The 144,179-nt window shown below is 40.9% G+C and overlaps 8 protein-coding genes and 2 long non-coding RNA genes across 18 annotated transcripts in view; 9 read left to right on the plus strand and 1 right to left on the minus strand.

The window, feature by feature from the left end:
- Positions 1-12,290: 12,290 nt before the first annotated feature.
- LOC139554666 (tenascin-like) lies at positions 12,291-49,625 on the plus strand. Of its 3 annotated transcripts, none has more exons than XM_071367678.1 (18): positions 12,291-12,607; positions 24,875-25,454; positions 27,224-28,312; positions 28,913-29,028; positions 37,230-37,383; positions 37,508-37,786; positions 38,563-41,340; positions 44,719-44,841; positions 44,964-45,107; positions 45,572-45,691; positions 45,974-46,126; positions 46,268-46,410; positions 46,529-46,661; positions 46,764-46,915; positions 47,195-47,291; positions 47,842-48,003; positions 48,202-48,365; positions 48,512-49,625. In XM_071367678.1, exons 2-18 carry the CDS (start codon positions 25,061-25,063, stop codon positions 48,611-48,613), a joined length of 6,303 nt encoding a protein of 2,100 aa, XP_071223779.1. In that variant the 5' UTR covers positions 12,291-12,607; positions 24,875-25,060; the 3' UTR covers positions 48,614-49,625. The 3 variants fall into 3 exon arrangements, with proteins under 3 accessions (XP_071223779.1, XP_071223778.1, XP_071223780.1); XM_071367677.1 differs by lacking the exon at positions 12,291-12,607 and adding an exon at positions 21,628-22,135; XM_071367679.1 differs by lacking the exons at positions 12,291-12,607; positions 38,563-41,340 and adding an exon at positions 22,010-22,135.
- A 297-nt stretch (positions 49,626-49,922) lies between these two features.
- On the minus strand, positions 49,923-56,313 carry LOC139554669 (uncharacterized). Its single transcript, XR_011670874.1, has 3 exons — positions 56,191-56,313; positions 51,392-51,547; positions 49,923-50,859 (listed from the first exon to the last, which is right to left on the minus strand). It is a non-coding gene; the product is annotated as an uncharacterized lncRNA (long non-coding RNA).
- Positions 56,164-59,523, plus strand: LOC139554667 (proteasome subunit beta type-7-like). Its single transcript, XM_071367680.1, has 8 exons — positions 56,164-56,301; positions 57,721-57,814; positions 57,919-58,016; positions 58,181-58,321; positions 58,563-58,678; positions 58,919-58,977; positions 59,059-59,210; positions 59,332-59,523. The coding sequence occupies exons 1-8, from the start codon at positions 56,237-56,239 to the stop codon at positions 59,441-59,443; spliced, it is 837 nt and encodes a 278-aa protein (XP_071223781.1). The 5' UTR covers positions 56,164-56,236; the 3' UTR covers positions 59,444-59,523.
- A 141-nt stretch (positions 59,524-59,664) lies between these two features.
- Positions 59,665-70,139, plus strand: LOC139554668 (histone H3-like centromeric protein A). The gene is made up of 5 exons (XM_071367681.1): positions 59,665-60,239; positions 63,420-63,591; positions 65,291-65,421; positions 65,898-65,972; positions 69,539-70,139. The coding sequence occupies exons 2-5, from the start codon at positions 63,468-63,470 to the stop codon at positions 69,665-69,667; spliced, it is 459 nt and encodes a 152-aa protein (XP_071223782.1). The 5' UTR covers positions 59,665-60,239; positions 63,420-63,467; the 3' UTR covers positions 69,668-70,139.
- Positions 70,140-79,399: 9,260 nt separating this feature from the next.
- Positions 79,400-80,236, plus strand: qrfp (pyroglutamylated RFamide peptide). The gene has a single exon (XM_071367702.1). It carries the CDS (start codon positions 79,429-79,431, stop codon positions 79,942-79,944), a length of 516 nt encoding a protein of 171 aa, XP_071223803.1. The 5' UTR covers positions 79,400-79,428; the 3' UTR covers positions 79,945-80,236.
- Positions 80,237-83,664: 3,428 nt separating this feature from the next.
- On the plus strand, positions 83,665-95,660 carry LOC139554675 (major histocompatibility complex class I-related gene protein-like). Of its 2 annotated transcripts, XM_071367696.1 has the most exons (9): positions 83,665-83,896; positions 88,285-88,557; positions 88,688-88,981; positions 89,080-89,364; positions 89,559-89,681; positions 89,817-89,840; positions 92,014-92,043; positions 92,215-92,292; positions 93,096-95,660. In XM_071367696.1, exons 1-9 carry the CDS (start codon positions 83,827-83,829, stop codon positions 93,101-93,103), a joined length of 1,185 nt encoding a protein of 394 aa, XP_071223797.1. In that variant the 5' UTR covers positions 83,665-83,826; the 3' UTR covers positions 93,104-95,660. The 2 variants fall into 2 exon arrangements, with proteins under 2 accessions (XP_071223797.1, XP_071223798.1); XM_071367697.1 differs by lacking the exon at positions 89,817-89,840.
- A 1,269-nt stretch (positions 95,661-96,929) lies between these two features.
- On the plus strand, positions 96,930-98,704 carry LOC139555401 (major histocompatibility complex class I-related gene protein-like; the record flags this gene model as incomplete). Its single annotated transcript, XM_071369149.1, has 4 exons — positions 96,930-97,180; positions 97,403-97,412; positions 98,152-98,456; positions 98,567-98,704. Coding segments are annotated over 3 exons (558 nt in total), but the record flags the coding sequence as incomplete, so codon positions are not given.
- Positions 98,705-100,097: 1,393 nt separating this feature from the next.
- On the plus strand, positions 100,098-129,619 carry LOC139554674 (major histocompatibility complex class I-related gene protein-like). Of its 5 annotated transcripts, XM_071367695.1 has the most exons (14): positions 100,105-100,287; positions 100,992-101,264; positions 101,392-101,685; positions 101,962-102,246; positions 102,464-102,583; positions 102,872-102,925; positions 103,253-103,288; positions 103,896-103,934; positions 104,042-104,092; positions 104,869-104,907; positions 127,214-127,264; positions 128,061-128,099; positions 128,207-128,257; positions 129,211-129,619. In XM_071367695.1, exons 1-13 carry the CDS (start codon positions 100,218-100,220, stop codon positions 128,254-128,256), a joined length of 1,401 nt encoding a protein of 466 aa, XP_071223796.1. In that variant the 5' UTR covers positions 100,105-100,217; the 3' UTR covers position 128,257; positions 129,211-129,619. The 5 variants fall into 5 exon arrangements, with proteins under 5 accessions (XP_071223791.1, XP_071223796.1, XP_071223795.1 ...); XM_071367690.1 differs by lacking the exons at positions 127,214-127,264; positions 128,061-128,099; positions 128,207-128,257; positions 129,211-129,619 and adding exons at positions 105,015-105,063; positions 106,018-106,429 and having other exon boundaries at positions 100,098-100,287; XM_071367691.1 differs by lacking the exons at positions 100,105-100,287; positions 100,992-101,264; positions 101,392-101,685; ... (5 more) ...; positions 104,042-104,092; positions 104,869-104,907 and adding exons at positions 122,422-122,827; positions 123,875-124,147; positions 124,275-124,568; ... (3 more) ...; positions 126,413-126,448; positions 127,068-127,106.
- On the plus strand, positions 107,683-110,607 carry LOC139554298 (uncharacterized). The gene is made up of 2 exons (XR_011670809.1): positions 107,683-107,829; positions 107,945-110,607. It is a non-coding gene; the product is annotated as an uncharacterized lncRNA (long non-coding RNA).
- An 11,630-nt stretch (positions 129,620-141,249) lies between the features above and the next one.
- LOC139554676 (major histocompatibility complex class I-related gene protein-like) overlaps positions 141,250-144,179 on the plus strand; it is a 7,979-nt gene continuing 5,049 nt past the window's right edge. The window contains exons 1-4 of one of the 2 annotated variants that reach the window (XM_071367700.1): positions 141,250-141,554; positions 142,895-143,167; positions 143,295-143,588; positions 143,687-143,761. In XM_071367700.1, coding sequence (XP_071223801.1) covers positions 141,485-141,554; positions 142,895-143,167; positions 143,295-143,588; positions 143,687-143,761 — 712 coding nt within the window. In that variant the 5' untranslated portion in view covers positions 141,250-141,484. Of the gene's footprint in view, positions 141,555-142,894; positions 143,168-143,294; positions 143,589-143,686; positions 143,972-144,179 lie in introns of both variants that reach the window. The other variant, XM_071367699.1, reaches the window with a different exon arrangement.

Consider the following 144,179-nt stretch of genomic DNA (forward strand, 5'->3'; position numbering starts at 1 on the left):
GTTTTGGCAAAGATGGAATATTGCTGTCATAGCCATAAAGTCACTTTGAATTTTTGAGAGAGAGAGTAGTGGGAGAGAGAACACAAAGAGAGGGTGGAGGGCATACGAGACTGCAAAGAGTCTGCACATGGAGAAAGAGACAGGCAAAATTAAAGAGTGCTAGAGTCAAGATAATAAAGAAACGGTCAATTTAATTTATTCAAAATGTTACACTCCATGAGGGAGTTTCATGGAAACATGGTGCTAAAAATATTGACGGTTGCTTTTAAGCGTTGAAAAGAACAGAGGCAGAGACACAAGGAAGGAGAAAAGGGAAAAAAAGACAAGGCGAGTGAACAGAATTTTGGACAAAGCCATTACGTTAACTTGCGTTCCGCTGGTCAGTCGTTTTTCAAGCTTCAGACAGCGGGTGTCACCAGCTCTGTGGAAACCGTTGGGTGGGAGGAAGGGAGGAGGAATTTGGCTGGTAGGCTACAAAGAGCTATGTCACCATCTGAAACCATGACGTCCAGCGCTTTATTGATTCCATAACTTTGCGTTCCGGGTATAAGACAGCCTTCTATCACCTCATCAAATCAGATTTCCTGATATGTGCAAACCAACCATCCCACAATCCAATTTTCTATATTTTCGCTACCACGCAGTCAAATTTGCTAACTTTCTGGAATGGAGAAAGTGTGAAAGGCAACACCTGCCAGAGATAGGACAAGTACATGAGGAACTGAGAGCGGAGGATGAAAAGGAAGTTTCCCTGTTGCACATAAACTGGACTGTCATGGAGTGAAAGCATTGGTGAGCTACATATCTCATCGTTGCTGTCACTGCATTGCTCTGCCATGACCTCAGCGTAATGCAGAAAGGTTAAAGGGTAAAAAAAAAGCCATATTTCCCCATGACAATGGCCTCTTCACAAAAAGTGTCTAAAACTCCATGATACATCAAATTGACTCAGATTGTTGGCCTTTGTGGGAATTTGAAAAATATTTACGATTGTAAAACAAATGTTTCTCTGTACGAGCCACTGTTGATTTTGGGGTTATTTTAGGCAAGAAGGATGATCTGATCAGATATCCAAATCATCAGTACCAACGTGGTCTGCAACATGGGCACTCTACAGTTTCATTGTGCCATATTGCCAGTAATAAAATGTTTGAGCTTTACTGCAATGGGAACATATGCTAAAATGTGTTGATGGAAATTCAGTGACCTGTCGAGTGAAGGTAAAGTACAGTATCGCTGGACCATTTTGCATCATGAGATGGGATTCATAGCCCAAAGAGAGGCTTTCATTTTCAAGCATGTTTTATGGACAAAATTGTGTTTATACACCAGTGGAAAGTTTGCAACAATTTTTTTGCAGAAGAACAACACTTTGAAAACATGAAACTGTTGTCTGCAGTTACTTTACTGTATTGTCTTAACATTTATTTGTACATCTTTTTACAGCTTTTTGTTCTTCCACTGCATGTTGAGTTTTCAATACTCAATCTTTCAATACTCAATCCCTTTGTGTTTTTGAAAAGCATCTAAGTGAATTGGAATGAAATATTACTATTAAGTATTACATGAATACTTTGCTAAGTTGCTAAGAACTTACATGGATTTGTCCATTGTTATTCATTGTCACTGTCTCTGCTTCCGGGAAGGAATGTTGATGATGTCATTATGATCTCAGACAGTGCGACAAAGACTGACTATAAGCCAGACTTGTGTTATTGAAACTTCTAGATCTAAATCCGTCCACACTATAAGATGGTAGACTGATTGGAGATTGGAAGTGTTTTCCACAACCTGGGAAGGGACTAGCTGTCGCCTATAAAGAATCATCAGCTGGGACGCTCAACCTTCAAGTGCAGGACTACCTATTCTTACTTCAATTCGTTAGGAGGTAAAACAGCAAACCTTCCCATACATCAGAGTGCTAATGTAATGGGTAACTTCAACCAGAACCACCTGACTTGAGCGTTAGTGTGGGGTCTGACTCATAGCTACCTTGCCTCATTGCACCGTCACCCACAGAGCAATGCACGGCTGAGTGGGTCTGTGATAAAGGAACCTGCCTGGCCCTTGGGTCCCACAGGGTCCATTCACAGCCTGGTAATGTGGAGATAAGATGCCTACACTATGTGACGGATAGTACAGTACAGTTCCGAACAGGTTCCAATGTCAACAAGGCTACCGCCAAGAGACGCATAGGTAACTGACATCATGTCAGATTAATGTGGAAATTACGGTGTCATGTCGGACTACAGAGAGAACTGCGGAGTGATGAATTAGCAACTGGCGCACTCGCCAGCAGGGGAGAAGACGGGAACAAACTGTGTATAAATATACACTGTAGATGCCATCGCCCTTTCTTCAGAAGTTCAGGCTGACCATTAGAAACTCACTCGCAGAGAGACGGGAAGCAAAAGAGAGGGAGAATGAGACACTCACCTGGAAACCCTTAACCTGACAGCTGCGTCTCCAAGGGGGAGCGACTTTGGGGGGATGCGAGCAATCATGTGTCCCCAATAAAAGGGTTTCCCCCCCATATGTTTTGCACTGATGGGTTTAACAGCTGCTGTAAAATATTCATTGCTAATGTAACACAGGCCCATACTTTGAAAAAAAAAAGTAGGGGCTCTCACACACAGACAACAAATATTAATTGATATATCTCAAACACTTACTAAAGTGCTGCTTTCTAGGGTCTATCATTAGCTCATAATGAAAATACAAGAAATAAGAAACTGCTCATCTCGATTTCATCCGATAATTGCAAGTAACTTTGCCATACTTGGTGTTTTACCCATTACAATGTAGAGATGAAGTAAGTACACACACCCATTACAATGTAAAAAACAAATATTCTTAATTATGAACTGGGTGGTTTGAGCACTGAATACTGATTGGTTGACAGCCGTGGTATATCAAACCGTATACCACGGGTATGACAAAACATTTATTTTTTACTGCTCTAATTATGTTGGTAACCAGTTTATAATAGTAATAAGGCACCTCAGGGGTTTGTGGTATATGGCCAATATACCATGGCTAAGGGCTGTATCCAGGCACTCCGCATTGCGTCGTGCTAAGAACAGCCCTTAGCTGTGGTATATTGGCCATATACCACACCTCGTGCCTTATTGCTTAATTCAATCACCGCTACGGGATAGCTACAGTATGTTGTTTGGCCAAGGGAAACTCCTTGGATGGGGATACAATGTCAGCTTTGTTTAGCCTCAGTTGGGTTATTTCTCCTGCAGACAGTTGTGTTTGTGTGAAGACCACATAGTCTCAGGAGATGGTCCATGTCACAGTTAAAGGGAGTAAACCAGGAGTGAAATACTTCACCTCTAGTTCAGTGGCATTCAGCCTCCTTTGCTCTCTACTACAGTGACTAACCAGTCATATATGCTAGCTAGGCCACACAGAAACGCAAGTGCCTCCAGAAAGGTTTCACACCCCTTGACTTTTTACACATTTTGTTGTGTTATACCCTAAATATAAAATTTAGTGAATGTATATTTTTGTCACTGGCCTAAACACAATGTCAAAGTGGAATTATGTATTTTCACATTTTTCTAAACAAATTAATTAAAAATTAAAAGCTGAAAAGTCTTGAGCCAATAAGTATTCAATGTCTTAAGTCAATAAGTATTCAACCCCTTTGTTATGGCAAGCCTAAATAAGTTCAGGAGGAAAAATGTGCTTAACACGTCACACAACAAGTTGCATGGACTCACTCTATGTGCAATGATAGTGTTTAATATGATTTTAGAATGACTACTTCACCTCTGTACCCCACACATACAACTATCTGTAAGGTCCCTCAGTTGAGCATGAATTAATCACAAAGACCAGGGAGGTTTTCCAATGCCTCGCAGAGAAGGGCAACTATTGGTAAAGGTGGAATAAAATGTAAAAAGCAGACAGTGAATATCCCTTTGAGCATGGTGACGTTATTAATTATACTTTGGATGGTGTATCAATACACCCAGTCACTACAAAGATAGAGGCGTCCTTCTTAACTCAGTTGCCGGAGAAAAAGGAAACCGCTGAGGGATTTCACCATGAGGCCAATCGTGACTTTAAAACAGTTACAGAGATTAATGGCTGTGATAGGAGAAAACTGAGGATGAATCAACAACATTGTAGTTACTCCACAATACTAGCCTAATTGAGAGAGTGAAAATAAGGAAGCCTGTACAGAATACAAATATTCCAAAACATTTGCAGTATCACTAAAGTAATACTGCAAACAATGTGGCAAAGCAATTAACTTTTTGTCCTGAATACAAAGTGTTATGTTTGGGGTAAATCCAATACAACACATTACTGAATAGCACTCTCCATATTTTCAAGCACAGTGGGGGGGCTGCATCATATTATGGTTATGCTTGTAACCGTTAAAGACTGGGGAGTTTTCAGGATAAAAAATACATGGAATGGAGCTAGGCACCAGCAAAATCCTAGAGGAAAACCTGGTTCAGTCTGCTTTCCACCACACACTGGGAGATGAATTCACCTTACAGCAGGACAATAACCTTAAACACAAGGTAAAATCTACACTGAAACTGCTTACCAAGAAGACAGTGAATGTTCCTGAGTGGCCGAGTTACAGGTTTGACTTAAATCTACTTGAAAATCTATGGCAAGACCTGAAAATTGTTGTCTAGCAATGATCAACAACCAATTTGACAGAGCTTGAAGAAGTTAGAAAAGAATAATGGGCAAATGTTTCACACTGCAGGTGTGGAAAGCTCTTAGAAACTTACCCAAAAAGACAGCTGTAATCGCCGCCAAAGGATCTTCTACAAAGTATTGACTCAGGAGTGTGAATACTTATGTAAATTCTATATTTCTTTATTCATTTTAAATGAATTTGCTAAAAATTTTACTAAACGTTTTCATTTTGTCATTATGGGTTATTGTGTGTAGATGGGTGGGGAAAAAATGTAATCCATTTTGAATTCAGGCTGTAAAACATTAAAATGTGGACTAAATCAAGGGGTATGAATACTTTCTGAAGGCACTGTATATGCCAATAAAAACACAAACACATTTACAGTTTGAGCAAAGCTAGACGAGCAAAGAACATTCTCAAATGTTCTCTAGCTTATTCACATAAAATGCTATTAAATGCCTATTAATGGAACACACACACAGACACATTATGTTAGGTATCTTATGAGACTAATACAAATTATACCGCTAATAAACATTCTACCCACTTCAGGAGTGTATTTGTTGTTATTTATTTTACACATTTTTGTTGTTTCGTTTTGGCCAGCAGTACTGAAGTACCTTAGGGAACTCTGTGTGCTGTGGACTCATGTGCCCCCTCAGAAGAGGTTGTGGCACAGAGGTCAGCAAGTGTCAACAGAGATTGACTGTGTTTGGCTAATTAAAATGACCTACAGTAATCTGAATAGGGGTATTTATATGGAGCTTGCTGTTACTCACCAGATTTGGTTCAATTCATACGCTTCACATACAAGCACTGTGTTTTGCAATATCCCGAACAATCTGGAACGGAAAATGATTTGTTAAGTGCATTTCTATATACTGTAGCTACTTCAGTGAAATTAGCATGTTCAAGTTCACTGAACGAAGTGGGACCAAAGAGACTGGTGGGGCCAAATACTAGGTGTAGATATATAATAAATATAGACAGGGTGGTGAGGAAGGAAGGTGGGAGAAAAGGTGAATTATATTATTTTAATCCAAGTGGGTGTTGGCGTGGGGCTCCAATACAAGCATGGCAGCACTACAGGCCCAACAGCACACCTTCAATAGCCCCACTGTGCCTAATGTCACGTTAACCCTCTCATTAACGCTGAGTCAACAGCCAGGCAAACAGCCCTCCTTCAAAGCACTGAAGTGAAATATTTCATTCGCAACACTCCCCCTCTCTTTTTTCATTTTTACTGCCCCAGCTGTGATATTTATTTAATGTTTCTGCATCCCTTGATTTCCCCCCTCTCTCTCACACACATTCAGCATTACTCAGATTCTTCAACTCCTTTTTTCTGAATGGTCGGCTTTGAGTTTGAGAAAAAAAAAAACTTTTTCTCTATTCCTTGTTACAATGGTGCCCTTTCACGTCCCCGGAGAGACAGAAAGGTCTTTTTCAAGGACATTTTTTCTGTTTCCAAATGTCCCTTCGTCAATGCCTAACCTCTGCCACCTACATCATTGTCTGTTTCATTACAATGATAGTCGCCAACTATTACCCATACTGTATGTCATGTGAATAGTTAGCTAACCAGGGGCGCAACTGTCATTGCGGACGGACGGGGGGGGGGGTCATGTCCCCCCCACATTTTGAAATTGCATTTTTGTCCCCCCCAGTTTCAGTGTCAACGCTGTGGTTTAAGACTGTTTGGAGCGGTCAGCTGGCTGGATTTAGGACCGCATGGACACCACAGAGTGGATTGACAGGCTGTATGAAGGCAAAGCTTCTCGAAGGCTGGATGGACAAGCACGGGAGGGTTGAGCATAGTTCATTGTGTTTGTGTTGTGCTCTTTCACCAGTTTTAAAAGCAAGCAAAGCAAAAACTGGCTACTCTAGTTGACTGATTGACTGATGTTGACTTAGTTGACTGATGTAGCTGGCAAGGTAACTGCTGTTTGACTTAACATATTTTATAAAATATTATTTGCAGTGCTGAGCTAGTATTGTAATTGACATGTAACATTAGGGGAAAACCTAGTCAGTTGTACAACTGAATGCCTTCAACTAAAATGTGTCTTCCGCATTTATTCCAACCCCTCTGAATCAACATCCACATCTTTGGCGCCCAGGGAACAGTGAGTTTAACTGCCTTGCTCAGGGGCAGAACGACAGATTTTTTACCTTGTCAGCTTGGGTATTTGATCCAGCAACCTTTCGGTTACTGGCCCAACGATCTAACCACTAGGGGATGAAACATTAGCTAATATTTCATCCCCTCTTGACTGGGGTGAATGAATAAGCTACGCTAGCTAGTAGCTACCACAGCCAGGTCAGCTCTAGCCTCTATCTGTCAGCCTCTATCAGATAGCGATATGAAGTGGCTATTCTTATTATCTAACAGCTGTTGTTTGTATGGAAGTGTTTTGTAGCCTTTGTTTTGTCTCATTTCAGAAGTAAATGAACTTGGCTAGCTTTCGCCAGTTGTTCTACCATTACACGGAACCCAAACCGGCTGCGCGCGTGCGCCATCGTGCGCTATCGTGCATACATTTATTTTGTCCCCTCACACCAAACGCGATCACGACACGCATGTTAAAATATCCAAACAAACTCTGAACCAATGACATTAATTTGGGGACTGGTCGAAAAGCATTAAACATGTATGGTAATTTAGCTAGCTAGCTTGCACTTGCTAGCTAACGTTAATTTGTCCTATTTAGCTAGCTTCTTGTTGGTAGCTAATTTGTCCTTGGATATAAACATTGAGTTGTTATTTTACCTGAAATGCACAAGGACCTCTACTCCGACAATTAATCCACACATAAAACAGCCAACCGAATCGTTTCTAGTCATCTCTCCTCCTTCCAGGCTTTTTCATCTTTGAACTTATATGGTGATCGCATCTAAACTTTCATTGTATTACCACGACAAACTGCAACAAAGTTTGTCTTTCAGTCACCCACGTGGGTATAACCAATGAGGAGATGGCACGTGGGTACCTGCTTCTATAAACCAATGAGGAGATGACTTTCAGCGCGATCTGCGTCAGAAATAGGAACGACTTCTATTTTAGCCCTTGGCGTCGCAGACGCTCGTTGGCGTGTGCAAGCAGTGTGGGTGCAAGCAGTGTGGGTGCAATAATTGAATAACATGGATTTCTAAATTTATTTTGCGACACTCGCGCACGCGACGTGTCCGGTCTGGTCAGCATGTTAGAGAGAGAGATAACGTTAGCTATTATTCTTGCCTCAATCACACTAGACCTGAATCAAACGATAAAAACATCTGCCAAACTATTGAAGATTGATATTCTGATGTTTTTTCAGTGCAATATGAGTGTTATTAGTCAGTATGACAATGTAACGTTATTGATCTGTCAGTTTTCTCTAGCCAATTCCCTACTTTTCACACTGACAAAGTAATAAACAGCTCTAATGATACAGGCTTCACTGTCATGTTGTACAGTAGAGGTCTGCGCAGTATAGATTTCTTCATCCCGCTTCCGCCTGCACCCGCTGGCTTTCTGTCCGACTCTCACTCGCTACCGCAAGAACTGGTCCCAAACCCAACCGCAGTCCTGCAATGTTATTTTAAGAGTACAGTATGTGACGCAGCTCACTTGCCAGCCATGGTCCTAATTTTGCGCCCTATCAGGCAATATCAAATGCCCAAAGACAACTTAAGAAATATGTTAAATTATCAGAGATTTTCACATGGCCCTTACAGTGTATTACTGGGCTATATCAGCCATATGATAGATGTCATTTGAAGAGAGCAGAGTAGGAGAGACTTCAAATCAAATAAAATTTGATTAGTCACATGCGCCGAAGACAACAAACAGGTGTAGACCTTACAGTGAAATGCTTACTTACGAGCCCCTAACCAACAACGCAGTTAAAAAACCCAGAATAAGAATAAGAAATAAAAGTAACAAGTAGTTAAAGAGCAGCAGTAAAATAACAATAGCGAAACTATATACAGGGGGTACCGGTACAGAGTCAATGTGCGGGGGCACCAATGTGCGGGGGCACCGACTCGCGATGAGTCGAGGTAATTGAGGTAATATGTACATGTAGGTAGAGTTATTAAAGTCACTATACATAGATAATAAACAGAGAGTAGCAGCGGCGTAGAAGAGGGGGGGGGATTCCAAATAGTCTGGGTAGCCATTTGATTAGATGTTCAGGAGTCTTATGGCTTGAGGGTAGAAGCTGTTAAGAAGCCTCTTGGACCTAGACTTGATGCTCCGGTTTTGTTGTGCCCTCTTCACGACTGTCTTGGTGTGCTTGGACCATGTTAGTTTGTTGGTGATGTGGACCCCAAGGAACTTAATATTATTATTACTTTTCTCCCCAATTTCGTGGTATCCAATTGTTAGTAATTACTATCTTGTCTCATCGCTACAACTCCCGTACGGGCTCGGGAGAGACGAAGGTCGAAAGCCATGCGTCCTCCGAAACACAACCCAACCAAGCCGCACTGCTTCTTAACACAGCGCCCCTTCCAACCCGGAAGCCAGCCGCACCTATGTGTCGGAGGAAACACCGTGCACCTGGCTCCCTTGATTAGCGCGCATTGCGCCCGGCCCGCCACAGGAGTCGCTGGTGCGCGATGAGACAAGGATATCCCTACCGGCCAAACCTTCCCTAACCCGGACGATGCTAGGCCAATTGTGCGTCGCCCCACGGACCTCCCGGTCGCGGCCGGCTGTGACAGAGCCTGGGCGCGAACCTAGAGTCTCTGGTGGCGCAGCTTGCGCTGCGATGCAGTGCCCTAGACCACTGCGTCACCCGGGAGGCGACCCCAAGGAACTTGAAGCTCTCAACCTGCTCCACTGCAGCCCCGTCGATGAGAATGGGGGCGTGCTTGGTCCTCCTTTTCCTGTAGTCCACAATCATCTACAGGAAAAGGAGGACTGAGCACACCCCGATTCTCATCACGGGGCTGAACTTTCTCTTGAGCTATTTTTATATACATTTTCAGACTGAGAAATATGAGTGATCAATATTTAGTCCTATTTCTAGGCAATGTAGTAAACTATAGCCTAATCATAGGCCTATTTAGGAAGTACATTTCCTTGAAAAGATAAGTGCCCTGTGCTTCTCAGCCCATGCATAGGCTATAGCCTGGTCTATTTAATTGAGACCACATGCGCACTTGATCTCGTAGGTATGGCTACTGAACTGGAAGCAACAAGAATGATGACAGCGACACTTGCTACGTTTTGCATAGTCCTATAGGATATGTGCAATCGGAAAGTATTCAGACCCCTGGACTTTTTCCACATTTTGTTATGTTACAGCCTTATTCTAAAATGGATTAAATTGTTTTTTCCCTACATCAATCTACACACAATACCCCATAATGACAAAGCAAAAACAGCTTTTTAGAAATGTTTTCAAATTGATATATATATAAAAACGAAATAGTACATGTACATAAGTATTCAGACCCTTTACTAAGCACCTTTGGCAGCTTGGGTATGACGCTACAAGCTTGGCACACCTGTATTTGGGGAATTTCTCACGATCCTCTCAAGCGCTGTCAGGTTGCATGGGGAGCGTAACTGCAAGGCTATTTTCAGGGCTCTCCAGAGATGTTCGATCGTGTTCAAGTCTGGGCTCTGGCTGGGCCACTCAAGAACATTCAGAGACTTGTCCCGAAGCCACTCTTGCGTTGTCTTGGCTGTGTGCTTAGGGTCGTTGTTCTGTTGAAAGGGGAAACTTTGCCCCAGTCTGAGGCCCTGAGCGCTCTGGAGCAGGTTTTCATCAAGGATCTCTCTGTACTTTGCTCCGTTCATCTTTCCCTCGATCCTGACTAGTCTCTCAGTCCCTGCCTCTGAAAAACATCCCCACCACAATGCTTCACCGTATGGATGGTGCCAGGTTTCCTCCAGATGTGACACTTGGCATTCAGGCCAAAGAGTTCAATCTTGGTTTCATCAGACCAGAGGATCTTGTTTCTCATGGTCTGAGAGTCCTTTAGGTATCTTTTGGCAAACTCCAAGCGGGCTGTCATGTGCCTTTTACTGAGGAGTGGCTTCTGTCTGGCCACTCTACCATAAAGGCCTGATTGGTGGAGTGCTGCAGAGATGGTTGTCCTTCTGGAAGGTTTTCCTATCTCCACAGAGGAACTCTGGAGCTCTTTCAGAGTGACCATCGGCTTCTTGGTCACCTCCCTGACCAAGGCTCTTCTCCCCCGATTGCTCAGTTTGGCTGGGCGGCCAGCTCTAGGTAGAGTCTTGGTGGTTCCAAACTTCTAGCACAGACTCAATGCTGCACAAATATTTTGTTACTCTTCCCAGATCTGTGCCTTGACACAATTCTGTCTCGGAGCTCTACAGACAATTCCTTTGACCTCATGGCTTGGTTTTTGCTCTGACATGCACTGTCAACTGTGGGACATTATATAGACAGGTGTGCCTTTCCAAATCATGTCCAATCAATTGAATGTACCACAGGTGGACTCCAATCAAGTTGTAGAAACATCTCAAAGATGATCAATGAAAACAGGATGCACCGGAGCTCTATTTTGAGTCTCATAGCAAAGGGAACATTTCTTTTTTTTTTTGCTTTGTCATTATGGGGTATTGTGTGTAGATTGATGAGGATATTTTTTTATTTAATCCATTTTAGAATAAGGCTGTAACGTAACAAAATGTGGAAAAAGTCAAGGGGTCTGAATACTTTCCGAATGCGCTGTAGCCTACCTTTTAGAAGGACGATTTGCAGGCAGAGACAAATAAATGGGTAATCAATTCTTATTGAAAATAAAAAGGCGCAAACCTTGCTCACCATAGTAACCTAACCTATGTGGACATTGTGCCTTTTCCTTTTCAATGATGATTACATTTTTTGATTGCACTTGAACATCTAATCAAATGGCTACCCAGACTATTTGCATTGCCCCCCCCCCCCCCCCTTCTATGCTGCTGCTACTCTCTGTTATTATCTATGCATAGTCACTTTAATAACTCTACCTACATGTACATACTACCTCGACACCGGTGCCCCTGCACATTACCCCTGTATATAGCCCGCTATTGTTATTTTACCGCTGCTCTTTAATTATTTGTTATTCTTATCTCTTACTTTTGGAGGGGGGGGGGGTTCCTTAAAACTGCATTGTTGGCAAGTAAGCATTTCACTGTAAGGTCTACACCGGTTGTATTCGGCGCATGTGACAAATAACATTTGATTTGACTTGACTCACGTTGGTTGAGCGCCCTTCCATTATCAATATTTATTTAAAGACACTGTAGAAAACTAGTCTAATCATATTTAAGTACATTTTATATTCAAGTTAACTGCCACGTGATTCTCTGCCCATGTAGGCAGCCTACTCTATTTCAGTGAGACCACACATACTAGGCACACTTGAACTCTCACGCCCAACTAGGAGAGGTAGGCTACTGAAGTTCGAGCAGCGAAAAACATGTGCTTTTAATATAATAGGTAGGCTAAAGCAGAAAGAGGACCATTTCCAAATAATCTGTTGGACCCCCAAAAATATTTTAATCTTCTGTCTGAGCGGCCGAGCCGCAATAATCCCCGCGGGAATGCAGCCCTCTGGTGCAGTCAGTACACAATACTATGCTCATTATGTTTTAGCAGGATCAGATGGTGCCAGGGGTCCCAGCAGGGTCAGACAGCCAGGGAAGCCCAGTCTACGGAGCAGTATATTAACAATATCAGTGAATGATACAAAGTTCCATTTTGAATTGATGGGTAGACCTACAGTAACTACAGGACAGCAGTTTAAGCTTAAAGCTACAGTCTGGGATTTGGGAGTAATGGTCATTTAGATTACTGAAACATTGATTCTATTGTTGGATAATATCATGTAAAAATGTACACCAAGGTCATTCTTTGTCATTGTAAGAGGATCAGATGGTGACAGGAGTCTCAGCAAGCTCAGGCAGCCAGGGAAGACCAGTCTATGACGGAGGTGAGGTGAATTTATGCAAATACAACACGTTATTCTCTTTGTGCAGCAAACACCGGACAAGCCAGATGCTATTTTAAGGCAGTCTGACAAACCTCCAAAGTTGATTTCCAAACTGTATGGGGTTGATAAAAAGGCTTTTCCCCATGACACAAAACATGAAATGTGAGGAAGACCTGGTTGAAGCTATTGATGAGGATAATGAATGGATACAGATGTGTTTAAATGCCAGGTCATGTTCATGTCAACTCATACATAAATTACTGCAGTTTAAAACCATAGAACGTACTATATGCCAGTGAAACTGAATATAATGCACTCAGAAATGTACTTCCTCTGCTGGAGGTGTAAAACACAAAAGGGGACATAATTGCATATGTTATGCTCTTGTGAAGGCTGGCTGAATTCTGGCAAAGAGTATGTTCTTTTGTCTCAGGATGTCTACAGATTCTCCCTTCTCTCTGTTTTTGTTTGCTTGGAAAATACTGGAGACTGTTATCTGAAGAAACTCTAACCAAGCATTTATAGCGGCTAAGTAACGCATTCCCATTAATTGGAAGGTTGGTGATCCTCCCACAATGTCAAGTTATGTATCACGAGATTTGATTTATTTCAAGATTAAGGGTATACTGGGCAACTTTCATAAGGTCTGGATGACTTATATGGAATACAGTACGACAAAATGAGTATGTATTGAAAACATGCCCACGTCAGGGGGGGATACCAATTTAGGCAATCTGTAGCTGCTGGGCTGCTCAGTCCTGGCCCTGGGGGTCTGCCGTCTTGGCCTAACACACCCGAAATAATGAATGTTTCACTAAGATCCTAAAGCTGAGTGGGGTGTGTTGGATTTGGGCGCTGCAGGGTGGTAGACCACTACAGACAGGAAGGGGTGACCCAGCTATATTGTGTGCAAGTAAAAAGAGCTCTACAGTACTGTTCCTATGAGACTAACAATGTGGAGGATTTGATGTTTCTGTGTGTCGATGTATATTTGAGGTGTATTTGTTTGTTTTCGTTAAGTTCTTTGTTTCCAAACCTTTCCCTTGGGAATTAGAAAAATGTAAGGTGTGAACTGGAAAGGAAATTGTGTTGGGAGAGAGTTGAGTTATTGACTAAACTTGTGGGGTTCGGGAGGGAGGGCGGCTCGGGCTGGCTGGTCGGTCTGGCTGAAATTTGATATAGAGGATGTCTTAATAAAGACAATCAAAAGTCTTTGAATTTTTTCAAGAGTTGTTCATTTCTTAGGCTATTGGTTAAGTTGCAACACAATATTTATTATTGAATTCACTTTGATCTAGTTCAATCTTATTAATCACTAAAACATGATCCCTTACCTAGCTTGATGACTGTGGGCATTATTTATTGCTTTTCTAAATAGAGACTGTATATTGGATTGTGTAAAAATGCAGGAAATTAGCTTTACATGGCCAAAACAATTCAGGGGGAGGACCCCCAGACCCCGCGCCAAGTTATGTCCCCCCCACTTTTAAAACCAAAGTGGCGCCCCTGGAGCTAACCTTCCTTTCCCAGAGCATTAGGCAGCCAAAACATACCCCATTCCTGGCTTACATCCAATCGCAAAGACACGCCTAAATCAATGGGAAACTTTTACCCTTTAAGATGCTAATGAAATCCTTCCTCAAGAGCCAGCCCACTGACAAATCCATGCTCTGAAGTAGACCAGTAGCAAATTCCAAGGTGGCTTGGAGAGAGGACAGAAATTACCAGAGATCTTGAGCTTTTTAGGCAAAGACATGGATTTTAATCATAAATCCGAACCCTATCCCTACGGTGAGGTCATAGAATAGGCGCCTTAATGATGTGGTTGCTACAGCAATATTAGTGTCCGTAAGCGAAGCAGAAACAGATGTAGGATCTTCATTTGATCAACCTGTTGCAGGATAACTTTCCTGCAATGCAGCAAATGTAACACTTGGAGTGTATTTGAAGTATAAAAAGGCTTCTGAAGTTTGTAATTTACACTTGAATTTCCCTTACAAAAAATGTGTCAACCTCTACAAAAATGTACATTAATTATAATCCACATAACAATTAACATTTTCTGTTGTTGCAGGATTATTTTCCTGCTGTAGCAAACTGGCTCAAATTAAGCAAGGTATTATAGTATCTAATAGAAATGTTTGATAAGGATATTCAGTAGGCCTGGCAAAGCCTCTATCCTGGCTGGTTTAATCCAGTAGTTACTTCAGAGTTTCTAGTTCCGTTGAACACGAAACCAATCAAATCACTGGAAATAAGTATTCAGTCGGAGGGGGACTAAACACATCCGACACCATTCTAAAACTCAAAGTGAGTAGCCTTGGTATAAGACCTACGTTCTATTTGTAAAAGGGCCATGCTCACTCCAGGTTCCCTGTCCTCCAGGCTTTCATAGAATGAAGAGCACCATATGGCATTTTTTTTTAAAGTCAGTGAATGAGAGCGATAGTGGCTTGTCATGTAATCGCTCTCTCTCTCTCTGTTGTTTCTTGATGTCCTTCCAGTCCCTACTCTGCCTTCTGAAGATGGACAAAACAGAATTTTCCTTCCACTTCCACTTAGTGCACCATATGGCATTCACTGTTTGTTTGGAATTCCATAGCAAAGAGCATCCTGATTGCCCCATAAAATGTACACATCTGTTTGTGTATCCAACAGTGTATTACGTGTGCAACCGCCAATAGTATAATTCAAGGCAAGTCCTGCATGAGCGGACAACAATCAGAATACGCGTTATGTCATTTTGAAAGATTTAAGTCGTCTTGAAGTCAGAAAGCTCTTTGATTAAATCTCACATCACAGCTGCTTGAAGCTTCGGTATGTGTGCCCGTGTGTTTGTGTATGTGCACGCGCATTCTGTTTAACCTACCTGGAGCAGTGCTAGTTTGGATTGCACCGTTGCAAAGTCTGAGTCAGGACAGAGTGGATGGTGCTTCTATCTCTACGTGTGGCCAGAAAGCTCTGACCCCTGAAAAGAGCCTGGGTATATCGGATCACAGAGGGTAGGCAGGTCACGTCTGTATGGCACGTGTGGATGGATATGTGTATGTTTTGTTAGTGTTTGCGTAGGTGTGAGCCCATGTCTTTCAGAAAAGGGGTGCTATAACAAGTGTTGAGTAATGCTAACACAAAGCGGTGCTATAACAAGTGTTGAGTAATGCTAACACAAAGCGGTGCTATAACAAGTGTTGAGTAATGCTAACACAAAGCGGTGCTATAACAAGTGTTGAGTAATGCTAACACAAAGCGGTGCTATAACAGGTTTTGAGTAATGCTAACACAAAGTGGTGCTGTAACAAGTGTTGAGTAATGCTAACACAAAGCGGTGCTATAACAAGTGTTGAGTAATGCTAACACAAAGCGGTGCTATAACAAGTGTTGAGTAATGCTAACACAAAGCGGTGCTATAACAAGTGTTGCGTAATGCTTTAACAAGTGTTGAGTAATGCTAACACAAAGCGGTGCTACAAGTACCAAATGACCAGCTCTAGTATTCCGACTCCGCCTCAGAGACCAGTGAGGTCACTATCGTCCAGTGGGCCATAAAGTCAATGGGCTGACCCGCCGTGGTGTCAATCAACAATATTACGGCCCATGAGTAGAGAGCGCTTGCCTGGTAAGTCCTAACGGATTTCAACTGGGCTCAGGGCCAGACATCCACGTCATGATAGTACAGTGAAACAGGAAAGTAACGCATATATAAAAATGTGATCCTCTGTGACGTAAAGCATCGAATCACTTGCTATTTACGTGAGACCCCAATCCAGAGAACAACATGGATGGCCATTCTAGGATATGTGCTCAGAATTCTTCAACAGATGCTACTGGTAAACTTTCTGAATATGAAACCTGCAATTACACATATTTCTTATTTAATGTGACAGATAAATTACTTAAATAGCACATGACAATGCATTAGTATTTGTCTTGTTATGGTTGAGGAACTATGGGTAAACTCTTAAAGTCTGATGTACCCTACGTTATTACATTCCATTCATGTTCACCTCACATTTGAGTACTTTCTGAAGAAAAGAAATACCTTCACCAAACCAGTTTCATCCTAAAGCTTTCAACCATAACTGCCAAGCGAGGCTGGTGACTACCCTCTTTTGACGTACCTCTTTCTTTCCCCACCTTTTATTTGAAATGCCCCAGTTGATCTAAATGAGCTGTACAGTATGTGTGGCACAACGTGCATTGCATAAATATGCATGCCGTTAATATGCCTGCCAATCATTGCAAGCCTTTGATGGGGCACTCCTGCATGTATTAGCATGGGGAACTGTACATACAGAGTCGACCTGGAGGGTCTGTGATGGGGTTTTGTGGGAAGGGTGGCAGTGGCTCTTTCATGTGGCCTGGGACTCACTGCCGTAGGTGGATAACGTCACAGAGTCACATCTATAACACCCAAGACGTCTAGGACTGCCGCCCCACACACCCAGAGTCAGCCACAGAATCACCTTTCAGTCACACTAGGCCTCTACAAGCTCTCTATTCTGATGAATGGAAGTAAGACACTGATCTAGGATCAGTAAGTTTGGCAGCTTACACAAAGGGACCCATTTTGACAGCACAAATAATCTGCGCTTAAAACGAGACCATAGCACTTTGGCTGTTTTTCCAATGCCGTTCATTTCACTGTAAATAGCAGAGGGTTTATGCACATGGTCCAATTGTGAAACTGTTGCATTGCAAATTATTTGGAGTAATACAGGTCTACTTCGAATAAAAATCACAACTCTAGCTGCAGATGTCATTGACTGATTGATATCCTTATAGCGATATGATGTGATAGACATGAACGCAGCGGCTGGTGGAGAAACACTGATAAACTAACAGGATCCTCTGTACAGCTCTGATTTATGCTCAGCATACTGATGTCAGTTGGCTTCAGTGCCTTACCTGCAGTTGATTGACACACACTGGGGTTAACTAACCACAGCAAAAAACATTCAGTGACACATGGACAAATTGACCACAACAAACCATGCTGAAAATGTTCAACACCCCACTAGTGTGAGAAACCGGAGACCCTCTTTATATGCACCACGATATGCACCCTTGTCTTACGGTCCAACCCTTCATGTCAAAACAGAGAGGCTGTTTACAATGTGTTTGAATCGTTTCACTTGATTGATTGCCATCGCCGATGGTGCTCACACATACGGTACATTCATCAAAAGCCGGCCTGGACAGCTGAACATTAAACGAGCGTAACAGACCCCCCCCCCCCCCCCCCCCATCTCCTCAATTTTGCTGCCATGTGACAAAGTAAAAACATGCAGGGTTTGGTTTTTGTCATTGACAAGGCCCCGGGGAAATGGCCTAGAGGGAAACATGTTTTGCAAATACAGGAAACGGACTGGTAGTGAGGGTGAAAAAAAGGAAAACGAACAACTTTGGCTGCGGAAAATACTTAGAGGACTACATCTGCACATTAGTGATGTATTAATTGACATTTTTTGACTGTGAGCAACACTGAGCGGACCTCTGAGCATTGCTGGAAAACATCGGTAACCCCTCTCCTTCCTTCCTCTGACCCCTGACTCTTTAACTGGACGATTTCAGCTTGTGACAGGAGTCTGTTGAGAAAACTATTTCAGTTAAAAGTAGAGCTGAGCTGAACCAGAATGTATACCTGTGTCCCTTCGCTAAGACACACCCCTGGCCATTTGCAGGTCAAATCATTGAGAGAAAAAATAAATGCATGATACAATTACTAAAATCCATAAAAGCGGCAGTGCAGTTAAAAAACAGATTTTCCTGCTTTTTTAAATGATAATTCCACACTATGAGGTTGAAATAACACTGAAATTGTGACAATGATGATAATGCTCTTTTGGTGTAAGAACTCTCAAAATAATTGCCTGTAATTTCAGCCTGTTCAGGTGGAATGGAACTTTTGGCCCACATCATGACATCGCAATGTGATCTGATTATAATAGACCGATAACTGGCCAGCTGGGTAAGTGGGTGGGCTCTAGACCATCCTATTAACCAATCAGGACTATGTATGTAAATATATTTAAATGTATTTCCTAACACGATCAGACTGAGCATTGAAAGGGCCAAAGGAGGCTCAGGGAAATAAATTACATATTTTTGATTAAATTTTTTATTTTCATTAAATAAACACATTACATTTTTCTTCAAAGGCTACATGGGGGCTTTTTCCTCACACATTTCAAAGATCAAGTCTAGTCATTGATAGTGACCATAAAGAAGTGTTGATGGGTCTATGGAGGACAACCATCCCTTTGAGCTCAATAATAAACTCAATTGCCCTTAATTAAGCCCTTATCACTAGGCCTGAAACGACTCTAACTTCTATCCCACTCCAAATATGCAGTGGCCTGTAAATGTCTTCAGTACATAACCCATAGACTAAAAGGTGCCAATTCGACCCAATGGAATTATTATGCACACTATGAACCAAAGTAGACTTAGTGCCATGTAAATTGTGTTTTTGTGACTACTTGTCACCCTTTGTCCTCATTATTGATGTACAAACCCTCCTTAAGAAAACATGGCTGGTGAAAGTGCTGCCAGGGGTGACCCCAGAAAACTGACATGAATATCAAAGGAACATCTGTACCTATTCTGTTACACTCATGAGCCTTTTCTGACACAATATGAGCCTGCTATAAGCTTTTGAACAAAGAACGCTGTGTGCTTGGTTCAGACTGATGCCTTTGCATTTGAAAAGTGAAAAGCTGGAAATACAGATGAAAGATGAAGTGGCCTGGCAATGTAGATGAAAGAAAGGTCTGACCACTATGGCTATGTTTAGACAGGGAGCCCAATTCTAAACTTTTTTTTCAATAATTGATCTGTTAAGAAATCAGATCTGAAAAAGATTGGATGTGAAAAGATGTAATGTGATTGGTCAAAAGACCAATTAGTGGAAAAAAGTTCCGAATTGGGCTGCCTGTGTGAACGCAGCCCATGAGTGATATAATGTATTCAGATGGAAATGGAGAAACATGGCTGTCATCATCAGAGACCAATTAGAAAGTGCAGGATGACTGTCAGTTGATGATCATGATGATAATGATCACGATGAGGGTATGGTATAATGTTGATGATAAGGATAACAAAAAAAGACTGTATGATGACATTGAGGGGAAGATAGCGGTAAACATTATATGTCCACAATAGTTTCTAAATGATGGAAAAATATGAATAGATGACAAATTGAGAAATGTGTTTTGCTTTAACGATAAGAACAGCTCAAGAGATGAGGCAAGAGGTGCTGATAGTGAGTTGACATAAGGTTTGGGAAAAAACTACTCGTTGCCAGTGTGTTAGCATGGGACACAAACACAGGGGGGGAAATAAGAGCTACTGTAGCACAGACTAAGCCTGTAGCACAGGCTACTGTAGCACAGAGCTACTGTAGCACAGAGCCACTGTAGCACAGACTAAGCCTGTAGCACAGGCTACTGTAGCACAGAGCTACTGTAGCACAGACTTGTGTTTATGTTGTGACCTGTTCAACATTTCCTTAAACAGAAATTGCACCTGCCAAGTTGAGCTTTTCCTTTAGCTTTTCTATACGTACATAAAGTATATCAACGGACTCAAATTAGACTCCTGTCCCTGAGTGGGATGGCCAACTTTAAGTTCTGCACCGGGTTACGTCCATTCCATCCTAAACTCAACCAGAAATTGAAGTGAAACATCACTGGTTACACTGGAACACACCGCATCTGACATCACCACTTTGATTGGCTGCCTGGCACCCTCTGGTTTCGTCAAAGATTATCTATTACATTGACAAGATAGTCGAGTGAGCGCTTTAGCAATAGAAGTGCATGTCCTCAAAGATGGAAGGCAGGCGGGAGGAGGCGAGATTAGGTGGGACTATTCTAGCCAATGAGAGGGCAGATACATGTGTGAACAACAGGCACAACTCATTTTATAAAGTGTTTTTTCCCAAGTATCCGAAATGCCACGTGCGTCTACTTATATCAGTGCATTCGTAACAACCTAGCCATTATGAAACATATATTCCATCATATAAGCTTCATGTAGCAAATCAGCAATTCATTTTTTACCAAATTCAACACAAAATTTCCTCACTTAGTGGTCTTGTTTTCATGAACAGATTTTGGCCGGAGTAAACCCTCTCGCTGCACCTTTTGTGTCCCGGGGTGCCCTTTGACCCCAGTCTGCAGGTTCTGTGAACTTGGTGGGGTCAAGTGCGTGGGCCGAGCGAGGAGCAGTAAGAGGAGGAAGGATGGGAAAGAGACAAACACTCAAATTAATTTCAATTCAATTGATTCCTAGAAATCAAAATGTTAAACAGGAATGACCCCTACCCTGGTAGATGGTTTTAACCACAACAGAATATCTTGCCAATGGAGCTCTTCAATTGTAGTCTATTCAGATTGCAAGGGAAAGAACATTAATCACATGGGAGTGGTAACAACAAGTGAGGAAGACGGCATCTGTAAAAACTATAAATTACTTTGGGGTGAGAATGTGGACGATACGGTAGGTGGGAAAGTCTGGAGGACAATGACGAGTGGATGGATAAGGAGTTGTACTATTGTGGGACTAAGGATGCGTTTCCATGGTTTTGGAGTTGGAAAAGAGTGTAGTCTACTAGGCGAGGATAGGGCTGGATACTAGGCGAGTTAGGGTGAGATACTTTTGAAAGAGACGAGAGTGTTTACTATGAGAATAACAGAATTAATGAATTTGGGAATGTGCTATGGGTTGGTAGATAGCCGATTGATAGTGCTATCTGCTTATGTCATCTGACTTTACTGTGAGCTTTCCATACGTTCAACCATGCATCTATAAAAGACATCAAGTTAGAGATGGTTCCCCTTTTCTCACAACAGACATCAGACAATTCCATATTTTCACTTCCCAGAATCCCTCGATACCCCTAAAGCCTAAAACCACATTTCAATCACAGCACAAATGAAATATATTATGACTGTTTTTATTACGGCCATACAGAGTACAGAAAATACAGTGAGGATGCATATTGCAAAAGTTTGAAAACAGATGCACTCACAAGCCTTATGTGCAAATGTACTGTCTGAAGAAGCAAATACGACTGATATAAAACATTCAGATTTTGTCAACTGCCAAAAAAGAGCAAACGGAAGATAACGAGGAATGTCTCACTAACATCATAAAGTGTCCAAGGAGAGGACAAAGATGAGTTCAAAAAAAGATTAAAGATTAGGCCCAGTTGTTCAAAACATCTAAAAATTCAGATGTTTTCCATCGAAATCCACCGCCCAAAAGGGACCCGTAAAGCACATAGAATTACATCAGAGAGAAAGAGGGAGAGGAGGGAGAAAGAGAGAGAAGTGAGAGAGGGAGGAAAAATTCTTGAAGTATGAGAAAATGTTACTGCTCTCCTCCCCTCTCTCTTTCCTTCTCCCTCCCGCTCTCCTATCCCCCTCCCTTTCTCATGGTCAGTCAATCAGAGCTTTCCAAGAGCAGGGAGAGGGAGCTTTGGACTGACTGACAGACATTGGTCAGGGAGAGAGGCAGAGTATCCAGGTAAGCCCTATGCATTTGTACTTTACATTAGCAATGCTTTTATGCTCAAATTTATATTGACAATAAATGCCAAAGATGGTTAATTCATATCAATAAGAATTAAATCAATTCATTATTAGTTATATGAATAAAAAGTAGAGCTGAGTACATTATCTGGGCATCCTAGATGTACATTTGTAAGCAATGCATATTAGTATAAGTACTGAATAACTACATGAGGGAACGGTTTTAAACGGTAGGATCAAATCCATATGACTTTGGCCTGTAAACGTTTTATTACAGAAGTCTGTGATGTAGTTCATAGTGTCTGTGTAGACTTCAAATGGAAGCGAGTGAGTCACTAGTGCCAATACACAAAAGCATGCCATCCCTACCCGTTATACAATCCAAAACCACTCTACAAAAGGTGTATTGACAGGCATAAATAGTTTTGATATTCCATTGTATATTTTAATGTGTGTATGAGTGTGCTTGAATGTGAGAGAGCCGGAGGGAGGTGGGGATGTGGGAAGATGATGCAAACGCCAAAAAAGGATGCAAAGCAATTGGAAACACTTGACAGTCCATTTGACTAAGATATCTGCAGACAGAAGTGCTGTAAAATATATTGCTTTCTTTTGTGACTAGATAGTCATTACCAGCTGTGACAGGTATTCATAAGGAAACTTTTGGAGGATGTCAGTACTTTTGAGTCTATTACTGAGTTCCAGACAAGGATGGAAATCACAGAGAGTTGGAAACACCAGTTCCACTGTTAAAAATCCCCATGCTGCCTATCATTCAGAGAGGTGGCAGTAGGCACAGTAGTAGCTGAATTCCACAAAGCCTGGTCCCTGCTCAACTCTGTTGGAGGAGTTCATCAGAACTTCCTTCACCATGGAGTTGGGTTTCGTCAACTAGCGCAGTAGCAACCATCACTGTAGTAGCTAGGTGGACTTTAGTATTTTTTCCTCTGCCTCTCCTTCCTCACTGTGATGTTAGCCGTATGTTGTGACTGCGAGTAAGGCTGGTGTGAAGTTTTGGTATTCCCGTGCCAGAGATATTATATGATTGTAAACCCTGAGCTACATAGCCTCGCGGGATTGGAAGCAGTGTAGCTCTGAGGGACTGAGTGAATCTATCCCTGAGTGATATGTGTCTGTGAGTCTCCTCATGCTGACAAGATACAGTGCATTTGGAAAGTATTCAGAACCTTTGACTTGTTCCACTTTTTGTTACGTTACAGCATTATTCTAAAATGGATTAAATTAATATTTTTCCTCATCAATCTACACACAATACCCCATAATGACAAAGCGAAAACAGGTTTTTAGAAAAAAATCATGTTTATTAAAAATAAAAAACTGAAATACCTTATATTCATAAGTATTCAGACCCTATGCTATGAGACTTGAAATTGAGCTCAGGTGCATCCTGTTTCCATTGATCATCCTTGAGATGTTTGTACAACTTGATTGGAGTCCACCTGTGGTAAATTCAATTGATTGGACATGATTTAGAAAGGCACAGACCTGTCTAGATAAGGTCCCACAGTTGACAGTGCATGTCAGAGCAAAAACTAAGCCATGAGGTCAAAGCAATTGTCCGTAGAGCTCCGAGACAGGATTGTGTCGAGGCACAGATCTGGGGAAGGGTATTTCTTCTAAAAAACTGTTTTTGCTTTGTCATTATGGGGTATTGTGTATAGTTTGATAAGGGGAAAAAAACCATTTAATCCATTTTAGAATAAGGTTGTAACGTAACAAAATGTGGAAAAATTCAAGGTATCTGAATACTTTACGAACGCACTGTACTTGCCCACCAAGGGCCTCGATTTATAAGCTTTTTCCAGGCTGCCGGAAATGTAATAACATGTTGTCGTTTCCTGGTGCTATTTTGTTTCCTATTCTCTTTTACTGCCCCCTCATTTTTTAAATCTCTGTATATTTATCTATTTCCCTCACTCAACTCTCTAGGTGCTATGACGTTATGCTGCTCTTAATGCTTTACCTCTCTGGTCATTTGAGCTGTACTGCGTGTGCATAGATCATTTGAACATCATCCACTTTTGTGCATATACATTCTGGGGATGTTAGGTAGGTTGTGACTTAACCTAGTTAATTTAGAAAAGACATAGCACATGTTACTGGACACATAGCAGGTCGAGGCATTAGGCTGGTGATATGGCAGCCATAGCATTCCATATTGTGAAACACGGCAGGTATGAAAAATGCCTGAGAGGACTGAGGATAGGCTGGTTAGGGTTCAGTCAGGTGAGAGAGGGAGGGATTGTGGGTACACTGACCCTAGCCTACGTGGTACGAACTGAGACTGGCTCCAGGTCAGACAATTGCATCCAAACCCCCTGCTGGAATGAGGAAAGTGACCTTATTGGGTCCCAGCGGTAAATCACATTATCCTGCATGGCTCTACCCTGTCCAAACACAAGCTTAACCCACACCAACTGGGCCTGGGGATGACACCATCCTTATAATGGGCTGTTCACAAATGGCAAACTGTTCAGAACCAGTTTGTGGTTCCACATGTGCCACAATCACGTTGCCGTAGGAAAATAGGAACGCTGGTCACAGAGTATATTGAATTACTCTTCTAGATAAACATTTTTTCCAAGCTAACATGCTGTGTTGACAGGGCCATAAACAACTAGAAGGCTATTCCAGCTCACTATAGCCACTGTGATAGTTGTTGTGCTTACATGAATTCATGTGAATGTTTATTCTTAACTGTCTTGTTTCCCAGGGATACAGTGGTGACGGTTCTACAGAGTCACATGAATAAGGCAACCTCTTGATGACAAAAACCCTTGTCTTGTAGGCACCTCCACAGCAGAGTTCATCCCTCTGCCCCAGCCTTTCTTTGATAACTGTAATCATTTTTTAAGCGAATTGCCATCCCCCTCCACCTGAAGGCGACTTCCTGGCCAAAATGCCTCTTTTCCCATCCTTCCTCCTCCTGCTCCTCGCCTGCCCTGCCCTCCTGACCCCATCAGGTTCCCAGAGCCTGCAGACTGGGGGTCAAAGGGCACCCAGGAACACAAAGCCAGAGGGTGGCGGGCAGCCAATCAAAGTGGTTATCTCTGAGGCATGTGTTCAGGGGGACTCCAGTCAGAACCAGGGAAAGGAACTGGACCTTGAGCCTGGTTCCTCTCTAGTCCTTACCCATCGGATCCGACTGGTTCCGGGGTCGTGCGGAGGCGGGTGCGAAGCCGAGTTTGCTGCCCTGCGAGACCGTCTGGAGAGGCTGGAGAAGGAGGTGTCTGCCCTGAGGGAGAAGTGTGGAGGCCTAGAGGGGGGCTGCTGCACGTCCCAGCAGAGCAAAGGTACAGTAGGACTGCTGCCATGTGACTCACTGATCAAATGGGTCTGGTTTTGACCATTACACAGAATCTCCTCATAGCTCCTCTCATCTCACTGAAATCCCCCAACTGGTTCTAATTTGAGCGCACACACACACACACACACACACACACACACACACACACACACACACACACACACACACACACACACACACACACACACACACACACACACACACACACACACACACACACACACACACACACACACACACACACACACACACACACACACACACACGATCCATTACTGACCTCAATCATGATCACATTTATAAAACTGGCAGACTACAGCCATGCTCATATTATGATCTAACTGACCTGAGTAATGAGGACTCTACTAATGGGTTCGACCAATCAGAGCAAGTATAGAAAAAGGTCCAGCTCTAATTTTGTGCCCAATGTGATCTCAGACAATCCTCCTAATCTAGCTCTCCACCCTTCTCTCAATGTGGGACACTTTCTGCAAATGCAGGGATAGTTTATCCACTAATCTGTTTAAAATATCAATACACTCTAGCAATGTTCCTTCAAATTTTGGGGGCACAGAGTAAATTTCAGATCTGCTGAGTGCAAACTTGAACATTCTGAATATTCTGTGCAACTTCCAGCGCTCGTTTACTGTGAACAGAGGCTGTATCTGCTTTAAGTTACCGTTTTAACTGTGTCCAAGTAGGCTAATGTGTCTATTTGATCATAATGTAGGCCTACCTGAGCGGCCTACCATCAAAAACAATGGAGAAAATGCATTCCATAACATTTTAACATGGAAAAAGCTGTTCTATCATTCAGCCTACAGTAGCAGCCAATGTGTGGTGTTCAACGTAGGCCTACATTCCATGAGACTTTTGAAAAAAAACATGCAGGGCTTGACATTAACCTGTTGATCCACCTGTCCTTCAGACAAGGATGTGACTGAACATTTTGTTGTGTTGTTTGATGCAAGAAACCACTTTACAAAATAAAATCCATTATTATTCCCATACCATTATTACATAGAATCAGACAAATTATGCTGCCCTATGTCTACTGACTACCTCAAAATACAACACTGCCCCTTTAAGACAAAAAAAACCTCTTTACCTGACTTGCTTTTCAAAGAGGTCTAGAAATGTACATGTTTCGTGCTCTTGTAGGAAGCAATCAGTCCCCCATTGCTGACTACAAATGATCTATAACTGGGCTAATAACTCACTAACTAGTAAAGGATATGAACAAAATGTGCACACGTGGCTTCATGCAGCTAATTCTATTTGATCTGGACTCACGACCACAGCTGTAAACACAGTCCAGTTCAAAGTAAACGGCACAAATCCATATATGGCAATGATCTATTTTCATATAGGCCTACTTGCAGCTCTGATTGGTTAAGCCGCACCGGTCTGTGTAGAGTATGGCCTGAGTCTTGCACAATAGAATCCTACTCTGATACGTTCTTGCATTGTTTTTTTCTTCTCTGTGTTGCATTGAAAGTGGTTAATATTGCATTGATTCGATCACAATTGCCACAGTGAAGGGAAACTTTGATAGTGTTAACTAACAGGGAAAAGTCTAGAAAGTTGAGTGAAGTTCAATCTCGTGCTTCTCTCTGTGGGCTGATATTTCTTTTACACTCTGTGCAGCAGTCCCGGGACTACGGCGCGCCTGCACATGCGCGCAGCTTAGAGGGAAAATTGCACTCTGGTGTCTTACTGTTTTACTCTTTGTCTCTGTCCGAACCCCCTCTTTAGGCGCTGAGTGCTCCATGCAGCCGGAGGGAGACGAGTGTCCTAACGAGTGCAGTGACCAGGGACGCTGTGAGGACGGCAAGTGTGTCTGCTTCCCAGGGTTCAGTGGGCCAGACTGCAGTTTGTCTGACTGCCCCGGCAACTGCAATGACATGGGGAAGTGTGTGAACGGCCAGTGTGTGTGCGACCCAGGTTTCACAGGGCCAGACTGCTCTTCAGAGTCCTGTCCTGGTAACTGTAACAATAAGGGGCAATGTGTGAATGGCAAGTGTGTGTGCAACACTGGCCTCACAGGGCCCGACTGCTCCACCAAGGCATGCTCTGGTAACTGTAACAATAAGGGGCGATGTGAGAACGGCCAGTGTGTGTGCAACACTGGCCTCACAGGCCCTGACTGCTCCACCAAGGCATGCCCTGGTAACTGTAACAATAAGGGGCGATGTGAGAACGGCCAGTGTGTGTGCAACACTGGCCTCACAGGCCCTGACTGCTCCACCAAGGCATGTCCTGGTAACTGTAACAATAAGGGGCGATGTGAGAACGGCCAGTGTGTGTGCAACACTGGCCTCACAGGCCCTGACTGCTCCACCAAGGCATGCCCTGGTAACTGTAACAATAAGGGGCAATGTGTGAATGGCAAGTGTGTGTGCAACACTGGCTTCACAGGTCCTGACTGCTCCACCAAGGCATGTCTTGGAAACTGCAAAAACAGGGGGAAGTGTGTGAATGGCAAGTGTGTGTGTGATAGCGGTTTTACAGGGCCAGACTGTTCTACCAAGTCCTGCCCTGGCAACTGCAGCAACCGTGGAAAGTGTGTGAACGGCCAGTGTGTCTGCGATATGGGCTTTACGGGGCCGGACTGTTCCGCCAAAGCATGTCCCAATAACTGCAGCAACAAGGGAAGGTGCGTGAACGGGAAGTGCGTGTGTGAAGTGGGCTTCACTGGGCAGGACTGCGCCGCTAAGGGCTGTCCCGATAACTGCAGCAACAAAGGGCGCTGTGTGAAGGGGAGGTGTGTGTGTCGCCGTGGTTTCACCGCCCCGGACTGCAGCCAGTGTGAAGCTGGGTTCACTGGAGTTGACTGTGGCACCGGTAAGTCATCCAAATATTCTCCATAAAACACTCTCGACTGTAATTGGCTTTTATATTGTCCAGTGAAACAGAGAGCACAGTGTATTAGCCACAGGGCAGTGCTAATACATCAGTGTCCAGTCAGTGTGGCATATAGGGTGGCAAGTAGCTTAGCGGTTAAGAGCGTTGGCCCAGCAACCGAAAGGTCCCTGGTTCAGATCCCTGAGTTGACTAGGTGTAAAATCTGCTGGTGTGCCCTTGAGCAAGGCTCTTAACCCTAATTGCTCCTGTGAGTCACTCTGGACAAGAGTGTCTGCTAAATGAGTAAAATGGAAATATAGTATTCCCTTTTATCCAAGTCAACATACTGTTATAAATGTTATAACGCGTTCAATGACTGTATGTAGACCTCTACAATATGTTGCAGCTTGATGTTACTTACACAAGTTGACTTAATGGACTTGGAAAAATACATTTACATTGACTTTACAGTTAAATGGGGGAAATGTAACAGCTGGTCAAAAGGATGCCTTATTGCCTTTAAAATCAATTCCACGGTAAACATTGCATGACATTGTTGGCTTGAATGACTGGAACTAAGCACCTACCCCCTGTCTCTAGTCATGTCTGGTGTGTCCCAGCTCAACACCAAGGACGTCACTGAATCCTCTGTCACCCTCTTCTGGACCCCACCTCCAGTCCAGTATGACACCTACCACGTCACCTTCGCCAGCCAGGTAACAACACCCTACACACCCAACTCACAAGTTCTTATTAAGTTGTGAATCTGGGTCCTAACTAAAGCACAAAGTAAACTGAACTTGAGAAACAACTGTTAGACAACAGATGTATTAGCTGAGAATGAACAGTCACCAAAATGAACAGAAGGTTGCTCTCATGGCACGAAGCCCGGTTCTCATTCCAGGTTTTAAGACTTGTTTTGGGGGCAAATGTTGAAAAGGTCATGGTGGTGTGTTATTTCCATGACAAATCCCCAAATCGTTTGCCTAAAATGTCCCTGAAAGCCAAAGGGAATTCAATGGTGGCATAGAGTAAATAAAAACCTCTCATGGAAAAAGACATTGACTCCTTTGGCTTCTCATCAAATCAAATCAAATAATTGTATTTGTCACATGCTTCGTGATAGAAAAAAAGAGAAATCATATATTTTTTAAATAACACGAGGAATAAATACACAACGAGTAACGATAACTTGACTATATACAGTCATGGCCAAAAGTTTTGAGAATGACACATATATTAATTTTCACAAAGTCTGCTGCCTCAGTTTGTATGATGTCAATTTGCATATACTCCAAAATGTTATGAAGAGTGATCAGATGAATTGCAATTAATTGCAAAGTCCCTCTTTGCCATGCAAATGAACTGAATTCCCCAAAAACATTTCCACTGCATTTCATCCCTGCCACAAAATGACCAGCTGACATCATGTCAGTGATTCTCTCGTTAACACAGTTGTGAGTGTTGACGAGGACAAGGCTGTCATTATGGGGTATTGTTTGTTGATTGACGAGAAAGTGTTTTGATTTAATCCATTTTTGAATAAGGCTGTACCTGTACATTTAGGCTGTACCTTAAATTTAGAATAAGGCTGTACCTGTAAAATTGAAAAAAGTCAAGGGCTCTGAATACTTTCTAAATGCACTCTATACAGAGCATTCAGAAACTATTCATAACTCTTGACTTATTCCACATTTTGTTGTGATACAGCCTGAATTCAAAATTGATTAAAACTTTTTTTTCTCTCTCACCCATCTACACACAATTCCCCATAAGGACAAAGTGAAAACATGTTTTTAGAAATGTTGGCAAATTTGTTGAAAATGAAATACAGAAATATCTCATTTACAAAAAGTATTCACACCCCTGAGTTAATACTTTGTAGAAGCACCTTTGGCAGCGATTACAGCTGTGAGTCATTCTTGGTACGTTTCTAAGAGCTTCCACACATGGATTATGCAACATTTACCCATTATTTTCAAAATTCTTCAAGGTCGGTCAAATTGGTTGTTGATCATTGCTGGATGACCATTTTCAGGTCTTGACATAGATTTCTAAGTAGATTTAAGTCCAAACTGTAAGTCGGTCACTCAGGAACATTCACTGTCTTCTTGGTAAGCAACTCCAGTGTAGATTTGGCCTTGTGTTTTAGGTTATTATCATGTTGAAAGGTAAATTCATCTCCCAGTGAATGGTGGAAAGCAGACTGAACCAGGGTTTTTTCTAGGATTGTGCCTGTGCTTATCTCAATTCCATATATTTTTATCCTGAAAAACTCTCCAGTCCTTACCGATTACAAGCATACCCATAACATGACACAGATACCAATATGCTTGAACATATGGAGAGTAGTACTCAGTAATGTGTTCTATTGGATTTGCCACAAACATAACACTTTGTATTCAGGACAAAAAGTTAATTGCTTTGCCACATTTTTTACAGTATTACTTTAGTGCCTTTTTGCGAACAGGATGCATGTTTTAGAATATTTGTATTCTGTACAGGCTTCCTTCTTTTCACTCTGTCATTTAGGTTAGTATTGTGGAGTAACTACAATGTTGTTGATCCATCATCAGTTCTCTATAATCACAACCATTAAACTCTGTAACTGTTTTAAAGTCATCATTGGCCTCCTGGTGAAATCCCTGAGCAGTGTCCTTCTTCTCTGATGCCTGTATCTTTGTATTGACTGGGTGTATTGATACACCAAACAAAGTGTAATGAATAACTTCACCATGCTCAAAGGGATATTCAATGTCTGTCTGTTTCTACCAATAGGTGCCCTTCTTTGCGAGGCATTGGAAAACCTCCCTGGTCTTTGTAGTTGAATCTGTGTTTGAAATTCACTGCTCGACTGAGGGACCTTACAGATAATTGTATGTGTGGGGTACAGAGATGAATTAGGTAGGCATTCAAACGTCATGTTAGACACTTGCTCAGGAATGGCAGCAGGCAGGTGTGAGTGCATCTGCACGCACAGTGAGGTGAAGACTTTTGGAGGATGGCCTGGTGTCAAGAAGGGCAGCAAAGAAGCACCTTCTCTCCAGGAAAAACATCAGGGACAGACTGATATTCTGCAAAAGGTACTGCTGAGGACTGGGGTAAAGTAATTATCTCTGATGAATCCTCTCTCCGATTTTTTGGGGCATCCGGAAAAAAGCTTGTCCGGAGAAGACAAGGTGAGGGTTACCATCAGTCCTGTGTCATGCCAACAGTAAAGCATCCTGAGACCATTCATGTGTGGGGTTGCTTCTCAACCAAGGGAGTGGGCTCACTCACAATTTTGCCTATGAACACAGCCATGAATAAAGAATGGTACCAACACATCCTCCGAGAGCAACTTCTCCCAACCATCCAGGAACAGTTTGGTGACGAACAATGCCTTTTTCCAGCATGATGGAGCACCTTGCCATAAGGCAAAAGTGATAACTAAGTGGCTCGGGGAACAAAACATTGATATTTTGGGTCCATGGCCAGGAAACTCCCCAGACCTTAATCCCATTGAGAACTTGTGGTCAATCCTCAAGAGGCGGGTGGACAAACAAAAACCCACAAATTCTGACAAACTCCAAGCATTGATTATGCAAGAATGGGCTGCCATCAGTCAGGATGTGGCCCAGAAGTTAATTGACAGCATGCCAGGGCGGATTGCAGAGGTCTTGAAAAAGGAACTGCAAATATTGACTCTTTGCATCACTATTACAACACACAGAGTCCATGCAACTTATTATGTGAGTTATTAAGCAAACTCTTACTCCTGAACTTATTTAGGCTTGCCGTAACAAAGGGGTTGAATACTTATTTGACACAAGATATTTCAGCTTTTCATTTTTTATTAATTTCTAAAATGTTCTATAAACACAATTCAACTTTGACATTATGGGCTATTGTGTTTAGATTTTTTATTTATTTATTTTTTATTTAACCTTTATTTAACCAGGTAAGCTAGTTGAGAACAAGTTCTCATTTGCAATTGCGACCTGGCGAAGATAAAGCAAAGCAGTTCGACACATACAACAACACAGAGTTAGACATGGAATAAACAAACATACAATCAATAATACAGTAGAAAAGTCTATATACAGCATGTGCAAATGAGGTAGGATAAGGGAGGTAAGGCAATAAATAGGCCATGGTGGCGAAGTAATTACAATATAGCAATTAAACACTGGAATGGTAGAATGTGCAGAAGATGAATGTGCAAGTAGAGATACTGGGGTGCAAAGGAGCAAGATAAATAAATAAATACAGTATGGGGATGAGGTAGATTGGATGGGCTATTTACAGATGAGCTATGTACAGGTGCAGAGATAAGTGGTACAAAATCTCAATTGAATTTATTGTAAATTCAAGCTGTAACACAACATGTGGAAAAAGTAAAGGGGTGTGAATACTTTCTGAAGGCACTTTAGGTAGGCATAAAGTGACTAGGCAACAGGATAGATAATAAATAGTGGCAGGAGTGTACTGTATGTGAGTCAAAAGAGTTAGTGCAAAAAGGGTCAATGTGATAGCTATATAGTTAACCAATAGCTACCCGGACTAGCTATTTAGCAGTCTTATGGCTTTGGCTTGGGGGGTGGAAGCTGTTCATGGCCCTGTTGGTTCCAGACTGGGTGCATCGGTACTGCTTGCCGTGCAGTAGCAGAGATAATTTTAGGGACTTCCTCTGACACCGCCTGGTATAGATGTCCTGGATGGCAGGCAGCTTAGCCCCAGTGATGTACTGGGCCATATGCACTACCCTCTGTAGCGCCTTGCGGTCGGATGCCAAGCAGTTGCCATACCAAGCGGTGATGCAGCCAGTCAAGATGCTTTCAATGGTGCAGCTGTAAAACTTTTGAGGATCTCAGGGCCCATGCCAAATCTTTTCAGCCTCCCAAGGGGAAGAGGCATCGAGAGTGCCTTCTTCACAAATGTGTTGGTGTGTGTGTGGACCATGATAATTCCTTAGTGATGTGGACACCGAGGAACTTAAAGCTCTCGACCCGCTCCACTACAGCCCCGTCGTTGTGGATGGGGGCGCGCTCAGCCCTCCATTTTCTTTTCCTTACTGTCGTTGAGGGAGAGGTTGTTGTCCTGGCACCACAATGCCAGGCCACTGACCTCCTCCCTATAGCCCGTCTTATCGTTGTCGATGATCAGGCCAACCACCGTTGTGTTGTCAGAAAACTTAATGATGGTGTTGGAGTCGTGTGCGTCCACTTAGTCATGGGTGAACAGGGAGTACAGGAGGGGACTAAGCACGCACTCCTGAGGGGCCCCCTTCTTGAGGGTCAGCTTGGCGGATGGGTTGTTGCCTACCCCCCAACACCTTGAGGCAGCCCGTCAGGATTCCAGGATCCAATTGCAGAGGGGAAGTGTTCAGTCCCAGGGTCCTGAGCTTAGTGATGAGCTTGAGGGCACTATGGTGTTGAACGCTGAGCTAAAGTCAATGAACAGCATTCTCACGTAGGTGTTCTTGTTGTCCAGGTGGGAGCGGGCAGTGTGGAGTGCAATAGAGATTGTGTCATCTGTGGATCTGTTGGGGCGGTATGCAAATTGGAGTGGATCTAGGGTGTCTGGGATGATGGTGTTGATGTGAGCCATGACCAGCCTTTCAAAGCATTTCATGGCTACAGACGTGAGTGCTACGGGGCGATGGTCTTTTAGACAGGTTACCTTCACATTCTTGGGCACAGGGACTATGGTGGTCTGCTTGAAACATGTAGGTATTACAGACTGGGTCAGGGAGAGGTTGAAAATGTCAGCACATGCTCTGAGTAGGTAGATAAGTGTTACATTTGCCTGCCCCTATTTGCCGTTAGTGGATAATATGTAAGGTCATTTAAAGGTAATTTCCGATTGAGCCAATATATATAGCTTTTACCCTGAATGCAGTCTCCGCTAACGCCGGAACATTGCCTTTAAATTTAAATTACACTGTAACTCTGAACTTCTGCGATACGGACTGTATAGAGAGCCCTTCCTTTTCTATGCCAAATAAATCAATCCAAAGATTGATCTTGAGAACAGTAACACACCACAGTTTGACAGCTGAGCAGCAGAGGTCCATCACAAAAGTTACTGGCAGGAGAGTCTCAGACCATGTCAGAAACAGATGACTCTCAATCCCTCTTAACTCACAATTACTGTGTTTTTCTATTTAAATTCAGTCATTAATTTCACTCAGCCTTGAAAGACTTTCAAGACCATTGTTTCACTGAGTAAAACCCTTTAGTGGACTGTTGGAGTACATAGCAAGGTTTATAGATCCTGTAAAAGTGCAGATATTCAAATGCTTTGCCAATAGAAATAGCAGTGGACATTATTCCAGTTTCTGTTTAATGATGTTTGGTGTTAAGAAACTGTCACTACAGTAAGTACTGGTTTCAGCTGATACAGTATACTTCTATACTGGTTCAACTTATATGGTTGGATTCACAGGCATGGTAACCACAGAACGGAGGATACAATATAAAATAATAATAATAATATAAAATTAATATAAAAGCATTACATAAAATGTAAAACATATGACTGACATACCGGGACTTCATAACATGACATAAGTGTGTTGTTGTATTACATTTGTTCAGCAGCTCATGGTATCAATCAGTGGACTAAAAAGATCACACCCGGTATCCAATATCAAAGGTAGCTAACCGATGCAATAAATGAATTCCAGTGAATTCACAGAGACATATGCTACCAATTGTATTCAAAGCTGCCTTTGTACTCTTTGTGTTGAGTATAGGATGTTATTAGTGTTTCACTGATTTACATTACAGAATAACTTCCTATTGAGTTCAAGTTCAGTTAACATACAGTAGCCTGGACACTATGTATAAAGAACATACATTGTTATGATCTAATACAATATCCGGGCCATGTGAGGTCTCCCACTGTAAAAAACTAGATTTTCTTGTGTTTTATATATATTTCAACATTATGAGGTTGGAATAATACTGTGCAATTTAGAAAATGATGATAATGCCCTTTTAGTGTAAGAGCTGTTTGAAAAGACTGCCTGAAATTTCAGCCTGTTTTGGTGAGATGGAGTTGTGGTGACATCAACAGGTGGTAAATTAGCTAATAGACCAATAAGAAAGAGTTCCAAACCTCTCTGCCAATAACAGCTAGTTTTCAATGTTTCTCTCCCAACTCAGACCACTCCCAGACAGTCCTAGCAAAATTCTAGCTTGAGAAATTGCTTGTTGCGAAGAAGCTATTTTTATTTCTTTTTAACCATTTGAATTAAAAATAATCAAGGTAAGGTACTTAATTGTTAGCCAGAAATGATTTGATATTAATATATAAACGGCTGCATTGGACCTTTAATTAATAGAACATATGCTCCCAACCTGCACAGAGGGGTGATGTCAGATGTACACAATGACAAACTGAATTGATACTCATCATGCACATATTGTTGGCCCTTGCCATTACAGTAGACACACGCACTCTAGAGAAGCTGTATCCATGTCCTTAAAAGTCTAATCTACAACACTGAAACAAAGAGAAGCACCTTAATGACAACAAAAAAGGACGATTGGAAAAGGTAGGGAAGTGCTAAAAGATTAAACAACCCTCTTTTTCCTACTTAATGGACCTCTTTCAATGTGTGAATGAGATTGTTGTTCTTCGTAAAAGGGTTCCCGACGAAAAAAAGAGAGAGATTTGTTGTTGTTGTTGTGAAAAACAGAGACTATTGGAGGTTAGTAGAGTGACGATTGGCCACAGCATCAGCACCAGGATGCATTCCAAAACCTCATTGCAAAACAACAGCGGAAACAGCCTATTTCCCGTACATGACATGGGTAGGTGTGAGAAGAAATATGGAGGAAGGGAGGACATCCTTGTAAAGGGAATAAATTAAACTAGTCATAGGAGAGTCAGAGGAGAAAGTCATAGCAACAATAGTTAGGGAAAGGGAAGGATAATGGGAGATAGAGAGAGTGGGCAGCAAGGGAGAAGAAAATATGCAGATGTGGGATGCTTGTTGCTAGGGCAGCCGTAAACACTGTCAAAAACATGGCCCTGGCCAGAGAAATTACTTCACTGGTCGGCAGCTGTGACACAGCGGAAGAGAATGAATGAGGGAGATACACATTCATCTCTCATGTTTACAGATAAACAACACACGCAGACTAAACAGGACACAAACCCCACATTGTGCAAGATAAAGCACAATGACACGCTCAAAACTAGAGGCATATGACGTACGCACTCTGTAGGTCAACACTGGGCAACCTGGCAACCCAGCTGTGCCCCATTTCCCATATGAGAGAATATATTACACAATTGAGAAAAACTTGGAGAACACCCCCATATTGGAGTAACTGAGTAAAACCTGAACCTACTGCTTTTAAATTCATGGAAATAATGGCGTTTTCCAATACATAGATTGAAGAATAACAACCTGATACGGTTTTGGTTTTAATAGCATATTTTATAAGTTGGTTTCTCGAATGATCACATATCAATTAAGGAAATTGTGAGAGTTGGAACGTGAAAGGCTGACAACAGTTCTCAAAGCTTTGTGATCTACTGGATTTCAATTACGTGTTAATAATTTATTATTTTCACAATACTACTATTACATCACTGGAATATGAGGCTGTTCATCTCAGTGACAAGAAAATAATAATATGATAATGAATAAATCTGAGTCCAGTTACTAATTTAGAGAGTAGGCTCGGTTGATGTTTACAAAAAAATCTGAATATAGGCTTCAGCATGACAGAATTTGTAAGTTAGCCTACTCCCCCTGCTGGTAAGCATACATGCACCCATTCTATATCATCTTTAACAGGTTCTAACTACAGTTACTTTAGCAAATTAACTGAAATACCAGTAGACCTATGAAGGAAAAGGGATTATTAATCCTCTTGATATCTGTTCTAACATTGACTTTATCATTTTCTGTGCCACACAGAAAGAAGGCGATCAGCAGATAACATCTCAAGTTGGAGGCAAGCTCACGGCCTACACCCAAACAGGCCTGGCGGCCGGGCAGGCGTACACAGTGACAATCACTGGAGAAATAGATGGGAGAATGGGCGCTGAGAGCACAGCAGAATTCACCACTCGTGAGTCAGGAAAGACTATTTTGTATCCCCTTATTATCATTATCATCTGCTACTTCGGTTATCGATAGACATAAATGCTAAGTAGTTTCCCCCCCCCCCCCCCCACTGCTTTTCCCTCACCCAGTTATCTCTGGTCCCACAAACCTTCAAGTTGTGAAGACAACCACAACATCTGCAGTTGTCCAATGGGAACAATCGCAAGGAGACATCGACAGGTATCGCTTAACTGTTACACCCAATCAGACAGACGGAACAGCCAGGGGAAGACAAGACCTGACCCTGCCCCCTGAGAGGGACTCGGCCCAGATTGACGGTTTGGACCCGGGACATTTGTATGACATCACATTAGTGGCTGAAAAAGGCGGGATCAAGAGCAAGCCAGCAACAGTCCAAGTCACTCCTGGTGAGTTTTATTGGATGAGGGGGTTGCTTACCTTACTTACTACATTGTATATGAAAAGATCCAGGGACTAGATTGTATGAGAAGCGATCTTGATTAAGTGTGTCAGATTATAATACTATATTTTGAGATAAGGGAGTTGCACAAATATACAGTCATGAAACAACAAAGAAATTGTGAACTAAGCAGAAGAAGCAGGAGAAAGTCATCACTATGTTGAAAAAGAGAGAAATCTCTGAAACAAATTGGATTCCCTGGCAATGTGAATATGCAAGGGAGGCCAGCCCTGCTCCTGTGAAGTGTTATCCCACTAAAGTTAACATGTCTAGACACGTCATTATTCAATAGAGAAGGTCATTGGAAGTGAAATTAAAATGAATTTATGTACAATATAAAAACTCCTGGAGCTAAGCTGATCTCTCTTCATAAAATACATTCTCCTTTTCTTTCTTTCTTTTGTATGATTAATGCTGCTCTCTTTCTCGACAATAGTAGCACACACTTAACTCACAACATTGAATATTTCAGCACCCGAACCACGAGTGGCAAGGTTGTGTTGATGACCAAATGTAATAATCTTTCCACTTCTCTCTGCAGGTTTGGACAGCACATAGGCCAACTATTTATTGCACTAATGTCAATGCAGGTGTTGTTGGAAAGAATACTTTTTTGAATTGTTCAGTTCAAAGATAATATTTGGGACTTTCCCATTTGGATCTAACAGTGCTTCCCTCCTGTAGTTTTATCTTTGATTCCAAACAATCGCTTCATGCCTTTAGGAAAATCCACAAAGACAATATCCAGGGTGACCATGCCGGTAGCACCAGGAGTAGAAAGCCATGAGGGAGACTCAGCAGGGAATACAAAGCCTGTGAAGGACATCTTCTACACGAAGGCCAAGGGTGAAGAACCAGAGAGGGTGAAGGATTGGAGTGGACCAGGCTCTGTAACAGTCGAAGGCACCAATGGAACCAAAGAGGACACATCTGTTAGAACCAGTACAAGACCACTTGTCAACACAAACTACAGGGTTATACCTAAAACAGGTGATAGAATAACCTTTCCCAGGAAACCATACATTGGAGGCTCTATCCATTTTAATGGTACAAGAGTCGGCCAGGGTGGGAGGAGAGTGGGTCACAGTCTTCTGAAAAAGCCTACAAGCAGAAATCCATTGGAGGGGCCAAAGGTCAAGAAGACCTTGGATACTGACTCTAAACCAGAAAATCCCTTTGTTGGGGACAAGACTATAGCCTTAACTGTGAAAGAAACTAACCTGGAGACAAGTCCTCTTGGAGAAAAAGATGAAACTTTGACAAAGACATATCCTGTTGGAATCCTTCCTGTAAATGCCACTCCAAGCTCTGGTTCTGAACAAACAGTGAGTCCTGGCTTAAAGGACCTACCCGATAGAAAAAAAGATACAGAGATTGAAACAAATGAGCCAGGGCCAGGGACAGAGGGTTTGGAGCATACCACCACATCAGAAAAAAATACTACGGTTCACCCGAATGGGAAAAAATGTGTCAACAAGGTTAAATTGACACACAGGAAAGTCAATGTGACACGTAGAGAGAGAGTCATTGGAGGGAGGGTGAATGGCACAATAGTGAAAAGTAAACCCACAGCAGAGCAGGGTTTAGCTGAAAAAGAGGACAGTGCCCTAAAAGTGTCTGAAACAGGACATTCAAAGACAACATTTCATGAGCGTAACCTGGTAATTCACACACAGAGTAAAGCAGATGACATTTCTCCACACACCACACAAAGTCCTACATATCCAACTTCCTCTTCACCAGTGTCACCTACTTCCTACATGTCACTTTCTTCTTCAGCTCCCGCAAAACATGATGAATCAATGACCGGTATGGGTCAACCTATGACTGACAGAGACGTGGTGAATGCAAAGACTTTGCCTGTTCCCCAATCCCAATCATCCAACCTCCCTCCAGAGAGGGGGCCAACATCCTCCAGTGAATCAGAACAGAATGGTAAAGGACCATCTCCCTCCAACCCTGAGGACTCATACTCAGGTAAAGATCATGTTGCAGTAGCAGAAGAGGGAGTCAGCAAAGATGGAGAGAAAACCGCTGACGTGGGATTGTTTGGAACCAAACAAAACAGAACAAAGACTCTGAGAGTGGGCGGCTCACCACCTTTTCGCCGCCTACCTCCAAAGGGGCCCTACCAACGCCGCCCGAACCTAAATATGAGACCATTCCAAAACAGGACACGTTCACCTTTTTCAGCTCCCACAAAACAAAATGAATCAAAGACCGGTACGGGTCAACCCATGACTGACAGACAACTAGTGTTTCCAAAGACAGTAACGGTTTCCCCAGCACAATCCTCAACCCTCCCTCCAGATGCTCAGCCAGAGAGAGCACCAAAGTCCTCCAGTGAATCAGAACACAGTGGCAAAGGCTATTCATCATCATCATCCACTTCAGAGGAATCAGACTTTACTAAAGAAAATGTTGCTGTGGCAGAGGATGGTATCAGCAGAGATGGGGACAGGGCAACTGACGTGGTGTCGTCTGGAACTGAACGAAACAGGTCAAAGACTCTGACACTGGGCAACACACCACCCTTACGCCGTCTACCTCCGAAGGGGACCCAGCAACGCCGTCCACACCCAAATATGGGGGCATTCCCAAACAGGACACGAACACACCTGATACCCCCTCACCATCCATCAAGAGGCCCCATACGCAGACCTTTCCCACCTAAACTGACAAACAGGGACAACGGCATCATCATTCAAACCTCTCAACCAGGGGAGCAGGGCACCTACAGCACCAGCCAGAATGACACAAACACAGACCTTAAGCCCAAAACTCTCCTCAGGAAAATAAATGCCACAGCTGGTAAAATAGCACGAGATCAAACATACATAAGAAATAACAGTAGCTTGGGCCAAAGGGGCCAAGATTTTAAAACAGGCCATTCTGACCAAGGTAGCCAAGTGAGTAAGAATGCTGACTCAAGAGACAGCCCAAACCAGATAAATGGGTCAGATGTCACTACTACTGGAAAAACAGGCCAGCCTCTAAACTCAGTGGGGGTTCAAAGCATAACCTCAGGAGGGTTCATACTCGTTTGGGAAGCACCAGAGGGGATGTACAGAAATTTCATAGTAACCCGGGAAGAGCATGGAAGTAAGAATGAGGCAGAGAAAGAGGAGGAGAAGGAAGAGGAAGAGGAGGAGAGTGAGTCAGAGGAGGATAGGCAGGAAGAAGGGGAGGCGGAGGGACAAACTGAGAAGGAGAACAAGGGGAATGAGGAGGAAAGTGAAATGGGGGTGAGTCAAGGTAAGGAGGGCGTGGAGGAGAACACTGTTATCAATAGCAAAAGTGATAACCAAAGACAGAGCAGCGACCGTAATGCTACGGCTAAAGTTGGTGACGGTGGTACAATCAAGTTCTTCAAAGTCCTTCCGGGGTCAGCTCGCTCATTCCCATTCCAGAATCTCCATCCACAGACCCGCTATTCCTTGTCCGTGTTTGGGAAGGGTCCCGGACTACACTCCAAAATTCACAGACTCATCGTCAGCACAGGTACTGGCCATAGTTTAAACTCTACCAACCTCTACAAGGGTTCATTCATTATTGTTCAAATACAGGACTTCGCTTTTCTTGAACTATGCAAGTTATTCCAGACACCCAAGTTAGATGCCGATACATCCTCACACCATTTTAGGTGAGGTACACTTGCACATCTGCTTGATCCATATCCATTTCAAGAGCCGTCACACTCTTGATACTGTAACTTCCTAAATTACAGTACTTCCTCATGTATGCTGTTCATTTGCATCATCTGCTTATTGGCACCGTGAGCCGTGTTTCTTTTGGTTTGTCCTTGACAACCGAGGGCTTTTAATTAAAGCAATGTCCAAAGCTTTAATTACAGAATATGACATGACCAAATAACCATGCATATCTGCTAATTCAATTGTATTTCATGTTAACCCCTTGTTTATGCCACGTGGTGCAGTGATGCGTGCAACTGTGATGTGTGGTGTTCATACTGGGCGCATTGTGGAAAAACAGGTATGATTGCCAAAACACACAAGGGAAATGGGCAGTTGTTTACTGGGAAACTATTTGAAGTGCGTCCCATCAACAAATGTCATTTCCGAAATGTAATCCATAATCATTGCATTTGTAACAGTTGCAGATCCAGGTTTTTGATCAGTGATACATCTTACACAATAAACACATAGTCTCCCTGGTCCATATACGACATATCATATACAGCCTGTGTTTTCCATTTTGTACATGTACAGTATGTCAACCCAAACACATCCATGTGTTAAGCACATACGGTGCATTCAGAAAGGATTCATTCCCCTTGACTTATTCCACATTTTGTTGTGCTACAGCTTGAATTCAAAATTGATTAAATCTTTGTTTTTTACCCATCTACACACAATACCGCAAATTGACAAAGTAAAAACATGTTTTTAGATTTTTTTTCAAAGGTATTGAACATTAAATACAGTAATATCTAATTTACATAAGTATTCACACCCCTGAGTTAATACTTTGTAGAAGCACTTCTGGCAGCGATTACAGCTGTGAGTCTTTTTGGGGAAGTCTCTAAGAGCTTTGCACTCCTGGATTGTACAATATTTGTCCATTATTCTTTAAAAAAAATCTTTGAGCTCTGTCAAGTTGATTGTTGATCATTGCTAGTCAGCCATTTTCAAGCCGATTTAAGTCAAAACTGTAACTAGGCCACTCAGGAACATTCAATGGCGTCTTGGTAAGCAACTCCAGTGTATATACGGCCTTGTGTTTTAGGTTATTGTCTTGCTGAAAGGGGAATTTGTCTCCCAGTGTCTGTTGGAAAGCAGACAACCAGGTTTTCCTCTAGGACTTTGCCTGTGCTTATAGCTGTATTCCGTTTCTTGTTTTGGAATATTTGTATTCTGTACAGGCTTCCTTCTTTTCACTCTGCCATTTAGGTTAGTATTATGGAGTAACTACAATGTTGTGGAGCCATCCTCAGTTCTCATTTCACAACCACTAAACTCTAACCATTTTAAAATCACCATTGGTCTAATGGTGAAATCCCTGACCAGTTTCCTTCCTCTCCGGCAACTGAGTTAGGAATGACGCCTATATCTTTGTAGTGACTGGGTGTATTGATACACCATCCAAAGTATAATGAATAAATTCACCATGCTCAAAGGGATATTCAGTATCTGCTTTTAAAATTTGATTACCCATTTACCAATAGGTGCCCTTCTTTGTGAGGCATTGGAAAACCTCCCTGGTCTTTGTCGTTGAATCTGTGTTTGAAATTCACTGCTCAACTGAGGGACCTTACAGATAATTGTATGTGTGGGTACAGAGATGAGGTAGTCATTCAAAAATCACGTTAAACACTATTATCGCACACAGAGGGAGCCCATGCAACTTATTATATGACATGTTAAGCACATTTTGACAATTGTTTTGACTTTCTAAAATGTTCTACAAACAAAAATTCCACTTTGACATTATAGGGTATTGTGTGTAAATCAGTGACACAACATCTATTTACTCAATTTTAAATTCAGGCTGTAACACAACAAAATCTGAAAAAAGTTAAATGGTGTGAATACTTTCTGAAGGCACTGTACTAATGAAAATTACTCTGATATTCATGAGACAATCTAAAAGACTTGACTCATTCAGCCACAACCGCCCTTCACTGCTGGTCTGATTTTCTCTCACTTAGGGTAAACTTTAAGTCAGCAACCTTCATTGGCTCCCTTCATCACTCACAAAACCCAGGGTAAGACCATGGTTGGTCTCTATGGTTTTTCCTGATCTTAAGTGTGAAATGTACAGATTTTAATCCTGTGAGTCTTTTTTATATATAAAAAAAAGAAGAGAATAATGAAATTCCACAAGGTTTTAACGATTAGCTCATTTTTTTTTTCATTTTTTTTTCTCCAGAGGGTGAGGTCTTAAATGTTATTTGGAATCATTATGGCAGGATTCTGCTCACTCAAGGTTGAAAATCTGTTGGTCAAAACATTTCTTATTCCTTAGAAATGATATCTCTTGCTTTATCTCTCTTATTCGTGTATTTAAAAAAATGAGCGGTCAACTGTATTTGTTATCAACATCTTAAGATTTTTCCTTCTGTTATAACTATTTTAACTTTTTCTCTTTCCTGCCAACTTCTTTTTTTCCCTTCAGGATCAAAAGACCAGCTCAACATTAATATCTCATCCTTTTCCCTTGCTGCTTTCCAGGGTCCAACATCTGCATTTAACAGTGACACCTTTGTCTGTTTTAGTATATGCTGTACTGCGTATACTGTATATATGTTTGCACTGTACATATATACACAAACTCATTGGAGCACTAATTATAACAGCGTGAGTAAAGTATGGGTGCACCTACAGTTTAGGGCATATTCACCACAGGAGGTCGATGGCACCTTAATTGGGGAGGACGGGCTCGTGAAAATGGCTGGAGCGGAATTAGTGGAATGGTTTTAAATACATCAAGCACATGGTTTCCATGTTTTGATGCCATTCCATATGCTCCGTTCCAGCCATTATTACGAGCCGTCCTCCCCTCAGAAGCCTCCACTGATATTGACCTTCTAATATGTTACTTCTCCACACATGTAGTAATGACTTACCTTCTCCTCAAGTCTACCTTTTCTGTTTCTCAAATGTATTGTAGCTCTGTTTCCATGTCCACTATTTTTACCTTCCTTTCTTTCGTCCTGTTTTTATTTGTCTGTCTTTGTTTTTATGTCTTTCTTCCTGTTTTTATTTGTCTTCCTTTGTTTTTATGTCTTTCTTCCTGTTTTTATTTGTCTTCCTTTGTTTTTATGTCTTCCTGTTTTTACTTGTCTTTCTATATCTTTTTCCTTCTTTCGTTTCTCTTTTTCGCTCTCAATCACACATATCATTCCCGTGCCATGCCCAGGCCCAGAGCCTCCCTCAGGTCTTCTCTTCAGTGAAGTGACTGAGACGTCTTTCTCTGTGTCCTGGACCAAGCCAAAAAGTCCAGTGAGTGGCTTCAAGGTCACCTACACTCACACACAGGAAGGTAGGACCTTACACAGATGTTCTGGGAGTCAACATCCTGACTGTTGAGTCACGTCACTTCATTGTGTGTTCTTTACATCTGTAGAACACTTCATATTTCGCAATTTGTCCGCTCTATTCCAGGGGAGCCGATCTCCGTAATGGTGGACTCTGGGGATTCCACTCTGGCACTGTCAAAGCTCTCTCCGGGGTCCTCCTATGAGGTCAGTGTGATATCCGTCCTTGGACTGGACGAGAGCGATGCAATCAAAGACCTGGTTATGACACGTAAGTTTACTGTTGACTTTCAGTTTTAGGATTAATGTTAATTTACAGGAAATTATCAGATTATAAATTATAGTAAATTATCAAGACTATCGACATCTATTTTTTTTTGGTCCTTTGTGATGTCTCGGCCAACGAATTTAAGTTAAGCATTAAAAACCACATGAGTAATGTGTGTTTTATTTCTTTCTTTCGTGTGTGTTCTTCAATGGGTTCTGTGTTCTAATAATGGTTCTAGCAGGTGCAGGATCTGGGAAAGATCTGTGCATTTTAATATTTTCTCAAAGGGTCTATTCTGGAGCTGCTTCAATTAAAATGTCTAAATACTTTTTTTAGTAAGAATGAGATTCCTATGTTCCATATGTTGCGAAATCCAATGGTATATCAAAGGGGTTTGAATTCACACTTTGATAACTTACACTCACTTTCTCTTGCCTTCATTTTTTCACAACCCAAACCCATCTTAGTCCCTGACCCTCCAACGGATCTCCAGGCCATTAATGTCACAGACACCAAGGCCTTGCTGCTATGGCGACCAGCACTGGCAACGGTTGACCGTTACGTCATAGTTTATGGCTCTGAAAAAGGTAACGGGTATCACAGGTTGGATATTCATTACAACAATATCCTGTGGGACTTTTTAAAACCCCTAGCCATATTAGAGCATTTCCCTTTCCAGTTGGAGCTTTCACAGGCCACAGGCATTCAAGATGAGATCACAATACTTGTATTGGCCAGCCAGTTTATGACCACCCCAACAGCATTACAATATAAACACTGAGAAATAAATTCAATCCTGCTGCCTACCTCTCTCCCCTGCCACTCACCTGCTCTCTCTTTGCCGCTTACTTGTTTCTGTGTCAACCAAGGTTCAGATGATGTGAAGATCACTGTGTCGGGCAACGCGGCCGAGCAGCAGCTGAAGGACCTGCAGGGCTCCACTATGTACACCGTCACGGTCACCAGTCAGTTGGGCAACCTGGACGGCGCTCCCGCCATCACCGTCTTCACCACCACCAGTGGTCAGTCCGGCACACACTCTCAAACTACCCTAATGCTTTAAACAGTCAACTCACCCGAGACAGAGAAGAAAAGGAAGGCTGCTGTTTTTATTGAATCCCACAACTGAGCTTCTTGTGATTGTGTCCATGTCCTTCTGGCAGGATCTGGGGGAGACGGGGAAGGCCCGCGTGACCTGAAGGCCAGTCAGGTGACTCCTCGCTCAGCGTTGCTGACGTGGAAACCACCCTCTGCCGCTGTGGGAAGCTACAAGCTGACCTATCAGACGGAGGGACAGGAGATGCAGGTAAGGAACTGATTAAAAAGGTAGAGACAGACACACATTCTATTTTATTCAGTACAGTACACTAGGACAAAATGCAACAAACACTGGTCTCGACAGGTGGCCTTTTTCTTCTCAACAGGAGGTTACCATTGACGCCACAGTAACGGAGTTCAAGTTGACCAGGCTGCATCCTATGTCCAAGTACACCGTGCAGCTACAGGGAGAGAGGGGAGGGAGCTATACTGCTGCAATTTCCACTGAGTTCACCACAGGTAAGTGGTCAAATATATTTGACTAAACTGAACAAACTAAATACATACATCGAAAGCGCAGTTTCATAAAGTTGGTCTCTCTCTTTGATTTTTTTCTCTCAGGGAATCTCCGGTACCCCTTCCCAAGTGACTGTTCCCAGGAGCTGCTGAACGGGATGCATGAGTCTGGAGAGGTGGAGATCTTCCCAAAGGGAAGGCAGGGAAAACCAGTGTTGGTCTACTGCGACCAGGTGACTGATGGAGGCGGCTGGACGGTAAGAGAAGATGATTGTGAGAGGGACCACACAAAAACTATCTTGTGGTATTTCATTAGTCCACTGTTGATACAGTCCCAAAAGGTTTTGCATGTCAGCAATCAAGTTTTCAAGACATAAGTCTATCTTGATAGACTTGATTGCTGACATGCAGAAAATGTTGGGACTGTATCAACAGTGAACTAACAAAACAAAAGAGTGGTATTTTACTTTAACTGACATGTTAAGGGTTGATTTAGCCTGGTATATGTCAGCTGTATGAGCGTGTGTGTATTACAGGTCTTCCAGAGAAGGATGGATGGGAAAACGGACTTCTTCCGAGATTGGAAGAACTACAGCAAAGGATTTGGAGAACTGAGTGGGGAATTTTGGCTGGGTGAGAGTCATTCGTCACGCGAAGTTTGTTTTCACCCGCTTCAGCAGCAGTGCACCAGCATAACATCAAACAGAACTGCTATATTGACGACACAAAAGCTAAACCATGTCACTTTTACGTAAACAGTGCAAGCCTTCATGACAGATCAACTCTGTAAATAGACCCATTGCTAGGCAGAGAAATTAAACAGTACAATGCCAGATGAGAAGGATCAATTTAATGTGGAAACGTATGGCAAGAGGGTAGAAAAAAGCAGACTACTGGCACTATTGGTGCACAAACAGAAGGAAAACCAAGAGCAGTAGCAGAGGGCTCATCAAAGCCCTTTCACTTTATTGGAGCAATTGGCTGAGCATTAGCGCAGGTAACACAGTATCCACTATTCTAACATTGAGGGGCATCATGCTCTACTGCGCAGATCTGATTAAAATAATAGTCTTCGGCGCCCCCTGGAGGCAATACATATAGTTTACTACAGTTGGCTTGGCAGTAAGCAGTTTTTTTGTGTGCTATAACACCTTCTTTCACACTCATCTCTATCCGTATATAGGTAATGAGAACCTACACAATCTAACCAGCATGGCACCGATGACCCTACGTGTGGACCTCCGTGCAGGGGACGAATCCGTGTTTGCCAAGTACTCCACATTCACGGTGGACACTGTTAGGAGGAACTACGCTCTCAAAGTGTCTGGGTACAGCGGTACAGCAGGTATGAACAGAATCTGTCCACTAAACATGATTGACCTCTTATTGTGCATACTTCCACATAATCATTAAACCCCATCGTTTATTTTCTCTCCTTTCCCCTCTATTCCACACCTACTGTTTCCCCTCCTCACACCTGCCATCCGTCTTTCCACTCGATCTCCCTTTTCCCCTTTCCCTCTCTCCTTTTTACTCCCGGTAGGTGACTCTATGAGTTACCACAACGGGCGCATGTTCTCTACCAGAGACAGAGACCCCGCGCCTTTCATCACCCGCTGCGCCATGTCCTATAGGGGGGGTTGGTGGTATAAGAACTGCCACCAGGCCAACCTTAATGGCCTCTACGACACCAATGTCAATCACCAGGTAATCCCAGCTGACTTCATACCTCATTTCACTATTTCAGAGTCTAAATCACCAAATGAATCTAAGTCAAGTAATCTAAGTCAACTACTATAATCAGTTACATTTTTGGGGTGGTTTGTTAACTGAATTGTCTCTTTGTGTTTCAGGGTTTGATCTGGACTGCCTGGAAAGGCAAGGATTATTCCGTCCCTTTCACTGAGATGAAGCTCAGACCAACATCTTTCACCCCTCCAACTCAGGGGTACTGACAAAGTGGTGGACAGAAAATGAGAAGGGGAGAGAGGCACACTTTATGAACACACACACACACACAGCCAGGTAACTGCCAAAATAAAGGAAACACAAACAGATAGCGTTGGGCCATCACGAGCCAGAACAGCTTCAATGCACCTTGGCATTGATTCTACAAGTGTCTGGAACTATTATGGAGGGAGGCGACACCATTCATCCAGAGAAATTCCATAATTTGGTGTTTTGTTGATGGTGGTGGAAAACGCTGTCTCAGGCACAACTTCAGAAACTCCCATAAGTGTTCAAGTGGGTTGAGATATGGTGACTGACACAAACATACACACACACACTTTAAACCTCCTATGCTCCTTTGAGACCCCTCTTTCAAAGTCAGAGGTAGCCAAAATAATGGGGCAACTGGGCATTTTTATACATGACCCTTAGCATGATGGGATGTTAATTGCTTAATTAACTCAGGAACCACATCTGTGTGGAAGAACTTGCTTTCAATATACCTTGTATGCCTTGTTTACTCAAGTGTTTCCTTCATTTGGTCAGTTTCCTGTACATAAGCACACAGGCAAACACACTCAATCCCACATGCATACACAGTACATGCATCTATTAGCTATAGTTGAAAAATCTCCAAATGCCTTTCTCTCCAGACTAAAGCGATTCGATTTTTTCAAATGTATAGAGGACAGTTATCCATCCGTATGTTATATTGTACAGTTTCTAGATTATCTTTGCAATGTCCTTTTTTACTCTAAGTGTTGTGGCACCCCTCGCGTCAGCTGTAAAAATGTATGCACTGTCCCCTCGCTATGATGGTACAACCGTGGAAATGAGCGGGTGAATAATGGAGATTTATGTTTGTACTTGACTGGTAATTCTCAAGTTGTGTCCTTTGTTTGTCTTATTTGTGGTTGTATGTCCTGTATTTTCTGTTGCCCCAATTCTCAAATTGTAGTTGCTACAATAATAAAATAATGGTGGAACATAGGCAGCAGAAGCCGCTAGCTAAAATGATTTTATTGATTTTTTGCTTTCTGTTTTCGTGTATTGTCTGCTTCCAGTATTGTAAATGGGCTAATAGTTCAACATCAGTCTTTATTTACATTGCGCACACAAACTGCACTCAGTGTACCATTATATGAGCAAGTACTGTATACAAGTGAGGTTCTCATTGATAGCTAGGTGTTAGATTTGGAGACCATGAAGATAAACTGCACAGTGACAAAAGGTGTTACAATACACAGTTATTTTTATGTTGAATACCAACCCTCCTCACTCTACCAAACTCCCCAGTTCGTCCCAATTTATGTCTTTTTTTATTTTTTATTTCACCTTTATTAAACCAGGTAGGCCAGTTGAGAACAAGTTCTCATTTACAACTGCGACCTGGCCAAGATAAAGCAAAGCAGTGCGACACAAACAACACAGAGTTACACATGGGATAAACAAACGTACAGTCAATAACGCAATAGAAAATCTATATACAGTGTGTGCAAATGTAGTAAGATTAGGGAGGTAAGGCAATAAATAGGCCATAGTGGCGAAATAATTACAATATAGCAATTAACACTGGAGTGATACATGTGCAGAAGATGAATGTGCAAGTAGAGATACTGGGGTGCAAAGGAGCAAGATAAAATGCTTCCCATAGTTATACATTACTACCGGCCATTACTCACTGACAAAGATTACACCTACTGCACTTTACTCAAATGAAACAGTTGTACTACTACAAGACAATGAATGTCCACAATCAGATATATTTGAACATTCTATTATTACATATACAGTGAGTGTACAAAACATTAGGAACACCTGCTCTTATCATGACATAGACTGACCAAGTGAAAGCTATGAGCCCTTATTGATGTCACTTGTTAAATCCACTTCAATCAGTGTAGATGAAGGGGAGGAGACATGTTTAAGAAGGATTTTTAAGCCTCGAGACGAATGTGACATGGATTGTGTATGTGTGCCATTCAGAGAGTAAATGGGCAAGACAAAAGATTGAAGTGTCTTTGAATGGGGTATGGTAGTAGGTACCGGGCGCACCGGATTGAGTGTGTCAAAAACTGCAACACAGGGTTTTTAACGCTCAACAGTTTTCCGTGTGTATCAAGAATGGTCCACCACCGAAAGGACATTCAGCCAACTTGACACAACTATGGGAAGCATTGGAGTCAACATGGGCCTGTGGAACGCTTTCGACACGTTGTAGACTCCACGCCCCGACGAAATTGAGGCAGTTCTAAGGGCAAAAGGAAGGGTGCAACTCAATATTAGGAAAGTGTTCTTGATGTTTTGTACACTCAGTGTATGTATGGACTGTGTTCCATTTAATTATGTGGATTGAGTTTTAATATTTAATTCTATGGGATTGAAACCTCTGCACAGAATGTTCATTCCATCATCCATTATGACATGGAACCTTCCATTGTTCTCTACATGCAAGGTTCCCAAGAACACACATTTCCCTCAAACAGGTACACATTTCCTTCAGATCCACCATGCTGACAGGGAGAAAGGTATGATTTTTATGTTTTAGGATTATCCTTCTTTTTATTTAACCATTGATATTGCAGATTATTATTAAACCATTATGGTTTATGTATGTACTGCTAATGTAAATAGCATAAGCTTGTTTTAACAATGTGTACACATTTCTCACAATACCCAGAAGAGAACAAGCATCACTGCTAAATGTACTGAGGCTTCCAGGTAATGACTTCTCTACTTAACACACACCCACTGACAGACAGACAGACAAGAGTCCATTTTACCTGGTTACATGGTCAAATCTCCACAGTGACGCTGTAACAGCCCAGGTGGAGGTTCCTGTACCAACCCAGGTTCCTGATCAGCAAGTCCACATGAAGCCATTGGTGAACCCTGTGTTGAAGCCTGTGGTGAATTCTGTGGTGAACCCTGTGTTGGCCCTATTGCAAAAGGTAGGGAGAGTCTAATGTGTTACAAAGATAATGTATCTTAACAGAGTTACATACAGTATCATATTCATTTGTATAGCAATTGACAATAACCATGTATAGTACCAGTCAAAAGTTTGGACACACCTACTCATTCAAGGGTTTTTCTTTATTTTGACTATTTTCTACATTGTAGAATAATAGTGAAGACATAAAAACTATGAAATAACACATATGGAATCATGTAGTAACCAAAAAAAGTGTTAAACAAATAAAAATATATTTTATACTTGAGATTCTTCAAAGTAGCCACCCTTTGCCTTTTATGCTTCATGACGAATGCTTTTCCAACAGTCTTGAAGGAGTTCCCACATATGCTGAGCACTTGTTGGCTGCTTTTCCTTCATTATGCGGTCCAACTCAGCCCAATCCATTTCAATTGGGTGATAGTCCCACTAAGCGCAAACCAGATGGGATGGCGTATTCCTGCAGAATGCTGTTGTAGCCATGTTGGTTAAGTGTGCCTTGAATTCGAAATCAATCACAGACAGTGTCACCAGCAAAGCACCCCCACACCATAACACATCCTCCTCCATGCTTCACAGTGGGAACCACACATGCAGAGATCATCCATTCACCTACTCGGCGTCTCACAAAGACACAGCGGTTGTAACTAAAAATCTCAAATTTGGACTCATCAGACCAAAGGACGGATTTCCACTGGTCTAATTTCCATTGCTCGTGTTTCTTGGCCCAAGCATGTCTCTTGTTCTTATTGGTGTACTTTAGTAGTGGTTTCTTTGCAGAAATTCGACCATGAAGGCCTGATTCATGCAGTCTCCCCTGAACAGTTGATGTTGAGATGTGTCTGTTACTTGAACTCTGTGAACCATTTATTTGGGCTGCAATCTGAGGTGCAGTTAACTCTAATGAACTTATCCTCTGCAGCAGAGGTAACTCTGGATCTTCCTTTCCTGTGGTGTTCCTCATGAGAGCCAGTTTCATCATAGCACTTGATGGTTTTTGCGACTGCACTTGAAGAAACTTTCAAAGTTCTTGAAATTTTCCAGATTGACTGACCTTCATGTCTTAAAGTAAGGATTGTCTGTCGTTTCTCTTTGCTTATTTGAGCTGCTCTTGCCATAATATGGACGTGGTCTTTTACCAAATAGGGCTATCTTCTGTATCCCCTACCTTGTCATAACACAACTGTTTGGCTTAAACGCATTAAAAAGGAAAGAAATTCCACAAATGAACTTTTAACAAGGCACACCTGTTAATTAAAATCCATTCCAGGTGACTACCTCATGAAGCTGGTTAAGAGAATGCCAAGAGTGTGCAAAGCTGTCATCAAGGCAAAGGGTGGCTACTTTGAAGAATGTCAAATATAAATTATATTTGGATTTGTTTAACACTTTGTTGGTTACTACATGATTCCACATGTGTTATTTCATAGTTTTGATGTCTTCACTATTAATCAAAAATATTTTTTATTAAATGGGATGAGTAGGTGTGTCCAAACTTTTGACTCGTACTGAACTTTCAAAATCCCTGTCAGTTCTTTCATTTACTTGCAGCAAGCCGTTGCCAACCCACTTGAGGCAGCTAGGCGACATGGCTACAACATGGACAAATTAGAACAAGTAACCGTAATAACACCCTTCTGGCTCAATGTGGCAGAGAGATTCATCAACGATGTGTGCGATAATGTCTTTCAAGTTCTGCAGTATTACAAGTCTAAAGGGATCCCTGTAGATCTCTCTGATTTCGCTTCATTTCAAGATGTTGGAGATAAGAGTCTTTAAGCAGTGGGAGGACTATACAACAGACGAGTTTACCTTGATTGTTGGCCGTCTGACTGAGCTCGTCCTCAATAACCTCATGGATAATTTCATGAAGGAGTGCCGAGGGGACATCAGTAAGCCCGAGTGTCTGACAGACCTAGGTTTCAACATGGACGTCTGCAATTTTCTTCGTGGATGGGCGGATTTCGCAGTCAGCATGACCGTGGTAAACGGACAGGGGATCAGTCGCACTCCGGGACCACTGCCCATGCCCGCCTGTTGGCCAAGGCGCCATTGTCGACCAACGCCGTGGCCCGAGAGTGCTCTCAAATCCACAAAGACTGGTTTAGAGGAGAGAGCAGGAGTCAACAGAACAGCCAACTCTGGATCAGAATAATCTGGGCCCTTAGTCACCAATAACCACAGTCAGGTAGCCAGCCAGTAGCACACAGAGACGCCCCAAACTGCAGCAGGGACAGAAAGAGATCACAGGTTAAGTGACCCAAACAGTTCTACGGTCGATTGCTGATCTTGGAAGGCATGGAGATCTACCCAACACCATCCACTGGACATCGGTCTGCTGATCTTGGAAGGCATGGAGATCTACCCAACACCATCCACTGGACATCGGTCTGCTGATCTTGGAAGGCATGGAGATCTACCCAACACCATCCACTGGACATCGGTCAGCCTCTGACATGAAAAAAAATTTGCATACTGCATTTCTGTTCTAGCAAATAGCTCAAATTTGGCAATAAAGACATTAAGCAAAGAAAATCTTGGTTCCTTTACCAATTATTCACGTACCAATTATTGTCGGTATGGGTGTTGAGATTTGCAGAAGGCCTAAATATTGGAAATTGTTGTTTCTTTTTTGTCATGATGCATTTTTTGTTTTCTTTATGAAGGTCAATATCACGGAAAGCTCATGCTATTGCTCCATTATTAATAACATTAGTAAAATGTTGGTATTTTTTGTTGTTGATTGGAGCCTTTACAATGTTGCCCTCAATGCCATTGCACAGTGGCCTAGTTGCAGACGTTCTTCAACTGAACAGCCTATGAACACTGTGGACATGGACAGCTCCCAGTGCTGAATTCCTAAACTCAGAATGTGGGCCTGCTTCAACATTAGTTTCCCCAAACCAAATCTAATTGTCGTTCTGGAGCAGGGGAAAGAACTGAACATAAAAGGGACATAAATCAGTGTGGTGTCTTCTGCTTCACATTCCTTATCAAGCCACAATAGGGCCCTCCATTCTCATTGCACGTGGTGCGGCATGCCGTGGTCATGTCTCTCGGTCAGATAGTATACGTGGAAAGGATGAAAGAGTCGCTGGCCTTTTATCAATTAGATTGGCTCACCTCCTGCGTCCTCTCTCCTCTGCCCTCCTTTTGGAAAAAGGTTAATTGTACAAACCCCGCCCACTCTCCGCCTACCTGGAGGGGAGCCCTCCCCTCATTGGTCGCCACACACTTCCATCAAAGCTTGTTAAGAACAATCATGTCCACCTGAAAGAGGCGGAGCTACCCCTTTAAATACCCCACCTGCAATCAATTGTCCCCTTTCAACCAAACAGCACGGCTCACTAGAGATGTGTTACTGACTGTGCATATTGTATGACTGTGGTGTATGGCGACCAAGGTATTTAATTCCTATTATGTGGATTTGTTGTGCACTTCCCTTATTTGCCGATTGTGTAAAGCTAGCGTTTTGAGTTTTTATTTTGGGTATGTTTGCCCTTTTTACCCTGCGCCTCTGTTTTACATTACATTAATATAATATTTCTGTCTGTGCCAAGACATCCATTCTCACCATCCTCTGCGTCTTTCAGCTGTGACGTTTTTTTACCATTAGAAGCCTACAGACTTTTTCAATAAAAAGTCAAGAGGCTACCCTCATGTTTTTGCAGACATGTCCATTATCTCCTACCCAATCTGTTATTTTACAGTAATAGATAAGAGGCGGCGAAGTGGTAGGTGTACTGGAGGTAATGTGGTCTTTAGCTAGCCTTTTGACGCACAGGCAGCCCAATTCAGATGTTTTTATTAATTTGTCATTGGTCACGTGGGCAGCCGGTTTGGGTTCCGTGCCCTTGGTGCCCTTGGCAACGCAGACGCTCGTTGGCGCGGGCGAGCAGTGTGGGTAGATCTCAAAATGTATTTTTAAACGCTCGCTTCGGTGTAGTCAGCTGTTATACGGAACTCAAACCGGCTGCGAGCTTGCACCATCGTGCATACATTTACTTTGTCCCCCCACACCAAACGTGATCACGACACGCAGGTTAAAATATCAAAACAAACTCTGAACCAATTACATTAATTTGGGGACAGGTCAAAAAGCATTAAACATGTATGGCAATTTAGCTAACTAGCTGTCTTGTTTGCTACCATTTTCACGTTAATGGAGTAGGGACGTCAAAACCTGGACCGTGAAGTCAGAATTGGGACGCCCAATGATCCCATACCTATCAGCCAAACAGCCATTGAGAATTCATTTCGTTCTGTTTTGACATGATGGGATACAGTTTCAGATTGGATTTTTGCAGCAAGTTAGAATTTACGCAGCAGGTTAGCATAATTAACGTAGCAGGTTAGCAGGATTAAGTTTAGGAAAAGGCTTAGCTAAAATTTTACAAATAAAACTACTTTTGAAGTTAATTTGACAAAAGCTGTAACCCTTCTAGCCATGACAATGTTGTTCTCCCTGTCCTATACTGTATTTGGATTAATCTGAGGCTGTGTTAAAATTGAAAGCGAAAGTTCACCCCAGGAAACGCTGACACATCCAACCGAGACAGTTTACCGTGACAGCGTTTAACAAAGTAAAAGGAGTTGAAAAGTAAAGTGCAGTAGACGCTCTCCTTTCACCTGAGGGTTCTCGAGTTGTGGATTCGTTCGCCCATCTTGATTGAAGATGCCCCATAATTCTCGACCTCCCCAACCTCAAAGCGCTGGTTTTTCCTTTGAGAACACTCGCAGGTGAGTTCCTTTCTTAGTGGTCCATAAGGTAATTTGAGAAACATTTACTGCAATTCATTTTTTATTATGTATTGTGACAGTTCTTGGTGGATGTCAGGGGTTCGAGTCAAGACCATAACAATTCGCGCACAATTAAAGGGCAACTCCACTTTTCAACCTAATTTTCATTATCTCAGCACAATACCAATGTCAACCAGAGGCTTTTGGGAGGAACTATACGAGGACTGGCTGATTGTAATGCTATAATGGTATTAAACATATGGCAACCACATGTTTGACTCGGTCCATTTTTTTCTATTCCACCAAATACAATGGGCCCACCCTCCTATAGTCCAAAGGAGGCTGGTGGGAGTAGCTAACATATGTGAAAAGGGCACATTTTCTATGTTTTGTAGAAAAAATATATAAAGTTCTACCAGATGACAAGTTAAAACATTTTCTAACACAGATTCACGGATGTGGAAACCAAGAAAATATTTTCCCTTGTTGCAGGTTTTGAAAATCACTTTACTTTTAATCCTACCCTGCGATTAAACAATTTTAGAACCTTACTTTTTAACTACAAATCATAGAAACCCACTGTTTATACAAGCATTTCACTACACCCGCAATAACATCTGCTAAATATGTGTGACGAATAACAATTTTTTTTGTAGACCGATTTGGTGTTGGAGATTGAGGTTGAGAAGTGGCAGAATTGTCTTTTAATTTTCTGAATTTTATTCAATTTGTCTGCTTGTGTAAAATTGTGAACCTGCAGAAAAAGAATTAACAATATCGCAGTTTAAAACAGGATAATTACTGTAGGCCTACATTGTTAACATGTAAATAGTTTTAGCAGAGACAGCAGAGGAAGATTCCCTGAATAATTTCTGGTTTTAGTAGGCTTAGGTTTATAGCCCGACAGTTTTTTGGGGGGCCCGATAAAGTATATATTTTTTAAAGTAACGCAAAATAACCAGGCTATATACAGGGGGTACCGAGTCAATGTGCGGTGGTTAACAGGTTAGTCGAGGTAATTGAGCCAATATGTACATGTAGGTAGGGGTAAAGTGACTATGCATAGATAAAACCGCAAGTAGCAGCGTAAAATAAAAAGGGGGTGGGTGCAAATAGTACTGTTAGCCATTTGATTAACTGTTCGGCATTCTTATGGCTTGGGGGCAGACGCTGTTAAAGAGCCTTTTGGACCTAGACTTGGCGCTAAAATACCGCTTGCTGTGCGGTAGCAGAGAAGTCTGAGTAGGGTGGCTGGAGTCTTTGACAATTTTTAGGGCCTTCCTCTGACACCGCCTTGTATAGAGGTCCTGGGTGGCAGGAAGCTTGGACCCAGTGATCGGCCGGGCTCTGCTTAGGCCAACACAAAGCCAGCTTCTCTAAATATACCCAACATTGCATAATAACAAGTTCTCACTGCAGGAATGCTGTGTTGGAGGGGAATTTGTCAGAGCTTGGTTACAGTTCTCCTAAGGCAAGGAAGACTGGAACCACCATCGCTGGCATAGTATTCAAGGTGAGAATCAGTCATTACACATTTTCCGTTTACTGTGATGTAGTGGTCTCAGGATTGAGCTCAGCACAAAGTATGATTATAGTTTGCGTTTCCTCCCTCCACAGGATGGGGTGATACTTGGAGCTGACACAAGAGCCACTGATGACATGGTGGTAGCTGACAAGAATTGCATGAAGATCCACTACATTGCACCCAACATCTAGTAAGTGCCACAAAGAATACACCTTGTACAGTATAATAGTGTAGCTTGTTTAACCCATATGTAGTTGAGCATCAGCCCCTGTACAATGGTATGCACAGACTGGGGCTTTCGTTGAAGTCTATTTGAACCACCATGTTTCACCCACTAATCAATTTTTATTGTAGCTGTTGTGGAGCAGGTGTGGCTGCAGATGCAGAAGTCACCACTCAGATGATGTCATCCAATGTGGAGCTGCACTCACTAAGCACAGGACGCCCTCCCCTTGTTGTCACGGTTACCCGACAACTGAAACAGATGCTCTTCAGGTGAGAGCATGAATGAGTTTGTGACGATGGGAAAATAAGACATCTACAGTGGCCATTCTCATAACATTGTTTGAATGCTGACAATCTAGTTACTTTCTAGGCCATAATAGAAAACTGCCACAATAGTGCCTTCATCAATATCAAATCCCTCATTTGATTACAATTTTATCACAAACATTATGATGCTATTACATTGTAGCTCTCCACCTGAATTGTGGCATCTGCAATGCTTCCATTCCAGGTACCAGGGACATATTGGCGCCTCTCTGATTGTTGGAGGTGTGGATGTGACTGGCGCTCACCTCTACAGTGTCTACCCACACGGCTCCTATGACAAACTACCATTCCTTACTATGGGTATTGATCTCACTTTGTTTATCTAGTCAATGCTTGACTTTGTCAGCGATGGAGACTTTTTTTGCACCATGTCCTTGTGTTTCAGTCCAGCATAATCCGATAGATGCCTGTATTGTTTGTCTTTGGTAATCATCTGCCATCAAATACTTCATCTGGGCCGTGGGAAGAGCTTCTAATGGTAAGTTGTATTGAATATTGAAACATTAGATAAAGGTAACCGTACTGCTGTTTTATTTGCAGGTTCAGGAGCAGGTGCAGCTATTTCTATCTTTGAAGACAGATACAGACCAAACATGGAGGTGAGATGCAGTTATTTACCATTGAACAGTTCATTTCATACAATCTATTGCTCACCTGTCTTATCTGTCTATCTTGCTCAGCTAGATGAGGCTAAAAAGCTGGTGCGGGATGCCATTGTGGCTGGTATTTTCTGTGACTTGGGCTCTGGCAGTAACGTGGACCTGTGTGTCATCACTCAGGCAGGGGTTCAGTACCTTAGGGGCTATGACCAACCTGCCCAGAAGGGGAAAAAGTGAGCCATACAAGTTTCTACTGGGCTACAACCAACACAATTGTGTGATTATTTACTTGATTATTCATAATGTGAATTACAATATACTGTAATTCTTTCCTTTCTCTTTGCCCATTTCCAGAGAAGGACAGTACAAGTACAAGCCTGGCACCACTGCAGTTTTAACAAAGACGGTCACACCCCTGCCTCTGAACGTCGTTGATGAATCAATTCAACTTATGGACACTCAGTAAAATGTATGCTGCTGCAGGCATTATCAAACCCACATGAATTCCAAAACTCATTAGTAAAATTACTTACTACCAAAATACAATTAATGCATTTAGATGTTTTATTAAACCTATTAGCACAGGGCTGCCCAACCTTCCTGGAGATCTACAGTCCTGTGGGTTTTCAGTCCAACCCTAATTTAACACACCTGATTCTACCAATTAGCTGCTCAACTAGACCTTAACTAGCTGAATCAGATATGCTGAATTAGGGTTGGACTGAACCTACAGGACAGTAGATCTCCAGGAAGAGGGTTGGGCAGCCCTGTTTCTACCAGAACATGCATGCAATAGTACAACAGTCACTGATAACCCCACACCTGAATCTGTTAATTTTGTCTGTATAATTGTTTTTACTATTACAAGCTATTTTGTTATATTACTAGAGTATGACATACTACTGCTAGATATGCTGTTACTGTTAATATTTTTATAACCAACCATGCTTCACATTTGTACGTCCGGTGAAATATCTGGCTCATTGCTGTATCTGTGACACTACGATAATGTCATGTTAAATCACATACCCGAGCTGACTGACTTGTCCAATAAACAAGCAGCTTCATTTTCTCTAACACCACCCATTGGAGTAACGGTAAACAAGGCGTTTCCGTACGCCTATCGATACATCTCATTGGCTCTGCAAGGAGACCGATACCAAACAGCGTCGTTTGAATTTCGGTCACGTTGGTTCAGGGAGAGGTTTAGTCTTTGGTGCATTGTTGACAAAAAGCTCTTCACATAAAATTTGTATCGGCTGGTAAGTGTGGAATTTCGACACGTTCAAAAGTAATGCTAGCTCTGTATGGTTTGCTTAGTTAGCGGTGGCATGCTTGTTCAATGTAGCTAGCTAATTTAGTAGATGAAAAGCTCTATGAATAACTAGTTACGTAACGTTAGCTTTCTTACCTCCTTAAAATGAACGTGCCAGTTGCCGTTTTTTAATTCTTGATTTACAATTCTCTGGGTTCAACCCGATGCTAGCTAGATAACTAGTTAATATAAGTCGTTTGTGTCGAGTTGGCTAACTATCTGCTTGTTACCTTTTGAGTAAATGCGGTTTTTCATTGTTTCCAGTTTGGCCCTGGTTGAGTTCAGAGGCATCTTCAGGACGGTGCAACGTTACAGAACGTTCAGATACTTAACGTTAAGTGATAATGCCCAAAGGTTATTTTGATGAAGGCACTCATACTTCCATGAGAAAGTCAATTCGCTGATCGTTCCTTCTATCGGTTTGGTTTTTAGAGACGTAAGCCATTCGTTAAGTCTTTTTGTTCTGTATCTATGGACGTGATCCAGTAGTTCGTTCAAAATGTTCCATACTGGCTGACAACGTTCGTATCCCTTGCATGCTAGCTAGTCTACAACTACGGCTAACTTGGTCATGTCAAACATTGCAACCAGAATAACAGCAAAGTAGCTGCGTTTGTTTAAGCTCTTTTCTAGCGACATTTATTTGGATAGGTCCATAAGAATGAGCTAATGATGCGCGATTTCGCCTGGCATAGAAAATGCGCTCTCTTGACAGGTCACTGTTCTGAGGAGCTAGCCAACAACACAGCTACTGCAATCACTTCAAACTGGAAATACAGACATCTAGCTGCCTTTAGTTTTAACTGTTTTCTGTAGACATTTCTTTGTATATATCCTTAATAATTATAACAGCTGTTCATGATTTCGACTGGCTAAGAAACGCTGCCTCTGCCTCGTCCCAACTCTTTCATTAGTGACAACTGTAGATGGAATTTCAATATTGAAACAGTTTTGCAAATGTCGGAGAGATTGACAGCAAGGTTTATAAAACATCTGCTGTTAATTTAACAGCAGATGTTTTATAAACCTTGCTGTCAGTCTGCTAGTCTAACAGACATGGGAGATAATGTCTAGATGCTTTTTATAGTGGAGATCAAGTTTATAAATTGCCTGGCTGGGCTGTTGAGACAGTGGATTTTGCAGTGAGATGGAACAGATTAAATAGGCATTTAAATGTCAGCTTTAGATGGTGGTAACTTGTGGAACAGACACTGGCTGGAATGCGGTTTTAACCAATCAGCATCCAGGACACGACCCATCCGTTGTATGTTTTCTGTATAACAGATTGCTTATCTTCAGAACGTTCAGATGTAGTGAAGAACGTTGCACCTATCAGAACACTCCCTTGAACGTGACCCCACGATGTCATGCCTGAGCCCAACATGACACAGCCAGAGTTACCAGACCATGGTAGATGCTAAGTGGGACCCTTGAGACAATCCTACTCTAAACCCTACCTAACCTTGGGCCCGCGTGTCACTGAGGGGGTTTGATGAATCTGGCCAGGGGTACACCGGGCTATGGCCCGTCACGTCACCGGCGAAAGCGGGGAGGGAGGAGCGCCCTTATTAAATATAAAAGTAATCTGCGTTGCTCGTTAATGTCAACAAGGCTCCATGGTGCATCGTCCTGAAACATATATCTCTTTTCCATAAATGTTTTAATAAAAAAATAAAAAGTTGGGAAGGCAGATAAATCGTTTCTCAGCAATCACTTTTGCATGTGAGTAAAGAATCCTACTACAATAATTCAGTGTTTGTCATGGTGACCCGAAGTAGCCATGGCAGAGAGCTCTGTAAATATGGTACATGTTTTGTGTTTTTTTACTGCATTTTTAAATCAACCTTCTTTGTTTTTGATAACTTGTTTTGGCTTGGCTAGCTAATATAGTGTGATTTAAATGATGCAGCAACACCAGAGCATCAGCTTTTTGGCCAACTGCCCTGGTTCTTAGAGGGAAGTGGACAGCGGTGTGAGGCGATGCAGAGGCTCGCCTCGTAGGGGGCTTTTCCAGACTACTGCTGAGGAGTAGTGGTTATACTGCCGCTTTTACAGTCGCTGAAGCATCACCCAGGTGGGTCCTACATTTCAGTAGTGGACGATCCAGCTTGCCTACGGAGAAGGAGCTGTGAACATCAAAGACGACGTGCCCGATGAAGAGCTCCGTGGCCTGTTTGTCAGATGTTTCTACCTACCTCCCTGGCTGCTCCATCTATGCTCCATCCGCTCAAGATATACTTTTCTGAACTGCCTATCATCTAATGCTGTTGAAGACCATCACCCAAGAACGGACACATGTTGTTTTTTAAGAGACTTTGAGATTCAACTTTTTTTCTCCTTTATTTAACTACGCAAGTCAGTTAAGAACAAATTCTTATTTACAATGATGGCCTAGGAACAGTGGGTTAACTGCCTTGTTCAGGGGCAGAACGACAGATTTTTACCTCGTCAGCTCAGGGATTCGATCTAGCAACCTTTCAGTTACTGGCCCAACGCTCTAACCACTAGGCTACCTGACACCCCATTTGTACTGAAAAGCGCTATATAAAATGTATTATTACACATGCATAATTATGTCACTTTTGTTTTGAACCGAATTCGCTGTCGGACAGAGGAGCACCTGGCTCACTCCTGGTAGGCAGCCCGGTTCCAAATCGAATACGATACTCTTTCAGCCGGTGTAAAACACGCCTACCAGTAAGCTCGGTCGAGCTTAATTGAACCCCCTCACTCATTCATTCCATGGAGGGCTGAGTGTCTGCGGGTTTTCACTCATCCCTTGTACTTGATTAATCAATTAAGTTAATTAATTAGTTCGGAACTACCTTCACCTGGTTGTCTAGGGTTTAATTGGACACAATTTTGAAAGGGGAATAACAAAAACGAGTAGATACTCAGGACCTCTGTGGAATGAGTTTGACACCTCTGTCATTTTTTCAGTATGCATTTTGAGTCCAACCCTTTCTATTCTTCTTTTCCAATATACACCATATGGCTAAAAGAGGGTCGTGTGTGTGTGTGTGTGATGACATGCAAGATTAATGACGAAGACCATGCAAACCTATATGGTCAATACTGGAGCAAGTCACAACGCATTTACTTTTCTCTATCTCCTCTTCACTATCAGGCAACCGTTTGGGTTCATTGACGCTGTTTTGTGAACTAGTATTGGAGGATGCCTCGTCGCGATCCTGACAGTTCTGCAAACCGGCGCAAGGGTGCAATACCCAAGCGTCGGCCTCCAGCCTCGAACGCGACTGCTTCAACATCAAAGGCACCACGGCTGAGCGGACCATCAGGTGAGGAGAATAGGGAGAAGGGGGAATGTGGGTTGGACTCATGGCTTCTCAATGCTTACACTGAAGCAAACTGTTTTTGTTTAGCTATGGACAGTGCATTGGGAAAGTATTCAGACCTTGACTTTTTCCACAATTTGTATCCCTCATCAATCTACACACAATACCCGATAATGACAAAGCAAAAAACAGGTTTTTAGAAATTTTTGCAAATGTATAAAATTATTTAAAAAATGGAAATAATACATTTACACAAGTATTCACCCTTTACTCAGCACTTTGTTGAATCACCTTTGGCAGCGATTACAGCCTCGGGTCTTCTTGGGTATGACGCTACAAGCTTGGCACACCAGTATTTGGGGAGTTTCCTATTCTTCTCTGCAGATCCTCTCAAGCTCTGTCAGGTTGGATGGGGAGCGTCGCTACGCAGCTATGTTCAGGTCTCTCCAGAGATGTTCAAGTCTGGGCTCTGGCTGGGCCACTCAAGGACATTCAGAGACTTGTCCCGAAGCCACTCCTGCGTTGATTTGACTGTGTGCTTAGGGTTGTTGTCCTGTTAGAAGGTGAACCTACTCCCTATTCTGGGGTCCTGAGCGCTCTGGTGCAGGTTTTCATCAAGGATCTCTCTGTACTTTGCTCCGTTCATCTTTCCCTCGATCCAGACTAGTCTCCCAGTCCCTGCCACTGAAAAACATCCCCACAGCATGATGCTGCCACCACCATGCTTCACCGTAGGGATGGTGCCAGGTTTCCTCCAGACGTGACACTTGGCATTCCCGTCAAAGAGTTCAATTTTGGTTTCATCAGACCAGAGTATCTTGTTTCTCATGGTCTGAGAGTCCTTTAGGTGCAGTTAGGCAAACTCCAGCGGGCTTTCATGTGCCTTTTACTGAGGAGTGACTTCCGTCTGGTCACTCTACCTTAAAGGCATGATTGGTGGAGTGCTGCAGACATTGTTGTACTTCTGGAAGGTTCTCCCATCTCCACAGAGGAACTCTGGAGCTTGTGTCATAGTGACCATCGGGTTCTTGGTCACCTCCATGACCAAGGCCCTTCTCCCCCGATTGCTCAGTTTGGACGGACAGCGTTAGGAAGAGTCTTGGTTGTTCCAAACTTCTTCCATTTAAGAATGTTGGACCTTCAATTGCTGCAGAAATGTTTTGGTACCCTTTCTCAGATCTGTGCCTCGACACAATCCTGTCTCGGAGCTCTACACACAATTCCTTCGAGCTCATGGCTTGGTTTTTGCTCTGACATGCACTGTCAACTGTGGGGCCTTTATATAGACAGGTGTGTACCTTTCCAAATCATGTCCAATCAATTGAATATACCACAGGTGGATTCCAATCAAGTTGTAGAAACATCTCAAGGATGATCAAAGGAAACCGGATGCACCTGAGCTCTATTTCAAGTCTCATAGCAAAGGGTCTGAATATTTATGTAAATAAGGTATTTCTGTTTTTTATTTTTAATACATTTGCATGTATTAAAAAAACAGGTTTTGCTTTGACATTATGGGTATTGTGTGTAGATTGAGGATAATAAAAAATAAAAAAAGGCTGTGACATAACAAAATGTGGGAAACGGGAAGGGGTCTGAATGCTTTATGAATGCACTGTATGTGACCACTAGTTGAAAGTGTTCCAATGAAGAAATATAAGGTTCTGTTCTCATTGTGTAAAGATGATCTGGGTCCCTCTAGCCTCTGCAGGTCCAGCTCCCTCCCTGCGAAAAAAGAGAAGGTTTCGCCCTGGCACCCGAGCTCTGATGGAAATTCGCAAGTACCAGAAGAGCACTGACTTGCTTTTGCGCAAGAGACCGTTTGCACGCCTGGTACGATACCCCTGGTTCTGTCCTTTCTTGTCTGGTAGAGGTTGGTTAGCACATGGCTCCTGCGAACCGATTTTATAACCACCATTTTGTCTATAGTCACCTTACATTCCTAGATGGATGCTGCCACTGTCTGACAATACATTACTTGTTGATAATGCATAGTTAGCCCTGTGAACTTTACCCTTTTTTTGGTTGCAAAATCAACAGTTCCCCGCATATTATCCGAGAGCTTGCATATTTGACCAATCACCATACTATTACCGCATACAACAGTCAAATCATCGCAATATTATCTCACACAACTGACCAATCACTGCACTACAATAAGGGGGTTTGCAATTTGGACCAATTAAGTCACGTCACCAGACATTCCCTTGTCAGTGCATTTTCTTGACAAGTTGGACAAAATCATTGCAAAATGACAGAATTGGCGCAGCAGTGAATTGCAAGGTTGTTTACTCAGGTTGTCTACGCAGGTTCGGGAAGTGTGCCAGACTTATAGCAGGGACTTCATGAGATGGCAGGTGAACGCTCTTCTGGCCTTGCAGGAGGTATGTTGGTTCCCACTTCTGTGCTTATTTGAATAACTGTTATATCAATTCTCGACCAGGGGTCTCCAACATTTTCTAGCATGTGAGCTACTTTATAAAAATGAAACAAGTGTCGTGTCTTTGGCTATGCCGGATTAAGTGATATGACATGCTATTCTATAAAATCGTTTCTCCGTAATTAATATTACCTGATTGAGCTAATCATGTAAATGTAATTAACTAGAGTCGGGGCACCACAAAATAATATTTATAGAGCTGTTATCTTCCGAATAAACTCTTAAAGACCTAGTAATATTTTACATCAATAGCAGTCAATATTAATCGTCACCTTATTTCAGTCTCATCTGAAAGTTGTAAATGCTTGGTTATCTTCACGAACCCTGGCTAACAAGTTGAATCAGCAATACAAAATTGGGTTTAATTATTTATTTACTAAATACCTAACTAATCACACAGAATTACATATACACAGAATGAATCATACCTTGATTACAAATTACATCATAAAGGAAAACGTCCCTAGCGGGCGGAACAGATATGACAGCTAGTTACACAAAAGAAAAGGGTCTGGGTTTGAGTGAAAGAGCGGGAAGACTGAGGAACAAAGGGCGAAGCTGTGCTATCGTAAATGCAGTATCTTATGCATTCTAAATTACCGCCCATTTGGAAAAGGAAAATGCAATAAATATTTACTCTGAGCTGCACTTCGGTAGGTTGGTGGTAGATCGGAGGCTGTGTTGCCCAACCGAGTCCTTTGTCCTTTGAAGAATGTCTCTGGTGGTCAATTGGATACGTTGTAGTAACGTCGCTGTGTGGTATACGGGATACTCTGTCTGTTCTAGCCCTCGTTTGCAGCTGCTGTTGCTAACTCAACGGCTAGGAGGGATCACTTCTGTTGTGAATAAGAGTTCAAAGTTCATACCATTCGCAACCAAAGCTCACGCTGATGTTGGCTTAGTTCTGTAGTTGACATGTTAGTCCTTTTAACGTATGGACCGTCGTCCTCACATCCTCAGAACAGATAGTTACATTTTCGTCAAGGGCTATGTTTCCTGTCAATATACTGTTTTCAAAAAATAATGGTTAAATAAAACTCAAGTGGGGCACTATAAAATCGGATGAATTTTCTGTTTTAATTTGACTGTTTAGATTTATTTTTTTAAATTGATGTTCTGAGTCAATGTTTAAATCACATCAGAAATTTTGTTTTTGTTGTTGGTATGAATTGATTTGTGTTTAATTCCCCTTTAATTGCACATCTGGCCCTTTTTAAATGCGCATCTAGTGTGCCGGTCTAGTGATGTTTCTGTACTGCAGCTGTCTATTTCATGGCAAAGTTTGCAAATAACAAATAAATGATAGAATTTCTCATTATATACTTCTGCCAGGTAAGCCTACTTTGCAGTTAACATTCAATTGAGAAGGTTTCTGGGAAAGTATTTCTGTCAACCCACAAGACAGTTATCACATCAAGTGGCAGTGGCTACACATGGAGTGATAGACAAACCCCCGCACCACACCGGGGGGAAAAAGGGGCAATATTGCTGGAAATTAATTGGCATATATTGTGTTTAAGTTTGGCTTTTTAAGCCAATAGTGGCTAACGGTGGGGGATAATGTTGCGTTGGTTAAATAATACAGTCGTATGAAAAAGTTTGGACACCCCTGACAATTTCCATGATTTCCATTTATAAATAATTGGGTGTTTGGATCAGCAATTTAATTTTGATCTATCAAATAACTGATGGACACAGTAATATTTCAGTAGTGAAATTAGGTTTATTGGATTAACAGAATGTGCAATATGCATCAAAACAAAATTAGACAGGTGCATAAATTTGGGCACCCCAATAGAAAAATCACATCAATATTTAGTAGAGCCTCCTTTTGCTAAAAAAACAGCCTCTAGAAGCTTCCCATAGCCTCTGAGTGTCTGGATTCTGGATGAAGGTATTTTGGACCATTCCTCCTTACAAAACATCTCCAGTTCAGTTAGGTTTGATGGTTGCCGAGCATGGACAGCCCGCTTCAAACCATCCCACAGATTCTCAATGATATTCAGGTCTGGGGACTGGGATGGCCATTCCAGAACATTGTACTTGTTCCTCTGCATAAATGCCCGGGTAGATTTTGAGCAGTGTTTTGGGTCGTTGTCTTGTTGAAATATCCAGCGCCGGCGTAAATTCAACTTTGTGACTGATTCTTCAACATTATTCCCAAGAAATCTGCTGATATTGAGTGGAATCCATGCGACCCTCAACTTTTAACAAGATTCCCAGTACCGGTACTGGCCACACAGCCCCACAGCATGATGGAACCCCCACCAAATTTTACTGTGGGTAGCAAGTGTTTTTCTTGGAACGCTGTGTTCTTTTGCCGCCATGCATAACGTCCCATGTTATGACCAAATAACTCAATCTTTGTTTCATCCACAGCACCTTATTCCAAAATGAAGCTGGCTTGTCCAAATGTGCGTTTGCATACCTCAAGCGACTCTGTTTGTGGCGTGTGTACAGAAAAGGATTCTACCGCATCACTCTCCCATACAGATTCTCCTTGTGCAAAGTGCGCTGAATTGTTGAACGATGCACAGTGACACCATCTGCAGCAAGATGATGTTGTAGGTCTTTGGAGGTGGTCTGTGGGCTGTTTTTGACCGTTCTCACCATCCTTCGCCTTTGCCTCTCCGATATTTTACTTGGCCTGCCACTTCTGGCCTTAACAAGAACTATGCCTGTGGTCTTCCATTTCCTCACTATGTTCCTCACAGTGGACAGACATCTTAAATCTCTGCGATGGGTTTTTGTGGCCTTCCTCTAAACCATAATGTTGAACAATCTTTGTTTTCAGGTCATTTGAGAGTTGTTTTGAGGCCCCCATGTTGCCACTCTTCAGAGGAGAGTCAAAGAGAACAACTTGCAATTGGCCACCTTAAATACCTTTTCTCATGATTGGATGCACTTGTCTATGAAGTTCAAGGCTTAATGAGCTCACCAAACCAATTGTGTGTTCCAATTAATCAGTGCTAAGTAGTTACAGGTATTCAAATCAACAGAATGACAAGGGTGCCCACATTTTTGCATAGCCTATTTTCACATCTGATTTAATTTCATACAACTTAATATTGCTACACTAAAAATCTTTGTCTGGACAATACCCCAGTACTCAGCTTTTATTAGAAAATTAATGGCATGCCACTGTGATCATTTTCTGTGACGACAGAGTAAATTATGATGCAGCCTCAGAGGGGTGCCCAAACCTTTTCATACGACTGTAGCTGGGAGTTTGCGGTGTCTGGTACTTGTGAGATTTGTTTTGACAGTTTGTGGTGGAACATTGCAGCTACTGGTAGCTCGTGATCGACATGTTGGAGACCCCTGCTCTAAACCCTTCTTACAGTTTAAAATGATTAACAACATCATAGTACACATTATTATTATTATTTGTATTTTTTACATATCGGCAATAAATAAAAAATCCCCTCTGCATTTTTTGTATCTCTATTAATGGTGTTGTCAATATGAACGTTTGCTGGTCATTGTTTGACACCATTATTTCTCTTCCAGGCTGCAGAGGCTTTCCTCGTTTTACTGTTTTCCGACGCCTACTTGTGTACCATACACGCCAAGCGTGTAACGCTGTTCCCCCGTGACATTCAGCTTGCCCGGCGAATTCGAGGAGTGGATGATCTCTGAGAATGCTCAGATGAGCAGTTTGGCTTGGGATGAGGTCTGTTGTAGCCTCTCTTTTTTTTTTTTTTTTTACTCAAGCTCAGCCAAGGTGACCTTGGATCATGGACCATGGGGTGTTGAGGACCTAACAATGCTATGTTTTGATGCAAAGCATTAGTGGACCTAATTTGCCCCAAACATACATGCATTATGTTCATGCCAGTTATAACCTCAGTATATTCTATAACAAAATGCTAACTCAGGCAAAGACTGTTGACCAATGTTTTGCATTTAGAAACATATTTTTTGGTACATTGTGAAGGAAAAACACTGTGTTGGGTATACTGCTTTAGTTCATCTGTGTTTTGGGCCTCGTGGTACCTAAGCCAAGTTAGTATACTGGTAAAATCTGTAAATATTAGATTTTTTGTAAATAATTTTTTGATAAATTGTTTTCATGTTGGATTTAAATAAATGTTTTTATTCGGTACGAAAACAATTAGAAATGGCTCACATTTGTATACCTCTGTTTCATATGTGCAGGGATAAAATCATAGAATTACATGTAGTGGACTATTTTAATGAAGGGTTATTGTACCACTACAGATCCATTCCTTAGAACCTGGACATTAGTTTCTTTCATGTTAACCTGTTATTTGTCATGCCCAATTTTAACATGTCTCTGTGGCGTTGGTGTGCATGTGGTTTCATCCACCGCCTTTTGTCTTCATCTGATGGTGTGGTGTTGCCAGATGCCCCTTTTGGCTCCCCTTTTTTAATTGGTCCCTTGGGACAGCCTGATCTACAAGCTTTCCCAGCAGGCAGCCAATCATCTTCTCACACCTGCCTTGAACAGCTTCAGATGGTCCTGTTTACAGGTGTGCTAGGGCATCACTTGTGACTGCGAAACACACCGGACAACATTTAGAGAGTTAGATGTTTAAACGGCGCAGCAGTTGAACGACTACAGACAAGTGGGAACACTGTTTTTGCGTAGCATCCCTTTAATGGCGAGGATTTTTTTGAGTCAAAGAGTAGGTGTTCATGTATTCACATGGACAGAGAATAGTACTGTTTTATTCAAGTGCCATAATGTACATTTAATGTCATTTTAAAGAGGATATTATTCATGGTTCCAAAATAAGTGGATTCTTTCGGGCCATCAACACATCAGGTAAGACAATTTTATGCTCTTGAGTCTAGTCAAGCCAATTCATTGAATAGCAATGGTAAGAGCAATACATGCAAGTAAACAACATGGAATAAGAATGTATTGTAAATGTTTGTTAAAGGTGCATTTTAGGATTGGAGATGGAAGTATCCACTGCAAGGATAGTGTTAGAAATAAACTTAATGAAGTTGTGTAATGAATAAACAAGAACTCTTTAAATGTCTTATTGTTATTTGATGTGATCCACATCCCTCTTTTCCCCCTCTGCCACAAGGGCAATCATGGTGTCACCAGAGCAGCACCCTGGAGGGCTTATTGTATGGCAGCCTCCATGGTGACAAGGGGGAGGGGTCTGTGAACCAAGGGAGCAGCCAGTCAGGAGAGGAGAATTCCATAGCAAGTGTAAGCCCCAGCTAGCCGGAACCAATTATGTTTGTCTGTAGCCTGGTCCCAGACGTTTCTGACGGCCAATAGTCAAAGGAGTTGGCTGAAACCCATACACTCCTGTAGAAGGGGCCTATATAATAGCATATGCCCCAGGTTTGTGAGCGATCAAATATTTTTTATTAACATTCCTAAACAGACATTGTATCTGAATTAAACAAATTAAACAAATTTGGGAATTGGATTAATTCTTGACCAAATATGATTACATTTTGATAGTATTTTTTTTTACAATCTAGTGGTGTGAGAACAGCCTCAATGCTGACCCAGGGGCCCTACACGCCATGTGTTTTCTATGGGTTTTTATGAATAGACCTTGATTTGCAAGCTTCGCATAAAGAGAAGCTCTGCTCCTTTTTTGCACTGCTCCAGTAGTGAGTGTCTGACTACATCATAATTAACATGCATGTGCGCATGATTATTTGATGGAAGGAATAGTAATCGCAGGATAACCAGGAAATGTGTGTCTCTTTTTATAGAGTGGCCTCCAAATGGCCTGAAATGTCTCTTCATGGCCCTGTTGAATTACCAATGTTAATCATTGATCTGACATGAGTCAGCTTATCATGTCAAATCTGTGATTACCTCAAGTAAGAGAGGAGGGAGGGATGCCTTTGTAAAGTATTAGAACAGAGCCCTTGAACCCAGGAATTACCTTTCTATTCTTGCTTTGCAGTCTCCAGCTACAGGCATAGCAGGAGCCACTGGTGTGTGCCAGCTGCAGGGAGTGTGTTTGCAACCGCTTTCTCCTATTGGCTGCCGGGCAGGCATGGCACGCGGCGTGTCTCCGCTGTAGCCAATGTCAGTGTGAGCTCAAGACGCACCTCACTCTACTGCCGTGACGGCAGCATCTACTGCCAGCAGGACTACTGCAGGTGACTCAACAGTCTTCACCCACTTTACAAACCTCTGCTCTGGTTGATTTGAATCTCCCTCTACCTAATGTACTTATCTGCACCAGACTACCCATTTGGTTGTTTTGGTCCCATCTTCATTTTCTTGTGCTGTACTACTCTGTAGGCTACTGGCAATCTTCTATTTGTACACTTTTCTCTTCCGTCGAAGGTGATTTCCTTAACTGGATGTTAATGTTGTAAAAGACCTGCTCTGGCCTCGTATTGTTCAAGAATAATGAGCGCTAACTGATCGTATTTCTCTACCTGGCCAGGTTATTCAGTGTGGGACGATGCGCCGGCTGCTCCCAGCCAATGCCGTCGTCAGCAATGGTCATGAGGTCTGGTGATCTGACCTTTCACCCCGAATGCTTTTCCTGTCAGCGGCAGCACATACACAGTTTATTAGGTACACAATCCTGTTTCTGAAAATGGTTCATTCCTACAGACAGTGAGTCATGTGGCTTGCTATATAAAGCATGCAGACAGGCATCAAGGCATTCGGTTACTGTTCAAATGAACTTCAGAATGGGCAAAACGAGTGAACTAAGCGACTTTGAGCGCAGTATAATCGTTGGTGCCAGGCGCACCTGTTCCAGTATCGTCGACATGGCCGGCCTCCTGGGCTTTTCATGCACAACAGTGTCTAGGGTTTACCGACAAAGGTGCAACAAACAAGAGACATCCAGTCAGCGGCAGTCCTGTGGTCGAAAACAGCGGGCGACAAACAGGCAAATGACAGCGCGGTATAACAATGGTGTGTGTGGAACTGTGGGCACGCGATCAACAACACTGGACAATTGAGGAGTGGGAAAAAATTGCCTGGTCTGACGAATCCAAGTTCCTGTTGTGGCGTAAACGGCATGAGTCCATGGCCCCATCCTGCCTGGTGTCAACGATACAGGCTGGTGGCAGTGGTGTAATGGTGTGGGAAATGTTTTCCTGGCAAACGTTAGGTACCTTGATACCAATTGAGCAACGTTTGAACGCCACACCTTGTAGAATCCATGCCCCGAAGAATTCAGGGTTTTCTGGAGGCAGAGGGGGGTTTGACCTGGTACTAAATCAAATGTTAATTGTCACATGCTTCATAAACAACAGTTGTAGACTAACAGTGAAATGCTTACTTACGGGCCCTTCCCAACAATGCAAAATACAATAAATTATAATAGAAGAAATAACATGAGGAATAAATACACAATGAGCAATGATAGCTTGGCTATATATCAATCAAATGTTTCATGAGCTGAAATACAAAATCCCAGAAATGTTCTATATGCACAAAAAGCTTATTTCTCTCAAATGCTGTGCACAAATTTTTTACATCCCTGTTAGTGAACATTTCTCAGTTACCAAGATAATCCATCCACCTGACAGGTGTGGCATATCAAGAAGCTGATTAAACACCATGATCATTACACAGGTGCACCTTGTACTGGGGACAATAAAAGGCCATTTTAAAATATGCAGTTTTGTCACACAACACAATACCACAGATGTCTCAAGATTTGAGGGAGTGTGCAATTGGCATGCTGACTGCAGGAATTTCCACCAGAGTTGTTCCCAGATAATGTTAAGTTAATTTCTCTACCATAAGCCACCTGCAAAGTCGTCTAAGAGAATTTCGCAGTATGTCCAACCAGCCTTACAACTGCGACCATGTGTAACCACGCCAGCCTAGGACCTCCACTTCCGGCTTCTTCACCTGCAGGATCGTCTGAGGGGGGGTATTTCTGTCTGTTATAAAGACCTTTTGTGGGGGGAAAACTCATTCTGATTGGCTGGGCCTGGCTCCCCTGTGGGGAAATTCATAGATTAGGGCCCAATTTATTTAAATTGACTGATTTCCTGAACTCGGTAAAATCCTTTAAATTGTTGCATGTTGAGTTTATTTTTGTTCAGTATATAATAATGCTATGGTAAATTTAAGCATTTTAGGATTATTCCTTGTGACTCCTTGTTTTGTTCCACAGTTTGTCATGGTTGTTATGATATCAGTATGTGCACGTAGTTTAGAGTTTCAAGGTTCAATGTCATGTGCACAAGTACAGTGAAATGCCTTTCTTGCAAGCTCTAAACCCAACAATGCAGTAATCAATAACGAGATGTATAGGTGTTTGTGATTTATATTGTGCACAGTAAGTGCCAGGAAATGTGTATGTGCAAGATCAAATAACCCAACCCCACCCCAAATATGACAATATGAGGTCTTTGTATTTTATTAAATGGTCTGTATTAACTAATGGAAGTATACAGTTGGAGTCGGAAGTTTACATTAAAACTAGTTTTTCAAACAATCCACAAATTTCTTGTTAACAAAGTATAGTTTTGGCAAGTCGGTTAGGACATCTACTTTGTGCATGACACAAGTCATTTTCCCCAAAATTGTTTACAGACAGATTATTTCACTGATAATTCACTGTATCACAATTCCAGTGGGTCAGAAGTTTACATACACTAAGTTGACTGTGCCTTTAAACAGCTTCCAGAAAATGATGTCATGGCTTTAGAAGCTTCTGATAGGCTAATTGACATAATTTGAGTCAATTGGAGGTGTCTGTAGATGTATTTCAAGGCCTACCTTCAAACTCAGTGCCTCTTTGCTTGACATCATGGGAAAATCAAAGGAATTCAGCCAAGACCTCAGAAAAACAATTGTAGCCCTCCACAAGTCTGGTTCATCCTTGGGACCAATTTCCAAACGCCTGAAGGTACCACGGTCATCTATAAAAACAATAGTACGCAAGTATAAACACCATGGGACCATGCAGCCGTCATACCGCTCAGGAAGGAGATGCATTCTGTCTCCTAGAGATGAACGTACTGGTGCGAAAAGTGCAAATCAATCCCAGAACAACAGCAAAGGACCTTGTGAAGATGCTGGAGGAAACAGGTACAAAAGTATCTATATACACAGTAAAACGAGTCCTATATCGACATAACCTGAAAGGCCGCTCAGCAAGAATAAAGCCACTGCTCCAAAACCTCCATAAAAAAGCCAGTCTACAGTTTGCAACTGCACATGGGGACAAAGATCATACTTTTTGGAGAAATGTCCTCTGGTCTGATGAAACAAAAATAGAACTGTTTGGCCATAATGACTATCGTTATGTTTGGAGGAAAAGGGGGGAGCCTTGCAAGCTGAAGAACACCATCCCAACCGTGAAGCACGGGGGTGGCAGCATCATTTTGTGGGGGTGCTTTGCTGCAGGAGGGACTGGTGCACTTCACAAAATAGATGGCATCATGAGAAGAGGAAATGATGTGGATATATTGAAGCAACATCTCAAGACATCAGTCAGGAAGTTAAAGCTTGGTCGCAAATGGGTCTTCCAAATGGACAATGACCCCCAAGCATACTTCCAAAGTTGTGGCACAATGGCTTAAGGACAACACAGTCAAGGTATTGGAGTGGCCGTCACAGCCCTGACCTCAATCCCATAGAAAATTTGTGGGCAGAACTGAAAAAGTGTGTGCGAGCAAGGAGGCCTACAAACCTGACTCAGTTACACCAACTCTGTCAGGAGGAATGGGCCAAAATTCACCCTACTTATTGTTGGAAGCTTGTGGAAGGCTAACCGAACAGTTTGACCCAAGTTAAACAATTTAAAGGCAATGCTACCAAATACTAATTGAGTGTATGTAATCTTCTGACCCACTGGGAATGTGATGAAAGAAATAAAATCTGAAATAAATCATTCTCTCTGCTATTATTCTGACATTTCACATTCTTAAAATAAAGTGATGATCCTAACTGACCTAAAACTGTGAATTTTTACTTGGATTAAATGTCAAGAATTGTGAAAAACTGAGTTTAAATGTATTTGGCGAAGGTGTATGTAAACTTCTGACTTCCAACTGTTGGTTGTATTTTATTTACTCGTTGTCTAAAAGCATTTTTCAACAGATCAGATAGCTGATGTAAACTCCTATCAGTTAAATCTGAGAAGTCGTACCTTACTAGACTGCTTTTAACAGACCAGGAGCCGGATTCACAAAACCTTGTTCAGAATACATTTCTTAACTGGCATTTTTAACTTAACTATAGACTTAAGAAGAAAGTTAAGCGAAGTTGCTATTTCTCAATAAAGTTATTGGAAATGTTCTTAAGGTTTTTCCTTAGAAAAAAGTTAAGAATAAATGGGATTCTCGAAAATAATGCTTTTAGGATTTCTTCTTGGAAATGTACTTAACTTTAGGGCAGCTAACCCCTTGTCTTGAGACGAATGGGTACTTTTGTAATCATTAATGTTTTCTTGCGCCACACAAACAGTTGGCTTGCGGATATTTAAATACAGCAAGAATACAATTTAAACACGCATTATCTAGCTAGCTAGTAATTAACAATATATTACAATATTCTCGAAGTGTTAAATAGCTAGCGCTTTCTTGTCAATCAAAAATGTCAAAGAAGAACTTGGTTAACTTAGCTAAAGTTAACGTCGTTAGCTGTGTTGGCTATAATGTCTTTACACGTTAGCTAACGTAGCTAATTAACTTACAGTTCGCGCAGTCCCTCTACCACCATCTATGATGGACGACATCTTCTCCTCCAGCTGGTCCACATGAATGGTTTCTCAGCTCCCTTCTTCTTAGCAGCCGACTTGATGTCGGAACACTTATTTTTTACGGTGTCACTGTCCCTTGCCATACCCCCGATGGCAGAGACCGACTCGGCCACTCTCGCACATCCTCTCTTTTTGGTCTCTGCAGTGAACCTGCAGATATCAAGTCTCCCCAACAGCAACCTTTTCCTGGCTGCTATTTCCTCCACCATCACTTCAAGCTCTTGTTTACTCGAGTTTTTATTGAGCTTTCCTTGTTTATTCATTTTTTGTTTTTATGTACAGTAACTAACGTTAGTCTGATGAAAATGTGTTTTTTTTGTTTGTGTGTAAAGGGTTTGCGAGCCAATTAAAATATTTTTATTCTCGAGACATAAAGCAAAAAAATAAATGTAATAAAATTGAAATATCAACACTTTATTATAGTAGGCCAAATCCTATCATCCCTGTCACATAGGCTTATTTATTGGTTTCAAGCACATCACTAATGTCAATGCCACATAAGATATTTACGAAGTTCCTAAGAAAACGACGAATTCCTAAGAACATTTTGATTAATTGCATTTACGAACTATCTTATGAACTTCTTTTTTTTTTCTTAAGCAGCTTAAGTTTTTTGGTAAGTAATGTTTCGTGAATCCGGCCCAGGTTTAGTTCAGATCATACTGCAATCCTCTTAGACATGCTCCGGAACTTTGGCAATTAGTATTTTTTTTATACCTCCTTTGGGCTGGATGTTTCAATGTGTAGTTCATGCATGATCTATGAGCAGAATTTGTATTTATTTTTTAATTTACCCTTATTTTACCAGGTAAGTTGACTGAGAACACATTCTCATTTACAGCAACGACCTGGGGAACAGTTAAAGGGGATGAATGAGCCAATTGTAAACTGGGGATGATTAGATGACTGTGATGGTATGAGGTCCAGATTGGGAATTTAGCCAGGATACTGGGGTTAACACCCCTACTCTTACAATAAGTGCCATGGGATCTTTAGTGACCACAGAGAGTCAGGACACCCGTTTAACACCCCATCCAAAAGATAGCACCCTACACAGGGCAATGCCCCCAATCACTGCCCTGGGGAATTTTCTTTTGAGTAGAGGGTGCCTCCTACTGGCCCTCCTACACCACTTCCAGCAGCATCTGGTCTCCCATCCAGATACCAACCCTGCTTAGCTTCAGAAGCAAGCCAGCAGTGGGATGCAGGGTGGTATGCTGTTTCACCTCAGCTGGCCAAAAAATCCCTTGTTTGAAAGAGACTGTTTTCTGGAAGCTGCGGAGCAACATTTTCCTCCACATGGGTCAGCCCCTAGCAATTTGAGTTTCAGCCAATGAGCTTCATCCCCTTGTCATTTGAGTAACAGCAAGTGAGATGCACACAGCAGAACGAGAGAGGGAGCGCATATCTGCACACACAGGACATAGGAAGCAATTTTCAGGGCCCACTTTTGACTTGTAATTACTACTTTCAGAACTACTGGCTAAAAGGTATACAAAAGTACCAGAGAATTTCTTTAAAAGGATAATTTACTAAGCACACAGGACTGTCTATGAGGATAACTGCTCTGTTAAGTAAATAATCAAATGTATAGTGTAGGTGTGACCTCAATAAACCACTTACAATTGCATAATACCAATTACCCACTGCCCAAAATAGGATATTTTGTAGACACCCAACAACACCAGACAATGACATGAACTTGGGTACCAATATACAGATAAGAAAACAAACTAAAACATCCAACTACCCATATAAAAATTAGGATTTTTACATGGCAAACAGAAAGCAAAAGATAGGTTATCTTTTGTGTTGGAATGTCACACATAGTCTGTGTTGTATGATCATTATAGAAGTCTGGTTGAATTACGTTTTTACTTGAATCGTTCAATTGGGAAAAGTGACTGATCCAGAATATTTATGTCTGTAATGATTGGGATTATGTCAGGAACCGGACAATGGAATTCTTTCAGGTGTGTCTGTGTCCTCCCCGTGAGATGACCTTAATGACTGAGACCTTAACGCGGTTTCTTCAAATCCTAATGATTCACTTCACAATCAAGCACAATAATTGGGCACTTTAGAGTCCATCAGTTAAGTAAGACCTGTTTCCAAGTCAGAAGAATGTAGATGTCAGAGTTGCATTACACTTGTGCGTCAAGGGCCCGATTAACCAATCAGGGACAGAGGACACGATGCTGTCAGCTGATAACTCTTTTCATTTATGGGGTATTTAAAGGGTCAGGGGAATGTCAAGGCAGAAACACTGAAAACTCTACAAGGTAAGCCAATGGATATATCAATGCTAATGTGGTTGGTATTAGGTGTGGATGTTGATATTCTGTTTATTTCTGTGTACTAATATGTACAGCAGGTACATATGATTCAGTGCTTACATAGTAAATGGTTCTAAGTAAATACCTGTAGAAATCTGCATGTTAGGTGTGCATTTTGTGTGCTGCTGTCCTATCTTATCTAACTCACTTAGTGCTATTTCAGGGTAAAATTATATTTTTGTGTGGGAAGAAGGAATGCTGTCATGTTTATCTTCTTTGTTGCACCACACTTCATTTTTTTTTAAATTCTTGAATAGGGCCCTAAGAATCAGGGCTTGCAAATATCTGGATGGTTTGCAATTTATGATGCATTAACTCTTTTTACATTTTGTGATTTATTTCACAACTACTTTATCTTTCCAACAACTTATAGATGAGATTATCTTCGTTCCTTCTCTGTGCCTCTCAGCCGATGCTCACTTTTTTCTCACTGGCTCTGCTGGTTCCCATCCCAGGGGCACACGGGCACCCCCACTTCCCCCTTGCCATCCTGCCCACATTGGAGAACCCTGAGTGGGAGGCTGACTTACTCCAGCTCCAAGCCTCCCTCGATGTCCCAGGGGCTGTAGCTGCAGCGGGCCTCCGCTCTTGGGGGCCGCTGCTGGAGCTGGGACCAGAGGACCCACGTCTGGGCCTGCTCAGGGTGCTGGTAGCAGAGAACGGCTGGGGACAGAAGGGCTTGATGAGGGGCCAGAGGGGGGATCTGGAGAGGAGGCCGCTGGGTCCCTTCCCTGGTCACCCTATGGACACTCTGCACTACCAAGAGGGGGGAGAAGAGGAAGGAGAGGGGGGAGGAAAGAGGAACGAAGCTCTCACATCCATCGCCGGCGGGCTTCAGGCTTTCAACAGAGAGAAGGGAGGCTTCGGGTTCCGCTTCGGAAGGAAGTAAAAAAGGAGGGAGGGGTTGGGAAAAATAAGAGGCACTTGGACTTCTGGAGTGTGGGGAACTTGGAAAAGGGTAAGGTAGAGGGGCTGGAGGATGAAGATGATGGAGGGATGAGTTGACAGTAGAGATGTACTGATTGACACTTATGTCAGAGCAATCAATCATTACATTATGATGAGATATGTATCATCAGAGAAAGAAACCGACAAACTGATAAACAGAAAGTTTACCAAGTGGTCAGAAAATGTCAATGTATCATAATTGTTACATAATAAAATGATTGAGGGTATGTGAATGTTTATGTTATGTTGTCCATGATTTTAAGTTATCCATTCCTACCAATTCCGACCTAAGGTGAAAAATCACAGTATTTTGATAGCCTTTTTATTTTTTTAATTAAATGTCAAATTGCAATACAATAACAAATGAACATAGGACATCATTACAAGTATATTTTCTCTTAAATTAAGAAACATAAAATAACATTAAAGCAAATAAACAATAACTAAAAATTACTACTCATGAATTGTCAGTGACAACAGTTTCAAAAGTTTAAGTACGTCAAATAAAAATGAGAGTTGTAAGAATACATGTATATATTTTTTGTTCTTGACTTTATAAAAGGTTGCGTCAATCGAATCTGGTATCAGGATAAAATGTGATTCAAAGTCACCAAATATACTTTAAGTATTTTTATTTAACATAAGCTCAGAATGGTAAATGCAATTTTCGTATATACGGGTTCACTATCACCACGCAGGGTAAAGCAGGGAACTGACTAGAATAGTACAGACATTTTCTTTTATACTGGGACAGAGGTAGTTCCAGAGTTGGCCTATCACAGTAGAGGCTTAGCGTGGTTTAAACTTGCTAGCCTATCGGTGGTGCCTAAACTGGTCCCAGCCGCACAGCACACAGGATCCAGATATCCGGAAGTGTTTGTTATGTAGCTGAGAATTTTCCATCTTGTCTCAACCTCGTAGTTAGCACATTCGACACCCTAGATTATCAACAGCTTTTCTGCAATCACGCTATGTTTTGTGATTAACATGTCCTATTTCTATAAGGCATATATTTTTGTTAAAAAGAGAACAAAACCATCCCTCACAACTTATTCTACAGACTTTATTAAATATTTGATTTCAAGTAAAACATATGTTGTCATAGTCTATTTTTCTTCAGTATGACGCAACAGCATACATTCGCGGAAACCCCCTACGCTCTATTTTACCTGACAACAGCTAGGTTAATTTCAGCCCTAGAAAATCATTGGCTAGTAGTGATGGGCATTCCGGCTCTTTTCAGTGAGTCGGCTCGTTCGGCTCAGCTTACCAAAAAGAGCCGAATGTTTTGGCTCCCAAACTGCTATACAGTGATCCCTCGCCACTTCGCGGTTCACTTATCGCGGATTCGCTATTTCGCGGATTTTCATAATGCATTTTTTATTTTTTTTTGGTGCATTGTGCTCTGCATTCTGATTCGCTAAAAACTCACTCCCGCTTCTTGTATCAAAACATGCTACGAATTGTGCTATCATTTTGTCGTCTCGTGCAGTTATGTGTACGTACATAAAACAGCTTGGCAAATTTACATTAAGTTGGCCAGGAAGGAAGGAAGGACTAACGCTTGGTCGCTTAGCAACCATGGTGCGAATGGCCACTGAACTTAAGCGAGTAGCTGAGGAATGGGACCCTTTGATGAGCCGTTCATTACAGTTCTCCAACGTAATCGATGGTGGCATGTCGGTGTACAAGGATCTTTTTGCAAAGAAGAAAAAAGAGCGACAACAGCTGCCTATCACTATGCTCTTCTCCCGAACAAACACACCTGCACCGCGGGCTTCAGAAGAAGAGAACACTGCAGAGCGCAGTCAGGATGCAGCGGCCCAGTCTGAAGAGCAGTGAAACGGCCTACACGTGAGTCACTGTATTTGTATACATGTAATAGTTGCTAATTGTAAAAAAAAAAGAAGTTTTCTATTTCGCGGATTTCACTTATCGCGGGTCATTTTCGGAACGTAACCCCCGCGATAAACGAGGGATTACTGTATATGTTTCGTATTTTTTTCAAGTCAAACAGTTTGCGATAGTTTGACTATGATTGGTGTTAAAACAATTCTAATTAAATGATTAAATGAAATCATACTCTACCTTAACCACAATGTATTTAACAATGCATTGGTTTGTTATGAAAAGGAATGTTATTTAACATTTGCATTTAAAGTATAACTTTTTAAATGTATATAAACAAAGTGCATATAAATTTAACAATTCAAAACGAATACAATCTGAACGGCATAATAGAATATTACACCATATCAAAGAAAAGTAAATCATGTGCAAAACTGCAGCATCCCACTTCAAACATTAAACTGGTTCTTCTTTTCTCTCTTCTTTATTGCCATGTAATAACCAGCAGCACACAGCAATGCTGACCAGATTGAGCTTTTATGGGAGATTAGCATTCAGAAATGCAAGCTGCCTCACTTTCCATAGGCTGATGCGGTTTCTTCTGTCAGTAATTATTTGTCCCGTTTTTGAGAAGACCCTCTCAGAGGGAACGGATGTGGCCACTATGCAGAGTCTCCCTGTCATGAATTTAGTAAGCCGTGGGTAGACAGAGCCCTTGTTCTTCCACCAGCTCAGAGTTTCTGCTTCTCCAAATAGGATCGGACCTTCATTACGGCATCTGCTGAGAGATTCCTTCGTACTGCATCCCCAGTTGCTCTCTCGCCAAACATCATCCAAACAGTAGACGTTTGTGGCACTACTACTGGTGCTTCTACTCCATCTGATCCCTCTTCTTCCTGTTGCCCTGGTGGCTGAGCCAGCTGACTGCTGGGGCTGTCCCTCCCTGCTGCTGAGGTTATTCTTTGAAGAGCCTTATCAATTGTTCTGGCATCACTGAAGGCTAACTTCTTAAACCTGGGGTCAAGTGCAGCGGTTTCTGATAGCACGTGATTATATTTCATTTGGTGGAACTTTCTGTCCATTGATGAACATAGGATGTCCATCAACTCTGTCACATGTCCTGTGGTTACATTTGCTTTTCTCTGGTGGCTGGCTGTGATTCGCTGCAGACCCTTACACAGGAGTATCATTTTTGAGGTTGTCACATAGCTGAAAAGAGAGTACAGTAACTTATTAGTTCAGGTTCATGTTTTGTCTACTGACACTACATTCTCATCTACTGCTCATATACATATATAATACTGGATTAAATAATGATGTAGTAATAACTGCTTATTGTACCTCTCTCCACTGATCTCCACAGTGACGGGTTCCAGGACTCTGCACACCTCCTCCACCACCTCCCATTCCTCTTGGGTCAGAGCATCAACAGGTGCATTGACAATGGCCAGGGTAGATATGATGGCATCCTTTGACTCAAGAAACCCCTTCAACATATAAAATGTTGAATTCCACCTTGTAGTGCAGTCTTGTTTAGGCTTCAGCTCAGGCATCCCCATCTGGCGTTGTGTAGACTTTAGTTTTCATCACCTACTGTGTTCCTGTGGAAGTATTCCACAGCTGCTTTCACTTTGTCCACAGTAGCTTCATCATCTTCAGAGCATCTCTTACAATCAGGTTGATTGTGTGGGCAAGATGGATGATGGGTCCATTTAAACATTTTCATGGCTTTGGTTATGTTAGCTGCATTGTCGCTAACACAACAGACCACTTTTCCATCTACTTGCCATTCTCTGGCAACTGTGGAGAGAGTCAGAGTCAGCTCTTAGAGCAGACTCGTTCACGAACGACCCATCACTATTGGCTAGAAATACTCTTCAAAGGGCAAGGAACGCAACGCAACATATATTTCTGAAGGAACTTTACATCGACAAATACTATAATAAGGATATAGCTGAAGAAAATAATTAGCAAGATGTATAGACCTAATTTGATGTTTCTTGTTTTATATTTTTCACTAGAATGTATTTGCCGGAGCCAAAGCGGTAAGTTGTGTACTCGATATCAAAAGTGAAAGTAAACGTTTACAGCCAGACGTGGCAAAATAATAATACAAAATATTACTTTTAAAATCGCTTACCATATATATACTGCTGTGGTCTATTAGCATAGTAGTCTACTTGTTGTAATTACATTGTAGCATTTCTAGTCGACCTTTACGCCCGTTCCTTCATCCATTGTATCGCTTACTGGAAAGCTATTGCGCACTTACAGGCCAGGCACGGCGCAATAACAACACACATTTGTAAGGAAACATTAATACATTAATGAGCTTTTTTACTTTGCTTAGACCAACAAGGCATAGCATTATCTACCTTATCTATCTTTTATCACAAATTAGATAATGTGCAAATAAGTTTTTATATGTTTGTAATGTGTTTGCAATTATACGGTAGTCTATATACTGATAATGACTACTGCAATTTTACACACATTTGTTTATTTGTTTAGCAGCAGCTAACGTTAGTCTTCCTGGGGTGCAACAAAAAAAACATAATGACAACTGACAAAACATTTATACACTTAGTTTGGGGGGGGGGGGGCGCTCAAGATGGTGGCATGAGAGGGGGTGACACAAAGTTTATGGTTTTAGACTGCAGTTGCAATTTGTTTGTTTTTTCACAAAAAATGATATCTAAACATACAATGTAGCTATTTTGAATAATTTTGTAATTAATCAAAGCATTGAAATATATTTTTGACGATTTCCAACGAACAAGCTAGCTATCGAACAGTTTCAGCGTGTGTAGTTAAGTTAGCTTGAAAAGAGGCATTGTTGAGACTTACTCATATGCTTGCAGTGTAAAAAAGGGGAGTGAATGTGAATCATACCCGAATACCCCAACCAAGGAGCAACTTCCAAAGAAGCTGAGAAGTTTACCATCAATGAGCCAGCTACAGGACAACATCGTCCGCATCCTCACATCTAAAATCAAAGAAAGCGCAGATGACATCATGCACATTTGTGGCCTGCTGGAGGTCATTTTGCAGGGCTCTGGCAGTGCACCTCCTTGCACAAAGGCGGAGGTAGCGGTCCTGCTGCTGGGTTGTTGCCCTCCTACGGCCTCCTCCACGTCTCCTGATGTACTGGCCTGTCTCCTGGTAGCGCCTCCATGCTCTGGACACTACGCTGACAGACACAGCAAACCTTTTTGCCACAGCTCGCATTGATGTGCCATCCTGGATGAACTGCACTACCTGAGCCACTTGTGTGGGTTGTAGACTCCGTCTCATGCTACCACTAGAGTGAAAGCACCGCCACCATTCAAAAGTGACCAAAACATCAGCCAGGAAGCATAGGAACTGAGAAGTGGTCTGTGGTCACCACCTGCAGAACCATTCCTTTTTTGGGGGTGTCTTACTAATTGCCTATAATTTCCACCTTTTGTCTATTCCATTTGCACAACAGCATGTGAAATTTATTGTCAATCAGTGTTGCTTCCTAAGTGGACAGTTTGATTTCACAGAAGTGTGATTGACTTGGAGTTACATTGTGATGTTTAAGTGTTCCCTTTATTTTTTTGAGCAGTGTATATGGTATCCCAATTAAAGATAAGGTTACTTATCTTGGAATTGTTATATGCAAGGATGAAAAACAAAGGAGTGAATTAAACTTTAACCCCATTATTGAGAAAACAAAGGAGAAATTGAACCTCTGGTTGCTTAGAGATATTTCGTTATACGGTCGTGTTTTATTTTCCAAAGCTGAAGGGTTATCCAGATCGGTTTATGTCTCGTTATTACTTGAATTATCCCTTAAAATTGTAAAGGACTTAGATAAGATTCTTTATAATTTTATTTGGAGGAACAAGCCTCACTATCTACGAAAATACATTCTCACTAATACCCAAGAACAAGGAGGTCTTGAGGTTTTAGATTTCAATACTCTAAATAATACTTTTAAAATGAATTGGATTCTGAAGTATGTTAAGAACCAGGACAGTATTTGGAATGTCTTCCCGAAGTATTTATTTGACTCTGTTGGTGGTTTCGAATTTTTGCTTCGATGTAATTTTGATGTTGATAAAATCCCAGTCAAGTTTGCCAAATTCCATAAGCAGGCAATTTTAGCTTGGATGTTAGCGTATAAACACAATTTTTCCCCTCACAGATACTTTATATAGAACAACAAAGATATACGATTTAAAAATAGGTCTCTTTTTTTCGTAACTGGTTTGAGAATACAATTATTTTGGTTGGTCAGTTACTGAATGAGGATGGATATCTACTCTCATATGGGAAATTTCTTGATAAGTTTAAAATTCCAATAACCCCGAAAGAATATGCAATTGTTTTTGATGCGATTCCAAAGGGGGTTGTATCTCTTTTAAATTCCTCTGTGGTTGATGTAAGTAACATAGATTTACATGAACATATATTCATTGGCAATATTAACATCAAAGATAAATGTAGTAATTGTCACGTTCGTCGTCCTCCTCATCTGAGGAGGAGTAGTAAGAAGGATCGGAGGACCAATGCGCATCGTTACTTTTATTAACGAAGAACACTGAATAAACTTACAAAACAATAAAACGAACGTGAAGCTATATATATAATAAGTGCAGACACAAGCAACTAATACATAGACAATCACCCACGAAATACTCAAAGAATATGGCTGCCTAAATATGGTTCCCAATCAGAGACAACGATAAACAGCTGCCTCTAATTGAGAACCAATCTAGGCAACCATAGACATATAACTACCTAGACGAGTCGAAAACCCATAGACATACAAAAAACCCTAGACAAGACTAAACAAACCACCCTTTGTCACACCCTGACCTAACCAAAATAATGAAGAAAACAAAGAATACTAAGGTCAGGGCGTGACAGTAATAAACAGATTAGGAATATCGTTTGTGATACTATAATTCCCTCAGCAAGATTCTTTTGGTCAAATATCTATGGTGATATACAATGGGGGAAAGCATGGAAATAGCTAACAAATATTGTATCAGTAACAAGGTAAAGGAAGTTTCATTTAAAATGTTACATGGAATTTATCCGGTGAAACATGTTTTGGAAAGATTCAAGCTGAATATTGACTATAAATGTGATTTCTGTGGAATGGAGGAGACCATTTTGCATTTGTTTTTTGCCTGTATTTATAGTAGAATCTTTTGGATTGACATACAGAATTTTGTTACAAAAAAAATAGGACCGTTTGGTCTATTTCATGGTTTTGCTATAATGATTTATTTCAGAAATTCTGACATAGATAAAGATGTAGTATATTTAATTCAACTGCTAATAATACTAGGTCAATTTCATATTCACAAATGCAAATGGTCTAATTCAAAACCTAACTTATTTCACTTTATAAATGAATTTAAACAATATGGCACTACTTTAACTAAAATGAAAAACAAAAAGGCAATTAAAACGTGTTGTATTATTAATGAATATGATTTGTTTGTTTAGGATTCCTGGCAATGTAAATAGTTTGTATGTATGCTTGTTTGCATGTGACTATTCCTCTTTTGTTTGTTGATATTTGTTAATAAAAAATGTAATTAAAAAAACACTTATACACAAGGACAGTCACACATTTAAAATACAATATACAAACAAAAAACAATACACGAACAAAGGAAAGAGGAAATATATATGATTCATTTTCTTGATATGGTAGCGAATCCGGGGGATAGCCCCGACCGGGACTCAAACCTGGATCTAACAGCTGTCAAGCGAACACCTTAATCGTTCCACCAAGAGGTCCGGACTCTTTGATGAGGTCGCTAGGTGTTGGCTTAAAGGGATAGTTCAGGATTTTATCAATGAAGCCCTTTATCTACTTCCCCAGAGTCAGATGAACTCGTGGAGACCATTTTTAGGTGTCTGCGTCCAGTATGACGGAAGTTAGAGGTACTTTCACGAGCCAATGCTAACTAGCTGTACCCATAGCCTTTTAGTCATTGCTCTAACACTAGTTAGAAATTGGCTTGTGAAACTAACTCTAACTTCCTTAATACTGGACGCATAGACATACAACTGGTATCCATGAGTTCATCTGACTGGGGAAGTAGATAAAGGGCCTCATTGCCAAAATCCAGAAGTATCCCTTTAATATATTAATAGGAAATAGATTGATTTATAAGTTGCAGAATGTGTCCGACTTCTCACTAATGCACTAGTGTGGGTTTATTTGTTATTTATGTCACCTACCATTTAGACAACATCATGCAGAGCCTCTTTGACACTATTAATTGAATACATTATTTTGTTGGCCGTTACAGACCTACAGTATGATAGAGATAAATATTTGACGTACAGTAATTTCCGTTTCATGTTTTACAGCATAGTCTGAGTAACATGGAGAGAAGGCAGATTCAGACAAATTATCTCAATGTTTAAATCTTTTTCCCTACAGACATCTACTCCCTAAATTACATCTACACTGCCCTGTCAAAGCCACTAGAATTGCCTGGTATCCATGAGTTCACTGCCATGGGTCTGATGAACAACAGACAGATTGATTACTATGACAGTGTGTCAAAGAAGAAGATTCCCAAACAGGAGTGGATGAGGGAGAAGCTGCCACCAGACTACTGGGAAAAAGGCACTCAGTCACGCAAGAGCAAGGAGCAGTGGTTCAAAGTCAACGTCAACATCCTGATGGATCGCATGAGGCACAACAACACTGGTGAGGGAACACCTGCAATCTGTCCTACACTCACCGTTAATCTTTTAAAATTGTAGGTCATTAGTTATCCATGTATATTGTCATTGAAGCGTCATTAACGTTCTTTTTCATTATTGTTTTTTCCGCTCAGATTTGCATATTCTTCAGTGGAAACATGGCTGTGAGATTGACCAACAGAGTGACGGCACATTGAAATTCATAAAGGGCACCGACCAATACAGCTACGATGGTGACGACTTCCTGGCCTTTGATGATGTCACTATGCAGTGGGTGGCCCCAGTTGATCAAGCTCTGCCGACTAAGAGGAAGTGGGACGGGGTGCAGATCCTCAACCAGTACACCAAGGGCTACCTGGAGAAGGAGTGTGTGGACTGGCTGTCCAAATTCATGGAATATGGGCACAACAAATTCAGTAGGGCTGATTGTGAGTACTTAAATAGTATAGCCTAACAAACAAAAACAACCATTTGTACATGTGAGATCAGAAATAATATTAATGTTCTCTGTTTATTCCCTCTTTAGCCCCTCCAAAGGTCTATGTATTTGCTAAAAAGGCCAAAACTGCAGGACATGTCCGACTGACCTGCATGGCCACAGGTTTCTATCCCAAAGATGTGTTAATCCATATTAAGAAGAATGGTGTTACATTAACCAAACATGATGGAGTGCAGTCTACAGGAGTCCTACCCAATGATGATGACACCTACCAGATCAGGATGAGTGTGCAGATCCCAGAGGCAGATAAGGAAACTTATGAATGCTCTGTCAGCCATAGATCATTGAAGGAGCCAATTGTGGGAAAATGGGGTAAAGTATGGCTAATTTGGTTTAGTGTTATTGATGGTTAATTTGGTTTAGTGTTATTGACACAGGAAACAATCTTAATTTGAACTGAACAGCATACTAACAACAGCTTTGCAAGTGAAGCAGGAAGGAAACTGATGTTAGCTTCTGGTTACATATTGTTGCTTTTTATAAATACTCTGCCTTTTGTTTTTCAGATGGAGAATGTTGTGATTGCAGTAGTTTCGGTGCTGTAGTCATTGGGACAGTCATCGCCATTATTGTAGTTCTGATCTTGGTTTCGGTGGTCCTGTTTGTTCTGCACAGAAGAGGGACAATTGGTAGGTCTTGATTATTTTTGTTGTTAAATGTTAAGAAAAGTTTAACAAAGGTACTTCTATGAAGGGGGGGGCCCTACGGCCAGAATCCATATGCATTATAACATTTCTATGTATTTTTCTCTTTACACATCAAAGTGATTCCTGGCTTGAGAACTACAGGTTAGTATCACAGCCTCTCCCTCTGTCTGTATACAGCACATTCGTAAAGTATTCAGACCCCTTGACTTTTTCAACATTTCGTTACGTTACAGCCTTATTCTAAAATGGATTACATTGTTTCTTCCCCCTCTTCAATCTGCACACTGTTAGGTTCTAATTTTCAGAGTAAATAACTCAGTCACTAGAGAAACTTAACCAAGTTTAATTCTTCCCAAAGGGTCGATACAGCTCAAATTCAGACACAGACATGGCTTCCCCCGTGGTAGTATTCATACCCCACTTTGGGTGGAGTCTCGTCCTTAGCGCTAAACATTGCATCATTCTTGCTAAGCAGGGAGCTAAGTGCTATGAGCCTTCAACAGTTTATCAGTACTGCTACATGCGATCGTGTTCCCTGCACTCAACACATTCCAAGCTTAGTTGCACCCACTATATACCTTCCTCCTATAACCCTTAACTTCTTGTGTAGACCCGCTTAACCTTAAGTCTCCATCAGTGACTTGAATTAGTATATTTCATATTCTCTAAAACAAACACCACAATACCCCATAATGACAAAGCAAAAACAGGTTTAGACATTTTTGCAAATTATGGAAAATGTGAAACTAAATTAATACATTAACATAACTATTCAGACCCTTTACTCAGTACTTTGTTGAAGCACCTTTGGCAGTGATTACAGCCTCAAGTCTTCTTGGGTATGACGCTATAAGCTTGGCACACCTGTATTTGGTTTTTCTCTGCAGATCCTCTCAAGCACTGTCAGGTTGGATGGGGAGCGTCGATGCATAGTTGTTTTCATGTCTCCAGAGATGTTTGATCAGGTTCAAGTCTGGGCTCCTGCTGGGTCACTCAAGGACACTCAAAGCCTTATCCCGAAGCCACTCCTGCGTTGTCTTGGCTGTGTGCTTAGGGTTGTTGGCCTGTTGGAAGGTGAACCTTTGCCCCAGTCTGAGGTCCTGACGTTTTGTGTACTTTGCTCCGCTCATCTTTCCCTCGATTTTGACTAGTCTCCCAGTCCCTGCCGCTGAAAATCCTTCCCACAGAATGATGCTGCCACCACCATGCCACGACGTGACGCTTGGCATTCAGGCAAAAGAGTTCAATCTTGGTTTCATCAGAGCAGAGTATCTTGTTTCTCATGGTCCTTTAAGTGCCTTTTGGCAAACTCCAAGCAAGCTGTCATGTCCTTTTACTGAGGAGTGGCTTCCATCTGGCCACTACCATAAAGGCCTGATTGGTAGAGTGTGGTTGTCCCCCTGGAAGGTTCTCGCATCTCCATATTGGATCTCTGGAGCTCTGTCAGAGTGACCATTAGGTTCTTTGTCACCTCCTTGACCAAAGCCCTTCTCCAGGCGATCAGCTCTAGGAAGAGTCTTGGTGGTTCCAAACTTCTTCCTTTTAAGAATGATGGAGGCCACTGTTCTTGGGGACCTTCAATGCAGCAGACATTTTTTTGGTACCCCAGGACAATTCCTTTGACCTCATGGCTTGATTTCTGCTCGGACATGTCACCTGTGGGACCTTATATAGACAGGCGTGTGCCTTTCCAAATCATGTCCAATCAATTGAATTTACCACAGGTGGACTCCAATCAAGTTGTAGAAACATCTCAAGGATGATTAATGGAAATACGATTCACCTGAGCTCAATTTCGATTCTTATAGCAAAGGGTCTGAATACTTGGGTAAATAAGGTATTTCTGTTTTTTTAATCTTTATAAAATTAGCCAAAAATGTATCGCTTTTTCATTATGGGGTATTGTGTGTAGATTGATGAGAAACAAATGTAATTTTATCAATTTTATAATAAGGCTGAAACTTACAAAATGTGGTAAAAAGGGAAGGGGTCTGAATACTTTCCAAATGCACTGTACATGTCATTTATCAACATAATGGTTGAATGTTACATATAACATACTTTTGACATTAGTTATAAGGACAATATGATGCTTTAATATCAGAACAACAATCCGGCCATCAAACTTAAAAAGGTGTTCTATGTAACAACCAATACTGTTTAGATTTCCCTTTGGGTTTTGAATACGTCTGAAACACTTTAGTCATTCATTCAACTCCTATTACAACATGATCTTCTTGTACTGAAACTTTACTTGACTAAGTATTATCTGGAATGAAATGAGTGACTGTTTTCTCCCTTTTCTTATCCAAAGATGATGAAAGCAGAACCTCATCAGACTCTGGTAATCTAATATCCGTTGACCCATAATAAAAATACATTAAGCAGCCGCTTTTATCCAAAGCGACTTACAGTCATGTGTCCATACTTAATATCAATCCAAGACTGAGATTGTATTTGTTTCCTAATTACTTTGAGACTGTAGAAAGACAGTTTCCCTCTGCCTCTATTTCAGGTAAAGGCAGCCAGAACGAAGGGTCCTCAGACATAGGCAGTGAGGAGGACGTTAAGAAGTCAATGCTGCCTAAGGGAAGTAAGTCTAGATTGATATCAACCCTTCTGTCATCTCTTCTTCAACTTGCAATTTGGATGGTTGAATAATTCAGTGATATCCAACTCAAGTCTTATAGGGTTCTTCTGGTTCCTCTAATATTGAAATGTCGCTTGTTTATTACCAAAATAATTTCCTAACGAGTAATTATGGAGATAGCATAAAACAAGTGTGAATTATATGCTGCTTTGGTTTGTCACTTAGAATTGGTTACTTTAATGTAATAAATACATTTCCTTTGTTGATCCTACAAAGTTTGCATTTATCAATAAATAGACAGTTTAGAACATAAGGAATATCACTTTCAAAATGTCACGGACAACACTTGTTTTATCACCAAAAGATAAAGTTAAAGATCCAAACCACTGGTTGGTTAATTTAATACAATTTGTATTTAACCTTTATTTAACCAGGGAAGTCAGTTAAGAACAAATTCTTATTTATAAAGACGGCCTACCACGGCCAAACCCTAACCCAGACGACGCTGGGCCAATTGTTTGCCACCCCATGGGACTCCCAATCACGGCCGGTTGTGATACAGCCTGGAATCAAACCAGGGTCTGTAGTGACGCGTCTAGCACTGAGATGCAGTGCCTTAGACCGCTGTACCACTCAGAAGCCCAAATGTGAGGCAAAACCATAGGTGGTATTTGACCCCATCCATTTGTAATTATAGCTGAGTTATGTCAATTATTGTAATGGGTAATATTTTACAACATTGCACTGTAATGTATGTGTTCAATCTAATAATGCACATCTTTTCCATGTTGTCAATTTATGTGCAGGTGGCTAGATGACCGTTGGTGGCCAAAGTTCCTGACCGGAGCATGAAGGACAGTCAATTCATTTCATAATTTTATAGTATGGCTACGGCTGTTTCGGTGTGGCCACGCGTCATGACGGCAGTCAAATTCCACATGAACGTTTAGTCACGCTAATTAGACTTCTCCAAGCTCTTGCGTGAGAAATTGCGTGAGAAAACAGAATGATGGTCATTATTAAAAATAGAATTCCATCAGCTTTCCATATGCTAGGCCTACTATATTTTATTTGTCAACTATCCTAGTATTAAGCACATTGCTTCTCTTTAAAACAGGAGTATAGTCTACTGACGTATTTATTTCAGCTGTCCCTGTTTCCATACAGGTGCATGATAATGGTCCTTTCTAAATCAAAACAAATTTCACACATATGTTATTTAGTATATGTACAGACAAGATTAAATCAAGAATACTGTGATGGGTTACAATAGTAGCCTGTCACTTGAATGATATACAGTGGCTTGCGAAAGTATTCACCCCCTTGACATTATTCCTATTTTGTTGCCTTACAACATGGAATTATAATAGATTTTTGGGGGGTTGTATCATTTGATTTACAGCATGCCTACCACTTTTTTTTATTTTTTTTTGTGAAACGGAACATTTGAGTGTGCATAACTATTCATCTCGGGGTGATGAGAGGTTTTGGGTTTGCGCCAGACATAGCGTTTATCTTGATGGCCGAAAAACAATATTTTAGTCTCATCTGACCAGAGTACCTTCTTCCATATGTTTGGGGAGTCTCCCACGTGTCTTTTGGCGAACACTTTAAGCAATGGCTTTTTTCTGGCCACTCTTCTGTAAAGCCCAGCTCTGTGGAGTGTACGGCTTAAAGTGGTCCGATGGACAGATACTCCAATCTCCACTGTGGAGCTTTGCAGCTCCTTCAGGGTTATCTTTAGTCTCTTTGTTGCCTCTCTGATTTATGCCCTCCTTGCCTGGTCCGTGAGTTTTGGTGGGCGGCCCTCTATTGGCAGGTTTGTTGTTGTGGCATATTCTTCAAACTCAGCGCGTGAGTTTGAAGTTTGGTGAAGATAATTTTCACCATAAAAATGCACCTTTATATACAAAAAAAGCATTACATGCATAATCGCATTTGTGGTCACTTTTGAGAATGGTGTTTTCCTACTAATGCAACATTTGCACTTACTGCCGTGTGCGCATTGCTGCGCTTATAATGTGAAGAAATACCCTCATAGTATATCGACATTTTAAATGTTCTGGCTTCAGGCTCATTGCTTGAAACTGTTTTTTTTTTATGCTAGTGTTTGTATTAATTTGGGATCTATCTTATCCCACAACTGTGTCAGACTGTTTGGAATATTTATTTATAGAATAGAATAGGTTAACTTTTGTACTATGGGGGATAGTAGTGAATGTATTCTGTCGTGTATTTCATTATTTTACTGTTGCAATGGATGTTTCTTAGAGGCATCTTGAAGGTATTTGTATAATGCTTTCGGGTTATATAAGCCTAGAGGTATATGCTGATATGTTTTTATACCTCTGGCCAAACAATATCTTGTTTTACGTTTCTGCAAATATATGTACAAATTATTATGTTGTTAATATTGTAGAGCATTGATAATACTTTGGGTATTTGCAATATCATTTGTTATGATTGTTTATCCTGGCCAAGATAGGCAGCACCAAGTCATACACAATTACAGACAGACGACATGAAAAACTAAAAGTAAAATAGTAAAAACCATTTACGGTAGTGGCCATAATGATATCATAAAATGGAAAATTAAAAACATTGACAGGTCAAGGAATCAGCCACAAAATCCTTCATCAATGATTTAAAAACACCAATTGGGACAAGTTCTTCCAATTTAAAACTATTTTGGAAGGCGTTCCAAGCCGATGGTGAAGAGTACATAAAAGCCTTTTTTCCAAATTCAGTTCGGACATTTGGAACAGTTAGCAGGATGAAGTCCTGCGAACAAAGAGAGTTCCCACCACATTTCTGAATAATAAAAATGCCCAAATTAAATGGTAGTAAACCCAAAATGGCTTTGTAAAGTATACCAGTGACTGAGCCTACGAGTGACTAGAGAAGGCAAGCCAACCCTATTTTCAATCTAGGGCCCATTTCAAAACCGTTCACTGGGTTTCCAAGCTAAGACAAAGCTACACTTGAATTCATTTGCAATGGAGTTTCTTTTAATGTCACCTTGTAAACATTGATTTATGGAGAACACAAATAATTCCAACATGCTCAATTGAAGCTCAATACAAAAATATTGTTTTATCTTATGCCAGAAACCTAGTCAGCATTTTTAATGAATAGGGTCTCTAGTGTTATGAACTCTACCTGTGGACTAAATGCATTCACCAAATGATTTAATACATTTTGCGTAGCATTGCTGTTACTATTTACTAAACCACTATTTTATTTTACAAGGCTTATTGCATACATACATGCCCACGGAAGTACACACACGTACACAATGTATGTAACCTGTACTGCTTTTGAAACATCCTGCATGATTTGTTTTTCTGAATAAAAAAACAATTATAAAAGCCCCTTTTTTGCACGTTCTATCATTCAAAATAGGGTCTACCAGGGCAAAATGTTTTTAAAAGTTCCAAAAGTATAGCCTGTTGCACATTAATTTATCTACAGGAGGATAGTATTGGCTAATGATAACGGAATTGTAAACAACAGCGAATTTGCAAAGAGTTCTGATTATGAATGGTGTTTAAAATCATGGTACGACTATTGCTTATAAAGTACAGTTTCATCAGAGAAGAGACTTTGGATTTTGTGCAACACCTGTTCAACTTAATGATCAGGATCAACACAGGAGTTTACTTGTTAGAGAAAGCTAAGAGCACACAGTCATAGCATCGTGGGGCAGACCTGAATTAGACACTGAATTTAGTATATTTGTATATTTTAGGGTCATACAATACATGTGAGGATTGAAAACGTATTTTGTAAGAATAATTTTACTTCCAGAAAATGTATCATAAGTGAAAATAAAAGCTCTTGGCAGAGCCATATATATATATATATAGCCTACATTATTTTTCAAGTCAATAATAAACGTTAAAAAAAAACATTTTCAATTACTGCCGAGGTGGCAGGTAATCTAGTGGTTAGAGCGTTGGGCTAGTCACTGAAAGGTTGCTAGATCAAATCCCCAAGCTGACAAGGTAAAAATCTGTCGTTCTGCCCCTGAACAAGGCAGTTAGTTAACCCACTGTTCCTAGGCCGTCATTGTAAATAAGAATTTGTTCTTACCTTACTTGCTGAGTTAAAAAAATATATATGTTTCTTAAATTAAAGACTGTTTTGTTCATATTATTTAATTGTAATGTTATGTTCATATTATTGATGACAACCCCAGCTTTTTGTTTAATGTTAGGCTAGTTTTGAAGGTCTTTATATTGCAATGTTTCCTTGTTACTGCTGGCAAGTTCCATTGATTACACACCTGAGAAAATAATTTTTACTTGGCAACATGATAAGATAGTTTGATTGGTTGGAACTGCCAGGTGTCAGGTGATAAGACTAGTATGACTGGCACATAAAAGTTCTTAGTCTCCGTTCTAGTATTATTTAGTCTCTTTCAGAACAACAAATTAGTCTAAAACATAATTGAATTAAACAAAGTTATAATGGATTGATTTATCAGATAGTCTAGATTTCATACCAAAATGATTACTATGATGTTACTATGCTAACTATTATCGATTATCATAACTTTTTTTTTAAATTCCCATCTCTACCTCACTTCTTTTACATCTCTACCCAGGAGTTGTGACTAACCCATTTGCTGCATTTTGTAACCATTAGAGAAATGGTCGCTGAGCTACATCTACACTGCCCTGTCAAGACCAGTAGAATTGCTTGGTATCCGTGAATTCACTGCCATGGGTCTGATGAACAACCAACAGATTGATTACTATGACAGTGTGTCAAAGAAGAAGATTCCCAAACAGGACTGGATGAGGGAGAAGCTGCCAGCAGACTACTGGGAAAAAGGCACTCAGTCACGCAAGAGCAAGGAGCAGTGGTTCAAAGTCAATGTTAACATCCTGTAGTTATTTTACTAAAACTCCAAGATAATTAACTTGCAATGCGCAAAGAAGACTGGACTTGACCATAGGTGTGTCATTGCCTCCTATAGAGTACCACAGTATGAGTCATAATACCCATAAAATCTAGCGGTCAAATGGAAATGGTTCCAATCGTTTTTCCACCATTAATTTTACCCATAGGGGATTTTATTAACACTTAACATAAGGGCTGTTTTGTGTAGACTTACCCTGGCGTGACGTTTTGATAACTAAATCTCTCAGACAAGGTGACTTTTATCAATATATTTGCCTGTATTTACCCCCAACAAATGAAATTCTAATTAGCTGCTAATGTGGCTATCATAAAGAACTACAAATGCCATGATGATCTGGACGAGATTGCCTAATCGAGGCAAAAGTAAGAATCTCTGGATTCACTATCTAATGTTAGCTAGATGTAGTATTTAATACATTTGCTACATTTCTTTAAAATGTACCTGTTAGCAAAGCTGACAGTTAGAGATGACGTGCTAGAGTTCGCAGGGATTTGTATTCTTTCATGATGTCTACTTTGATGCTAATTAGCATTTTCGAATCTGAGAGTAAATGGAGCCTAATACTGTACATATTGATAAAAGTCACCTTGTCAGAGAGAGATTTACATGGTTATCAAAACCAAGATAGACCACAGCTTGTCGTTTCCAATGGGAACAAATTATTCATAGTGGGCAGAACAAGCAAGGAGGCGGGCAGAGCCAAGCAGGCGCTAGCGATATCCTATTGGCGCGATCTAGTATACATCTGCATATTTCCGTTAGGGAATGACTACTTTGAAGTGCACCTGTGCTATAACTCAATTCACCTTTGCACTCATTCTAAACAGATTTTTTTAAACTTTTGCAAAGTGTAAAGTCTACAACTTAGTCGACTCTGTTCATAGCAGATTCTAGTTTTGGGAACAGAAAACTGTATTGACATGACAAATTAGCAGAATGTCGGCCAAAATCAACCTGGTTCCATCTTCTCCCACAGTCCACCAGTGGGCTTCCTCTCGGAAACACCAACCGGATGCTTCACATTTATACATCCATTAAAATATCTGTCTCATTGTTCTATCTGTGATGTCACTATGCAGTGGGTGGCCCCAGTTGATCAAGCTCTGCCGACTAAGAAGAAGTGGGACGGGGTGCAGATCCTCAACCAGTACACCAAGGGCTACCTGGAGAAGGAGTGTGTGGACTGGCTGTCCAAATTCATGGAATATGGGGACAAAGAACTCAGAGACTAATAAGGACTGTGAGTATTTACAAACAAGCTGACATTTGAATGGTCATCTGAACCTTAAATAGTGTAAATGTGGATTACAGAAAATAAACACTCCTGTTCTCTGTTTATTCCCTCTTTAGCTCCTCCAAAGGTCTATGTATTTTCTAAAAAGGCCAAAACTGGTTTCTATCCCAGAGATGTGTTCATTCAAATGAAGAAGAATGGTGTCCCATTGACCGAACATGATGGAGTGCAGTCTGCAGGAGTCCTACCCAATGATGATGACACTTACACTCATCCTGATCTGGTATTACTCCACTCATACAGGAGTAATAAAGGCCCAGTGATAAAGGATGACGCTAGCACCACGTCCTCTGATTCTGCTGATGTTATTCAAAAGTATTGTCAGTTATTTTATTGTATATTTCTTAAGTACATAGTGAATGCAGCTGAAACTGTGGAAGTGCTGATGTTAGTTCTGCTGTTCCAGGTCAAGGCAGCAACGAACGTCTAGACAGGAAGGCAATGCTGACAAATGGAGGTAACATAATTTATCCTTTTATTTTACATTTAAAAAAGTAATACAATCATGGCCTCCCATCTCATTCTTAAAAGTTGCAGTTTTTTTTCTGGTGATAATTGTTGTTGATTGTATAACAAACAGTATCTGAGCACTTAACAGATTTGGTGCCAGCAGCCATACCACCCTGCATCCAACTACAGGCATTGACACTACAAACCATATATTAACCAACATCCCCAAACACCCCAACAAATATCAACATCAAGAGACTACATGGACATGTAACAATAACACACCACTACTATTTATTTCTTTAGGTTCATGAAATGGGTCCCTGTCCACCCACGACTCTGGTAATATTAAACTTCTATTGTAATTCATAGAGTTCTCCAAATGATTGTATTATTGTTATTAGAATTCCTACTGTTACTGCAGCTATAGCCCTGAGTATAAAGAGCAAGCAGTCATTCCCATAATGACTTTATTGCTCTTTTCTCTCAGACATTAAAGTGACTGACAGCGCATCCAAACCAAAGAACGTGTGATTCTGTTTTGTTAATCAACAAATACTGTGAATCTGGATGTATTCACTTCCAAGCATTTACCATTCTGCTCAGATAGGCTTGTGAGGCCTTGTGAGAATAAAATGTGCCAAAAGAAATGTATTTTCACTTGAATAACATTTTTGTGAATCACATTTTAGATATAGAAAATGAACATTGTGTTTTTCATAGATTTTTTCTTCTTCTTCGTGACAGATTTATTGGTATTGGAACCGTAATGTGTTATGGTTGTTTATTTTAACCTAGAGCCCAATCATTTCAACCACTACACACACACACAGACAACACTTATTTAAATATATATTTGGTAAGTATAAATCACTGCTTTAATAAAGGACTCCTTTATGAACCAATGTGAACGCCACAGTAGCCCTTACAGTAAGTGTTCAACAATGCATGCCACATTGTACTCTTCCAATAATTATTGGACCCCTGTTATGCGTTTGAGTCATTATAATAATGAAAGATAGCAATGAATAAAGGTACGTCTATATATACTGCATGAAGTAGACCTAGTTTCAGTTACAGTTTACATAACCAACCAAACTTGTTTGACCACGTTCCATGAGGAAAGACTAGAGCTCTCCTGGTTGTGAAAGCCAAGGTACTCTACTATGTGGCACACTATGGGGCACACCTTCGAATTTGACACAGACTTTATTTAGGATAGGCATATTATTATTATTTTCGGGGCATTTAACATTCATGTGTGCGTTCAAAATGTATGTCGTCGTACTTTTGTTCCTTTTTGCGACACTTTCGACGGTGGACAGCGGTAAGAACATTTATTTCTCTGTCTTGTTGCTAAAGGTGAAAGTAAAATGTTTTTTGGCTGAGTTGCTATAGACCTAGGGGGAAAAAGTATATCGAGAAATTATTATTATAGAGGTACATTTTGACGATTCATGTTCAATTATTGTATCATGAAAATTGTAGGTTAAGTTATTTATTGTTCTGTTGAAAATGTTTGCAAACTGTCAAAAATAATAATTACTTACTTAATAACTACAACGTCCCAACATTTTTATTTAGTTATTAAAACTGTATTGATAATTAGGCTACAATGTTTATGTTTTGCCTCTTGCTGCCAAGTTCCATTGACTGTACCTGACTGTACACCTGTGAAAACTATCTCACCTGGCAACAGAAAAGGACAGTTTGATTGGTTGGAAATGCTATGGTGCCGACTAGCCTAGCGTACAATTTATTTGATCCAGGATCAGTTTTTTTAGTTTGGTCTCTTTCAATAACCATTGTAGGCTAAGAGGTGAACAAAAATTTTATGATTTTTTAAATACAAATAATATAAAAAATGTAACAGATTGATTGAGGTACATTTTATCACCATCATCCCTTCATTTACTATTCTAATTAATTTGATATTCCTTAAAAAATCATCCCCAATTCTTTTGGTCTTTGAAGAAGCATCTCTACTCAGGAGTCACGACTAACTCATCTTTCACTTTTTGTGACCATTAGAGAAATGGTCGCTGAATTACATCTACACTGCCCTGTCAAGGCCAGTAGAATTGCCTGGTATCCATGAGTTCACTGCCATGGGTCTGATGAACAACCAACAGATCGATTACTATGACAGTGTGTCAAAGAAGAAGATTCCCAAACAGGACTGGATGAAGGAGAAGCTGCCAGCAGACTACTGGGAAAAAGGTACTCAGTCACGCAAGAGCAAGGAGCAGTGGTTCAAAGTCAACGTCAACATCTTGATGGATCGCATGAGGCACAACAACACCGGTGAGAAACAACACAGCATTTGTGTCACTCTACATAGCTTACTGTAGATATTTTACTAAAACTCCAAGACTTGACCATAACATAGGTGAGTCATTCCCTCTCCTATTCTACTTGTTTTTCCTCTCAGATGTCCATATTCTTCAGTGGAAACATGGCTGTGAGATTGAACAGCAGATTGACGGCACATTGAATTTCATAAAGGGCACCGACCAATACAGCTATGATGGTGACGACTTCCTGGCCTTTGATGATGCCACTATGCAGTGGGTGGCCCCAGTTGATCAAGCTCTGCCGACTAAGCGGAAGTGGGACGGGGTGCAGATCCTCAACCAGTACACCAAGGGATACCTGGAGAAGGAGTGTGTGGACTGGCTTTCCAAATTCATGGAATATGGGAAGAAGCATTTGAGAATGGATGATTGTGAGTACTTTTTGAATAGTGTTCTAAACCTCACATAGTGTAGCTTAACTATGGATAACTCAAAGGATCTTTTTACAACTCAGATAGTTCAGATACATTTTATTTTTAGATAGATATTGCTTCTAAAGCAGTCTATAGACACGGACTGACTGCAATCCTGATTGTGAGTACTTATGGACCTAAATAGTATAGCCTAACAAATGGTTAACAAAAACAACCATTTGTACATGTGAGATCAGAAATAATATTAATGTTCTCTGTTTATTCCCTCTTTAGCCCCTCCAAAGGTCTATGCATTTGCTAAAAAGGCCAAAACTGCAGGACATGTCAGACTGACCTGCATGGCCACAGGTTTCTATCCCAAAGATGTGTTAATGCATATTAAGAAGAATGGTGTTCCATTAACCAAACATGATGGAGTGCAGTCTACAGAAGCCCTACCCAATGATGATGACACCTACCAGATCAGGATGAGTGTGCAGATCCCAGAGGCAGATAAGGAAACTTATGAATGCTCTGTCAGCCATAGAGCATTGAAGGAACCAATTGTGGTAAAATGGGGTAAAGTAGTCCTTATATTCAATATACCGGTACTGTATGTATTTTCAACAAACCAGTTATTAGCATGGTTATCAATTGTGGTAAAATCAGACGTTTCTGAGTCTGTTAACAGGTCATGAATGCAGATTATTAAAATGTGACAACTGTTTTTCAAGCTCAATGTACAGTATGTTATTGTTAATGCTGAGTATGTCCTCTTATATTGTCTTCCTTGCAGATGGGAAATGCTGTGATTGTACCCAAGTAACAGGTGTTATCATTGGTGTGGTTGTTGCGGTGGTCCTCCTGCTCACCGGGGTTAGCTCACTGTTGGTTCTTTGGAAGAGAGGCAAAATATGTAAGTTTCTCACATTGTGAATGAATTTCATACAGTATGTTATTTTTCTTATTTGTATTGTTTTGTGAGATAAACTAAAGCGATTATGGTAATTTAGGCATGTCGAAACCTTTTTCGACATCAGGGCATGACTTTTAGTAAATCTCAAGTCAGGAGGTCAAAAAAAGAGAAGTGTTGTATATATTTTTTTCCTACCACGGTGTTTCCACTGTTTCTTCCACTGTTTCAGATACTCATTTAATAAAAAGCTGTCATATTTGGCATTAACATCTTGCTCCATTGTTTTAGTTCCTGGTAAAAAAGGAGCTCTACCACCTACTGGGATCCAGGCACCTCTAAATGGTACCGTTGATACAATGTCATGTTTTTTATCCTTCGTAGAACAATTACATGTGTAGCAGTAGCACAGCAATACCAAAGATCTGGTAGGGATATGTATAATGATGGTGTTAATTGTTGTGATTTAATTATGTCTTGTGATAATTAAATGAATGACAGCCCTCTAATCCTTGTTTTTACACATCAATCATTTTTATTAATCACATACAGATGAATAGTTTGACTTCTTATTGTCTACTTGTTGTTCTGGACAATACCGATTAGTATATAGCACAACATCAACCATGTACTTGCAAAGTTATTCTGTTCACATGACTCTGTTACTTTCAGGCAATGGAAATGGAGCAGCTGTTTTGAACATGCCTGGTAAGACTTACAAAACTCATAGTTGTAGAGTGGAGGTCATGTTATGTTTTACAGTTGTTAAAAGCAGATAAGGCTCCAATTTCTTTCATGCAACGGAGTGTAGATTATAATTGCAATTAAGAATGATTGACTTCTGGTATTGTAAAAAAACGCCTTCATGAAGTTATCAAAGGTTACTTTAACAATACAGCAAGGTCTGTCATGTTTGCTTTTTGTTGCAACGGTTGCTTTAATCACCTTTATCACAAATCATGTGGTATATAGACTTGTAAAATGATGGGACTGTGGAACAGTCTAAAGAATAACTAGCAATTAGACACTGAACATAGTGTGGGACAACATGACAAATGAATTCTAACTCATGAATTATCTGTACTGAGTAGGATTATTGTGACACTGACGTGAAATTAAAGTCAAATCTTCTATGTACTAGGTGGGTAGTTTCGATTCAGTCAAATCAGAGAGTGAATTACATTGCTATGATGATTTTTCCATTAATTCATAGAATTTTATTTGGGAATATGCATGCCTATAGAGGACCAATGATCATCACTGAAGGCTGTATATCTGTATCTAACTAAAGAGTGATTCTATTATCTTTTCCCAGTGAAAAAGGATGACGCTAGCAGCACTTCCTCTGACTCTGGTAATGTTATTAAAAAGTATTGTCAGTTATTTTATTGTATATTTCTTACGTACATAGTGAATGCAGTTGAAACTGTAGAAGTGCTGATGTTAGTTCTGCTGTTCCAGTTCAAGGCAGCAACGAACGTCTAGAGAGGGAGGCAATGCTGACTAATGGAGGTAACAATTTATCCTTGAGAAAATGTATAAAAAAATATATAATGTAGTACAATCACGGCCTCCTAATCTCATTTTTGTAAGTTACACATTTTTCTGGTGTTAGTTGTTGTTGTAAGTACTATTATGTATCTGAGCACTTAAAGGATTTGGTTCCTCCAGCCATACCACCATGTATCCAACTAGGCCACTGGCACATGTCCATCAACAGTACAAACCATATATTAACCAACATCCCCAAACACCCCAACATCCTTGGACAAATATCAGCATCATGAGACTACATTGACTTGTAATACTAACTGCACTATTACTATTTATTATTTAGTTGTAATTCTGTCAGGTTTGCTTTTTGATGCAAACTTTGCTTTAATAACCTTTATCACAAATCATGTGGTATATAGACTTGTAAAATGAAGGGACTGTGAATCATAGTCAAGAAAATGTTTCTCAAGGAAGGGAACACCTAAAGAAAAGCTAGCAATTAGACACTGAACATAGTGGGGGACAACATGACACATTTATTCTAACTAATGAATTATCTGTACTGAGTAGGATTATTGTGACACTGACGTGAAATTAAAGTCACATCTTCTATGTACTAGGTGGGTAGTTTCGATTCAGTCAAATCAGAGAGTGAATTACATTGCTATGATGATTTTTCCATTAATTCATAGAATTTTATTTGGGAATATGCATGCCTATAGAGGACCAATGATCATCACTGAAGGCTGTATATCTGTATCTAACTAAAGAGTGATTCTATTATCTTTTCCCAGTGAAAAAGGATGACGCTAGCAGCACTTCCTCTGACTCTGGTAATGTTATTAAAAAGTATTGTCAGTTATTTTATTGTATATTTCTTAAGTACACAGTGAATGCAGTTGAAACTGTGGAAGTGCTGATGTTAGTTCTGCTGTTCCAGGTCAAGGCAGCAACGAACGTCTAGAGGGAGGCAATGCTGACAAATGGAGGTAATATAATTTATCCTTAAAATATATATATAATGTAGTACAATCATGGCCCCCCAATCTCATTCTTGAAAGTTACACATTTTTCTGGTGTTAGTTGTTGTTGAAAGTACTATTATGTATCTGAGCACTTAAAGGATTTGGTTCCTCCAGCCATACCACCATGTATACAACTAGGCAACTGGCACATGTTCATCAACAGTACAAACCATATATTAACTAACATCCCCAAACACCCAGTGGTAGAAAAAGTACTCAATTGTCATACTTGAGTAAAAGTAAATATACCTTAATAGAAAATGACTCAAGTAAAAGTGAGTCCCCCAGTAAAATACTACTTGAGTAAAAGTCTAAAAGTATTTGGGTTTAAATATACTTAAGTATCAAAAGTAAATGTAATTTCTAAAATGTACTTAAGTATCAAAAGTAAAAGTATAAACCATTTCAAATTCCTTATATTAAGCAAACCAGACAGCACAATGTTCTTGTTATTGTGTTTAGTGAGTCTGCCAGATCAGAGGCAGTAGGGATGACCAGAGATGTTCTCTTGATAAGTGTGTGAATTGGTCCATTTCCTGTCAAAATGTAACGAGTACAAAAAATCGATCTATTTTTTCTTTAGGAATGTAGTGAAGTAAAAGTAAAAGTTGGCAAAAATATAAATAGCAAAGTAATGTTCAGATAACCAAAAAAACGACTTAAGTAGTACTTTAAAGTATTTTTACTTAAGTACTTTACACCACTGCAAACATCCCAACATCCTTTTACAAATATCAGCATCATGAGTCTACATGGATATGTAATGCTATCTGCACCATTACTATTTAGGTGTAATTCTTAGTTATCTAAATGATTGTATTATTGTTATTAGCATTTCTACTGTTCATGCAGCTATAGCCCTGAGTATAAAGAGCAAGCAGTCATTCCCATAATGACTTTCTCTCTCTATTCTCTCAGACATTGAGGAGTGACTGACAACACGTCTAAATCTAGCAAACAACATGTGATTCTGTTTCTCAACAAATACTGTCAATCTGGATGTGTACATTCCCAAGAATTTACCGTTTTGATCGGCTTGGATTTGAATACTTATTAATGAACGTTTTGATCTTTCGAATATCATAATAGAATTCCTTTTCAACAAATTGATTTGTAAATTGCCTATATTTTGGCCATTTAAATGTATTGGTATTGGAACCTTATTCTATTTCTATTGTAGATTGTTTATTTTAAACTAGAAACCAATCATTTAAATCGTTGCACACACATAAACACACATGCACTGAACTGCTTTTTAAATATGTTTTGTTTGAATTTTTCGGGGAAAGTATAAATCACTGCTTTAATAAAAGACTCCTTTATGAACCAATGTGAACGCCTCAGTATCCCTTATGTGTTCAACACTGCATGCCACATTTGACTGGTCCAATAAAGATTGGACCCTTGTTATGCTTTTGAGTCATTATAACAATGAAGGATACCAATGAATAAAGTTAAGATTATGCATATAGGCCTAGCTGCAGTTAACACAAGCAACCAAACTAGTTTGACCATGTTCCATGAGGAAAGATGGGACTTCACCTGTCAGGAGAGCCCAGGTTCACTGTCGTCGAACTGTGTGGTTCACCTGCGAATTTGACACAGAAATTATTTAGGATAGATATTCTTCTTATTATTTTTTTACTTTTGAACATAACAAGGCCAATGTAGTTGATTATAGCTGAGTATGTATGGTGATACTATTAGGTCACGTTTAGGTGAAAAAAGACTGTGGGGTTTACACAAAAAATGCACGAGGAACCATTTAGAAATAACACATTTTTGTTTTCATTGCAAAAGTTGCTTTTATCACTTATCGTAAACCATGTGGTACATTAGTCATAAACAGGACAGACAGAGGAGTTACTGTAGTTCTGATCCAGAACAGGTTTGTCAAGGAAGTAAAACACTGAAGAATAACAAGCATGCTGTTTGACACAATGAACCTAGGTGTACTTCACATACTTTCTAGGTGTACTTCACATACTTTCAGCTTTAGTATGAAGATCGACAAGGATAAGATCCTCCTTCAAGATCAAAACAACTTACTGATAAATGTTGTCATGTTCCCACACAAGAGCCTCATAGAGGAGAATTATTGTGGCAGAATACAATGACTTTGGGAAAAGCCAAAACTTTGTTTAATTTCAACGTCAGTTGACTTATCTTTTTTTATACATATAAAAATATATATTTATATTTATATATACATTTCTGACTTTAATATCCGATAGAGAGAAAGGATTACAGTGGGGAAAGATAGAGAGACATGACAGTAATATGATGTCATCATTTTCTTTATTATTGTCACGCTCGTCGTAATGAGTAGACCAAGGCGCAGCGTGCATAGAGTTCCACATATTTTGATAAAGAGAAACTCACCAAACAAAACAATAAAGAAGAAACGAAACGCTACTGGTATGCACTCAGGCAACTCAATGTAGACAAGACCCCACAACTAACAATGGGGAAAAGGGCTACCTAAATATGATCCCTAATCAGAGACAACGATAAACAGCTGTCTCTGATTGGGAACCATATCAGGGAAACATAGACATACAAAAACCTAGATGACCACCCTAGTCACTATCACGCCCCAAGCAACACAGAGAAAAAACAGCTTACTATGGTCAGGGCGTGACAATTATTTGTAATAATATAAGGATAATAAGTTTATCACAAGCTCTTTTTTAGGGAAGACCAGAGACAACCCCTCTCCTCTTGACTCAGGTAATGTTTAAAATGATTACCTCATTACGTTCTTTTGTGACATTGGTTTTGACTCGGTCTAACACGTAAACTGTGTAGGTGATGGGGTTTGACTGTTTTGCTGTTCTTTTTTCAGGTCAGGGTTCTAGTAAAATTTCTAGTGAAGGTTCTAGTCAGGAAGGATCTCCAACTGGCAGCCATGAAGATATTGATGAGAACCAACAACTGTTACCTGGTGACGGTCTGTATATATCAACCTCCCTCTCTGCATCAATTGCACCCTTTCGGGTTTGGGTCATCTAAATAAGTAACTGATAAATAAAGGTGAAAAAAATGAAAAATAAATTGCATGTGATCGTCTGCAACACGTGTGTAGATACCTGCATTCAGTATAGTTGCGTAGCTGCGCAAAATGTTATGCAGCATTGATGCAATGACTCAGTCTGTGTGTTCGAAGCGTCAGGGTCGTAACCAATGGAGACCTAAGCTGCAGCTAGAGTCATTCTGGCCTGGTATGTTAATTCTCAACTCATCCTTTATATGCTCGTGTAAAAAGGGGGTGTTTCCGTTATGCTGACATGCTCTCTGAGCTCCCTCGGGCGTGGCTACTTACTGGGCAAAGTATCATCAAAACTATGATCTTGTTAGAAAATTTAATAAAAAATATTCTCTTCATCCCTGGTATTTCCTACACAATGTAAAGGATGGAAACCTGACATACACAGTGTGAAAACTCTTCAAGTTACAATATTTTTGTTACATCATTTTTATACAATTTTTAATGACATTACAAAATAGACATTAATTTCCCATATTCCATCTCTCATCATCCCCTACATTTGGATGTTAAAAATATTGTCCCCGTATTCACTGTTGGACGTTCAAGTTTTTGTGCGGCAAAACGTCTCTGTAATAAAGAGATTCCAATCTCAATACTAAAGGGTAGAGAGAGAAAGTTTGCCCCTTTAGAGATTTACAATTTACGACCGGGCATGAGGTGTCATAAAACCCCCATACCAATCCCTCCTCCCCTCTGCAGGTGAGAGAGGTCTGGTGGATGTTGAGCCATTGTAACCTGATCATTGGATCCTCACAGGAGAGTCATGACACCATTATTCCTCCTCCACCAAACTTTACAGTTGGCACTATGCATTGGGGCAGGTAGCGTTCTCCTGGCATCCACCAAACCCAGATTAATCCATCAGACTGCCAGATGGTGAAGTGTGATTCATCACTCCAGCTGACGCTTGGCATTGCGCATGGTGATCTTAGGCTTATTTGCAGCTGCTCGGCCATGGAAACCCATTTCATGAAGCTCCCGACTAACAGGTATTGTGCTGACGTTGCTTCCTGAGGCAGTTTGTAACTTGGTAGTGAACGCTTCAGCATTCGGCAGTCCCATTCTGTGAGCTTGTGTGGCCTACCACTTCGCGGTTGAGCCGTTGTTGCTCTTAGTCGTTTCAACTTCGCAATAACAGCGCTTACAGTTGACCGGGGCAGCTCTAGCAGGGCAGAAATTTTATGAACTTACCAGACTGAAGGTGCTCCAGTCTGGGCTAGGAGGACCCAGAGCCCACACAGATTAAAGAGGAACAGAAGGAACTCAAGACCAGCCCTGAGGAAGTGCAGCTTCAAGGTCAATAGGCTAATACCAAAGAGTTAATGTGCATTTCTCGCTGTGTGAAAAGTGAATGGGATCAGGAGGACCCACTTCAGTCCTTGTCTCTTCCCAAAACCCAGACTGTGGAGAACAGAGAGTGACTCTAAACTAGTGGATCTAAAATATTTTGGTGCTGTGACCCAGCTAAAGTGTTAAGACATTCCCTGTGACCCTCCAGATAATCAAAACAATGCCTCCAGCTACATCTCAGCTGTAAGCAGCGACTTAGTAGGACTTTACAGCAGCGCACGCACCATTGGATCCCGACCCACCAGCGGGAGAACACTGTTCAAAATGTAACACCACGTTTAACAAATGCCACTGTGGCGAAGCATTTGCTCTGAAAGCTGGCCTACAGAGACATGTCACTCTTGCCAGGGAGAGACCCAGCAAATGCCCCTTCTGCAAAAACCGCTACAACTCCACCTGTCAACTCAAGGCCCATGTCCCACTCTGTTAGACAGCAAAAACACAACCTGCTGCAACTCCTCAGTACAACCAAGAAGAGAATGTACTTCACCTACCACTGAACACAGCAGGGCAGGCCAAAACTAAACGGCGGGCACTGGTTGGACCACCTTTGATCATGACAAATGTCTGTAATAAAGATCTTTTGTGGGGGGAAAAACTCATTCTGATTGGCTGGGCCTGGCTCCCAAGTTGGTGGGACAATGCCCTCCAAGATCCATCCATGGCTACACCCCTCCCCAGTCATGTGAAATCCATAGATTAGGGCGTCATTTATTTATTTAAACTGTAACTGTAAAAAAAATCATCTTGTGTTTATATTTTTGTTCAGTATATAATAATGCTATGGTAAATTTAAGCATTTTATGATTATTCCTCGTGACTCCTCGTTTTGTTCAACAGTTTGTCATGGTTGTTATGATATCAATATGTGCACGCAGTTTAGAGTTTCAAGTTTTAATGTCATGTGCACAAGTACAGTGAAACGCCTTTCTTGTAAGCCATGAACCCAACAATGCAGTAATCAATAAGGAGATGTATAGATGTTTGTGATGATATTGTGCACAGTGAGTGCCAGGAAATGTGCGTATGCAATATCAAGTAACCCAACCCCACCCCTAATATGACAATATGAGGTCTTTGTACTTTAATAAATGGTCTGTATTAACTAATGGAAGTATAGGATGTCTTTTATTTACTCGTTGTCTAAAAGCATTTTTCAACAGAACAGATAGCTGAAGTAAATTCCTATCAGTCAAATCGGAGAAGTCGTACCTTACTATTTTTATTTTAGACTTTTTTTACCATTTTTTTTCTCCCTCTCATCGCTGCAACTCCCGTACCGACCCGGAGAGGTGAAGGTCGAGAACCGTGCGTCCTCCGAAACACAACCCAACCAAGCCGCACTGCTTCTTGACACAATGCCCACTTAACCCGGAAGCCAGCCGCACCAATGGTGTCAGCGTGCACTGCGCCCGGCCCACCACAGGAGTCGCTAGTGCGCGATGGGACAAGGACATCCATGCCGGCCAAACCCTCCCCTAACCTGTACGACGCTGGGACAATTGTGCGCTGCCCCATGGGTCTCATGGTTGCGGTCGGCTGTGACAGAGCCTGGATTCGAACCCAGAATCTCTAGTGGCACAGCGATGCAGTGCCTTAGTAAGTCGTACCTTACTAGACTGCTTTTAACAGACCTGGTTTAGTTAGGATCATGCTACAATCCTCTTAGACATGATCTGGATCTTTGGCAATTAGGAAGTATTTTTTAAACCTCCTGCTTTGGGCTGGATGTTTCAATGTGTAGTTCATACATGTATAATCTATGAGCAGAATTACTGTTGTACCTCAATTGGCCACAAAGTCCCTAGTTTGAAAGCAACTGTTTTCTGAAAGATGTGAAGCACCTTTTTCCCCCACATGGGCCAGCCCCCTAGCAATTAGAGTTTCAGCCAATGAGCTTCAGCCCCTCGCCATTTGACTAACAGCTAGCAAGATGCACACACAGCAGAACAAGAGAGGGAGCACATATCTGCACATATGTGACATAGAAAGCAATTTTCAGGGCCCACTTTTGGCTCGTGAGCACTACTTTCATAACTACTGGCTAAAAAGTATACAAACGTACAGGAGAATCTCTTTAAAAGGAGAATTTACTAAGCACACAGGACTGTCCTCTGTGAGGATAACCTCTGTTTAGTCATTCATTTAATCTATAGTGTGGGAGTGACCTCAATAAACCACTTATGATTGTGTCGTGGAAATTTTTAAACAGTGTCGTGGAAATTACCACTAGAGACACTCAAAGTCAATCTTAAATGAATCATTGTTTTGTCAGCGTGCAGGAGAGGTTCCAAAAACCGTAATGCACCATTGTGATTTTTACATGGCAAACAGAAAGCAAAAGAGAAGTTATCTTTTGTGTTGGAAAATCAGACATAGTTGGTGTATGATCATTATAGAAGTCTGGTTGAATGACGTTTTTACTTGAATAGTTCAAATGGGAAAAGTGACTGATCCAGAGTATTTATGAACTATGTAATGATTGGGATTATGTCAGGAACCGGACAATGGAATTCTTTCAGGTGTGTCTGTGTCCTCCCCGTGAGATGACCTTGATGACTGAGACCTTAATGCAGTTTCTTCAAATCCTAATGATTCACTTCACAATAATTGGACACTTTACAGTCCATCAGTTAAGTAAGACCTGTTTCCAAGTCAGAAGAATGTAGATGTCAGAGTTGCATTACACTTGTGTGTCAAGGGCCCGATTAACCAATCAGGGACAGAGGACACGATGCTGTCAGCTGATAAACTCTTAATTTATGGGGTATTTAAAAGGTCCGAGTGATGTCAAGGCAGAAACACTGAAAACTCTACAAGGTAAGCCAATGGATATATCAATGCTAATGTGGTTGGTATTAGGGGTGGACGTTGATATTTAGTTTATTTCTGTGTACTAATATGTACAGCAGGTACATATGATTCAGTGCTTACATAGTAAATGGTTCTAAGTAAATATCTGTAGAAATCTGTGCTGCTGTCCTATCTTATCTAACCCACTTAGTGCTATTTCAGGGTAAAATAATATTTTTGTGTGGGAAGAAGGAATGCTGTGTTATGATGTTTATCTTCTTTGTTGCACCACAACACCACCATATTTTTAAATTCTTGAATAGGGCCCTAAGAATCAGGGCAAATATCTGGATGGTTTGCAATTTATGATGCATTGACTCTTTTCACATGTTGTGATTTATTTCACAACTACTTTCCAACAACCTATAGATGAGATTATCTTCGTTCCTTCTCTGTGACCCTCTCAGCCGATGATCACTCTTTTGTCACTGGCTCTGCTGGTTCCCATCCCAGGGGCACACGGGCACCCCCACTTCCCCCTTGCCATCCTGCCCACATTGGAGAACCCTGAGTGGGAGGCTGACTTACTCCAGCTCCAGGCCTCCCTCGATGTCCCAGGGGCTGTAGCTGCAGCGGGCCTCCGCTCTTGGGGCCCGCTGCCGGAGCTGGGACCAGAGGACCCACGTCTGGGCCTGCTCAGGGAGCTGGTGGCAGAGAATGGCTGGGGTCCCTTCCCCAGCCACCCTATGGAAACTATGCACTACCAAGAGGGGGAAGAAAGAGGAATGAGGCTATCACGTCCATCATCGGCGGGCTGCAGGTTTTCAATAGAGAGAAGGGAGTCTTCGGGTTCCGGAAGGAAGTAACAAAGGAGGGAGGGGTCAGGAAAAAGAGGAGGCACTTGGACTTCTGGAGTGTGGGGAACTTGGAAAAGGGTAAGGTAGAGGGGCTGGAGTATGAAGATGATGAAGGGAGGGATGAGTTGACAGTAGAGATGTACTGATTGACACTTATGTCAGAGCAATCAATCATTACATTATGATGAGATGTGTATCATCAGAGAAAAAGAGAAAGAGACTGACAAGCCGATAAACAGAAAGTTTGCCAAGTGGTCAGAAAATGTCTGTCAATGTAAAATACAAAGTATCATAATTGTAACATAATACAATTATTGAGTGTATGTGAATGTTTATTTTATGTTGTCCATGATTTAAGTTTACCATTCCTACCTACAGTGAAAAATCACAGTTGATAGCCTTTATTTTTTATTTTAAATTAAATGTAAAATTGCAACACAATAACAAATGAACATCACTTCAAGTATATTTTCTTTTAACAAACATAAAATAACATTAAAGTAAAGCAAATATAAATCACTACACATGAATTGTCAGTAACAACAGTTTCAACAGTTTAAGTACCTCATATAAAATAAAGAGAATAAGGTCAGGGGTTACATTTGCGTAAATCTATGAGAGTTGTAAGAATACATTTTTTTTGTTGACTTATTCTAGAGATTTGATAAAATATTTGATTTCAAGTAAAAAATGTATTATATTTTCACAGCCGTAGCTATAAATCAAATCAAATCAAATGTTATTTGTCACATACACATGGTTAGCAGATGTTAATGCGAGTTAATACGAGTGTAGCGAAATGCTTGTGCTTCTAGTTCCGACAATGCAGTAATAACCAACGAGTAATCTAACCTAACAATTCCACAACTACTACCTTATACACACACAAGTGTAAAGGGATAAAGAATATGTACATAAAGATATATGAATGAGTGATGGTACAGAACGGCATAGGCAAGATGCAGTAGATGGTATAGGGTACAGTATATACATATGAGATGAGTAATGTAGGGTATGTAAACATTATATTAAGTGGCATTGTTTAAAGTGGCTAGTGATACATTTTTACATACATTTCCATCAACTCCCATTATTAAAGTGGCTGGAGTTGAGTCAGTATGTTGGCAGCAACCACCAAATGTTAGTGGTGGCTGTTTAACAGTCTGATGGCCTTGAGATAGAAGCTGTTTTTCAGTCTCTCGGTCCCTGCTTTGATGCACCTGTACTGACCACGCCTTCTGGATGATAGCGGGGTGAACAGGCAGTGGCTCGGGTGGTTGTTGTCCTTGATGATCTTTATGGCCTTCCTGTGACATCGGGTGGTGTAGGTGTCCTGGAGGGCAGGTAGTTTGCCCCCGGTGATGCGTTGTGCAGACCTCACTACCCTCTGGAGAGCCTTACGGTTGTGGGCGGAGCAGTTGCCGTACCAGGCGCTGATACAGCCCGACAGGATGCTCTCGATTGTGCATCTGTAGAAGTTTGTGAGTGCTTTTGGTGACAAGCCGAATTTCTTCAGCCTCCTGAGGTTGAAGAGGCGCTGCTGTGCCTTCTTCACAACGCTGTCTGTGTGGGTGGACCAATTCAGTTTGTCCGTGATGTGTACGCCGAGGAACTTAAAACGTACTACCCTCTCCACTACTGTCCTGACAATGTGGATAGGGGGGTGCTCCCTCTGCTGTTTCCTGAAGTCCACAATCATCTCCTTTGTTTTGTTGACGTTGAGTGTGAGGTTATTTTCCTGACACCACACTCCGAGGGCCCTCACCTCCTCCCTGTAGGCCGCCTCGTCGTTGTTGGTAATCAAGCCTACCACTGTAGTGTCGTCCACAAACTTGATTGACAGGAACAACAGGTGAGGCTGTTAGTCTGAGCAGACAGTCAGAACAAATGTGTGTACAGTTGAGCATTTAGTTAATTATATTCATTTAAATCTTATGATTATTCATATCTTAATATTTCTTATATTTTTCTTCAGTATGATTGCACAGCCTACATCCATGGAAACCTCCCACGCCCTATTTTACCTGACAACAGCTAGGTTTATTTCAAAATCGAAAATCATTGGATAGAAATACTCTTCAAAGAACAAGGAAAGCAACGCAGGGGAAAAAAGTAGGCAGCATTTCAATCTCATAAAAGACACACCCTCCTCCACTTACCCTCGCCTTCCCCCCTTGGGGGAATCCCTGCGACTATCTTTGTCGTCGGTCCAAATGATTAGCCAAGCAAGGGAAGTTGGCAACGTAAACCCCTCAGCCCTCGTGTTTTGTCGAGTTTGTACACTCGCAATCAAAGATATTCTCATCTATCAGTGGTACAATTATGTCCCTCCAGTGCCTGAAACTAGTGATGGGTTTTTCGCGAATGAGTGGGCTCTAAGAGTCGGCTCTTGTCGGTGAACATTGCATATCAGAAGAGCCAAATCTATTTATTTACATTTTTTTAAATTAAGATATGAATAATCATAAGATTTAAATGAATATAATTAACTAAATGCTCAACTGTACACACATTTGTTCTGACTGTCTGCCCAGACTAACAGCCTCACCTGTTGTTCCTGTCAATCAGACATGCAGTGTCAACCCTTGGAGGTTGGACAGCTGTGAAAACAACAGCTGGAAAATGTGTCAGAAGCACAGTAGCATTTGGATGCATTTTTTAAAATGTAGACAATGTTAGAGCACAGTGTAAAATGTGCCAAAACAAAATCTCATATAAAGCCAGTTCTACGCACAACTTACACCGGCATATGCGAACTGTGCACCCAACTGTGAAGCTAGCTGTAGCGGAGCTTCGAGAAACTAGCGGGCCTGCTAGTGATAGTGGTGGAGCCAGCACCTCCACACGTGGAGATGTATCCACTCAGTCAAGTAGGACTACTCCGCGACCCACAGCAATGCAGTCTTCTATGGACCAGTTTATGCCAAAGTCTATGTCTGTAGCAAAACAAGGCCAAATTGATATTGCATTGGCTAAAATGCTTGCCACCGATTTCCAGCCATTTTCGATTGTGGAGGACAGAGGTTTTAGAAATTATAGCAATAGTTTAAATCCATTGTACACAATTCCAAGCAGGAAAACCCTTTCAAAATCACTTATTCCTCAACTGTATGAGAGCACACAGGCGTCAGTGCGGGAAAGAGTCCATAAAGCTACTGCAGTTTGCCTTACCTCTGACTGCTGGACATCAAGGGTAACCGCTTCTTACATGTCGGTTACATGTCACTTCATTAAAGATTTTTCGATGTCTAGCTGTCTTCTGGACTGCTTTGAGTTCAGCGACAGACACACCTCAGAGATCTTGGCAGAGGACCTGTTGACAGTGGCCAGAGAATGGCAAGTAGATGGAAATGTGGTCTGTTGTGTTAGCGACAATGCAGCTAACATAACCAAAGCCATGAAAAATTTAAAATGGACCCATCATCCATGTCTTGCCCACACAATCAACCTGATTATAAGAGATGCTCTGAAGGTGATGAAGCCCACTGTGGACAAAGTGAAAGCAGTTGTGGAATACTTCCACAGGAACACAGTAGGTGCTGAAAACTAAAGTCTACACAACTCCAGATGGGGATGCCTGAGCTGAGGCCTAAACAAGACTGCACTACAAGGTGGAATTCAACATTTTAGATGGAGTAGAAGCACCAGCAGTAGTGACACAAACGTCTACTGTTTGGATGCTGTTTGACGAGAGAGCAACTGGGGATGCAGTACGAAGGAATTTCTCAGCAGATGCCATAATGGAGGTCCGGTCCATATATATGTCATATATGTCTATGTTGGCCTGGTATGGTTCCCAATCAGAGGCAGGTGTTTATCAGTTTATCGTTGTCTCTGATTGGGGATCATATTTAGGTAGCAATTTCCCCATTGTGCTTTGTGGGATCTTGTCTAGGTATAGTTGCCTGTGAGCACTACTCTGAGCTTCACGGTTCGTTTGTTCGCTTTATTGTTTTTGTTTAAGTTTCTCTTCCAAATAAAAGGATGGAAACATACCACGCTGCATCTTGGTCCACTCCTTATAACGATCGTGACACAGTAAGTCATTTTGATGACTTGCCATCAACAAGTTCCCCTTCTGACTCAGTCCTTGTCAATAAGAGTCTTGTAGACAGCCGCGCTGCAACCATAGCTGAACTTAAAGTGGCAGGTGTAGGTGAAACCACCATTAACTCATTGGTCATTTCCATGGAAGAGATAGTTGATGATATTCAAGCTAAAGAAGCTGTGAAGTGTGTCTATACAGGAGACAAGTAAAATAGATCAGTGTTTAGAAAAAATGTAATCCTTTTGGTGTATTAAATTCTAAAAGTAAGAGAAGGCAGTACTTTACAGAAAAGTGGGGAAGGGTAGACCCAGTTGAATACGTTCTTGGTTCAAGATTTGATACACAACGCAATCGGACTACTGAAGGCTATGATCAAATTGTTGTTACTGATAAATTTGTTTACATCCCAATTTTGAAAACATGTGTTTATTTACAAACACCCTAATATAAAGGAGATGATGCAGACTGATTCCAGTTCAAGAAAACGTTGACTTATGTGATGGAGATCTGTTCAAGAGGCATGCTCTATTTTCAAAACAAGCATGCAATTCAGATACAGCTTTTCTATGATTTTTAAACTGCAAATCCTCTTGGATCAAAACAGGAAATACATAAATTAGTAGCAATCTATTTCACCTTATGGAATTTTTCTCAAGTTCAACTCATTTCTGCTTAACATTCATTTGGTTGCTTTATTTCATGCCCAAGACGTTAAAACATATGGCTTTTCTAAAATACTTGATCCAATTGTGCAGGATATTAAAGTACTTGAGGGATGGAATTATGGTCCCCTTGTATGATCAACCAGCGTATGGAACTATTGTCCAAGTTACAGGTGACAACCTTGGTCTTCACTGTTTATTTGGTTTTGTTGAATCATTCAGTGCCAGATATTGTTGCCGTTTTTGTCTTGCTGAGAAAGAGGACTTTCAGACTGAATTTGAAGATTCACCCAAGATAGTTATGCGAACTCGAGCACTTCATGCAGAACACTGCCCAAAAAAAAATGAATCCCAGTCTTCCCTATGTGATGGGTTGTCACGTTCGTCATAATGATGAGACCAAGGCGCAACGTGAGTAGAGTTCCACATAATTTTAATGAACTGAAACTCACCTAACAAAACAACAAACAAAACGTGAAGCTACTGATGTGCACTAAGGAAACTATACACAGACAAGATGCCACAACACAAATGAGGCAAATGGCTACCTAAATATGATCCCCAATCCTAGACAACGATAAACAGCTGTCTCTGATTGGGAACCATATCAGGCCAACATAGACATACAAAACCCCTAGACATACAAAAACCCTAGACATACAAAAACTAGAGTACCCATCCTAGTCACACCCTGACCTAACCAAAATACACTGCTCAAAAAAATAAAGGGAACACTTAAACAACACAATGTAACTCCAAGTCAATCACACTTCTGTGAAATCAAACTGTCCACTTAGGAAGCAACACTGATTGACAATAAATTTCACATGCTGTTGTGTAAATGAAATAGACAACAGGTGGAAATTATAGGCAATTAGCAAGACACCCCCAATAAAGGAGTGGTTCTGCAGGTGTTGACCACAGACCACTTCTCAGTTCCTATGCTTCCTGGCTGATGTTTTGGTCACTTTTGAATGCTGGCGGTGCTTTCACTCTAGTGGTAGCATGAGACGGAGTCTACAACCCACACAAGTGGCTCAGGTAGTGCAGCTCATCCAGGATGGCACATCAATGTGCCATCAGCTGTGTCTGATGCCACAGCATCAGCTGTGGCAAGAAGGTTTGCTGTGTCTGTCAGCGTAGTGTCCAGAGCATGGAGGCGCTACCAGGAGACAGGCCAGTACATCAGGAGACGTGGAGGAGGCCGTAGGAAGGCAACAACCCAGCAGCAGGACCACTACCTCCACCTTTGTGCAAGAAGGAGCAGAAGGAGCACTGCCAGAGCCCTGCAAAATGACCTCCAGCAGGCCACAAATGTGCATGTGTCTGCTCAAACGGTCAGAAACAGACTCCATGAGGGTGGTATGAGGGCCCGACGTCCACAGGTGGGGGTTATGCTTACAGCCCAACACCGTGCAGGACGTTTGGCATTTGCCAGAGAACACCAAGATTGGCAAATGCGCCCTGTGCTCTTCACAGATGAAAGCAGGTTCACACTGAGCACATGTGACAGACGTGACAGTCTGGAGACGCCGTGGAGAACGTTCTGCTGCCTGCAACATCCTCCAGCATGACCGGTTTGGCGGTGGGTCAGTCATGGTGTGGGGTGGCATTTCTTTGGGGGGCCGCACAGCCCTCCATGGGCTCGCCAGAGGTAGCCTGACTGCCATTAGTTACCGAGATGAGATCCTCAGACCCTTTGTGAGACCATATGCTGGTGCGGTTGGACCTGGGTTCCTCCTAATGCAAGACAATGCTAGACCTCATGTGGCTGGAGTGTGTCAGCAGTTCCTGCAAGAGGAAGGCATTGATGCTATGGACTGGCCCGCCCGTTCCCCAGACCTGAATCCAATTGAGCACATCTGGGACATCATGTCTCGCTCCATCCACCAACGCCACATTGCACCACAGACTGTCCAGGAGTTGGCGGATGCTTTAGTCCAGGTCTGGGAGGAGATCCCTCATGAGACCATCCGCCACCTCATCAGGAGCATGCCCAGGCGTTGTAGGGAGGTCATACAGGCACGTGGAGGCCACACACACTACTGAGCCTCATTTTGACTTGTTTTAAGGACATTACATCAAAGTTGGATCAGCCTGTAGTGTGGTTTTCCACTTTAATTTTGAGTGTGACTCCAAATCCAGACCTCCATGGGTTGATAAATTTGATTTCCATTGATAGTTTTTGTGTGATTTTGTTGTCAGCACATTCAACTATGTAAAGAAAAAAGTATTTAATAAGAATAGTTCATTCATTCAGATCTAGGATGTGTTATTTTAGTGTTCCCTTTATTTTTTTGAGCAGTGTATATAGAAAAACAGAGATATTTAAGGTCAGGGCGTGACATGGGTGTTAAACGTTCTTGTATTCTCAACTCCTTGCATTACTTCAATACATGTGAAAACTTCTCTGTCGATATTATGCATGATATCTTGGAGGGATTGGCACAATATGACATAACTGCTAATACTGCACTTGATAGACAAGTACACAACATCAAATGAAATAGACAGGAGAATAAAGAGCTTTAACTATGGTTACATGGAGCAAAACAACAAACCTCCTGCAGTGAAGTTAGGAGAGGACTCTAATGACTAAATGTTATCCAGTCCTAGTGTTTACTTTGCAATCTACCACTTATCTTTGGAGACTTAGTTTGTCCAAATGATCTACACTGGTATTTACTGTTGCTTCAGATAGTAAACATGATGTTTTCTCCAATGATATCAAAGGCTATTACAATTTTTTTTAAACACTTAATCGTAGAACACCACAAGTTATTCAAGTAATTGTTTCCAAAAAAGAGGCTGCTATCGAAGCATCATTTTATGGTGCATTACCCCACATGTATGCTTATAATTGGACCTGTTTTGCATAGCTAGTGCATGCACTATGAAGCAAAGCATAATTTCTTTAAAAAACTATGAAAAAGCTTCAAATGTAACTAAAACATTGGCAAAGAAACACAAGTCAAATAGCATACAGTTGGCAGACATTTGACACCAACAGTCATGATCGGTCCAGGTAAAATGTTATCTTTAAATGTGGTGGACTGGGGCTGTAAGATGGCTGAGACTCTTCAGGTACCAATTGACACCATGGTTTTAAATGTTAAATGGGCCAAACACCATGGAAGTATGTATCGTTTAGTTTGTCTTAAAGTCCATTGTGAGATGCCAGTTTTTCAGAAAATCCACCATGTTTTTGTTAAAGATGAGAGGTTACTTTTGCCATACAAACAATGTCTTGATGAGCATATAGAGTTGGGTGTACAACAGAGGGACCTTATGTAGTTGATGTTAAATAGCTTTTCTGTCACAAAGCATTTGATATACAGATGTCTTACAGTTGTGGTGATTGAAGTTTGTTTATTGTCCCATACTGTTTCCTGTGACTCTAAAAACTGCACAGTAAGCTCTTTAAAACCAAGATGTATTGCAATAATGGCTTTTTTATTTACTTTTAATAAAGGGGGGGGGGGGCAGATGCCAAAATGTCATTTTATAGAGGCCACAATTTTATTTTATCAGTGTTTTTGATATGTGAGATGCCAGTTTCACAAAATCCTCCATGTCATTGTTAGATGTATTGAATTGCAATATTGAGCTTTTTTATGTACATGTATTAAAGTGAACAGAGGCCAACATTTCATTTCAGTCCACAATTAAATTTGATTATCATCAGTATTTTGATGTATGTATTGCAAATGTCTTACATTTAAGAATAAAGTTCTTTGTTAAATACTGACTTCTGATTTATTGATGTTAAGTTTAGTTGTACAAATGCTATGCTTGACTGATAATATCCAATTCTATATTGCATGAATTGGCAGTAGAGTTGTTTCCATGTTACTCTAAATAGAGTAAATTACAGTTTGTAGAGTTAAATATAAACACTGAATAGAGTAGAAATAACTCTGCAACAAGAGTAATTTTTACTCTATTTAGACTGGAACCAAATGTTATATTTTGTAGAGTATAATTGTATTCAATTTGAGTAAAATGTACTCAGATAAATTTACTGTGTAGAAAGACCAGAACCTAGGAAGAAACCTAGAGAGGAACCAGGCTATGAGGGGTGGCCAGTCCTCTTCTGGCTGTGCCGGGTGGAGATTATAACAGAATATGGCCAAGATGTTCAAATGTTCATAGACGACCAGCAGGGTCAAATAATAATCAGTGGTTGTTGAGGGTGCCACAGGTCAGCACCTCAGGAGTAAATGTCAGTTGGCTTTTCATATCCGATCATGTCAGGGCATTTCATATGCAGCAGCTGTTAAAAGGGTTGAGGGTTTGAATGGTGCACTTGAAGAGTAATATGGTTGTGGATAGGCCTTCACTGCAGGCTGCAGGGGTTTCCTTTCACCAGCAGGACCCAGGTATTTAAAAAGTTAGGAAGGTGGACGTTTATAGCTATGATGATAAATGGCACTGCCAAGGTGGAGAAAAGGTCCAGGAAGATAAAAATAATTGTGGAAGCAGCAGAGCAGTTCCTGGGGTTGAAAGATTCTGCGAAGGAGTTACATGGAATATTGTCACAAGTGTAACACCCTCTCAGGGGAGATATGGAGCATTGAAGAAGGAAGTAGTGTGTTTTGTTTTGTCAATGTAGCATTTTTATTTGGGTGGATTAGGTTAGTTTCCCTATCACGTATGGATTTTCTTTTCTGCGAAGGAGTTACATGGAATATTGTCACAAGTGTAACACCCTCTGTGTGTTGTTTTCGTTTCGACCAGTCCAGTTGGCGGCGGCAAAACACCCTTTTGGGTTGAACTCAGCCATAAAACCCACAGAAGGAAGAAGGAACGCAACAGATATTTGTGAAGGCGCTTTCCAACGACATATACTTTTTAAATACGGATATAGATTAAGAAAACGGTTGTAGTTTAATTAGCAAGATGTATAGACCTAATTTGATGTTTTTTGTTTTATATTTTTCACTAGAATGTATTTGCCGGAGCCAAAGCGGTAAGTTGTGTACTCGCATTATCTACATTTTTTATCACAAAGTAAAACATGTGCCAAGAAGATTTTATGTTTGTAATGTGTTTGCAATTTTACAGTAGCCTATATACTGATAATGACTACTGCAATTTTACACACATTTGTTTATTCACAAAAAAAACACATGACAACTAACATAACACTTATACACTTACTGATAGACAAGCACGGTCATACAATTTTGTAATACGATATACAACAACAAAAGAACAATACATGAACAAAGGAAATACATTTGATTTATTTTCTTGATATGGTAGAGAATCCGGGGGATAGCCCCAACCGGGACTCAAACCTGGATCTAGCGACTGTCAAGCCAACAACTTAATCATTACACCAAGAGGTCCGAGCTACTTGATGAGTTCGGTTGGTGTTTTGTTAAAGGGATATTTCAAGATTTTGTCAATGAAGCCCTTTATCTACTTCCCCAGAGTCAGATGAACTTGTGGAGACCATTTTTAAGTATATGCGTCCAGTATGAAGGAAGTTGGTGGTACTTTTGAGAGCCAATGCTAACTAGCTGTACCCAAAGATTGTTAGTTATTGCGCTAACGCTATTTAGCAGTTGCACTAACGTTAGAGGTAGTTTCACAAGCCAATGCTAACTTCCTTCATTCTGGACACAGAGCCATAAACAGTTGTTCACCTGACTTTGGGGAAGTAGATAAAGGGCCTCATGTCCAAAAATCGCAAAGTATCTCTTCAATATATTAATATGAAATAGGTTGATTTATAAGTTGCAGAATGTGTCCCACTTCTCACTAATGCATGAGTTTGGGCTTATTTGTTATTGATATGCCACCTACCATTTAGACAACATCATGCAAGGCCTCTCTGACACTATTAATTGAATACATTATTTTGTTGGCCGTTACAGACCTACAGTATGATAGAGATAAATATTTAACATGCAGTCATTTCCTATTCATGTTTTACAGCATAGTCTGAGTAACATGGAGAGAAGGCAGATTCAGACAAATTATCTCAATGTTAAAAATGTTTTCCCTACAGACATCTACTCCCTGAATTACATCTACACTGCCCTGTCAAAGCCAGTAGAATTGCCTGGTATCCATGAGTTCACTGCCATGGGACTGATGAATGACAAACAGATTGATTACTATGACAGTGTGTCAAAGAAGAAGATTCCCAAACAGGACTGGATGAGGGAGATGCTGCCAGCAGACTACTGGGAAAAAGGTACTCAGTCACGCAAGAGCAAGGAGCAGTGGTTCAAAGTCAACGTCAACATCCTGATGGATCGCATGAGGCACAACAACACTGGTGAGAAACAACACAGCTTTTGTGTCACTCTACATAGCTTACTGTAGATATTTTACTAAAACTCCAAGACTTGACCATAACATAGGTGAGTCATTCCCTCTCCTATTCTACTTGTTTTTCCGCTCAGATTTGCATATTCTTCAGTGGAAACATGGCTGTGAGATTGAACGGCAGAGTGACGGTACACTGAAATTCATAAAGGGCACTGACCAATACAGCTACGATGGTGACGACTTCCTGGCCTTTGATGATGACACTATGCAGTGGGTGGCCCCAGTTGATCAAGCTGAGCCGACTAAGAGGAAGTGGGACGGGGTGCTGATCCTCAACACGCACACCAAGGGATACCTGGAGAAGGAGTGTGTGGACTGGCTTTCCAAATTCATGGAATATGGGAAGAAGCATTTGAGAATGGATGATTGTGAGTACCTTTTGAATAGTGTTCTAAACCTCACATAGTGTAGCCTAACTATGGATAACTCAAAGGATCTTTTTACAGCTCAGATAGTTCAGATACCCCCAATGGTGGAACAAACTCCCTCACGACGCCAGGACAGCGGAGTCAATCACCACCTTCCGGAGACACCTGAAACCCCACCTCTTTAAGGAATACCTAGGATAGGATAAAGTAATCCTTCTGACCCCCCCCCCCCCCCCTTTAAAAGATTTAGATGCACTATTGTAAAGTGGCTGTTCCACTGGATGTCATAAGGTGAATGCACCAATTTTGTAAGTCGCTCTGGATAAGAGCGTCTGCTAAATGACTTAAATGTAATGTAAATGTAAATGATACATTTTATTTTTAGATAGATATTGCTTCTAAAGCAGTCTATAGACACGGACTGACTGCAATCCTGATTGTGAGTACTTATGGACCTAAATAGTATAGCCTAACAAATGGTTAACAAAAACAACCATTTGTACATGTGAGATCAGAAATAATATTAATGTTCTCTGTTTATTCCCTCTTTAGCCCCTCCAAAGGTCTATGCATTTGCTAAAAAGGCCAAAACTGCAGGACATGTCAGACTGACCTGCATGGCCACAGGTTTCTATCCCAAAGATGTGTTAATGCATATTAAGAAGAATGGCGTTACATTGACCAAACATGATGGAGTGCAGTCTACAGGAGTCCTACCCAATGATGATGACAGCTACCAGATCAGGATGAGTGTGCAGATCCCAGAGGCAGATAAGGAAACTTATGAATGCTCTGTCAGCCATAGAGCATTGAAGGAACCAATTGTGGTAAAATGGGGTAAAGTAGTCCTTATATTCAATATACCGGTACTGTATGTATTTTCAACAAACCAGTTATTAGCATGGTTATCAATTGTGGTAAAATCAGACGTTTCTGAGTCTGTTAACAGGTCATGAATGCAGATTATTAAAATGTGACAACTGTTTTTCAAGCTCAATGTACAGTATGTTATTGTTAATGCTGAGTATGTCCTCTTATATTGTCTTCCATGCAGATGGGAAATGCTGTGATTGTACCCAAGTAACAGGTGTTATCATTGGTGCTGTTGTTGCGGTGGTCCTCCTGCTCACCGGGGTTACCCCACTGTTGGTTCTTTGGAAGAGAGGCAAAATATGTAAGTTTCTCACATTGTGAATGAATTTCATACAGTATGTTATTTTTCTTATTTGTATTGTTTTGTGAGATAAACTAAAGCGATTATGGTAGTTTAGGCATGTCTAAACCTTTTTCGACATCAGGGCATGACTTTTAGTAAATCTCAAGTCAGGAGGTCAAAAAAAGAGAAGTATTGTATATATATTTTTCCTACCACGGTGTTTCCACTGTTTCAGATACTCATTTAATAAAAACCTGTCATATTTGGCGTTAACATCTTGCTCCATTGTTTTAGTTGCTGGTAAAAAAGGAGCTCTACCACCTACTGGGATCCAGGCACCTCTAAATGGTACCGTTGATACAATGTCATGTTTTTTATCCTTCCTAGAACAATTACATGTGTAGCAGTAGCACAGCAATACCAAAGATCTGGTAGGGATATGTATAATGATGGGCCATCTTATGAGTGTTAATTGTTGTGATTTAATTATGTCTTGTGATAATTAAATGAATGACAGCCCTCTAATCCTTGTTTTTACACATCAATAATTTTTATTAATCACATACAGATGAATAGTTTGACTTCTTATTGTCTACTTGTTGTTCTGGACAATACCGATTAGTATATAGCACAACATCAACCATGTACTTGCAAAGTTATTCTGTTCACATGACTCTGTTACTTTCAGGCAATGGAAATGGAGCAGCTGTTTTGAACATGCCTGGTAAGACTTACAAAACTCATAGTTGTAGAGTGGAGGTCATGTTATGTTTTACAGTTGTTAAAAGCAGATAAGGCTCCAATTTCTTTCATGCAACGGAGTGTAGATTATAATTGCAATTAAGAATGATTGACTGATAACATTGATTTCTGGTATTGTAAAAAACGCCTTCATGAAGTTATCAAAGGTTACTTTAACAATACAGCAAGGTCTGTCATGTTTGCTTTTTGTTGCAAAGGTTGCTTTAATCACCTTTATCACAAATCATGTGGTATATAGACTTGTAAAATGATGGGACTGTGGAACAGTCTAAAGAATAACTAGCAATTAGACACTGAACATAGTGGGGGACAACATGACAAATTAATTCTAACTCATGAATTATCTGTACTGACTAGGATTATTGTGAAACTGACGTGAAATTAAAGTCAAATCTTCTATGTACTAGGTGGGTAGTTTCGATTCAGTCAAATCAGAGAGTGAATTACATTGCTATGATGATTTTTCCGTTAATTCATAGAATTTTATTTGGGAATATGCATGCCTATAGAGGACCAATGATCATCACTGAAGGCTGTATATCTGTATCTAACTAAAGAGTGATTATATTATCTTTTCCCAGTGATAAAGGATGACGCTAGCAGCACTTCCTCTGACTCTGGTAATGTTATTAAAAAGTATTGTCAGTTATTTTATTGTATATTTCTTACGTACATAGTGAATGCAGTTGAAACTGTAGAAGTGCTGATGTTAGTTCTGCTGTTCCAGTTCAAGGCAGCAACGAACGTCTAGAGAGGGAGGCAATGCTGACAAATGGAGGTAACAATTTATCCTTGAGAAAATGTATAAAAAAATATATAATGTAGTACAATCACGGCCTCCTAATCTCATTTTTGTAAGTTACACATTTTTCTGGTGTTAGTTGTTGTTGTAAGTACTATTATGTATCTGAGCACTTAAAGGATTTGGTTCCTCCAGCCATACCACCATGTATCCAACTAGGCCACTGGCACATGTCCATCAACAGTACAAACCATATATTAACCAACATCCCCAAACACCCCAACATCCTTGGACAAATATCAGCATCATGAGACTACATTGACTTGTAATACTAACTGCACTATTACTATTTATTATTTAGTTGTAATTCTGTCAGGTTTGCTTTTTGATGCAAACTTTGCTTTAATAACCTTTATCACAAATCATGTGGTATATAGACTTGTAAAATGAAGGGACTGTGAATCATAGTCAAGAAAATGTTTCTCAAGGAAGGGAACACCTAAAGAAAAGCTAGCAATTAGACACTGAACATAGTGGGGGACAACATGACACATTCATTCTAACTAATGAATTATCTGTACTGAGTAGGATTATTATGACACTGACGTGAAATGTAAAGTCACATCTTCTATGTACTAGGCGGGTAGTTTTAAATTCTGTCAAATCAGGAAGTGAATTAAATGAATGTATTGGAAATTGCCCATTGTTTGCTATGAGGTTTTTTCAGTTAATTAATCAAATTTTAAGTGGGAATATGCATGGCTATAGAGGACCAATTATCATCACTGAATACTGTATATAAGTAAAGAGTAATTATATTTTATTTTCCCAGTCATAAAGGATGACGCTAGCAGCACTTCCTCTGACTCTGGTAATGTTATTTAAAAGTATTGCCAGTTATTTTATTGTATATTTCTTAAGTACATAGTGAATGCAGTTGAAACTGTAGAAGTTCTGATGTTAGTTCTGCTGTTCCAGGTCAAGGCAGCAACGAACGTCTTGAGAGGGAGGCAATGCTGGCAAACTGAGGTAATATAATTTATCCTTAAAATATATATATAATGTAGTACAATCATGGCCCCCCAATCTCATTCTTGAAAGTTACACATTTTTCTGGTGTTAGTTGTTGTTGAAAGTACTATTATGTATCTGAGCACTTAAAGGATTTGGTTCCTCCAGCCATACCACCATGCATACAACTAGGCAACTGGCACATGTTCATCAACAGTACAAACCATATATTAAGTAACATCCCCAAACACCCAGTGGTAGAAAAAGTACTCAATTGTCATACTTGAGTAAAAGTAAATATACCTTAATAGAAAATGACTCAAGTAAAAGTGAGTCCCCCAGTAAAATACTACTTGAGTAAAAGTCTAAAAGTATTTGGGTTTAAATATACTTAAGTATCAAAAGTAAATGGAATTTCTAAAATGTACTTAAGTATCAAAAGTAAAAGTATAAACCATTTCAAATTTCTTATATCAAGCAAACCAGACAGCACAATTTTCTTGTTATTGTGTTTTGTGAGTCTGCCAGATCAGAGGCATTGGGGATGACCAGAGATGTTCTCTTGATAAGTGTGTGAATTGGTCCATTTCCTGTCAAAATGTAACGAGTACAAAAAATCTATATATTTTTTCTTTAGGAATGTAGTGAAGTAAAAGTAAAAGTTGGCAAAAATATAAATAGCAAAGTAATGTTCAGATAACAAAAAAACTACTTAAGTAGTACTTTAAAGTATTTTTACTTAAGTACTTTACACCACTGCAAACATCCCAACATCCTTTTACAAATATCAGCATCATGAGTCTACATGGATATGTAATACTATCTGCACCATTACTATTTAGGTGTAATTCTTAGTTATCTAAATGATTGTATTATTGTTATTAGCATTTCTACTGTTCATGCAGCTATAGCCCTGAGTATAAAGAGCAAGCAGTCATTCCCATAATGACTTTCTCTCTCTATTCTCTCAGACATTGAGGAGTGACTGACAACGCATCTAAATCTAGCAAACAACATGTGATTCTGTTTGTCAACAAATACTGTCAATCTGGATGTGTACATTCCCAAGAATTGACCGTTTTGATCGGCTTGGATTTGAATACTTATTAATGAACGTTTTGATCTTTCGAATATCATAATAGAATTCCTTTTCAAATTGATTTGTAAATCGCCTATATTTTGGCCATTTAAATGTATTGGTATTGGAACCTTATTCTATTTCTATTGTAGATTGTTTATTTTAAACTAGAAACCAATCATTTAAATCGTTGCACACACATAAACACACATGCACTGAACTGCTTTTTAAATATGTTTTGTTTGAATTTTTCGGGGAAAGTATAAAGTACTGCTTTAATAAAAGACTCCTTTATGAACCAATGTGAACGCCTCAGTATCCCTTATGTGTTCAACACTGCATGCCACGTTTGACTGGTCCAATAATTATTGGACCCTTGTTATGCTTTTGAGTCATTATAACAATGAAGGATACCAATGAATAAAGTTAAGATTGTGCATATAGGCCTAGCTGCAGTTAACACAAGCAACCAAACTAGTTTGACCATGTTCCATGAGGAAAGATGGGACTTCACCTGTCAGGAGAGCCCAGGTTCACTGTCGTCGCACTGTGTGGCTCACCTGCGAATTTGACACAGAAATTATTTAGGATAGATATTCTTATTATTTTTTTTTAAACTTTTGAACATAACAAGGCCAATGTAGTTGATTATAGCTGAGTATGTATGGTGATACTATTAGGTAACGTTTAGGTGAAAAAAGACTGTGGGGTTTACCCAAAGAATGCACGAGGAACCATTTAGAAATAACACATTTTTGTTTTCATTGCAAAAGTTGCTTTTATCACTTATCATAAATCACGTGGTACATTAGTCATAAACAGGACAGACAGAGGAGTTACTGTAGTTCTGATCCAGAACAGGTTTGTCAAGGAAGTAAAACACTGAAGAATAACAAGCATGCTGTTTGACACAATGAACCTAGGTGTTCTTCACATACTTCCTAGGTGTACTTCACATACTTTCAGCTTTAGTATGAAGATCGACAAGGATAAGATCCTCCTTCAAGATCAAAACAACTTGCTGATAAATGTTGTCATGTTCCCACACAAGAGCCTCATAGAGGAGAATTATTGTGGCAGAATACAATGACTGGGAAAAGCCAAAACTTTGTTTAATTTCAACGTCAGTTGACTTATCTTTTTTATACATATAAAAATATATATATTTTTTAAGCACATTTCTGACTTTAATATCCGATAGAGAGAAAGGATTACAGTGGAGAAAGATAGAGAGACATGACAGTAATATGATGTCATCATTTTCTTTATTATTGTCACGCTCGTCGTAATGAGTAGACCAAGGCGCAGCGTGCATAGAGTTCCACATATTTTGATAAAGAGAAACTCACCAAACAAAACAATAAAGAACAAACGAAACGCTACTGGTATGCACTCAGGCAACTCAATGTAGACAAGATCCCACAACTAACAATGGGGAAAAGGGCTACCTAAATATGATCCCCAATTAGAGACAACGATAAACAGCTGTCTCTGATTGGGAACCATATCAGGCCAACATAGACATACAAAAACCTAGATGACCACCCTAGTCACTATCACGCCCCAACCAACACAGAGAAAGAACAGCTTACTATGGTCAGGGCGTGACAATTATTTGTAATAATATAAGCATAATAAGATTATCACAAGCTCTTTTTCAGGGAAGACCAGAGACAACCCCTCTCCTCTTGACTCAGGTAATGTTTAAAATGATTACCTCATTACGTTTTTTTTGTGACATTGGTTTTGACTCGGTCTAACAAGTAAACTGTGTAGGTGATGGGGTTGGACTGTTTTGCTGTTCTTTTTTCAGGTCAGGGTTCTAGTGAAGGTTCTTGTCAGGAAGGATCTCCAACTGGCAGCCGTGAAGATATTGATGAGAACCAACAACTGTTACCTGGTGACGGTCTGTATATATCAACCTCCCTCTCTGCATCAATTGCACCCTTTCGGGTTTGGGTCATCTAAATAAGTAACTGATAAATAAAGGTGAAAAAAATGAAAAATAAATTGCATGTGATCGTCTGCAACACGTGTGTAGATACCTGCATTCAGTATAGTTGCGTAGCTGCGCAAAATGTTATGCAGCATTGATGCAATGACTCAGTCTGTGTGTTCGAAGCGTCAGGGTCGTAACCAATGGAGACCTAAGCTGCAGCTAGAGTCCTTCTGGCCTGGTATGTTAATTCTCAACTCATCCTTTATATGCTCGTGTAAAAAGGGGGTGTTTCCGTTATGCTGACATGCTCTCTGAGCTCCCTCGGGCGTGGCTACTTACTGGGCAAAGTATCATCAAAACTATGATCTTGATAGAAAATTTAACAAAAAATATTCTCTTCATCCCTGGTATTTCCTACACAATGTAAAGGATGGAAACCTGACATACACAGTGTGAAAACTCTTCAAGTTACAATATTTTTGTTACGTCATTTTTATACCATTTTTAATGACATTACAAAATAGACATTAATTTCCCATATTCCATCTCTCATCATCCCCTACATTTGGATGTTAAAAATATTGTCCCCGTATTCACTGTTGGAAGTTCGAGTTTTTGTGCGGCAAAACGTCTGTAACAAAGAGATTCCAATCTCAATACTAAAGGGTAGAGAGAGAAAGTTTGCCCCTCTAGAGATTTACAATTTACGACGGGGCATGAGGTGTCATAAAACCCCCACACCAATCCCTCCTCCCCTCTGCAGGTGAGAGAGGTCTGGTGGATGTTGATCCATTGTAACCTGATCATTGGATCCTCACAGGAGAGTCATGACACCATTATTCCTCCTCCACCAAACTTTACAGTTGGCACTATGCATTGGGGCAGGTAGCGTTCTCCTGGCATCCACCAAACCCAGATTAATCCATCAGACTGCCAGATGGTGAAGTGTGATTCATCACTCCAGCTGACGCTTGGCATTGCGCATGGTGATTTTAGGCTTATTTGCAGCTGCTCGCCCCATGGAAACCCATTTCATGAAGCTCCCGACTAACAGGTATTGTGCTGACGTTGCTTCCTGAGGCAGTTTGTAACTTGGTAGTGAACGCTTCAGCATTCGGCAGTCCCATTCTGTGAGCTTGTGTGGCCTACCACTTCGCGGTTGAGCCGTTGTTGCTCCTAGTCGTTTCAACTTCGCAATAACAGCGCTTACAGTTGACCGAGGCAGCTCTAGCAGGGCAGAAATTTTATGAACTTACTTGTTGGAAAGGTGGCATCCTATGACAGTGCCACCTTGAAAGTCACTGAGCTCTTCAGTAAGGCCATTCTACTGCCAATGTTTGTCTATGGAGATTACATGGTTGTGTGCTTGATTTTATACTCCTTTTAGCAACGGGTGTGGCTGAAATAGCCAAATCCACTAATTTGAAGGAGTGTCCACATATTTTTGTATATCGTATGTAGATATTACCTACTCAATTAATTCACTGTTTCGGGCGGGCTAACATCGATTAACTTTTCAGGAACTTTCAAGTTGAACTTTCACTATGCATGGTTAAATAGCTTACTAGTTGTCTCGTGAAAACCTTGTAGCTACTTAGGCATGCCTAAAGGCTTTAGCTAGCTAGCTTCTCTTCTTCCCTCCTGACTCCCAGCAGCTCTCTCTCCCTGTCTCTGAAGAGGAGGTTCCCCCTGAGCAGCAGCACTGTGAGCATGAAGGTGCTCCAGTCTGGGGCAGGAGGACCCAGAACCGACACAGATTAAAGAGGAACAGAAGGAACTCAAGACCAGCCCTGAGGAAGTGCAGCTTCAAGGTCAATAGGCTAATACCAAAGAGTTAATGTGCATTTCTCGCTGTGTGAAAAGTGAATGGGATCAGGAGGACCCACTTCAGTCCTTGTCTCTTCCCAAAACCCAGACTGTGGAGAACAGAGAGTGACTCTAAACTAGTGGAACTAAAATATTTTGGTGCTGTGACCCAGCTAAAGTGTTTAGACATTCCCTGTGACCCTCCAGATAATCAAAACAATGCCTCCAGCTACATCTCAGCTGTAAGCAGCGACTCAGTAGGACTTTACAGCAGCGCACGCACCATTGGATCCCGACCCACCAGCGGGAGAACACTGTTCAAAATGTAACACCACGTTTAACAAATGCCACTGTGGCGAAGCATTTGCTCTGAAAGCTGGCCTACAGAGACATGTCACTCTTGCCAGGGAGAGACCCAGCAAATGCCCCTTCTGCAAAAACCGCTACAACTCCACCTGTCAACTCAAGGCCCATGTCCCACTCTGTTAGACAGCAAAAACACAACCTGCTGCAGCTCCTCAGTACAACCAAGAAGAGAATGTACTTCACCTACCACTGAACACAGCAGGGCAGGCCAAAACTAAACGGCGGGCACTGGTTGGACCACCTTTGATCATGACAAATGTCTGTAATAAAGACCTTTTGTGGGGGGAAAAACTCATTCTGATTGGCTGGGCCTGGCTCCCAAGTTGGTGGGACAATGCCCTCCAAGATCCATCCATGGCTACACCCCTCCCCAGTCATGTGAAATCCATAGATTAGGGCGTCATTTATTTATTTAAACTGTAACTGTAAAAAAAAATCAACTTGCATTTATTTTTTTGTTCAGTATATAATAATGCTATGGTAAATTTAAGCATTTTATGATTATTCCTCGTGACTCCTCGTTTTGTTCAACAGTTTGTCATGGTTGTTATGATATCAATATGTGCACGCAGTTTAGAGTTTCAAGTTTTAATGTCATGTGCACAAGTACAGTGAAACGCCTTTCTTGTAAGCCATGAACCCAACAATGCAGTAATCAATAAGAAGATGTATAGATGTTTGTGATGATATTGTGCACAGTGAGTGCCAGGAAATGTGCGTATGCAATATCAAGTAACCCAACCCCACCCCTAATATGACAATATGAGGTCTTTGTACTTTAATAAATGGTCTGTATTAACTAATGGAAGTATAGGATGTCTTTTATTTACTCGTTGTCTAAAAGCATTTTTCAACAGAACAGATAGCTGAAGTAAATTCCTATCAGTCAAATCGGAGAAGTCGTACCTTACTATTTTTATTTTATACTTTTTTTACCAGTTTTTTTTCTCCCTCTCATCGCTGCAACTCCCGTACCGACCGGGAGAAGTGAAGGTCGAAAACCGTGCGTCCTCCGAAACACAACCCAACCAAGCCGCACTGCTTCTTGACACAATGCCCACTTAACCCGGAAGCCAGCCGCACCAATGTGTCAGAGGAAACACTGTACACCTGGCAATCGTGTCAGCGTGCACTGCGCCCGGCCCACCACAGGAGTCGCTAGTGCGCGATGGGACAAGGACATCCCTGCCGGCCAAACCCTCCCCTAACCTGTACGACGCTGGGCCAATTGTGCGCTGCCCCATGGGTCTCACGGTTGCGGCCTGCTGCGACAGAGCCTGGATTCGAACCCAGAATCTCTAGTGGCACAGCTAGCACTACGATGCAGTGCCTTAGTAAGTCGTACCTTACTAGACTGCTTTTAACAGACCTGGTTTAGTTAGGATCATGCTACAATCCTCTTAGACATGCTCCAGAACATTGGCAATTAGGAAGTATTTATAAAACCTCCTGCTTTGGGCTGGATGTTTCAATGTGTATTTCATACATGTATAATCTATGAGCAGAATTACTGTTGTACCTCAATTGGCCACAAAGTCCCTAGTTTGAAAGCAACTGTTTTCTGGAAGATGTGAAGCACCATTTTCCCCCACATGGGCCAGCCCCCTAGCAATTAGAGTTTCAGCCAATGAGTTTCAGCCCCTCGCCATTTGACTAACAGCTAGCAAGATGCACACAAAGCAGAACAAGAGAGGGAGCACATATCTGCACATATGTGACATAGCAAGCAATTTTCAGGGCCCACTTTTGGCTCGTGAGCACTACTTTCATAACTACTGGCTAAAAAGTATACAAACGTACAGGAGAATCTCTTTAAAAGGAGAATTTACTAAGCACACAGGACTGTCCTCTATGAGGATAACCTCTGTTTAGTCATTCATTTAATCTATAGTGTGGGAGTGACCTCAATAAACCACTTATGATTGTGTCGTGGAAATTTTTAAACAGTGTCGTGGAAATTACCACTAGAGACACTCAAAGTCAATCTTAAATGAATCATTGTGGTCTAAGGCACTGCATCGCAGTGCTAGCTGTGCCACTAGGGATCCTGGTTCGAAAGCCTATTCCCCCTCAGGAAACTAAAAGGATTTGGCATCTGTCCTCAGATCCTCAAAAGGTTCTACAGCTGCAACATCGAGAGCATCCTGACTGGTTGCATCACTGCCTGGTACAGCAATTGCTCGGCCTCTGACCGCAAGGCACTACAAATGGTAGTGCGTACGGCCCAGTACATCACTGGGGCTAAGCTGCCTGCCATCCAGGACCTCTACACCAGGAGGTGTCAGAGGAAGGCCCTAAAAATGGTCAAAGACCCCAGCCACCCCAGTCATAGACTGTTCTCTCTACTACCGCATGGCAAGCAGTACCAGAGTGCCAAGTCTAGGACAAAAAGGATTCTCAACTGTTTTTACCCCCAAGCCATAAGACTCCTGAACAGGTAATCAAATGGCTACCCGGACAATTTGCATTGTGTGCCCCCCCCAATCCCTTTTTTTACACTGCTGCTACTCTCTGTTTATCATAAATGCATAGTCACTTTAACCATACATTCATGTACATACTACTTCAATTAGCCCGACCAACCGGTGCCCCCGCACATTGGCTACCCGGGCTATCTGCATTGTATCCCGCCACCCACCACCCGCCAACCCCTCTTTTACGCTATTGCTACTCTCTGTTGATCATATATGCATAGTGATCATATATGCATAGTCACTTTAACCATATCTGCATGTACATACTACCTCAATCAGCCCGACTAACCTGTGCCTGTATATAGCCTCGCTACTGTATATAGCCTCTCTACTGTTATTTTTCACTGTCTTTTTACTGTTGTTTTTATTTCTTTACTTACCTATTGTTCACCTAATACCTTTTATTTATTTATACTTAGAAATTGCACTGTTGGTTAGAGCCTGTAAGTAAGCATTTCACTGTAAAGTCTACACCTGTTATATTCGGTGCACGTGACAAATAAACTTTGATAGAATTTGATTTGAGCCATAGAGTACAGTTATGAGAATATCAATTCGTATTTTGTAGGATTTAGGTTTGTAAATGAGGAGCAGCTGATCGAATTACCAATCTTGAGGAATCCATTTGAGTTATCCAAACTGGTGGAGAGAGGGCTGGGTAGGATCACGAGAGGCGGGCTGGTTTTGATTTGTTGTGCTTCTGAAGATCAGAAGAAATGTGTGTTGCGTCTCAAATCAAATCAAATGTTATTTGTCACATGCGCCGAATACAACAAATGTAGACCTTACCGTGAAATGCTGACTTACAAGCCCTTAACCAACAGTGCAGTTCAAGAAGTAAATGTAAAACTCTGTTCATGTAAACTCTGGTGGTATAAAAGCCCAGTTATGCACTGCGAGGGTCAGACCTGTTGAATGAGCAAATCCTCATCTATGGGCGCATCTGTAGTTTTAAGGATGAAAATTAATATGAAGATATTTTAAATCGCAGCATAGGAAATAACCTTTTTCATTTCGCACAAACTTTTTCATATCATACATCTAAAATGTTGAGTTTTTCTTGCAAAAGCCCCCAGGCAAATGCTAATTACTTGACAAAACACTTGAAGTTGGTCCACGGACTCTTGCTAACCAGGAACGACACTATCGCCTTAATTATGCGTCGCCTCACGGATCTCCCGGTTGTCCACAGGTTTATGGCACGAGTTCTGGGTTCAGAACCCAGCATACTTTGGTGGCGCAGCATAGCACTTGTTCTGATGCAGTGGCGAAGGCCCCTGCGCCACTCCGGGAGAATATGTAGCAGTATGTCACGCCCTGACCATAGAGAGCTGTTTATTCTCTATGTTGGTTAGGTCGGGGTGTGATTTAAGGGTGGGTTATCAAGGGGCATTATATGTCTATGTTCCCAATCAGAGGCAGGTGTTTATCGTTGTCTCTGATTGGGGATCATATTTAGGTAGCAATTTCCCCATTGTGCTTTGTGGGATCTTGTCTAGGTATAGTTGCCTGTGAGCACTACTCTGAGCTTCACGGTTCGTTTGTTCGCTTTATTGTTTTTGTTTAAGTTTCTCTTCCAAATAAAAGGATGGAAACATACCACGCTGCATCTTGGTCCACTCCTTATAACGATCGTGACACAGTAAGTCATTTTGATGACTTGCCATCAACAAGTTCCCCTTCTGACTCAGTCCTTGTCAATAAGAGTCTTGTAGACAGCCGCGCTGCAACCATAGCTGAACTTAAAGTGGCAGGTGTAGGTGAAACAACCATTAACTCATTGGTCATTTCCATGGAAGAGATAGTTGATGATATTCAAGCTAAAGAAGCTGTGAAGTGTGTCTATACAGGAGACAAGTAAAATTGATCAGTGTTTAGAAAAAATGTAATCCTTTTGGTGTATTAAATTCTGAAAGTAAGAGAAGGCAGTACTTTACAGAAAAGTGGGGAAGGGTAGACCCAGTTGAATACGTTCTTGGTTCAAGATTTGATACACAACGCAATCGGACTACTGAAGGCTATGATCAAATTGTTGTTACTGATAAATTTGTTTACATCCCAATTTTGAAAACATGTGTTTATTTACAAACACCCTAATATAAAGGAGATGATGCAAACTGATTCCAGTTCAAGTAAACGTTGACTTATGTGATGGAGATCTGTTCAAGAGCCATGCTCTATTTTCAAAACAGAAGCATGCAATTCAGATACAGCTTTTCTATGATTTTTAAACTGCAAATCCTCTTGGATCAAAACGGGAAATACATAAATTAGGAGCAATCTATTTCACCTTATGGAATTTTTCTCAAGTTCAACTCATTTCTGTTTAATATTCATTTGGTTGCTTTATTTCATGCCCAAGACGTTAAAACATATGGTTTTTCTAAAATACTTGATCCAATTGTGCAGGATATTAAAGTACTTGAGGGATGGAATTATGCTCCCCTTGTATGATCAACCAGCGTATGGAACTATTGTCCAAGTTACAGGTGACAACCTTGGTCTTCACTGTTTACTTGGTTTTGTTGAATCATTCAGTGCCAGATATTGTTGCCGTTTTTGTCTTGCTGAGAAAGAGGACTTTCAGACTGAATTTGAAGATTCATCCAAGATAGTTATGCGAACTCGAGCACTTCATGCAGAACACTGCCAAAAAAAAGATGAATCCCAGTCTTCCCTCTGTGATGGGTTGTCACGTTCGTCATAATGATGAGACCAAGGCGCAACGTGAGTAGAGTTCCACATAATTTTAATGAACTGAAACTCACCTAACAAAACAACAAATGAAACGTGACGCTACTGATGTGCACTAAAACAACTATACACAGACAAGATCCCACAACACAAATGAAGAAAATGGCTACCTAAATATGATCCCCAATCAGAGACAACAATAAACAGCTGTCTCTGATTGGGAACCATATCAGGCCAACATAGACATACAAAAACCTTAGACATACAAAAACCCTAGACATACAAAAACTAGAGTACCCACCCTAGTCACACCCTGACCTAATCAAAATATATAGAAAAACAGAGATATCTAAGGTCAGGGCGTGACATGGGTGTTAAACGTTCTTGCATTCTCAACTCCTTGCAGTACTTCAATACATGTGAAAACTTCTCTGTCAATATTATGCATGATATCTTGGAGGGATTGGCACAATATGACATAACTGCTAATACTGCACTTGATAGACAAGTACACAACATCAAATGAAATAGACAGCAGAATAAAGAGCTTTAACTATGGTTACATGGAGCAAAACAACAAACCTCCTGCAGTGAAGTTAGGAGAGGACTCTAATGACTAAATGTTATCCAGTCCTAGTGTTTACTTCGCAATCTACCACTTATCTTTGGAGACTTAGTTTGTCCAAATGATCTACACTGGTATTTACTGTTGCTTCAGATAGTAAACATTGTATTTTCTCCAATGATATCAAAGGCTATTACAATTTTTTTTAAACACTTAATCGTAGAACACCACAAGTTATTCAAGTAATTGTTTCCAAAAAAGAGGCTGCTATCGAAGCATCATTTTATGGTGTATTACCCCACATGTATGCTTAAAATTGGACCCGTTTTGCATAGCTGGTGCATGCGCTATGAAGCAAAGCATAATTTCTTTAAAAAACTATGAAAAAGCTTCAAATGTAACTAAAACATTGGCAAAGAAACACAAGTCAAATAGCATACAGTTGGCAGACATTTGACACCAACAGTCATGATCGGTCCAGGTAAAATGTTATCTTTAAATGTGGTGGACTGGGGCTGTAAGATGGCTGAGACTCTTCAGGTACCAATTGACACCACGGTTTTAAATGTTAAATGGACCAAACACCATGGAAATATGTATCGTTTAGTTTGTCTTAAAGTCCATTGTGAGATGCCAGTTTTTCAGAAAATCCACCATGTTTTTGTTAAAGATGAGAAGTTACTTTTGCCATACAAACAATGTCTTGATGAGCATATAGAGTTGGGTGTACAACAGAGGGACCTTATGTAGTTGATGTTAAATAGCTTTTCTGTCACAAAGCATTTGATATACAGATGTCTTACAGTTGTGGTGATTGAAGTTTGTTTATTGTCCCATACTGTTTCCTGTGACTCTAAAAACTGCACAGTAAGCTCTTTAAAACCAAGATGTATTGCAATAATGGCTTTTTTATTTACTTTTAATAAAGGGGGGACAGATGCCAAAATGTCATTTTATAGAGGCCACAATTTTATTTTATCAGTATTTTTGATATGTGAGATGCCAGTTTCACAAAATCCTCCATGTCATTGTTAGATGTATTGAATTGCAATATTGAGCTTTTTTATGTACATGTATTAAAGTGAACAGAGGCCAACATTTCATTTCAGTCCACAATTTAATTTTATTATCATCAGTATTTTGATGTATGTATTGCGAATGTCTTACATTTAAGAATAAAGTTCTTTGTTAAATACTGACTTCTGATTTATTGACGTTAAGTTTAGTTGTACAAATGCTATGCTTGACTGATAACATTCAATTCTATATTGCGTGAATTGGCAGTAGAGTTGTTCCCATGTTACTCTAAATAGAGTAAATTACAGTTTGTAGAGTTAAATATAAACACTGAATAGAGTAGAAATAACTCTGAAAATTGAACTCTGCAACAAGAGTATTTTTTACTCTCTTTAGACTGGAACCAAATGTTATCTTTTGTAGAGTATAATTGTATTCAATTTGAGTAAAATGTACTCAGATAAATGTACTGTGTAGAAAGACCAGAACCTAGGAAGAAACCTAGAGAGGAACCAGGCTATGAGGGGTGGCCAGTCCTCTTCTGGCTGTGCCGGGTGGAGATTATAACAGAACATGGCCAAGATGTTCAAATGTTCATAGACGACCAGCATGGTCAAATAATAGTAATCACAGTAGTTGTCGAGGGTGCAACAAGTTAGCACCTCAGGAGTAAATGTCAGTTGGCTTTTCATATCCGATCATGTCAGGGCATTTCATATGCAGCAGCTGTTAAAAGGGTTGAGGGTTTGAATGGTGCACTTGAAGAGTAATATGGTTGTGGATAGGCCTTCACTGCAGGCTGCAGGGGTTTCCTTTCACCAGCAGGACCCAGGTATTTAAAAAGTTAGGAAGGTGGACGTTTATAGCTATGATGATAAATGGCACTGCCAAGGTGGAGAAAAGGTCCAGGAAGATAAAAATAATTGTGGAAGCGGCAGAGCAGTTCCTGGGGTTGAAAGATTCTGCGAAGGAGTTACATGGAATATTGTCACAAGTGTAACACCCTCTCAGGGGAGATATGGAGAATTGAAAGAAGGAAGTAGTGTGTTTTGTTTTGGCAATGTAGCATTTTTATTTGGGTGAATTAGGTTAGTTTCCCTATCACGTATGGATTTTCTTTTTACCTTGTTTTCGTTTCGACCAGTCCAGTTGGCGGCGGCAAAACACCCTTTTGGGTTGAACTCAGCCATAAAACCCACAGAAGGAAGAAGGAACGCAACAGATATTTGTGAAGGCGCTTTCCAACGACATATACTTTTTAAATACGGATATAGCTTAAGAAAACGGTTGTAGTTTAATTAGCAAGATGTATAGACCTAATTTGATGTTTCTTGTTTTATATTTTTCACTAGAATGTATTTGCCGGAGCCAAAGCGGTAAGTTGTGTACTCGATATCAAAAGTGAAAGTAAACGTTTACAGCCAGGCGTGGCAAAAGAATAATAAAAAAATATTCATTTTAAAATCGCTTACCATATATACAGCTGTGGTCTATTAGCATAACAGTCTACTTGTTGTAATTGCATTGTAGCATTTCTAGTCGACCTTTACGCCCGTTCCTTCATCCATTGTATCGCTTACTGGAAAGCTATTGCGCATTTACAGGCTAGGCACGGTGCAATAACAACACAAATGTGTAAGGAAACCGATAAAATACATTGCGCTTTTTTACTTTGCTTAGAACAACAAGGCATAGCATTATCTACATTTTTTATCACAAAGTAAAACATGTGCCAAGAAGATTTTATGTTTGTAATGTGTTTGCAATTTTACAGTAGCCTATATACTGATAATGACTACTGCAATTTTACACACATTTGTTTATTCACAAAAAAAACACATGACAACTAACATAACACTTATACACTCACTGATAGACAAGGACGGTCATACAATTTTATAATACGATATACAACAACAAAATAACAATACATGAACAAAGGAAAAAGGAAATACATTTGATTTATTTTCTTGATATGGTAGAGAATCCGGGGGATAGCCCCGACCGGGACTCAAACCTGGATCTAGCGACTGTCAAGCCAACAACTTAATAATTACACCAAGAGGTCCGAGCTACTTGATGAGTTCGGTTGGTGTTTTGTTAAAGGGATATTTCAAGATTTTGTCAATGAAGCCCTTTATCTACTTCCCCAGAGTCAGATGAACTTGTGGAGACCATTTTTAAGTATATGCGTCCGGTATGAAGGAAGTTGGTGGTACTTTTGAGAGCCGATGCTAACTAGCTGTCATTGCGCTAACGCTATTTAGCAGTTGCACTAACGTTAGAGGTAGTTTCACAAGCCAATGCTAACTTCCTTCATTCTGGACACAGAGCCATAAACAGTTGTTCACCTGACTTTGGGGAAGTAGATAAAGGGCCTCATGTCCAAAAATCGCAAAGTATCTCTTCAATACATTAATATGAAATAGGTTGATTTATAAGTTGCAGAATGTGTCCCACTTCTCACTAATGCATGAGTTTGGGCTTATTTGTTATTGATATGCCACCTACCATTTAGACAACATCATGCAAGGCCTCTCTGACACTATTAATTGAATACATTATTTTGTTGGCCGTTACAGCCCTACAGCATGATAGAGATAAATATTTAACATGCAGTCATTTCCTATTCATGTTTTACAGCATAGTCTGAGTAACATGGAGAGAAGGCAGATTCAGACAAATTATCTCAATGTTAAAAATGTTTTCCCTACAGACATCTACTCCCTGAATTACATCTACACTGCCCTGTCAAAGCCACTAGAATTGCCTGGTATCCATGAGTTCACTGCCATGGGTCTGATGAACAACAGACAGATTGATTACTATGACAGTGTGTCAAAGAAGAAGATTCCCAAACAGGACTGGATGAGGGAGAAGCTGCCAGCAGACTACTGGGAAAAAGGTACTCAGTCACGCAAGAGCAAGGAGCAGTGGTTCAAAGTCAACGTCAACATCCTGATGGATCGCATGAGGCACAACAACACTGGTGAGGGAACACCTGCAATCTATCCTACGCTCACCATTAATCTTTTAAAATTGTAGGTCATTAGTTATCCATGTATATTGTCATAGAGGCATCATTGACTGTCTTTTTCATTTGTTTTTCCTCTCAGATGTGCATATTCTTCAGTGGAAACATGGTTGTGAGATTGAACGGCAGAGTGACGGCAAAGTGAAATTCATAAAGGGCACCGACCAATACAGCTACGATGGTGACGACTTCCTGGCCTTTGATGATGTCACTATGCAGTGGGTGGCCCCAGTTGTTCAAGCTCAGATGACTAAGAGGAAGTGGGACGGGGTGCAGATCCTCAACCAGTACACCAAGGGATACCTGGAGAAGGAGTGTGTGGACTGGCTTTCCAAATTCATGGAATATGGGGACAAAGAAATCAGTAGGGCTGATTGTGAGTACTTAAATAGTATAGCCTAACAAACAAAAACAACCATTTGTACATGTGAGATCAGAAATAATATTAATGTTCTCTGTTTATTCCCTCTTTAGCCCCTCCAAATGTCTATGCATTTGCTAAAAAGGCCAAAACTGCAGGACATGTCCGACTGACCTGCATGGCCACAGGTTTCTATCCCAAAGATGTAGAAATGCATATTAAGAAGAATGGTGTTACATTAACCACACATGATGGAGTGCAGTCTACAGAAGTCCTACCCAATGATGATGACACCTACCAGATCAGGATGAGTGTGCAGATCCCAGAGGCAGATAAGGAAACTTATGAATGCTCTGTCAGCCATAAAACTTTGAAGAAGCCATTTGTGGTAAAATGGGGTAAAGTATGGCTATTTTGGTTTAGTGTTATTGATGGTTAATATGGTTTAGTGTTGTTATTGATGGTTAATATGGTTTAGTGTTGTTATTGATGGTTAATTTGGTTTAGTGTTATTGATGGTTAATTTGTTTTAGTATTGTTATTGATGGTTAATTTGATTTAGTGTTGTTATTGATGGTTAATTTGGTTTAGTGTTGTTATTGATGG

The sequence above is a fragment of the Salvelinus alpinus genome, chromosome 26, assembly GCF_045679555.1.
Source record: "Salvelinus alpinus chromosome 26, SLU_Salpinus.1, whole genome shotgun sequence".
Classification (NCBI taxonomy): Eukaryota; Metazoa; Chordata; class Actinopteri; order Salmoniformes; family Salmonidae; genus Salvelinus; species Salvelinus alpinus.

Excerpts from the sequence above, each read along its gene's own strand:
- LOC139554667 (XM_071367680.1), top strand. The coding sequence starts at position 56,237 with ATGCCCCATAATTCTCGACCTCCCCAACCTCAAAGCGCTGGTTTTTCC. Across the intron at positions 57,815-57,918 it reads TCGCTGGCATAGTATTCAAG|GATGGGGTGATACTTGGAGC; the intron begins GTGAGAATCAGT and ends CTCCCTCCACAG. Across the intron at positions 58,322-58,562 it reads CTGAAACAGATGCTCTTCAG|GTACCAGGGACATATTGGCG; the intron begins GTGAGAGCATGA and ends CTTCCATTCCAG.
- LOC139554666 (XM_071367678.1), top strand. The coding sequence starts at position 25,061 with ATGCCTCTTTTCCCATCCTTCCTCCTCCTGCTCCTCGCCTGCCCTGCC. Across the intron at positions 37,384-37,507 it reads CACAGCAGAATTCACCACTC|TTATCTCTGGTCCCACAAAC; the intron begins GTGAGTCAGGAA and ends TCCCTCACCCAG. Across the intron at positions 46,916-47,194 it reads CTGATGGAGGCGGCTGGACG|GTCTTCCAGAGAAGGATGGA; the intron begins GTAAGAGAAGAT and ends TGTGTATTACAG.
- qrfp (XM_071367702.1), top strand. The coding sequence starts at position 79,429 with ATGAGATTATCTTCGTTCCTTCTCTGTGCCTCTCAGCCGATGCTCACT.
- LOC139554675 (XM_071367696.1), top strand. The coding sequence starts at position 83,827 with ATGTATAGACCTAATTTGATGTTTCTTGTTTTATATTTTTCACTAGAA. Across the intron at positions 83,897-88,284 it reads TATTTGCCGGAGCCAAAGCG|ACATCTACTCCCTAAATTAC; the intron begins GTAAGTTGTGTA and ends TTTTCCCTACAG. Across the intron at positions 88,982-89,079 it reads CAAATTCAGTAGGGCTGATT|CCCCTCCAAAGGTCTATGTA; the intron begins GTGAGTACTTAA and ends TTCCCTCTTTAG.
- LOC139554674 (XM_071367695.1), top strand. The coding sequence starts at position 100,218 with ATGTGTGCGTTCAAAATGTATGTCGTCGTACTTTTGTTCCTTTTTGCG. Across the intron at positions 104,908-127,213 it reads CAGCACTTCCTCTGACTCTG|TTCAAGGCAGCAACGAACGT; the intron begins GTAATGTTATTA and ends CTGCTGTTCCAG. Across the intron at positions 128,100-128,206 it reads CAGCACTTCCTCTGACTCTG|GTCAAGGCAGCAACGAACGT; the intron begins GTAATGTTATTT and ends CTGCTGTTCCAG.
- LOC139554668 (XM_071367681.1), top strand. The coding sequence starts at position 63,468 with ATGCCTCGTCGCGATCCTGACAGTTCTGCAAACCGGCGCAAGGGTGCA. Across the intron at positions 63,592-65,290 it reads ACGGCTGAGCGGACCATCAG|CCTCTGCAGGTCCAGCTCCC; the intron begins GTGAGGAGAATA and ends GGGTCCCTCTAG. Across the intron at positions 65,973-69,538 it reads CTCTTCTGGCCTTGCAGGAG|GCTGCAGAGGCTTTCCTCGT; the intron begins GTATGTTGGTTC and ends TTTCTCTTCCAG.